Below are 144,179 nucleotides of genomic sequence, written 5' to 3'. Positions count from 1 at the left end.
TAGTATCTGACAGCTCATCTAGCTCCTAGAAACCTGAATAATTATGTACACTGAGGTAGTTTGTGTGGTGAAAAGGTCCATTCTCTCTGTGCGCCAAGGTCTGTTGGGGTTGCTGTGGCTTTCCAGTATCAGGGGGTAGCCGTGTTAGCCTGTATCCATAAAAACAACAAGGAGTCCGGTGGCACCTTAAAGAATAACAGATTTATTTGGGCATAAGCTTTCGTGGGTAAAAAACCCACTTCTATTCCAGAATGGCCATTAAGTATTCTTGAGAAAGTTTCTGTCTCAATGATCACAGCTTGTATATATGATGCTATCTTGGATGCTTATCTCATCTCATTAGTTCCAGTATTCTTGAGAGGCAGGTGGGCTTCTCCCCTGGTCCTGACAGAATGACTAACATGAGCACTTGTAAATCTTTGATTGCATAGTTTGCTCTCAGACTCTTTCCAACCCCTATTTTGAAACTGGCACAGAGTTGACCTGGTTGATGCATTCTGTGTCTTTCCTGTATTTCAATCAGGTTGAGGATCTCATATTCTCCTTCAGTTGCCATATTTTCCCCCTGCAATGCTGCTTTTGATGTAATGTACATCTAAGTTTTAGCATTGGAGTTTCAGTAGCATGCACTAAAGGCATTTTGGGGCCATGAGCACTGGCTTTTTAACTCAACTGGATTCCCATCCTTGAACATACGCGTCCAACTTTTCACATGTAGACATTTTTGAAATACATTCCTCTTCAATTTGGTTCTGTTTTTGTTCTGTTGTTGATAGTGACTTTGTTACAAAAGCTTCTGGCTGTCCCTTTTGCAGGAGTGATGACCAAAGCCCTCTCTCTCTGGTATCACATTGGATGGTTGCCTCTTCTTTCACACTGTTGTATTTCAGGATGGGATAGTTGGTCATCAACTTTTTGATACAAAGGCTGCATCATTTTGAAGTAACCATGTCCATGCTGCATCTTTGGCCCATAGTCATCTCAGGGGTTAGCACACATTTGCAGGCAATCACAATTTCATCTTATTATTCAGTTTTAGATTGACTTCCCAGGCTCTTTCTAAGAAGTCAGATGTTGTCTCCTATGGAAGCTGCTCAGTGTCAGCTGTTTTGGTTCTCTGACTCTGCCTGGGCAGCGCTGTTCCACCCTCAGTGTTTCCTTTGTTGACATCCAGTGTTCAAAATGGATAATTATTTAAAAAAAAAACCCACCCACCTTTCTCTACCATGCTGCTAGAGCTTGTGTCATTCAGAGGGGTCCTGCTAGTGCCTTTAAGACAATGAAGTGTGAGTCATCTAGATGGAGGGTGTCTGTTTGCCATTGTCTCCATTCCCCAGAGGCCCCTATGGTAAGACAGACAAAGAGAAAGTTGCCATTTCTGATGTCCCAGTTCCTGACAGCAGCCCCCAAGTGCATGCGTGAGAATCTCAGGAATGATTAGCAGCTCGTTAGTATTTCCTGACACACAGGCTAGCGTCTGTCACATTGGGCGGCCACACAGACACAGCTCCGGCTCTTGCAAGCATCCTGAAGCGCTCCCTCTGCCAAACCGCAGCTGCCGTTTCTGTGTGATTGGGGGAAACAAGCCCTTTCCTTCCGAGCTTCAACAGGGGTGAGAGGCCTTGGGTGGTATGAAAATAAATGTGAACCATGGTCAGGACAAAGGTGAGTCCCAGAGCCAGATACTGTTGTAAACAGTGTCTTTCCTTCCCCTCCCCAGGCCCTGAACATTCCTGGTGGTTTCCCTCCTGCCCCTGACAGCAGGGCTGCTGTCTCAGGGTTTGGCTTAGCATGAAGACTTGGTTGGTTTTGGTGCACTTTTCAGAGAAATACGTGCCCTGCACCAGAGAGATGTGCAAATCCTGCCTAGTAACTATGCAAGCACCTCAAAGGAAATGGGAGAGGGAGAGGGAGAGGGTGGGGCTGGGGAGGAGGGCAGGGGAAGGAGTATCGGGGAGGTGGAGGAACTAGCTACTTGTTTCATGTCTAATATTCTGGTGATTCAGAGCAAGGGTGGTGGTGCTTGATTTCATTCACCTGCTGCCATTCTAAATCAGCAAGGAAAGCGAATTTACCCCAGCTCCCTCCCTTCCTTGGAAAGTCAGTACATGTGTATCCATATCAATGGTATGGTGACCCTCCCAGGTGGACATGAGCTCCCCTGGAGACATAACAGAGGGGTTATAGTTAGTTTGCAATGGAAATGGAGCAGATCACTCTCTCCTCCTCCTCCCTTCACTTTCTAAGCAGCAGGGTGGTTAGCACAGGAGGAAATAGTCTCTAGTGAACAAGATGGAGGTGCTGGTATGAAAATCAAGCAAAGGCGTATTAACCTGAGTTCCTTGAGTGTAGGGAGCTAGGGTGTAGAAGTAGAGACTAGACACGTGGCCTGTCAGTGCCACAAACTCAGGACTGTGTTAGACCCTAGAGCGGAGGGAGGATACCCTTAATTGGCACTAGTACAGTGGTTTCCAAACTAGGGGCGGCGCTTGTTCAGGGAAAGCCCCTGCAGGGCCAGGCCGGTTTGTTTACCTGCCGCGCCCGCAGGTTCGGCCGATCGCGGCTCCCACTGGCTGCAGTTCGCCGCTCCACACCAATGGGGGCTGCGGGAAGGGCGGGGAGCACGTCCCTCAGCCTGCGCCACTTCTCGCAGCCCCCATTGGCTGAGAACAGCAAACCGCGGCCACTGGGAGCTGTGATCGGCCGAACCTGCGGACACAGCAGGTAAACAAACTGGCCCGGCCCACCAGGGGCTTTCCCTGAACAAGCGGCGCCCCTAGTTTGGGAACCACTGCTCTAGTAGAAGTTCTTTTATCATTTCTGGGGACTAGCCACTGGGGCGCTATTTCTCTCTCTCTCACAAACACACACACACACCATTACACAGCAATCAGTGTGGGCACACAGTTGAGCAAAAGAAAACACGTGTCTCGATCACTATTGATGTTATCTGCAGCCCTGTGGGGCTTTCTCCATTCTGGGCTAACTCCATGCAGGCCAGAGTTCCCACCTCAGACGAAGGTGAAGGCTCAGTGACCAAGAAGACACACTGAGTGACTGCAACCAGGTCCGCTTACCTTCTCTGTAAAAGGGGAAGCATAATACCAATCCACCTGTGGGCGTCTCAGTCCCAAGGTGCTCAGAGCCAATACCACCTTGATGGCTACAGCACTAGAGCTCTGACTCAGGATAGGCCCCCACAAAGGAAAGGGTTAATTTCCTGTTTTAGGGTTAATTTCCAATTTTTTGCCTGGGCATGTTGGCTCTTCCTGTTCTTGCCAAGATACCCATATTCCAGGGTTCTTCTGGGGCTGAGAACCAAGTTAATTAAAAAGATATGACAGCTTTTAACTGAACAGGTGGGGAAGGAGCAGATCCCAAAGGAAAAGGCTGAAGGTATCTGGAGTGAAGAAATCTTCACAGAGGACAGCTGGAAGGCTTGATTGGAGCCCTTGTCTGGAGTGAGTGAGACAGTGACAGGTCCCTCATCTGCGTGACAGAGGTGGCAATTTCCTGCAATACCTCTGGGAGATCTTAGTGACTTAAGTTTAAATAACTTGGGAGTCTGTTGTATTATGAATGCAAAATTTATGTATCATGGGATTGTGTGTAACTTCTCTCGAGGGGAGTCGTGGCCAATGTGAACCCTGGGAAGTGTTGGGAACTTCAAAGGAATATTTTAAACAATGTGCCAGATTAGAAAACACTTTTGGGATGAACAAAGTAAAGTGGATTTCATAGGAAACATCTGGAGGGGAGGGGAATGTAAATCTTTTGAAGTTGAGCCCTGAGGAGACAACCTTTGATGGGCTGTTTACCTGTTCATAGTCTCTGCAGCTCAAAGATCCAGGCTGTACCAGGGAAAGGCTAACCTATGCATTTGTGTTCTTGTTCTGAGCAAAAGGTGCTATGAACCTGTAACCACAGAGAATGCCAGAGTGGGGTTTGAAGAACTGACTCTTACTAGAGCCCTTGTTGGAGTTGTGGTGATCTCTGGTACCTTATTATCATATGTGTAGGTTCCTTTATTTTTTAAATATGTTTTTTCTGTAATGCTTCCACCTTAAGAATAAACGTGCTTGCTTCAGAAAAGCTGTGTGGCACCTTATAACTGGGGGGCAATTACACTGCTTACAGCCTCTGAGGAGAAAAGTAAAGCAGGCCTGATTAAACATTCTGACTTGTGGGGGAATTCACAGTGCAGGCAGGGAACTGTGCATCCAGGAAATACCCTGATCAGAAGGAAGAGAGATATGGGTCTCTCTCTGCCCAAGAGAGGTGATGACTGAGGAGCCCGGAGCCTAAAAGTGAGTGCCCATGCTGGACCACAGAGGGGGAATACAGGTGCAGTAACCCTTAACTGTAACCATCTGGTCACTGGACACACTCTCATCTCCCAGGGTCTCCACTAGCAGTGTTTGTTGGTTCTAGATCTGGATTCTAGGTGGGTGATACATTACAAGCCGTTTCCAAAAGGCCTTACATGAGCTCCTTAAATTGCCTGTGTATATGTTCCTGTATTCAGAATGAGAGATGTGCACGCAGACATATGCCCCCCAGGCTGCTGTCATGATATTTGTGTGACAAACTGCAGGGCCATGTGATAAATTGCTTTTGTCATGGGTCTTTGAGCACCTCCCCAGCACTTGGCTCATTAAACTGTCTCTGTAGCATGTATTTTTATATATATATATATATGTATAAAAGCAACACACACAGTTCTCTGCAGATTAGCCTATAAATAGAGAGATGAGCTAATATTTAACTCATTTGGGCACTTTGCACACAGAGTCTATGCATATATCTGTCTCTCTTTTTTTTTAGAAGCTTTAATTAAGCTAGATTTAGCTGCAGCAGGCCTGGGGACATCTCAAGTCAAGACATGTTGCGGTTAAATGTTTACACATAGTAAATAATTCTTCTCATTTAGTTAGAGGGTGATAATTGTTATCAGATTCTGAAGGACTCAGAGCTTGTGTAAACACTTAAATTATCCTCCTCTAAATTATCCTCCTCGGTTTCAAGAGACCAGTCAGGGACTGTTTGGAAATCTCTTAAGTTTCCATAGAGCCAATAAACCATTCATTTGGGTTCTTTATTCCCCTTGAAGAATTGCTCATCCTTAGCCATGCTGCCAACAGTCGGTCTTTAGCTGCTAAAAGATAACAGGCGCCAGCCTCACAATAAGCATCACCACAGCTGACACAAATCCTGGACCAAAATGAGCCAACCACAAAATGTAAGAGTAAAATACTTCCCATTGCTGCAGCAGCCTGCCTCTCCAGGGCCCGATCCTGTGAGGGACAGAGGACCAATTCCCACTGATTTTAAAGGGAGCCGAGGGGGCTCAGTGTCATTCAAGGCTCTTGTGCTGCGCAGTGAAAGCATTTCCACGGGCTGTATATATTTCAGCTACTGTTGGCATAGGTGTGATGTTGCATTCGTTGTGGATCTGACAGTTATTGTTGCAACAGCGGCCACTGGGGATTGAATTGAGGATTACAGCTGGCTGGGAATTTTTCAGCAAAGCTTTTTTTTGGTCTGAAAATGCCAATTCCTTAATTGAAACTTTTTGTGAAAGCATCTCAGTTTTCATTAAACCCTGGGGAGTGGGGGGTGGGGGCTGTGGGTATGTGTGCCAACAGCCCAGTGGTTCAAGTGCTCGCCTGGCCTATAGGAGATACAGGTTTAAGTCCCTGCTCTGAATCAGGCTATGGTCTATTCTTGGATAGCTCTTGCGCTCATGGTTTTCGGTGAACATTTTTGAGAGGTCTCATTTTTGTTCCAACGTGGAACAAAATCAAATTTTGAAACCTCTACATGTTTTGTGAAACAGAATGCTTGCTTTTTTGGCCAGCCCTGCTAGGGATCTCCAGAATTAAAAGCATGAGTTGCTACAGCTTGAGCAAAAGAACTAAGCCTGGATCTAGGAGCTATAGCAGGCTCACACCCTCTGAGGACTGGGCACAGCGGGGATGCAGAACACACAATGAACAGCGTATTGCATAGTCACCACAGATCCATGGCACTCACATATTTCAGGCTGGGTTTCTGAGGAACCTGCGGTAGCCAGGCACTCGGCGCCCATTGAATTCCAGTGGGATTCAAACACCTTATTTCATATATTTTTAAGGTCAGTGAACGGGGTCATTAGGATCATGTCGTCGGACTTCTTGCATGACACAGGCCACTCACCAGTCATTCCTGCCTCAAGTCCATATCTTCTGGTTAACCTATATATAGCATGTCTTTTAGAAAGATATTCAATGTTGATTTAAAGACTCCGAGTGATGAAGAACCAACCACACCTCTAGGTGATTTTTTCTCATGATTAATTACCATCACCATTAAAATGGTGCATTATTTCTAATCTGAATTTATCTCGTGTTAGCTTCCAGCCACTGGACTTTGTTACACCTTCGTCTGCTAAAATGATGAGCCCTGTATTATCAGAAATCTTCTTCCTGTGTTGGAACATACAGACTGTGATCAAGTCACTCCTCAACCATCTCTTTGTTAAGCTAAATAGATGGAGCTTCTTTCATCTCTCACTGTAAGGCCAGTTTTCCAGACCTTTATAATTTCCTTACACATCTGGCCAATATCTGCAAATAATGTGTGTGAGTGTGTGTATAGATGGAGCCTTTCTAAGGGGGTAAATTACCTTTTTGGGGTAATTTAATATTCTGCAGAATTCTACAGTCAGGTTGGGGAGGACACACAGAGTTTGATAATTTCCCTATTACAACATTCATTTGATGTTCAGTTCATCAGTTTAATAAAAATGGCCCTGTTCTTGCAGCCTTTATTCATGCAAAATGCTATATAAACACATATCAAGAAATGCCGAAGCATTTAAGATGCAATAAGCGGATGTAATAAACAATCACTGAGGACTGAGGAGGGAAGACAAGGATAGCGTGTGGTTATGTTGACTTGCTATGTACAGAGTGAGATGGCCTGATTTATTTGTTGTTTTTAATATGACAGACATAAGTACTTACAAGAGATCCACGCTAGGCCAGTGACATGTGGTAGTAGATTATATTGCCTGGTTTTTAGGTGGGCTGAGGAGGGGTAGGAGCTGTGCGTCCTCTAGTACCTAAAAAAATCGGGCTTCGGAGATTGGGATTTCCATCCGGTATCCCCCACTGACTGGTAGGCTTGTGTGGACAGTGGTGGAATTCTTCAGTTCTCTATTATCCCACTGGTCGTTCCTGAGAAAGGTGCCAACATTTAACTGCGACCGGCGGGATAGGAATTCGCTCAGATAACCCTTAAATAAATGAGAAGCAAGGTTCTAACAATGTGACTAATGTGTGACAGATGGGTTGATTCCCGTGCCTGGGTTCACAAGTTCACAGCAAACATTTTCAAAGTTATAGAGCAAAACTTACATATGTTCTTACAGCCTGGAATACAGCCATTACAAGTGAGATTAATGCATGCAGTCGCTTACAAGCATTTCATAGTCTAACCACTAACAACATCCTATTAGGCTAATATCTATCCTGAGCAAAGCTAACATACAGGTGAACTGGTCTGGTCTCCAGCTATGAATTTGTCAGTTCTCAGCTAACGCCTGCAGCCTGGACAAGAACTGGCATCTGGCCTGGCCAGCATCACAAAGCTATCCGATTGCACTGACATTTGATCGGACTCCTTCCCCTCAGAATGAGAGTGAAGGGGAAGCAGCTGGGGGGGAGGGAGAAGCCATCGGTGGGGGTTTAGGGAGAGCAAAGCCCAGTGGGTCCAGCTTGGAAATGGGCAGCAGAAGAGTTGCCCTAGCTAAGGAGAGCTAGCAGTGAGTGACCAACTGTGTGGATTTGACATGGGAGCAGGAGAAGGAAGAAGGCCAAAACCTGGCCAATCACAGTTTGGATCTATTTCCAGTAAGACTGAGTGAGACTGACACCACTGGGGATTCATATCCAGCCCAGATTGAGCAGGTCTGTCTCTGGTAGGGACTGGTCTCCAATAACATTAACCTCAGCAGGGATGGTGATTACCTGATATCAAACCCAAATGTCTAGTGGTGTGGTCCCCCTGGATACTGATTGGGAACTAGCTATATGTTCTTCCAGCTTCACCACTTGTCAAACCAACATTATAGTCATCATAATCGCATATACCCTCGGTGAGGGTGGTCTTGCATTCAGAAAAAGAAAGAAAGCAAAGGAAGCTTTCTATCTAAGCAGGAGGGAGCTCTCCTGAGATACATAGACACAAATATTCACGGTGAGCCTTCCAGCCCCAGTGAGGATGTGCGTGGTGAGGAGATGCCCGATCTTCCAGTTAGTCAGAGTGCAGGTGACCTGGCAGCTACTGCAGCATCCATATCTCCATCTCAAATGGATGTAACCATGCACATTCCTGAAGAAAAGTGTAGATCAGAGAAGAGTGTGGTGGAGGCGCAAGAAACAGCTGCTGCTGAGTTTAGTTCCTTAAGTCTAAATGATCCATGACTACGGACCCACTCGAGGAGTAGCCTGAGGGACTTCCTTGTACTGCATGGGCCACAGCAAGTGAAAAACTTCATGTTCCCCAAAGACAATGAAAATAGAAGTTTCCATCCAACACATTACTGGTGTGAAATCCCCAATGGTGACAAAGTGGAGAGGCCATGGCTTATGTACTCAAAAACCCAGAATGCTGCATACTGTTTTTGTTGCAAACTCTTCCAGTCTAATGTTCCAGCCACATTGGGTTCTACAGGAACAAAGGACTGGAAAAATCTGGCTAGATATCTGGCATGCCATGAGAAGGCAGCAAATCACCAGAGAGCATTCCATAGGTGGAAAGAGCTTGAGATGAGATGGAGGTTAAAGGCCAGCATCAAGGCCAGCTTGATGATCAGCATCAAGAGAAGATTGCATCAGAGTCTCTTTACTGGCAAAATGTTCTGAAAAGGCTCATTGCCATTGTGAGAATGTTTGCTGCCCAAAACCTAGCACTGTGTGGCACTTCAGATCAGCTGTATGTGTCAAACAATGGAAACTTCCTTAAAATTGAATTCTTTAACCAGGCGCTCGATTGTGCAATTCAGTCAGTTGAAGAATGTTTCATGCAGCTCAAGGAACACAGCTGTATATTTGGGATGTTGTATGATATTCCAAAACTCCTCACTATACCTGAAGAAGACCAACACCACCAATGCAGGGCACTACACACAGTGTTGACACATGATGACATGCGCGATACTGATGCAAGTGATTTAGGTGATGAACTGAAAACCCTTTCAAGATACATTTCAGCAGGATCAACTCCAAAGGCTGTACTGGAATATATGTGCACAAATAAGATGACCACCCTCTTTCCAAATGCTTTTGTTGCTCTGCGCATACTTCTAACACTTCCTGTAACAGTTGCCAGTGGAGAACGCTGCTTCTCCAAGCTGAAGTTAATAAAAACACTTCTACGCTCCACAATGACACAGGAGAGGCTGGTCGGTCTTGCAACCACCTCAATAGAGCATGAGCTGGCCTAGACTGTGGACCTTCAGAAAGCAGTTCAAATCTTTGCAACCAAGAAGGCACGGAAAGCACCACTTTGATTATTCAAACAGATAAAAATGGCAGTGTTTACTATGCAGACAAGAAAAGTTACATTTGCTGTTCAGGTGTTTGAAAGTTAAGTGTTACTTAAAATGCCCTGTACAAAAATTTTAAGTTGTTAGTTCTCCTTTACTGGGGTAGGTAGCAGAGCAGTACCATGAGAGGAGTAGAACAGGAAGAATGCAGAACTGAGACCTTTCGAAGTTTTGGCCCAAGCGAGGTGGAAAGGGGGCGTCATTTGAGCTCCTCGCCTCAGGTATCAAAATGTTGTGGGCCAGCCTTGGTATCTCCCACCCAAACAGAGTGTTTGGGATTCCTTTTGATTGGATATAGCCAGACCCTTTCAGTGGTGTTATTGGATACCAGTGCCTACCAGAGACAGACCCTAATAATAAAGATCTTTGTATATTCCAGAAGTACATGACAATACTCGACCCGTTCCTGCTATTCCCTCCAATGCCCTGAGGTCAAAGAGCCAACTCATATTTCCTTACAAGTTGACACCCCCTCCCTGCCCCGCCCCACCTTGTTTAAATGAATGTATTTCAAATTTAAGATTACCCTAAGCTTCATTGGCCTGTGGCCTTGGTTTTTAATAATGTTTCTAGATGAGTCACAGGCCTGCTTATAGCACTGTAACATGTTAGAGTGAGCGGTGTATTATTCTCTACACAGAAATCAAAGATAGGATTTCAAGAACATGGAGATGGAAGGTAAGGACTGGTGGGCTGTTAAGAAATTCTGGAGCATGACTGCTCTCCTTTACTATAGAGGCTGCCTGTAGGGAGCCAGGGTGGCTCCCCTCCGAACCAGAGGGTAAAGAGCCACCCTCTCAGCCTGAGTGGGCGGGGCCAGGCCAAGCTTCCGCCAATCCCTGGAAGGGGAGGGGTGGGACAGGAAGTACAAAGGGCGGGGCCCTTTGCCCACTGAGGAGAGCACCAGGGAGGGAGACAGACGCAGGCTGCTCCCTCGCGATCCTGCTGCTGACCCAGGTGAGGCCCTGGGCAAGGAGGAACCTGACCGGGAGGAAGGCCTGTGGCAACCAGGACTGCCAGCCGCTGAATACCTGGAGGACCTGGAGGGGCCCGGCTGCAGCCCGGGCCGGCGTGAGTCCGACACAGAGAGGGAGCTGGAGCTGCCCGCAGCAGAATACCCGGACGAGCTGGAAGGACCGGAGAGACCTGCTGGAGAGACCAGGGAGGAAGTAGCCCAGGGGCAGAACGGCACCGTGGGGTGGGTGTGTTTGGTCAGCGGGCGCAGACGGCCCCGCTGACCTAGCGGCAGGACCTTCGCCTCCCGCCACTGACCGGGCCCAGGGGCTGGAACGCAGTGGAGTCGGGTGGGCCTGAGTTCCCCTACCCCGGTGCTCCCCTGCCTGAGGGGCGCGCTGCAGCCTCGTGCCGGCGCTCCCCTGCCTGAGGGGTGCGCTGCAGACTCCAACCGGCACACCTTCCCCGCTAATTCCCCAGTGCCCGAAAGGTGTGGCTGAGGCCTGCCAGTGGGATCATAGCTCTCCATCGCCCTTGGGGGCTCGGAGGACCGACTGAAACCTGTCACAAGTGGTGGAGAATGTGGGCACTCGACCCCTATCCCTGCAGAAAGGGGTTAGAGTGAGGGGGCCTCTGAAGCTCCCCTACTGGAACGATGGAGATGGAAAGGCTTATCAAGTTCCTGGCTGAGAGCCAGCAACAGCAGCAGCACCAACTCGTACAGCAGCTGGGCGCCCACCAGCAGCAGTTGCTTCAAACCCTGGGGGCCCAGCACCAGGAACAACAAACCCAATGCTTCCAGCAGCTTGCAACCCTGTGGCCGGGCCATGGTGGTGCTCAACCGGAGCGGGCAGCCACCCCAACCCCTTCCGCCCCACCGATCCGTCTGGCCAAGATGGGGACGGAGGATGACCCGGAGGCCTATCTAGTGACCTTCGAGCGGGTTGCCTCAGTGGCTGGTTGGGCGCCCGACCAATGGGCGACACTCCTCGCCCCATATCTGACGGGGCAGGCCCAGAAGGCTTACTGTGGGCTCCCAGATGATGAGGCCCGCATTTATGCTCGAGTGAAAACGGCTATCTTGGATGCCTTCAACATTACCCCGGAGACTTTTCGGCAACAGTTTCGGGAAAAGGTCTACCCACCGGGCGCCAGACCCCGAGCCGTGGCCCAGGAACTGAAGGACGCAGGTACCCAATGGCTCCAACCCGAGCGTCGAACCGCAGCTGAGGTGACTGAACAGGTCATCCTCGAACAATTCATGCACATTCTCCCACCTCAGGGGAGGGCTTGGGTGTTGCGGCACCGGCCACAAAGTCTGAGCACGGCCGTCGCGCTTATGGAGGACTTCCCCGAGGCAGAGGCCCCGATAGGACCGGCCACCCGCCCCCCAAACCCTGGACCCAACGCACAGAAACTTGAACGGAGGGGGCCCACCTCCCAAACCAACGCACTCCACCGTACCTGACGACCAGATGGCGGCAGGGCCAAGTTTTCCCGACGCCTCGAGTCCACGCTACTCTCCGGCCCTGGACGCTTAACCCAACCACCGGGCCCCAGTCCACTCTGCAGCCCCACTGGTTCCCCCACGCGGCTGGCGCGCCCAGAGGTAGGACCTTGTTTCCGATGTGGCGAGCATGGTCATCTGCAACGGGGTTGTCCTGCAATGGACTGCAACTTTGGCCTGGTGTGCGCCGGGGAGCGACGGGCCCGTCTGCCCTCCATGGCCAAACTGACAGCTCCCATGGAAGTTGCCGGGGTCCCCGTGGCGTGTCTAGTTGATTCGGGCTGTTGGCAGACCCTTGTCCGCCAGGCGCTCTTCTCGGACACCAAGCGGACCATTGGGGAAGTACAGATTCAGTGCATCCACAGAGACGTAAAATCGTACCCCACGGTTCGGGTCCCCATCACGGTGAACGGAGCAACTCAGTTAATGAATGTGGCGGTGGCGTCATCCCTCGCCTATCCCGTGATCCTGGGCCGTGACTGGCCAGACTTCGTCGGGGTGCTCCATTCCCTACTCACCAAAGAAGCATTCGAGGGAGCCCCACCTGAGAGGAAGACAGGACCTGACTCGAGCTCCGACCCTGGAGCTGACCCGGGTCCCACCCCCGCGCCGGATGGCCTGGAAATGGCTGGCCCCCTCCTGACCTGGTGGACTTTAGCCGGGATCAAAGGGAGGACCCTACGCTCTGGTTTGCCTATAAGCAGCTGGCCTGGGTGGATGGTGAGGTCATGGAGGCGCAGCGCACCACCCAGTGGCCCCGGTTTGAACTCAACCACGAGCGGCTCTACCGCCTTGACCGAGACCCCCAGACCCAAGAGGTCCGGACCCAACTCGTGGTCCCCCGCATTCATTGTCGGGCTGTCCTGAAGCTGGCACATGACATCCTGGCTGCCGGCCATTTAGGGCAGGAAAAAACCGTGGACAGGGTCCTGGCCAGGTTCTTCTGGCCCGGCGTCCACCATGAGGTGAAGGATTACTGTGCGTCGTGCCCGGACTGCCAGCATGCAGCCCCGGCAGGGGTACGGAAGGCCCCCCTGGTCCCGTTACCACTCGTAGGTGTACCATTTGAGCGGGTAGCAATGGACCTGGTCGGGCCTTTTCCAAAAAGTAAGGCGGGCCATCAATACATCCTCGTCCTGATGGACTATGCCACCCGCTTCCCCGAGGCTGTCCCCTTAAGAAGTATCACCGCCTGCACTATCGCGGCGGAGCTCGTGAAGATCTTCGCAAGGGTGGGCCTCCCACGGGAGATACTCACTGATCAAGGGACCAACTTCAAGTCTAAGCTGTTCCGCCAGGTATGTGCCCTATTGGGGATTAAGAAATTGCAGACCTCGGTCTACCATCCCCAGACTGACGGACTAGTCGAACAGTTTAACCGAACCCTGAAGGGAATGTTGCAGCGTTTCCCCACCCAGGACCTCCGCCAGTGGGACCAGCTGCTCCCTCCTTTGCTACTGGCAATTCGAGAAGTCCCACAGGCGTCCATGAAGTTCTCCCCGTTTGAGCTCCTCTATGGGCAGCGACCCCGCGGGGTGTTGGACCTCTTCAGGGAGACTTGGGAACACAACCCGTCCGCAACACAGGGTCTCTTGCAATACGTCTTACAACTGCAGGGGCGGCTGGCGCGGGCAGGCAAGCTCGCAAGGGAGAACTTAAACATCGGCCAAAGAGCCCAGGAGCAGCACTACAATCGGGGCGCCCAGGCTCGATCATTTGGGCCAGGTGACCGAGTACTCCTCCTGCTCCCCTCGGAGGAATCAAAGCTTTTTGTCCACTGGCAGGGTCCGTATGAGGTCCTCCACCAGCTAGGGCCAGTAACCTATGAGATTCGGCAACCTAGCCGCTGTAAGGAAAAACAGATTTATCATGTAAACCTCTTAAAACCCTGGCAGGACTGGGAAGAGCTCCTCGTTGCCCCATATCCCCCCGAACCGGAACTGGGGCCCCAACCGCCCGAGGAATTGGATAATGGTGAGCCCCAGCTTGCAGAGACACTCACCGTCGAGCAGCAAGAACAGGCCCTCTGCTTAGTAAGGGCATTCCCCAAGACGTTCACCACGAAACCCGGGCGCGGACGGCCCCGCTGACTCAGCGGCAGGACCTTCGCCTCCCGCCACTGACCGGGCCCAGGGGCTGGAACGCAGTGGAGTCGGGTGGGCCGGAGTCCCCTACTCCGGCGCTCCCCTGCCTGAGGGGCGCGCTGCAGACTCCGGCTGGCGCTCCCCTGCCTGAGGGGCGCGCTGCAGACTCCGGCCGGCACACCTTCCCCGCTAATTCCCCAGCGCCCGAAAGGTGTGACTGAGGCCTGCCAGTGGGATCATAGCTCTCCATCGCCCCTAGGGGCTCGGAGGACCGACTGAAACCTGTCACAGTGCCTAACAGAAAAAGTTAAGAAGAAACAGTCTAAATACGTTCAGTCGGAATGATTTTGTGCTCCACATAAGAAAAAAATGAACAGCCAAGTTATTCAAGTAAAATCCTGTTTGGCATATAACCTGTTAATTAAGTGAAATCAAATGGCCCAGATTTAGGCTTATTGCTTAAGACCCATGAGTTAATCCATAGGGTTAAAGGTGATAATTCTGGGAGAAATAGACCTAATTATAAAGCCCAGGGGGCTGTTCACTAGCACAATCTTTCAACAGCAGCTCAAGAAAAGGAGGTAGAATGACTACATGGGCCTCATCAAGACTTTGTAAAAACTTTAATCAGGCTTGTCTCATGGAATATTGTTGGCCTTATGGCAAATTGCCGGCACTACTATGATGGGTCCCACGCTTTCTCTTCTGGGGGTGAGGGGGGTGTTTCAGGGCGCCATTTCTCAGCCCTTATCTGGGGAATTAACTGTCCCACTAGTATCCCAGAGAAGGGGAGTGGAGAGGGAGGGACCCCAGGCCTGCCCTCTACTCCGGGTCACAGCCCAGGGGCCCTAGGGATAGCGGCAAACCACTTGGACTAGTGATTCCTTTCCCTGTCCTACATCCCTGTCCAGCCCTTCAGCTTGTGGGGCTTCCTGCCCTCTCTCTGCTTGGGCCAGGTTTCTCCCAACCACTTGTGTCTGGAGTCCCTCTGCTCTGCACAAGCCGGGTTTCCCTTTACCTAGGGTCTTGGTCTTCTGGCCCACCACAGAACTTCTCCAAACTCTCCTCTGCTTCCCTCCAAACTGCTCTCTGCTCCAACACCAAACCACTCTGCTTCAACTCCTCCAACTGTCTGATTGAAGCAGGGGTGTTTTATCAGGTGACTGGCTTCAGGTGCTCTAATTAATCTATAGCAACCTCTCTTCCCTCTACAGGGAATAAGGCTCTCATCATCCTCGGGCTTACATATCTCTCCTCCCCTCAGCTCCGTGTGCAGGTGACAGAGTCCCCCTCGGTGCGCCAGAGGTTGGTCCTGGCAGAAGTCACCAGAGTTGGAGACCTCCTGGACTACGGCCGGGGAGACTGGCTGGATCCCCTGACACTCGCTCAGTGCATGGGGCTCTCCCAGCCTTGTACTCCCTGGCGCGTACTTCAGGAGGTGAAGGCTTCTAAACTGGACAGTGATAATCAACCCCTTCAGGTGAATTTTTGTTCACTTGCCACCTCTGAATGGGGGGATATTAGCTCAGGCAGAATGTGTTCCATCCCTGAATTTGAAGTTGTAAATTTGAGGCAAATTAAATGGAGTGCCTTAGTTAAACTTAAAATCAAAGAGAAATTTGTGTTTAACAACCTGATCATTTTGAAGAAACAACTTTTGGCCCTTAAGGGATACACTGCTAGTCTGTATAGTATTTATTGATATTGTTAAAAATACTACAGGGTGATTTAGCTACCAAGAAATGATATTTTCATCACATAAAAGAATCTGGTATGGTACAGATTACTTTGGTTATAAGAAACAGCTTCAGATTATATAGCAAGGGAAGTTAGAAGCAGAAGTTCACCAGAATCCATTAGGGAACATAAAAAAAATAAAGTTTGGAAGGAATTCGAACTCACTGCTGCTGACCAAAAAAAATTACTTTTCTTTTGAAAGTTGGTGGTAAAGGGCTATATGATAACCCAGCCACTACCCCTTCAGCATGGTCTGTTCTGATGGACCTTACCTATCCCACTCTTGCAGAATGGCCACCAGTTTCCATTAGCGATGTTAAAACTTTAATAAATCAACAACATCATAATAAATTTCCTGCTGAAGACTTTATTCCAACAGAAGTCTATGAGGATCATATCAATTGAGGTATTCCTGTTTCATCAAAATTATTTACCAATACAAATACAGGGGTTCCAGCTGATTTATCTACGAGTAGTATTGTCCCTCTTTAGCAAAAAGATGAAAGAAATATCCTTGGGAATTAACCTCCAAGTCAGACTTTTAGCTGTGATCTTTAAAATTAGAAGACCAGGCTTAGAGCTGTAACCCATTTGGAGAGGCACTAGCTAGTTTTTGGAATGGCCCTGCAACGAAGGTAATTGTTTTGTGCTCTCACATTTTATTTATAAATACTGCTCCCTCAAAGGGAGGTTGTGGTGCTATTAGAGGGGGAGCAATATTTTACCCCTAAAATTCTAAATCAAATGTCAGTCCCACTGTACAAAGATGACATGACTTTGTTGTCCCAAACACTTCCGGGTCTGAAGTATCCTTGAAAGGATTTTAGCATTTCCTGTTGACAGAGGTGTATGAATACAAACTAACAGAAAACTAAAGGAATTTCCTTTGGCTGTAAACCAAAGTTGCATTAATGGATAATCGATTACCACTGTATTGAGTTAAATCCTTTTCTTACCTGGGTATTTGCTTTACATGCAAGGGTGACTGGGATAAACACAGAATCATAGGACTGGAAGGGACCTCAAGAGGTCTTCTACTTCAGTCCCCTGCACTCAAGGCAGGACTAAGTATTATCTAGACCATCCCTGGAAGGTGTTTGTTTAACCTGCTCTTAAACTCCAAATTCCACAACTTTCTTAGGCAATTTATTTCAGGGTTTAGCTACCCTGACAGGAAGTTTTTCCTAATATCCAACCTAAGCCACCTTTGGTGCAATTTAAGCCCCTTGCTTCTTGTCCTATCCTCAGAGGTTAAAGAGAACAATTTTTTTGTGGTGCACTGGGGCTGGGAACTTTCTTTTTAGGCTTCAGTTCCACAGGGGAAACCACCTACAGTCTAGAAGGAAATGTTCATCTGTGTATTTTCAAGGCTCCAAGCTCCCAGGCTCTCTCTCTTTGGCTACACATTATGGTTGATCTTTCTCTATCTTTCCCTAAGACTCTCTTTTCTAGACAACACTGCTTGTTCCAAGAGACAGGAAGCACAAAGTCACTTCTCCATGGAAAGTAGCATTTCTCAGGACTGAGGGACATTGGAAATTGCATTTATTCAAGGTCTACAAACCTGGAAATGGGCTCGGGGATGAGGCAGTTAAAGTGGGCTGAATCATGCTTTCTCCCCTGTAGCACCTGGGTGGGTTTTTGTTCTCAGTAATAACCAGCAGCCATCAAGTGCCCTTTGTCAAGACATATCTTTGTCTGCCTACCTACATATCAAGAAACTTTAACAAAGGATTCCATGGGAGAACAAAGAGCAGGAGGACATGTGACTCTAGCATTGTGAGCGAACTGATAACAGCAGCCATTTATTCCAGCAGAATAGTTGGGGGATAGGAGATCTTCTCCACTCCCTACTACTGATGGCCTCAGAATTAGATAGTGAAACTGGGAGGCATTTTAAGAAGAAGAAAAGCTGATGGAGAAGGAGACTCAAGTGGCTGCTTTACAAACTGTTTCATTTTTCTTCGAAATGAATTGGCTGAAATCAGACAAGACCTATTGTTAAAAGCATACAGTCACTTTTTTAATTACCCTGGTTGTTGGTAAAGCCTGCTTAGAAAGTGGAAAATCATTCCCCCTCCTCCTCTGCTTTTCTTCATTTCCATGTGGGGGGAAAAGCAATTACCAGACTACATTGTTAAACTGCAGGCACCTCATAGCCAAAGGCAACAGGTCTCTGGAAAAATCCCAAATAATAACACTAATAAAAACCCTCTGTAAAAACAACTCAGCTGAAAGAAAAACAAAGCCAACCAAAGCATACACCTGGAGGATGCCACAACTGTATCTGGGGGCATGGAACAGGGAAGGTACACCATACTGTGAGCCTACAGGGGAGATACCCTGGCTTCCTCTATCATCTCCATATGTGGGTTGGCAAAGGACTCCGATCCCACCAATCTTAACTGCCCCTTCCAACAGTATATTGCTGGTTTATTGGTTTTGATTTATTTACACACACACACACACACATATCTGTGTATGCTAAAGCTCTGCTTAGAAAATGACTCAATAAAAACAGCACTGCGGCATTCCATTGTTTCTCAATGTACCAGTACAAAGAAGGGGCTGGCGAGGATGGGCAATGGTCAGTTCTGCTCTTGCAGCTCAGCAGCTGAAAATCAAGCCAGGTTCTTTCCCTCTCACAGGTCACCCCCAGTAAGATTTTGCAGGCCAAAGCCCAGCCTGAGTCCCATCACATTGTGTTCAGTGGGCTCGGAAAGACGTGACTGTCTCCCCAGGGGATGCACGGGTGCATAAGTTGGCCCTAAATGTTGGAAAGAACTAGCTGTCATTTGTGGGGGGGGGGAACAAATAGAAAAACTACCTATTTGCTGAAGGGGCACCCACACCACAGCTCTGCCAACCCCCAACTGTGGGAGGCCCAACTGTGGGAGGATAGAGAAGGAAGCTGGAAATGAAGTCAGTCTTTTTAGTAAACCTCTTAGGAGCCACTGGTGGAGTTCTCTGAGCAACCATTGATTTCCAAGGCAATGTGTCACATGGAAATTCAGTAGCATTCAAAGTAGGATAGCTTGCAGAGCTGTCCCTAGGGTATGGCAAATCAGGGCAACCACTCTGGGCCCTGTGCTTTGTGGGGCCCCACAGGTCGGCGCGATTGGAAGTGACGGATTCGCCACTTCCGCCCTGGACCCCGCACCCTCCTAGGGATGGCCCTGATAGCTTGTGACCACAAGGGCCTCATAACCAGCTGCTGGTGGGTTTAGACAACTGCCTAGCATGCTGACCAATATCATCTCAGTGTTTTCTCTTGTCTCAGACTGTAAGGGGCAGGATCTGTCTTCTAGTTCTGTGTTTGTAAAGCAGCTAGCATGGCAGGGTCCTGGTTCATGGCTAGAGCTCCTAGACATTGTAGTAATAAATAATTACAACACCTGTGTGGGTCATTTACAGAGCAGCAAAGGAGTTGAGCATATACATGGCTTTCTGCAGTCCGGCTCTCATGATTCAGCATTTCTCATGTGGCGTCCTATCCAGGCTATTTATTCTTAGGGGCTCTTGTTATTTATCAGTCCCCCCACATGGGTGTGGTATAGGGAGCTGGCTTAGCTGTGCAGGCTGACTCGCACTTCTGTTGGCCACATCAGTATTCATCTCTTTGTAAACATAACCTGCCCCTACTGCTTGGAATCACTTGAGATTATTCATATTGATTCAGCAACCCGTTAATGATTAAATACAATGTTCCTCAAAACTAATATTTAACAGGAAAACCTGATTGGATTTGCTATTTTCTGCCTCGTGGAACATGCTGTCATGGTGTAAATGAAGAATCATCCTATTGTCTTTTAATAAAAATTTCCATCTCAGGCGAATTTGCATCCTACTGGTTAATTAAATATACTATTAGCATACTGTGCACAGTATAATCCCCACTGTCATCCAAAACCTAATGAACAAAAGCTATCTCAAGCAAAGCATCTCCTGGAGGTTTGCAGGGCTGGACCCACATTGCAGGTAAAAATCCAGATGGGGTGGGGATTTGTCCCCCATCTGACACTCGTGCAGGTGGGGAGAGAGCATCAGGACTGGAACAGGGGTGCTAAAATCAGGACTTGGGTGCACTGGCCGAGCTGTGTGGGGCCAGTGACATGAACAGCAGGAGGCCAGGATAGAGGTGCATTAGGACAGATGCATGGAAACCACGGACTAGAATAGTAGCAAGCACCGTAGGTCCCAGCAGAGACGCGTTGACAGGACTCAGAGTAACAGCCGTGTTAGTCTGTATTCGCAAAAAGAAAAGGAGTACTTGTGGCACCTTAGAGACAATAAATTGGTTAGTCTCTAAGGTGCCACAAGTACTCCTGTTCTTTTTGTTGACAGGACTGTGTAGGGTAGAAACTTGCAGAACACTTATAAGTACTTTTATGGCCATTACCTTATTACCATTGTATCTGAGAGCCTCATAATCTCTAATGTATTTATCTTCACAAAGCCCTTGAGAGGTACCATTATCACATTTTACAGATGGGGAACTGGGGCGCAGAGAGACTAAGCAATTTGCCCAATATCACCCTGTGGCAGAGCAGGGACTATGAACCTAGATTTCCCAAGTCCCCATGCTAGCATGCTCACCACTAAACCATCATTCCTCTCCACACTATCCCAGCCTCTGTCACACCTGACATACTATGCCTGGCTCTAGCCAGCTGTTTCCATTTCTCAGTTCCATGGGTACTAAATTCACTCTGAATTTTTTAAATAACAAAAATTAGAAAACAATATTGCCTAACATTCTGTAGCCGGCCCAGAGTCCCTCACCAGATAGTTGCGGTCCTCTATCAAACCCTGCTTAGACATGGGAAGATCCAGGTCTAACATCATAAAGTCACCATGCCTACCCATCCTGCCAGTCCACCACCACACTTCTCAGGCTTGGTCCCATGCCTGCAAAGTCTGGAGTCTTCAAAATTATTGCAACCTGAACAACCTTGTGCAGCCCTGGACACAAGCAGGGGGAGAATGGTGAAAACAAACATGCACGGTCACGTTAGAGTAGCTTCTCTAGAGCTGACGTAAAGCAGCCTGGCAGAGGTATGTTGCCTACGAGGTTTTCACCACGTTAGCTCTGCAAAGAAGACCCTTAACAAACCCTCATGGAAGAGCAAACCCACCCACATTGAGAAAAAATAGATGGATATGGACTTTCTGTGAAGCTGCATGAAACATCTGCACACTTATTAGCACGCATATCAGATTACAATAGCAGATGGACACTTCCAAATCATGGTCGTGTCATTAGTTTTGAGTACAGTAAACTAGAAGCCAATTTATCTTGATAAAATAAATTCAAGGCACAGTGCATCACACCTTTCGCTGGCCTGCTTTGCAGATGGCAGCTGACAGATGACATCTGCCTGGTAAAAGTTGTCACCATGAAACTGCTGCTTGAAGCAGACCAGCTGTATCCTGCATACGGTCCCTACTTCACCATCAGTCCAAGCAAACCAAAGCAACAACGGAATTTGGGAGGGATGGAGCACGTAGGCTTAGTAACCAGAAGTTAACATGCAGAGGAAAAACGCTTCGGCCCAGGTAAGGCTTTGCAGAAACCTCCAAGAGAAGGGTGGTGTAGGGTGAGAAAGGCCAGAGCAAAATCAATCTACAGTTCTCTCTATTTGGGGCGTGGAAATGCTGGACTAGGAACAGAACCTGCATTGCTTCCATGGCCACTTTTATCTGTTGCTGGCCTGAGGGCAAAAAGAGACAGAACTATTAGCTGGAAGAGGTTAACTCACATGGCATTGCAAAGCATTATTAGCTAGGTCACTCGACTGGCTCATCATGGGCTCACTGTGCACAGCTTCCCATTATGTCTGATGGCAGTGGCTGTGTCATAAGAATTACCTGAACTCCATCATCACCTCCTTTTAGCTATTCCCCCAATCCCCACTTCATTCCCAGGGCTCTGGAGATAGGAGGCCAGGTGAAAATAATTCTTCTTAACCTTTTCTCCATCTTAGTTCTTCCGCATGGTAATGAAGCAGTTCTTTGCTTTTTCATTGGCCTTTCCCATTCATCAGCTCAGCAAGTTTCAAATTAAAATGAAATTAAGCCTCACTTGAAGGCAAAAGCCATTTAACGATTACCCAATGTCTCCATTAAAGATGAAACAAAGCATAAATATTTATTCATGCCTGAGAGAACCTGCCTGGTGATGGCACCACATGTTGCTTAGGTAATGGGAATGGGATTGCTGTCTGCACTCCTTACTGCAGGTTTCCTATATTTCAGCTAGCTGTAACTCTCCATGTTTACATGGTATTAATAGAACTGTTTTTCTGTCAAGTGATAGAAAATGCAGTAAATTAATAAGTAATACACAATTTTGGCATAGCCCTTTGCATTTAAGGATCTCCAAGCGCTTTGCTAACATGAATAAGAACCTATACAGAAGAACTGTAGCCATCCATCTGGGAAAGATAGATATTATTACTCGTCTTTTACACAGGGGAAAATCAGGACACAAAGAGATGAAGGGACTTGCCCAAGGGCCACCAAATCAGTGGCAGAACTTAAAAAGAACCCAGAAACCCTGACTAACAACACTCTCCTCCCCTATGTTCTTATATGATGTAGAAATCTGGGATCAGGTAAGCAGCCATCTTTGTGTAAGCGGGGGAATAGTCCCACTCTTGTGGGGAACTTTCCTGGCTTCTGCACTACCCCGGTGAAGTGGGCTAGCGAAAGGATCTGAGTCCTCGCTCCCATTTCCTTTACCCAGTGGCCTCCCTGCCCTTGAGGACTCCCCTTCCACTTTCCTGTCTGACAGAGTCCTCGTAACCCCAACAAGGCTGGGCCCCGGATTCCTGGGGGGCTCGACCCCCAGCCCTGCTGTGGTCACCTAGGACAGGGGCTAGGGTGTTCCCACTCCGGGTTTCTCTCTCTGCACTGGACACTTCTCTGACCCACTAACCATTGCATACAATTTAAAGCAAATGCAAGCTATTTAATCAACAATTAATTTTAAAAAGAATAAGGGAAAATGGGAAAGGTTAAAAGAAACACACCACCCCGCTCTGTGGCAGGGAACATCACAAACAGTGTCTCTGGAATGTCAGGGCAGTTCACAGTCTGTTCCTTGCAAGTCCCAGGCCTTCTTCTCAGGCCCTGGCTGTGCTGTAGGGATGCTGTGGGTTGGACACTTGCTCTGGTGGTGGCCACACAAGGCTCTAAGTGGTAGGACCCTTCTTCCCAGTGTCGCCCCCGCCCTGTCGAGGTTATGATCCAAGCCTGGCCTGCAGAGCCCCTTGGCTGAGGCATCTCCCTCTGCTGGGCCCGCTGCCCAGGGTCCCCCTCGTTCTCCCCAACTGCTCACCGCACCCAGCTCCAGACTGCTCCAGCCCCAGCTCCACCACTCTGTCTCTGCACTGCGGCGGCTTCTCTGCCTCCAGCTCCCTGGGCTGCTTCTTTAGCCCCTCTGCCTCTGGTTACTGCAGCTCTGCTCCCAGGACAGGTCTGCTCTGCAGGCTGCTTCTGTGACTCTGCTCCCAGCACTGACCTGCTTCCTGGGCTGCTTTTCTGGCCCCTCTGGCTCTGGTTGCTGCAGCTCTGCTCCCAGGGCAAGTCTGCTCTCTCTGGGCTGTGCCTCTGGCTTTGGGGCTGCAGCTCTGCTCCCAGGACAGGGTCTGCTCTCTCTGCATCCTGCACAGCTCAGCTTGGGCCCTCGCTTTCTCCTTAGCTCAGCCCCACTCTGTCTGACCCAGGCAATTCCAGCTCACACGGCGGACGGGGCCTCCTGACTTCCTGATTAGCCTGCTTGCCCTGTCATTCAGGCTGACCTGGAGCATTGGCCTCTCCCCATTGTTCCTGGGGACTGTCCGTCTCAGGGTCCTGATTTCCCATAGACCCTTCCCCTTTTAGTACTGGGAGCTAGCCAACCAAAACACCCCACTGAATGTTAGTAAGCGGGCAACAGTCCCCTTACATTTGTGTGACAGCTTTCTCAGACACACTCCTAGAGAATTCAGTCTTTGTGGTAGAGATTCCTGTCAGATATGGATTCTGTGATAAATGCAATCTGTGATCCATGGATTTCCTGACTCAGGAATTTGCCCTATGACATATGGATTATTCCTTCCCATCTCTCCCCACAGCCGGCCTTATGAGTGGGTGACATGGGCATCCATCCAGGGCACCATGGTCAGGGCGGCACCAAGGTCAAGAGGCAAGAAGTGGGGCAGGCCTAGGGTCGAAGGCTGTGGAAGGGAGTGTGGGGCAATGGGGGGAAGGGAGGCAGCAGAGCCTGGGTGTGATATAGTGTGGGTGTGGAGTCCAGTTAGACAGCGGGGGCCAGCAGTGATGGGAGGATGCAGGGTGGGGGAGGCAGCAGGGGCCGGGGCACCAAAATACAAGTTCACCCGGAGCACCATTTTCCCTAGGGCTGGCCCTGTCTCTCCCTCTCAAGATGCTTGTCCTCGAGCTAGAGAAGTGTATGAGGTTGATTTCCCAATATGAAGCCCTTCTCGGAAACCAGAACAATGGGACTGGTGAAAATGACATGCCTTTGTATTATATATCCTTTCTAACAGTCTTTCCCTAGCAGTTCTATACCTGAAGGCTTAACTTGTTCTGAAGTGTCCAAAGTGTAAGCATCAGTCCCAGCAGGAATCAAGCAAGCCTCTTGTATTCCATTCTAGTGTGAACACCGAGGTGGTCTGTAGTTTCCAGCTCTTTTCTAATCTGAGAATGTGTGATCAGTTCGCCCCCTGCTCTTCACGCAGGGACATCAGATGTCTGAGAGACTGCTCTTCCTCGCTCCCCCACAGGGAGAATGCACAGTCAACATGTGCGGGCAAAACACTTGTGACCCACCCCTTTGGCTCGGATGACCCTACCTCAGAATGATATCCTTTTGCACATATGAACTGGTTCTCACAGCATCTGAGAGATGAGTTCTGCAGAGGAATAAGGGCTTTATTTATACCCCAGACTTTACACTCCAAAGCACCTGAGACCGGAGCACAGATTCAAAACTCACTGTCTTTTGAGGATCTCCTAAGCTGCTTTTTTAATGGCAGCCAGGACTAGTGAAATTGGACTCCCTGGGTCCTGGCTGGAGCTGGGAAATGGTATTTGTGACCCTTTTTGTCTGCACGCTGCCAATATTGATATGAGAAACCTCACAAGAGAGCGTGCCCTGAAGACATATTTAAATGTGTATTTGCACAACTAGTGGTGCTGGAAGGATTTGCACGTGTTGTGTCCCTCTGCTTCAGTAAATACAATGGGGATTCTTTATTGAGGCTGCTGGACACAGACAGAGCCTGTGGATTTCTCTGGAAAGGCAGATTCTGATTGACCAATATAGACTGTGTTGCTTAATGTCACCAAAGGGTCCCCTAAATCCTGTCTTGGACTTCATAGACAGGGAATGGACTCTTGAATACATTACAGCCTGGTTAGTTTGAAAGCTCTTTGTGGGGTTAGGAGACATCCAGTCAGGGAGCAGAAACAATACCAGTGTGATTTAGATGGCCAATCACAAAGTGGGAATAGTAAACTATGCCTAATGAACACCTGAAGCTGTAGGCACGGCCAACAACATTCAAACAGCTGCCCATTGGCTGAGCTAGGCTTCTGTGAACCATTTGCTAAATACTGCATATGGAAGCATCTGTAAAAAGCGAAAGAGTCGGTTCAGAGACAAAAGGGCAAAAATCTGTTTAATAAAGTTCACCTAGCTCTAACCTTAGATGTAGACCTAATCCTTCTGTGATTCGATCGAGTTCGGAGGATCAAAGGAGAAGGACTGGTTTAGTGTTAACAAGTCACAGACAAGCTTGTAAGATAGGGGTTGGGGGGTGTCTGTACAGATGGATTCTTTTTCTGTATATAATACAAAACCAACAGAGCATTTTGTCCTTACCAAATGATCAGAATAGGAAACTCCTTTGGCCAGGAACTGGATGGGGTGGAATGGATTGTTTATGAAGTCAATTAAGAGTCCTTAGGAAATGATTCCAGCCTGTGAGACAGAAACATAATCAGAAGCACAAGTTCTGGAGGCAGTTTAGTGGTCTACAGGCAAAGAAACATGGAAAAGGATACAAGTGGAACTAGTTAGACAGGACAGAGCTGCCAAAGGTGCACAACCGAGTTGCATGCAGCAAATGTGGCCTAGTAGAGCTAACCTGGAATATTTTGAGCTTCTGTTGGGTCCTCAGTCCACGATGTGGTGCTGACTGTAGTCTTGGCAGATGCTGTCTTTCTTTTCCTGGTGAAAAGGGGTCTCCCATAGACATAGGCTACAGCAGAAGAGGAGCTGTGGGGAATGCATATGAGATTCAGCCCCACCTTCATTACACCCAGAGTCCTAGGTGAACTTTATGACCACATCACACTCAGCAGGTTTGGAAGGGGGAAGTGAAACCTCTGAGAGTGTTTCAGGCACTGATCATTTTGTTGCTGTTAACTTGTATTTCTGCAAAGCCCGTAGCTAGGAAACTGCTCACCAACTGTGCAGCTAGTGCTGCTCAGCGTGACTTTCCTTTTCTACCAGCTCCCAATTGAAATGACAGGGAGATGATTTCCTTTCTCTGCAGCTTAGGCTCAAGCTGGGAGAATTAGAAAGAGAAAAAACTAATTGAACAGAGAGCACATTCAGTACATCCACCAAAAAGGCTTGTCCAATTTCTCTCTAATTAGGTGTGTGGATACTCAGAACAAATCTTATCACCTGCACTTTGCTTCTTTGTTAATGTCCCCAGTGATGGAAGGGGAATAGCTGCTGGGAAACGCTGCCCCACTTGTGTTCATTCACACACTACCCTCCATATGATCACTCCGGGAACCTCAGCATTCCTTTCAGAGCCTCCAGCACCCTTCAACCTCCATTTCAAGACCACAGCACAACACACCCAGCTGTGGACACTCTCTTTTCACTTGAGAAGAAGGAAGACTGAGAAGGACTGGATATAGATTTGATTCATCTCAGAGACCATCATGGTGCTCCTTCATTGTCCAGATGGATTTTGCTCAAGAGATAGGGGATATTCCCTTTGCCAGAGCCCAATGCTTATAGGGCAGTGAAGGATTAACCCTTTCTTTAGTCATTAGCCAAGGCTAAAAATGTTATTCCCTACTGCAGCTTGCTCTACTTAAGGCTTAACAGTAAAGAACTTGCTCCATCCCTATAGGCTGCTAAGGGGCCTAACAAAGAACCTGGCAAACAAAGGAATTTTCAAGCATATAAGAGAATACTTTGCATGCAGCGTTCCCATGATCAGAGAGAGTCAGGCATAACACAAAACATGACTGAGTCACACATCAAGATGACTGTGGAGACAACATGAAAAATCTTCTTCATATACCTTTCCCCCTCCCTCTTTTGGAGGTCCTGGATGCTGCTCCCATCTCCTCTTGCCCAGGTTTTGGTAACCATGTCACTATTCCAGAGTCCTCCAATTCCCTCCTGGCTCATGGGGATAGAGAAATGGGATGGGAAGTGGAACTCAGGGCTCCATGCAGAGCACTAGTCACAAAGCCCACTGGTTCAGGCTTGATTATTATGTATCTAGGTGGTTTCACGTGCCCCACGTTATGTATTTTATGATTTTAAGACGAATGACGAGACACTATGGCACCCTGCTGCCACAGTGATGGACATTTTAGAAATGCACTGGCAGAAAGATGTGGGTCTACTTCAGTATGTCTTTACTATTTATTGTAATGAACCTACTGAACAGTAATAGGTCAGCAGAGAGCAGTGTGATGAATCTGCTAAGGGGGAATCAGGAGGAAGACAAGGAACCAGGTGCAGGGAGGTTCCTTGGCAGTTGGGAAGCAGTGGATTATGGAGTCAGCAGGGCACGGGCCCCTGACAGGAGTGTGGTGGCTGGAGGCAGTGGGCAGAATGTTGATTGTGATCCAGTAGCTGAAGCACCTACAGCACTTGCCCGGGAGCGGTGTGCCTGACAAGGTACGGGGATCGGTGTCCCATGGCCCCCTCGTGCCCCCACAAGGAATTGACTGCTACTCTATGTAAACTATAGAACGGTGACCTAAAGAGTTGTTCCAGGGCTAATTTGTGACTTCAGGCTACAGTGAACACTACTGAAAAGTCAGTGCTCCCCACCCGTTACCCACACCACAGCACCTGACTAACACAGTGAGTTTCTATTGTAAGTTATCATCTCGGGCTGGTAAATTTTAACTGAAAACCTAGCACATCCATCATAACAGGAAAACTCTCCCCAGCTATCAGTGAGCTCGGTGCATTTCCCGAAGCATGTCCAGAACCCGCAGTGCATTCCCAGAGCCCAGTTGTCTGCACTGGTATAAAATACCTGTGAACAGCAAGAGCACTCTAGGTGCTAGAGCCATGCAGAGAAGTGCTCTGAGTAACCCCCTTCAGAAGCCAGTGCTGATATTTAATGAAGCTGATTCTTATTGGTCAGAGTTTCAGCCCTTTAAAATGAGTGGAGAGACCATTCAAACAGTTCTGTCGGGTACAGTACAGGACATTTTCTTTTTTTGGCCCTTTAACACCTTCTCCTTTGTGCACTAATTTTATTACATGGATAATCCTCTGTGAATTAGAGGATCCTGAATTCAGAATCAGTTTGTTTTCTCGCTTAGGGTTGGGGATGGATTCAATGTGGTTCCCCCCTTTGTTTTTTTAGGTCAAATGATTTCCCCCTACCCCTTATTTAGACAAAGATGGTAGAACCATATAATTTCAAAACCAGTGCATTGTCCTCTTGTTACTATTTTAGCACATGCTTTGTCCAAGAGTATTGCAGTATATGTAGCGAGGGAGACATCATGATTTTGCTTTATCCACTCTGTGCCTTTAAAGTTCTAGAAGGCTTTGATGTTCTGGGGGAAACTGCCAGTCAGACTCAGCCTGTTCTAGAGAAAACATACACAGGCTGTACCTATTCTCTTATGGAGACTTTACTTTTGTTCTCGTTGAGCCTAAAATAAAAGCAATTAAGACTGAAACTATATGGTCACTCCTTATGTGTGGAAAACATAACAAGGACAGGATCTACACAGGGGCCTCATTTCAGAAAAATTTCCAGGGCAGGGCAAAGTTGTGTCAGCATATAGGATATCCTCTGTGATTAGTTTATATTCTGCAAGGTCGGGGTGTGTGGAGTGGAAGACCTAATGGGGCATATAGACCAGGGGTTCTCAAACTGGGGGTCAGGAGGTTATAACATGGGGGGTTGCGAGTTGTCAGTCTCCTCCCCAAACCCCGCTTTGCCTCCAGCATTTATAATGGTGTTAAATATACTAAAAAGTGTTTTTAATTTAGAAGTGGGGGGTCGCACTTAGAGGCTTCACCAGTAGAAAAGTTTGAGAACTACTGCTATAGACCAGTGGTCTTCAAAGTGGGGTGCGCAAGACCATCCCTGGGGGTGCACGGCAGGAGGTGCGCCGCCGAAGGAGTGCTGCTGGCACAGCGGCAGCAGTGCTCCCGGACTTTTGATTCTTCGGCGGCACCTCGGCTCTCCCCGCTCCATATTCGGCGGCACCTCTTCTCTTTTTTTTTTTTTTTTTTCCTTTTTGCTTCCCTAGAGCTGGCCCTGGGGGTGCGCAATCCAAAAAGTTTGGAGACCACTAATATAGACTATGAAAAGTTGTGTGTGTGGGGAGGGGAGGCAACTTCCCCCCTAAAGCCATAGCAAATCACCCCTATGGATCTAAAACAAGGAAGAGCTCAGAGGAAGTGAAGTAGACATAAAGAGGTCTTCTGGTGAAATAGAAAATCTTCAAGTTATGTCCCCACACATATCACTTCCAGTATCCAGTCCTCATCAAATGCCTTGAAGAGGCCAAATTTCCACATAATCACTCACTGTAGGCAAACTTAGCCTACACTAATGTTATGAATTGGATCTAGAAGCACTTTCACTGCCTGATTTTTGCATAGTTGAAAGTTTCTACCTTGAGGATTTGGTTTTCTTTAAATAACCAGTGACAACAATTGCCTCTACAAGAGCCAGTTAATGTTCCTTTGCTGAATTCTATCAGAAATGGATGATAAAAATGGCAATACCTAGCTCTTAGGTCAGCTTTTCATCAGTGGATCTCAAAGTGCTTTACAGAGGAGGTAAGTCATTATCTGTAAAATGGGGAAACTGAGGCAAAGAGTGGGGGAAATGGACTTGCTCAAGATGGTCAAGCAGGCCCAGGGCAGAGCCAGGAACAAAACCCAGATCTCCTAAGTGCTCTAGCCACTAGAGTACGCTGCCTCCATCAGGACAGGCACTTGTTGATCATTAGGAGTCTGCAGACAAAACACCTTTAGCAGTCACTGAATCCCAGCCATTGTCAGATACTCCAAAGATTAAGCTCCTTCCTTCTGAAGAAGAGCTTCCTGCTGCTGTTTCAGTGAGCTCCTGTGCAGGTGTTTGGACACAACACCTGGACATCACTAGGGAAAGGGCTCTGTTTAGACTCAATGTGATGTGATCACACTATCCTAATGACCCCCATTCAGCAGGACAATATTGGAGCCAGGATAGCAGAGACACCTGTCAGGACTAATTTAGGAAACAGAGACCTCTTAACTCAGCCCTCCTCCCCTTTACACTGAGCTCGTACCGTGTCAAGTGAGGTCTGCTGGAGTAAGGGTCATGGAAAGTTCTTTTTGCAGATACAGACTAACATGGCTGCTACTCTAGAAAGTTTTGTTCTTAATGGAAATGTTGGGTCAGGAACTGGCTTACCAAGTCCCCTTTAAAACACAGCTCAGGTTATAACTTTGTAGGTTTTTAGTGGCTGCAAAAAACCTTACAAAAGAAGCCCACTGGTGTAATTTGGAACCAACTTTGCTCCTAGAGGTTTGCCCATTCTTGGGATCTCAGGTTTGGTTTCAAAGGCACAATGGTTGGGTTGAATCCCCGTTTATTACAAAAGAAGCGAGAGTTCAGCTCAAGTTTAGACCCTCCAGGGGACTGCATGTCCCACTGGTGTCATGGAAGGAGTTGGAATTTCACAGCTGCAATGCCCAATCTAAATCCATTAGCTTAGCTCACCCTCTGCCTGCAGCCAGCGTGTAGCTTTCACTTCAGTAACCCTCTGGAGGGACTCTTTTCCCAGGGCAGCTGCACTGGGAAGAAGTAAAACAGCCCAGATTTGCAGTGTGGACTGTAGACCAGCACAACTAGGAGACCAAATCATAGGGATATTTTAGGGCTGCTTTCCCACATACTAGAGGGCAATGTGAATACACCGCTCAGGGGCAGCATGCACATGCTTTTGTGCAGCAGGCATATTATCAATCATCATCAATTATTTCTATTATTATAGTACCCAGGAGTCACAGTCATGGACCAAATTCATTGAAGAGACAACAGTGAGGAGGTTTTCTCTCCTAGATCTGGGGTCAGCTGGAGATCACATAATGACAAACAGGGGCACTACATCCGACAGGGATGGCTCTAAGGTGGGCTTGGTGTGGCTGGTTTCCACCCTCTTTGTACCAACAAAATCAGTGCAAATGGGCCACAGAGCTACTGTGGCTCAGGCCCATGGAGCGTACAGGCCGACTGAGAATTCTTTCAGTGTAATGCAACACATTGCGTATTTGATAGACAGACACAGGCCAATCCCAGCAGACTCCCAGTAAGCAGGCTTTGGGTCACTATTATTCTTATCACTAACATTATAGCAGTGCCTAGAAGCTCCAAGCAGGAGGGGACCCAGTCATGTTCGGCCCTGGCAGACATACCAACCTGCACTTTTGAATCCTGTAGGTAACTGGTGAAGTTGGCAATACCCTGGCTAGGCTGGAATCAGTGGCTTTGTTCGTAAGTGTTAGCCTTGGAGCCACTTTCTGCAGCATAGACTCTCCCCCTCCTTACTATTTTAAGCAGGCTACAGGTTTTCTGCTTCTAAGTGGAGGAAGCTGGGTTGGTCCAGACAGCTTGCAGTGCCACCGTGCAGGAGAGCTGGGTTTGGTTTCCAGTTACATCCTCTGCCATATAGCCTGGTAGCAGCTGGGTGTGCTGCAGCGACTATGCACTTTGGCTGTTTAGGGACAAAAGTATCATAACTAAAACAAGGGATTCTGACACAAACTGTAAAACAAACACAGCAAATGTTCTTTATGCAAACAGATGATGAATCCTCCCCACCAAGGACAGATCTTACAGTGATTTGCATGCAGAATGAAGCATAAATGTACGATTTCTCATCACAGTAGCTGATCTTGGCAGCCAAGTACACACTTTTCACGATTATATTGCAATTAATTCAACTTAACGTCAGAGCTACTTTTGTTGTTGTTCCATTATTTTTCCAAGGCTTTGTCATACCTGAACTTTCTCTTTAGAATTACTGTCTTCTCAACACAAGGGGAAGTTATTGCCTCTCACATTTAATTTCCTTGGCAACAAATTCATAAACCCAAACCCCAACAAACTGAGTCTGAGAGATGCAAATGTATATCAGGGCAAGGACAATCTTTAACCGCTGGGAAAAGAAAGTAGAACAATTCATCCAAAAACAGAGGAACTAATTTTGCTTGAGTTAACCCTTCACGTAGGAACACACGTTGTCAAACTTGATTAGACCATTGGACTGTCAAGTCCAGTGTCTTGCCTCCAGCTCTAGCTAGAGTAATACCTGATACATCAGAAGATAAAACAACCCTGTAAAGCCAAGTGTGCAATTCTGTTCTTCTTTTCCCTTACCCCAGTCAATCAGCTGAGGCCCTGAAGCTTGAGCTTTCAATCCCTTTACAATTCCGTCCAGAGCCTGCAGAGCTGCAAATGTTATGGATGATGGTCGTAAAGTAATCTGGACCTTTGTCAGAGCCAGCCATAATATTTAGCTTGATGTCCTTCTGCAGCAGTTACTCCCACAGCTCTGCCATAAGCTAGAGGGAGAAATATCGCCCTCTCTTTGCTTTCAGTTCGAATCTGTACATTCACAGCAGTGATTATAAACTGAATGACATAATAGCTTCTTAACTCAGACATGCCTAGAAATAGAATACAGTAAAGCTAGAGGGTAAGACATGGCAGAGCGCTAACCAGGAGCCACTCTAGGAGACGGGGCAGGATTTTCAACAGTGCTTCTAGGCGCCCGACCTGAGACTAGAACCAGCTGGAAAAATTCCAACAAAACATCGTATCATCAGAATTTTCCAATTCCACAAAATCAAAATGTTTTCTAGAGATAGTTCAGTTTTCCGAACAGAATCCTGCCTACCAAGCCAGCTGCTAGACAGCCTGGGCTCACAGGGTCTGTGGCTTCAGGGCAGCGCACCCCCCAAGGGTCTGCAGCCCACCAAGTGGATTGCCCCTGAAATGGGGACATCAGAGCTTTCAGGTTTCACAGCACTAAGGCAACCAGCCAGGCAGGATCCAGATCCTTTAGAGGTGAATTTCCAAATTTGGGAGCCTGGGGGAGGTGGGAAGGGGAGGGTTGTTCTTAATCAGAATGAAACCAAATGCCAAAATATCAAAATCCTCTGGGAAACAGAATTACTTTTCTCTGCTCAGCTGAGCTGGTTATACCTTAGAAGGGCCTGGTTTCCTGAAAGCGCCAAGCTCCCTGCCTCTGAAAATCAGCCAGCTTTATAGTATTTGAGTCTGAACACCCCAAAACTAAGCCCCCCCAAACCACTAGCTCTTTATGGAAATTGTAGCCAGAGTGCCTTACCCTTGTCAGTAAACACTGTGGTCCCTCACCACCTCTCTAGTCTGCTGGGGTCCCAGTGCCAAGATGGCTCTAGTTTCCTTGCCATGCCCTTGTTTGCTCTTTGTTTAGAGATCCCCTGAGAGCAGCACTCCTGCTGGGGTGAGAGATTCAAGCATCCCATTGCTCACCCCCACAAGGCACTAGAACCTAGATTTCTAGTGATACTCGGGAACCCTCAACTCCCAACTGAAGTCAATGGGAGCTGCAGATGCTCAGGCCCTAGGCGTTCTCATTCTGTATCCCCTCTTCTAAGCACCGTGGTACAGGCATGCATGAGTGTGGGTGATACACAGCATAAGAATGATCCTTCTCTCTTGCTATCTTTTCCTTTAGAAGTCTGCAATGTTCTATCCTTTCCCCAGCACAAAGCTGAAACCTCCCCTTTCCTATGGAAGAGGCTCCTTAGATAATGGAGTGATACAGCAGGAACACAACTCAGCTAAGCTCTAGACTAGAATCTCTTTGTGAAATAGAAAATCTTTAGCCTAGCTCCACCCTATTTTCGCTAACCCACAAAGTTAAGAGTTATTTTAGGTGATGAGGAAACAGCTTCCTTGCCCTAGTTCAGTTGCCAAACACTAGATCTCTGAAACACTCAGCTACTAACTATTGCCGCTAGCTAAGCTCAGCTGAGGCAAATTTACAGAAACACCTGCATGATGACCAGCTGTTAGCAGGAAATAAGGCAGTAAGGGCACAGGGTACAGGTACAAAAGGCCTGAGACAGGACTCTAAAGTCATTTCTGTTTGACACTTGAAGGGAACAGATCAGAGTGTAGAAAAGTTAGACTGTAACCTGGATTACAGTTTTGGACTGTGCTCAAGAGCTAAGCAAGCATAAAAACCTTTGTTTTACATCTTTAATTGGCTCTATCTGTATCCTCTTTAGGCAGTGTAGCTTGATGATATGCATATCCATTTCTTTTAATAATAGCCTACTAATGAGTCTGTTTCCCTAGAGGGTTATCTTACAAAGACAGTGGCTTCTAAATTAAGGGGGACACCAAAGCTGAGTGGCCTAAAGTTAGATCTGGCTCACCCAGATACTATAGTAATGAAGGTCATATAAGTTAACTCAGTAGACAGGTTATCCTGTCATTTGATTCCTAGTCTAGGAGGCCTGCTGGAAGTGGGCAGCAGGCAGATTTCAGTTGCTTCCCCCTGCTTGATTGCAGTAATGCAGTGGACAAACAATGTGAGATCATCTGGTGTTAAGGAGTGTACTCCACCCTGAGTTTGGTGATTGTGGAGGGTAGAACTACTTAAAGATTCAATACAGAGTCAGTATCGCAGCCTGTGTTTGGTGGGAGCTCTTCCTGACTCAGAAGGGCAGTTTATTTTGAGGTAATGGAGGAGAGGATGCTTGATGCTCTTCTATTCTCTTTGGGGTCATATGCCACTGCCATCACCATGGTATCTGTGCTGCCAGTATCCCCTTTAAAGCTAATCCCCTCTGGGTCTGCTTGGATAGGAAGTCCAAACTCCTGACCACATGTTAGAGTAGTTGAGCATTTGCAAGCCGGCTCCCATGAGGTAGAGGGTCTCGAGAAACAGCCACCCGTGGATTCTTGCCAAGTGAATGGTTGCTTGTATCTCCTTTGTTTATGGTGCAATTTCTCCTTTAATAAATGATAATCTCATTTATGAATCACAAGCAGACAGCCTTCAGCTAAAGCATTTTTCTGCCACTGTAAAGTATGCCCTGATCAGCAAAAGACAGAGAAATAAATCTGGCACAGACTGAACCCAGCATTTGAACAGGGCAGACAGCTCTTTCTCACCCAGATGAGCACAGAGGGATGAGAGGAAATTTCCCACTCAGTGAAGCCTTTTGTCTTTCTTCTACTAAGACTTTAATACTAGAGGGGGAAGTTGGCAGGTCTAACTCCATTGCTCTCAAAGTACTTCAGAGGTTGGTATTGTCATTCCCATTTTATCAGGGAAACTGAGGCACGGAGACAGGAAGTGATTTGCCCAAGGTATCATAGTAGTTCAGTGACAGAGGAGGGAATAAAACCCATCACTGTCTAATCCCAATCCTGTGCCCTACTCTCTGGACCTACTTGCCTCAATATAACTTTATTTGTTCAGTGGGAGGTTGCCTTTGAGTTCACGCTTGAGGAGGCAATGAGGGGGAGAATTCCTGTTACTGGGATCCCTTAGGATCAATCCCCAAACTTCCTCTGCCTCAGAGGTGAGCTCTGCTTGTGTAAAGTCTCCCTGGTTTAGGCTGATGGGCAAGGACTCCGGAGGGAGTTACAAACAGAGAATATGCATTCATCACTGCATCAGAACTTAGCTTGCTCAGTGGTCCTAGACACACCAGGCACCGGATCTGCCTCCTGTGATTAAAAAAGTCTCTTTAGCAGTTAGACAAAAGCTAGTCCCATTCCTTGAGGATAATAAAAGTCCCTCAGAGCAAGGAAAAAGCAAGTAGCTCCCCAGGCTTCTCTCCACCTTTTAGAGTAATCCCAACACACTCTCCCTTCCTCAAACCAACCTTCTTTCATCTCTTGATCAGGATCTTCCTGCCTTATTGCCTCTCTGCAGGGAGGGCAGACAATGAAAGTTAGGAACCTAACTACCTTTAAAGATCTGGGTCCTGGAGACTTCGGAGGGGGAGAGATTTAACCCTTTCACCTCCCAGAACAGGGGATGTGGAAGTTTTGGGAAGCAGACCCCCATTGGAGAGGTTAGACTTCTGCCTATTTGAATTTTCTGGGCAAAGCAGGGCTGGTCCTACCGAGCCTCAGAGGGTGGCCTGAACACAATGGGCAGTGCCTGCTGAGCACCACTGCTGACAGGGAAAGGTCAGCAGTGCTTGTGAATGGATTCCTGGGTGGGTGGGCTACAGATGGCTGGAAAAATGGAGAGGAAAAAGACTAGTCCAGCAAGGCCATGTGAGGAGCCCTCCAGCAGCACCCGGGTAGCTGGGAGAAGAATGTTAAGGGCAGTCGTGAAGGGCACTTCTGTCATCAGGCAGACATCTGCATGGGACAGGCCAGAGCGGCTGAGCCTCCACAGGCAAACAAGGCCCTGGAAAGACTAACGCCAAAAAGGGGATGGAAAAGTAGCTCAGTCATGAACTTTCATTCCCTGGTAAAGGGTCTGGAGGGAAATTCAGACACAGGTGCAGCCAAGGCGAGGATGCAGTGAGCCAAGTTCTTTTTCCTCCGTCTAATAATACCATGTGACCTCCCCCCTGGAGAGTGTTACAGGGGGTGAGTTGTGCCCTGGGTTACATTAGGTCACATGGAGTCAAGCACTGAGGGAATCTGAGCTGGTGAGGCTCCGGGGGAGAGGCAGCGGTCAGGTAATTCCACCCGTGGGCATGATCCTCTACTCAGTTACACCCGTTATGCAGGGATGTAGCTCCTCTGGCTTCATTGGAGTCACCCTGGATTTACTCCAGCATAACTGATAGGGGATCAGGCCTAGTAAGCCTGGGCTGAAATCAGGGTGGTTAATGCAGATACAGGTGGCTGCAAACTCCAGCAGGGGACTCTGCCGGGGATGACCTCTAATTAATTATATCAGCTGGTGACTCTTTCTAAGAGAATGAAAGTCCCAACGGAGGCACTCTTCCCCTCCCCCAACTCAGCCCTACAGCACCCCTGAGAGCTTTTAGGGTACCCCAGGATTTGGAGCTGTGGGCTCCCCTGGAATAGAAACTAACAGCTCCTCTGGCAAGTGAGAGGATGCTGTGGGGAGCTGTTAGTGAGAGAGCATCTGCAATGCACTCCCTAGAGCAGTGTTTCCAAACTTGTTCTGCTGCTTGTGCAGAGAAAGCCCCTGCCCGGCTGGGCCAGTTTGTTTACCTGCCGTGTCCACAGGTTCGGCTGATTGCGGCTCCCAGTGGCCGCGGTTTGCTGCTCCAGGCCAATGGGAGCTGCTGGAAGCAGTGCGGGCCAAGGGACGTACTGGCCACCGCTTCCAGCAGCTCCCATTGGCCTGGAGCAGCGAACCTCGGCCACTGGGAGCCGCGATCGGCCGAACCTGCGGACGCGGCAGGTAAACAAACTGGCCCAGCCCGCCAGGGGCTTTCCCCGCACAAGCGGCAGAACAAGTTTGGGAACCACTGGCCTAGACGTTAGTGATTGGTGCTACATATTTCAACAAATCCAAACTGTCTCCTCACCTCAACCTCCCTCGCCAAACGCCCTGCATGCGACTCTCAAATACGAATCGGATTTATTAACAGCACACACATAGCAAACAAGCCTTTATCATCTCCTGAGCCTTGGTTGGGACAGAAATCCAGGCATGAAAAGAGAACAGACTCATGCCCCCTCTACCACCACCCTGACGTGTGATCCTAACAGGGTGTAGGACTGTTGCACTCTGGAGGATAGAAGCTATGTCACGCGCCAAGGATATCATCCCATCGGATGCTGTGCCAAAGTTTCAGGGATAAACCTCCTGTACTCGGGGCTATATGATGGATCAATTAATAAAGATTAAAGCTTCATTGAGTTGCCTCCTGTTGCCATAGAGCCAGAAAGAAGCTGGAACGCTCAGAATTATAAAGCACTTTCCCTGCAGACCTACCGCTGAGCCCTCCCTGCCAGCTACCTCCGTGCCAGAGTAAGAAGAGGGGCTTAGAAATGGCTGCCTTTCTCCTTCCAAGCACCTCCAGAGGGACCCCCTCCTCAGGCCAAATCCTTGGCCCATTTAGTACCAAGAGGCAAGATTTGGGCTGTAGGTCCTGAGAGGGGCAGCCCGATTCAGGCTTCTCTATCCAATGGCAGGCTCCCCAGGGCTGTAGGTTGCTTGTATAGCAGTCCAGAATCCACACAGCTCTCAATGGGGGTATGACCTCTCTCAACTCCAGCTCTGACCCTGCAGTGCCAGAGCTTGCAAGGGGGGCAGCATAGGGACACGTCAGCCCTACCCTGCTCTTGCACCTGGGCAAGGTCTCCCTTGGTACACTGAGACTTTTGCTGTACTCAACAGGAACGGTATAAAGGGGACAGAGTAGGGGGCAGAACTGGCACTGCTGTCTGTATTTAGGCTGCCAAAGGCACTGTGTTTATGCTGTGGACAATTTAGAACCCCTCCCACACCTTCCCTATGAGCTCATTTCATGTAGGCCAGCATCATCCCAGAGCTGCAGTAGGTAACAACACCTGGTCATTGTTGATCAGGGCTAGATTAAAACCAGTGAGCAAGGAGTTTGTGTCCCACTGCCTATCCCCTAACACTCTGTCACCATCAGCAGGTGGCCTCTTCTAGTTTACTGCACCTTCAGAGCAGGACAAACCAGGATGTGATCTGGGTTCATTCATATTCATTTTCCTTCCATCTTCCTGTATGCTCACTGCGAGCGATCCACATCTGCTCTCACTCGTCTTGCAACCCCAGACATTCTCTGCCCCTTCGGCTGGCTTCAGTCAGTCCAAACCCTGTCTGATGATTTGGACTTGCCTGATTTTTCTTGACAGTTATATTATTGTAACCTAATGTTTGCTCAGTCCAGACCTTGCCTGCTGCTGCTGCTGCTGGTGCTACTGATTGTGTGAGGCTATCCCCCCATTGTAGGATCATGCTCTTGTTAGATTTAATTACTCAGACACTGAGTGGGTTCATTACTCAGATACTGACTCAAAATGCGGTGTGGGACCTGCTTCTAGAGATGGAGCTGGTAACTGATTCATTACTCGGCTTATTGAAAGAAAGCTGTGCCCAGTTTTGCTCATCCCTAACTAGCTGAATATTCAAAAGGTCAGAAAGTATCTCAGAATGAATCAGATGTGAGATGTATATTTGAGCAAAAGGATTTTTATTTCAATTGGCAGTGGAAACCATCATGCTTATAAAACTTAGTCCAACTTTTCCGCTCTGAATATGACTCTGCATGAATCCCTGCACCTTCTGAACTCCTGCTTCTAATCCCCCTGGCTCTCCAAATGCCCTGAGATTGACAAGAGGAGGAGATGTAGCAAAATAATTTGATTCTATTTCTTTTTCTCTCCTATCACAGCTCTTCTGCTATATAATAATGCTTCCTCTCTTTCTTAGTGTTGATTAAAGCATCCAATTTCCTCACTGAAACTGCCCACCTAGATCAGTGAGAGGAAATCCCGGTGTGCCAGGTTTGTTAATTAAGAATTTGAGAATTAAACCTTGTGTTTCAGGGCATAAACTGATCACCATCAAAGCAATCAGAAAGATTCCTCATTTTGTTCCAACCTCTCCCTCTCCCCATGCTGAGTGCTGAAGTATTACAGGCATTCTGGTGGTTTACTTTTATACCTTCCTCTAAAACACTGGCTGCTCTTGGAGATAGATCTAAGGTCTATTATCCTGGTGTGTTAAAAGGCAGGATGTCAGACTAGGTGGAACATTGTTCTCTTCCAGCACAACAGGAGGAGGGACACCAAGCAAGAGAGACATTTGATCTTTTAATAATTATTCATCCTTTGTATTATGGTAGCACCTAGACCCCCAAACTGAGATCAAGACATGCAGCAGGTCAGTGGATGAGCTGAGAATAGGTCCCAGGTCTCCTGACTTGTAGGCTGATGGCCTATCCACACTGCTCCCCAGCTGAACCATGCTGATATAGACCATGTGTACCAGATGTAACACCTTGCACAAAAAAAGAAGAATGGCATATTAATGCTTTGCATCAGTACAGATTCCTGTGGGAATATCTACGAAACCCACATTAATACCCTATTAGTTCATTAGGATTCATGCTGGGGCCAAGAAGTCTTCACCAAAGGAATGAATAGCAATGAGGCCATTATTTGACAGGGTTTACTGGAAACAATTACTTTTCTTCCATGCGGTATTAGTGTAGCATAGCCAGAAGGTGATGTTCTAGGCAGAGCTGAGAGACGTTGCCAAAATGCAGTGATCTCGTAACTCCTACCAATTGGCAGCTGAGCCTCTCTTCGACACTCCAGGGTCATGCTTCCCTGATTATTTTAGAGGCCATGACTTCCTGTCTGATAGTAGGAAACCATTCCAGAGCCATTGCAACCATGCAAGGGGTCACCTGGGAGAATCCAAAACTGGTCAAGGGAGCGACAGCTGCTGACTTCTTTTGCCTACTTTCCTCCTCTTTCTCCACTGCTTTTAGGAATGTGGGACTGGGCAAATGGAACAGTGCCCACCTGTTTGCACTGTGAGATCTGTGTCTTTCCCCTCTCTGTCTGTCTTTCTTCCCTTGGATTCTTTTCTCAGTATGTCTCACTGTCTTTTCTCTTTCTCTCTCCCTTTTTCTGTCTTTGTTCACTTCCCTCATCCCCTCTTTTTCTAAAGCTGTGCTCTCCCCTTTTGCATGGGGAGAAATAGGGTTTGGCTGCCACTGAGGCTCAGCTGCAAAAGTGACATTTTGAAATCAGCACTTACTCTGAAAACAACCCCCTTGGAGGTGTTCTGACCCTACCCTGGCACCGGGTGTGTGCATGCACCCAGGGTGGGGTATGGTCTGGGATAATGAGAGCTGTGCCTTCACCTCCTGAACAAAACCCCCCAAACACCTGCAAGGCTAAACTCCTCAATGCACAATTTAAAATGAAGAGGGGAACAGAGCAGGCAGAGCCAGGGTTCCCAGCCACTGAGGAACAGCCTTAGGCAATACAAAATGGTGTCATCTCTCGCAAGCTGACATGCAGGTGTCCGAATATGGTTTGCTTTCTCCCAGCTTGAGTGCCTGGACAGCCTGACACTGCATGAAGCCAGCTTCTTCTGTTGCTTGTTTTCTCACATGGAGGTGGAAGCACGGTCATGCTAATTCCACCCTCAAAGCTCTCCATGTGCTCCCCAGTACAGGTGCAGATGAAAATTGCCTTCCTTGTTTTTTAAAATCCTCCAGAGACTCACCCCAGTCTCTCTCCCATCTCCTCCCTGATCCACCAGCACTGCGCTCCATTTGGTCCTTCCACATGATCTGGCTGCTGTTGACAAAAGTCTCCTCCTCCGTATCTCCTGCCATCTGGAACGGCTTCCCCTGTCTCTCCAGATGATTGTCTGTCCATCTCATTTCAGATCTGATGAAAGTCATCCCTGTTCTCTCGCATCCTTCCCATCCCCTCCCACATCCCCTGGCTATTTTTCTCTGTGATTCTATCACCCAGCTCTGTAAAGGGTTGAGGGATACAGTTGTACGAGATGCACTGGGCTAAACAAAGTTACACTACATTGCGCTGATAGCGGGCGGATAGCAGCTTTGTCCCCACACTCATTGTTTCCCTGCATTTTTGTAACCGCATCTGAATGTTGCCTGCTTAGTAATTTGCCATGAGTCAGAGGGGGTCTCACTTTAGATCAGCTTCTGACCTGGAACTGAAACCAAGTAAAGAAAGGCCTGTCAAGTCAGGCTGGGTTTTCCCCTCCAGTTGCTCCTATGGCCCGGGTAGTACTTGTCCTGAACTACTTTCTCTTCAAACTCTGCTAAAAACGGCTCTTTGAATTTTGGTCCCAATAATCCCACCTGCTCTCGAGTGCCTTCCAAAAACAGTGCCATGACTCTGTGCACACTACACGTGTAATAGTACCCATAGGCTCCATCTTCTCTCAATTCCCACTAACATCCACGAGAGCTGTGGACGTGCAGTGTGAGGAGTCCATGGGAGTCTTTCCATTGAATCCACTGGGCTTTGGATCAGGTCCAGTGGGAAGAATGGATTCCTAAAAGGGCAACATAGCTCTGAAAAGGGTCTCCTTTCCCTCTTGGAAGAGGGGCAGTAGCACTGCTTTTCCTGAAGCGTTTGCACTTGGCGGGCAACTCTCTAACCTGCTCTATTAGAAGTGTCAATCACATGTAATTACACTTAGCATGAAGGTTGAGTAGCCCCATAAGGGCTAAATCTTAAAGGTTAAATTTTATCTCTATTAATGGTTGAGCAATTTAGGCTTACATAGAGGCATAGTGGTGTTCAGGGCTTCACTGATAACTGTATCTGGAAATCATACATAGATGTGATGAGCTATTTATGCTAATGATATCTATATATGATTATCATAAATAGCTGGTACTGCATGGGTTTGTATTCCAGTAAGACTAATGAAAGCTCACTCTTCTTCAACACTCAGTGACAGAAATAGCATTAAGCTAAACTTACCCAAGGGACTCTAGTTTGAGGAGGAGGAGACCCCAGGAAGTATCTCTTTCCTGATCCTGAAACCTCAACAAGCTTGTGCTGAATATTGCATTTTTGGTGTCCATATGGCAATGATTTGTAAAGTTGCTTATACTTTTTGAAGAAAGATTTATAATAAAAAAAATCTCAATAGGGATTTAATATGCGCAAACTATACTGTAAAATGTCAGGTGTTTCTTTAATGCAGCACATGGAGTTTATACCCTCTGAAATATCAATGCAGGTTAAAATGACAGGAAGCACACAATCAGAATCAAACAATGCATGAACTTTCTTTTCACTGCAAAAGATTAACAGCTGCAGGAGAGAAAGGCACTTCAAATACCTGCTACTGCACCTGTGACTATTGCATGGCATGCCTGGCATCTTCATTTCAATGGCAGGATTTGTGCAGACACCAGGCTATATAACTGAGTATGCCTTGAATCCCCATGTTACAGTGCCAAGCACAAAGGTTTTGCCAATGTAGAAGGGTGCGGGTGTTCAAGCAACTCAGTAGCTAATTTAATCATCTCAAGGTCTACTTTCAAAGAGTGGCTCCTGAATGTCTATGCTATGGCTAACCAGAGTCTGTATACTCCTAAGACATGAGACGCTCACTGGATGGGTAGCTTGAAACATGACTGGCTGTTATTTCAGTAGAGCTGGCGAAAAAATTTTAACCAAAAAGTGGGATTTCATCAAAAAAGAATTTTTTTCAAGGGAAAATGTCATTTGTGACTAAAATTTTCATAGGAAAATTATGAAGCACAGCCAAACGTTCCATTTCAATATGAACTGAAATTTTCACTTAGTTTCAGTTTCTGAAGACAGAACAGTTTTCAAAATGTTGAATTTTTGTTTTCCCCCTTTCTACTCCTTGGTTTGTTTTGGTTTTTCTGAACGCAATAGCATGAACGATATGGAAGGTGTTTTCCTCACACTTTCCCCGCCATTTTTTCTTCCAACCTGTAATACTTTAAAACGTCTCCAACAAAAGAAAAAATAGAAGGAAAAAAAAAAGAAAGTAAAGCAATTAAAAATCCTGGCCATTGTTCACTTTATCGCTCTCAGGCAAAAAGAGAGAAGTGTGGGGAGGGGTGGCAGCGGGAGGGGTAAAAATAGATTTTTAAGAAAAAAAATCATGAAACATTTTGCAAAAATGACAAATTGTTCCATTTTGATCCTTGCAAAATGGAAACAACTTTGAAATTCCAACATTTTTGTGAGATTGTTCTTCCATTGTTTTGACCCACTCTGTATTTAACCTATTCTTCATCTTGACTGATGAGTGGAGATGGCCAGTTTTGCAATATTTGTTGTGGTATGTTTTTGCAGTGGCTGTGGCTTATGTGTGCTTTTGCAATAAACCAAGCAGGACTAGATGATGGAAACCAGACTGGAATTTCAGTTCTCCAAAGCTGCGAGGCTAATGCATTCATCACTTTGCTGCAGTCTAATGGCAGGTGAGGTAAAATGTATCTCCACCACTGATCCACCTGCCAGGTATATTACCTGTGTTGGGCCTGATCCAAAGCCATTCAAGTCAATGGGAGTCTTTCCATCCAACTGAATAGTCCACAATCAGGCTCATTGTGATTTCATTGGCACTTCAAAGACAACCAGCTCACCATAGAAGTTGCAGCAGAGAACAGCAGCATTAACAGTTCATCCTGAAGCATCGAGTACCCTTCTGCTCCTTCAATTTCAAGTCAGAAGTCTTGTCCTGATGAGGGGAGCAGCATCAATAAACAGGTCTATTTTTTTGGCCAGGCATGGATACTCTTTACTTTTATTTTCTGGGATTTAATTACCAACATTTTCATTTTGGTAACACCATTTTCTCTCCTGGTTTCACTTCCAGTTGTCAGATCAGGGCCTTGTCTGCACAGATCCACATTTTCATTATGAATTTCTTGGGCAAAAAAACATAAATAAAAATTAAAAAACCACTCTATGAGCCGATGAGGCAAAATCCTTCCCAGCAATGCATCCTCTGCCAGGATTATGCAATTTAAAGGTGGCCCTTTTGTCAATTTCCATGGAAACCAAAGCGGCGAGTCAGAGTCTCAAAGTTCTTTCATAATACTCAAAATTATGGTAAATTACCAGCATGCAGTTATTTAACCCCACATTTACTGACAGGTGGTTTGTGCCTAATAGATTAGAAGGTAGATGTGATTAGGAGATGCAAAGATCTTCTTCCCAGCCTGACAGGCAGGGCAGAGCTGTCTGGCATTGTGAGAGTCTATTAAAACAGGACTGGAAGCAACACTGGTGCTTCTTCAGTGGGGAACTAGTGGTGGCAGCAGATCCGAGAAGTCCTGCTGGGGGAAGGCAGGCATCAGGAATGGCAGGATAAGGCAGGGAGAGCAAATGGACGCTCTTTATGCTTCTGTCTCTGGCTGACTTGGGGCAAGAAGACTGAGAGGCTGACAATCATGAAATAGTGGTGTCGTAGGCTCCCGTGAGTCAGTGGGTATCTTATACGAGTCTTAATTTTACAGCAATAAATTGATATTTAACTCAAGATGGCCAGCTGGGCATTATATTCCATAGCATAAACCAATCTTTTGCTGGTCTAAACCAAAAGGTGTAGTCAGAGTTAGGCCTCTGTTTCGTGGGTTAAAATATTACAAATCCATATCTGCTGGCCCCTGGAAGAAGCAGCCAGCCTTTTCTATCTTCCCTCCTAAGTGGTGACTGGCTTCTGCCTGCTCCCAGCTCTTCTAGACACTGGGGGACCAATTCATTTTGGATTTGCCAACTGCTGATTCTGATTGGCCCTAGGCAGCTCATGGAGGTCTGAACTTTCACTGCTCTTTTTCTCCTAAAGTACACCTGCTTCAGGCATGCCAACGGGCCTCCAGCATGAGGCAGCAAATGCCTGGTACACCCCATCACAATTCAGGACTCTAGAACAAGAAAACATGAATGTTGCTGGTCTCTGGAGAAGAAGAACCTGAGAGGGAAGTTCATGCAAAACCAAAGAGAACACTGGCTGAATATCATTAAGACATACTTGGGTCACATCACAGGCCGAGAACTATGGTGGCTGTTGGCAGATCATCGTGCAGCCATCTTTTCTTCATCATCTTAGAACAGCACCCATTGCCACAATATCCGAGTCTCTGTCACCTTTTGTCTCCATGATATAATGCCTCTGTTCATGAAACCCCAAATCTCATTGGTCCTTTCATTAAAGCCAGTGGTAAACAGGATGCTAAACAATAGCTACTAAGTTAGACATTTTAAAATCAGCAAATCCTGATAATGTGAATCCAAGAGTTTTAAAAGAGCTGCCCGAGGAGCTCGGTAGACATTAATGAATTTTTTTTTTCAAAAAAGACTGGAAGAAAGCTAATATGCCTATATTTTAAAAGAATAAATGGCATGACCTGAGTAAGATTAGGCCTGTCAGCCTGACTTTGATTCCAGGCAAAACAATGGAGCCGCTGCTACAGGACTCCATAAAGAATTAAAGGAGAGTAAAGTAATTCATGCCAATCAACATGGATTTATGGAACACAGATCCTGTCAACATAACTTTATATCTTTTGCTGATGAGATTACAGACTTGTTTGATGAAGGTACTAGTGCTAATGAAATATACTTAAGACTTCTGTAAGGCATTTGACTTGGTACCACATGGTATTTTGATTAAAAAACCAGAAGGATTGAAAATCAATGTGGCACACCATTAAGTAGATTAAAAACTAGCTAACTGACAGGTCTTAAATGCAATAGTAAGCAGGGAATCATCATTGAGCAGGTGTGTTTCTTAGTGGGATCCTCCAGGGATCGGTTCTTGTCCCTTTGCTATTTAATATTTTATCAATGACCTGGAAGAAAACATAAAATCCTCACTAATAAAGTTTGCAGACGACACAAAGATTGGGGAAGTAGTAAATAACAAAGAGATCACTGATACAGCGCAATCTATACTGCTTAGCAAACAGGATGCAAGCAAACAATGTGCATTTTAATATGACTCAATGTAAATGTGTACATCTAGGATCAAAGAATGCAGGCCACGCTTACAGGATGCGGGATTCTATCCTGGGAAGTGGTGACTCTGAAAGAGATTTGGGGGTGCTGGTCACTAATCAGCTGAATGTGAGCTCCTAGTGTGATGCTGTGGCCAAAACAGCTAATGCGATCCTTGGGATATAAAAATGGGAATATCGAGCAGATGTAGAGGGGTTACATTACCTCGGTATATGGCACTGGTGTGACTGCTATTGTGTCCAGTTCTGGTATCTGCAGTTCAAGAAGGATGTTGATAAATTGGAGGGTGTTCAGAGAACAGCCACAAGAATGATTAAAGGATTGGAAAACACGAGAGAGATTCAAGGAGCTTAACCTATTTATTTTAAGAAAGAGACTGTTAAGAGGTGACTTAATTACATTTTCTAAGTACCTACATGGGAAACTACAATTTGATAATTGGCTAACAGAAGGAGGTATAACAAAATTTAATGGCTGGAAGCTGAAGCTAGACAAATTCAGACTGGAAATAAGGCACACATTTTTAACAGTGAGGGTAATTCATTATTGGAGCAATTTACCAAGGATTGTGGTGAAGTCTCCATCACTGGCAATGTTAAAATTGAGATTGGCTGGTATTTTGCTAAAGGATATGCTTTAATTCAAACAGAATTAATTCAGGGAATCTCTATAACCTGTTTTATACAGGAGGTCAGACTAGATGATCACAGTGGTCCCTTCTGGCCTTATCTATGAATCTATAAGCCTGGCCAGATTCAGCACTCAGAAACTTAAATTGATACAGCCTTGAGATAAGTACTGGAGTGGAAAGTAAACAAGAGAAGGCTGCAGGAGTTTGCAATGCAGAAAAAGAAATGATGGCCAAGGTACTACAGATGCTATTGAAGCTTTGTGTGTGTGTGTGTCTGTGTGTGTATGTGGAGTTATAAACATCTTGCCTGACCTGCTGCAGGCCTGGCACCGTGTTCATAATTGTAGCTGCCTGTCTAACATTGCTGTGATGGCACACTGAATCACTGCACAAATAAAGTAAAAATGATACACCATTAACTGAGACTCAGGGAGCTGGAAGTCAGGTGATGGCAGCCCCTGCCTAGGAGGAAGGTGCTATTTATTCAGACCAAAGAAGTTGAGTAATGAGACCTGAGCCAGAGAATTTAAACATCTTGAACCACCAAAGATTAGCAAAGGATAATGCAAACAGGAAACAAACTTTATATTTAAGACCAGTCCATTCTCTGCTCCTTCCCTTCTTCCTCAGGCTGAAAGAGCAACAGGACTCAGAGTACCATGAACATTCTTCTGGACCACTCTCTCTGTCCTTTTTCCATTTGCTGCTTCTTGTGACTATCCAGGGTAGAGGAACTCTGAAGAGAATCCAAGCTGATGGTTATTCCCCAGCTCTGCTAATGCTGCAACTCTGTGGATAAATCTAAAGGCATGGGACATGCTCAAGGGTGCTAAAGTTGCCCCCCAATCTGAAAGCAATCCCAGTTTTGAACTACCCCACATCCTCCTAGGCTAGAGTTGGTGATGCTGGGAGGATCTGAGGCTGAATTCGTTAACCTCTGACTATAATGTTCTTTAGGCCCTTCTATCCCCCCATTTCAAAGAAGAGCAAACTATTATGGAGGTCTCATGATGTCACCATGCCATGCCCCTCTTTGAATCCTTTCATGACCTTCCTCCTACTTGCAGCACCAGGCTCAAATGTCTCATTCTCATCGTTCAGGTCACACACAACTGTCTCCAGATGTTGTTATAATTAATAATACCTAGCTTTTATATAACACCTTTCATCTGGAGATCTCAAAGAACTTTACACAGGGAGGGCAGGATTATTATCCCCATTTTGCAGATGGGGAAACTGAGGCACAGGGAGATGTGACTTGCCCAAGATCATCCAGCAGGCCAGCAGCAGAGGCAGGAATTGAACCTAGGTCTCCTGAGTCCTAGTCCAGCACTCTTTCTCCTAGGCAGCACTGCTTCTTAAGGCCTCCACTTCTAAGCCTCACTCTGAGTCATGTCCTTTATATCCCACTCTCATTTTTAAGCTTTTTTCCATGCTGTTATGGAATGCTAAACTGTGTTATACTGTTCAGCCACTAGGTGGCATTGTGTGTAAAATACCTTATTTAAAAGAAACCTCAAGGATTCTATGATGAACACATCCAGTGTGTGTAAGTAAATTCTGTGACCAGTCCATATTTGGAACAAAAGAACATGACATGGTGTCAGGAATAAACTAAGAACAGAAACAGAAGGAAAACAGCAACAAAGTTTGCAGACAAAAGGAACAAAGAAACAAAGGTGGCAGGAACTCAACATATCACTCTTCAATGCACAAAGAACTTCAGCTTTGACAAACTGTCAGAGTGGATAGACTGGAAACAATATTTTGCATGAGTTGGCATTCCAAACAAATTCCACAAAGAAACTGGAGATATACAGGTATGGTCTTTAACTTATGCTATGGAGAAGCAGGCAGAGCATATCTTTAAATCCTTTGACTTTACTGAAGACAGTCATACAGGTGACTATAAAAGGGTTCGGGCTAGGTTTGAAGTATACTTTTTTATCCCAGAGAAATGTGGTTCATAGGCACCGACTCCGTGGGTGCTCCAGGGCTGGAGCACCCACAGGGAAAAAAATAGTGCACCGACAGCATCACGGATCAGCCCCTCCCTTCCCCCTAGCACCTCCCGCCCGCTAGCGGCCTTGCAGATCAGCTCCTCCCTCTCCGTCCCAGTGCCTCCTGCCTGCCACAGATCAGCTGTTTAGCGGTGTGTAGGAGGCATTGGTGGGGGAGGGGAGTAGCAAGGGCGGGGTGCACTTGGGGGAAGGGGTGGAGCAAGGGCAGGAAGAGGTGGGGTGGGAGCTTGAGGAAAAGGGTGAAGTGGGGGCAGGGACGGGGTTGAGCACTCCCCGGCAACTCATAAAGTTGGCGCCTATGATGTGGTTTATGAAAGAGCATGTTTTCACCAGAGAATTCAGCACCTGGGGAGAATGTTGCATGTTTTATAAGAGCTCTGCATAGGCTGGCTGAAAGCTGTGGTTTGGGGAATGCAAAACACGAAAATATCAAAGACAGGCTGGTTATTGGGTTAACAGATAAAAGCCTTGCACAGCAGCTACACTTGAAGAGAGATTTAACCCTAACCACAGATATACTGGTAACAAAACAGTCAGAATTAGTCAAACAACAGAACAAAAGGCAGGAGCAACTTGAAAACCTGAAACTAGCTTTGAAGCTAGAAACAGACACATAAATGTTAAAAGTCATTATCAACCTCCAAAGTGGCCAGACAGGAAGAGAGTAGCCAAATCTGATAAAAAGGCTAGAAGAGCTTGTGAACACTTTTACAACAGAAGTCACTCACTTAGAGAGCTACCAGGTCTAGAACCTGGTGACTGTGTTACTGTCCAACTGGATGGAGAAATAGGATGGACAACTCCTGCTGTTGTGAAGAAAAAGAATTCAGCGCCCAGATCCTATGTGATTGAGACCAACAGTGGAGAGTTGAACGGAAACCGTCGACATCTACAGTTTGTTCCTCAGAAGGAACAATCAACAGAGCAAACTCTATCGATGGCAGATGCAGAACAAGAAGACTCAAGGATTCCAAACCAACCACAGCCAGTCATTGCCCCTACTGGACAGCCTGATGACCAATTTGTCATGCATTTGGGCCATGTAATTAGAAAACCAGTACAATTCTGGGACACTCAACAGACTGATATGTACTGAACTTCAAAGACAGCGTGATAGTGTAAATATTGTAAATGGTAGGAATGTAGAACTTAAAGGGGGAGATGTAATTGAATGCTAAACCGTATTATATAGTTCAGCCCTACTGATGAACCTCGGCCATACCTGGCAGAGCATTAAAGGATCTTATGATGACCACATCCGGTGTGTATAAGCAAGTTCTGTGAACAGTCCCTATCTGGTACAGAAGAACATGACACGTGCCATCTCTAATGCTTATCTGTAGGAAGCACAGATACAGCTCAGAGGGGCTGTACACCACATAGTTCACATCAGTTGCGCTGGATACCCTCCTCCAACATTAACAACGGGCTCGCCACCTTGGCTAGATAAAATAATTCTGACAGTGTCAGTAACAAACAAACAAGTTGCAATTAGTTCAGGAGCAATGAAGTCTTTCCTGCTGCCTTGCTGTAGAAGCAAACTGGATGAGTGAAAGATTTGTAATATCTGCTGCATTCTGCACTCCCTACTGTTTGCAAGGTAGTAACAAAACCAAGACACATGTGGTTTTAAAATTAACCAATTTACAGTTGCAAAACCTGATCAGCTGCAAAAATGACACAGTACCAGAGAAATCTAGACCGTAGAATGCGCAAACGGATATTAAAAGCAGTCCTTTTGCTGCAAGGTATAAGCAAGAGCTGTTTGCCTTTTGGAGAGATTAAATAGATTAATAAAATACTCCCACTTGGACACCACTGTTTGTGAGTGCGGCTGGTTCAGTCAGATTAACAACAGCCACATAAAGCAATTTTACATTCTCCTATCAAGACAATCTAAGATGCCATAATTCATGTTTGTACATCTAACCATGAAAGGATGAAGCTGTGTTTTATTGCAGCCATATGCCTAGGAATATCTCCTTGCAGTTATTTTTTGGGATGGGGGAGAAGGTTTGGGCTGCATGAAACTTTTTGGAAAGTAAGAAAAATATTTAGATCAATTGTGGATGTCTGGGTATTTAAAAAAAAAATCTTTTGGAAAGCATGGCTCAATTAATCTCTTTGCCCCATCCCAAAAACCAAGGCAAACATCAGTGCTCACTCAATTCTAGAAGCTAAAACATCCACAATGTTCAGTATGTGGGGAGTATAAAGAAATGTTGAGTTGATAAATGGTTGGTGGATTAGGTAAGCCCTACTGAAACTATGTGGGTTGGCAGGCTTGGATCTGGAACTAGACAGAAAAAAGATACATGAGGCATAATTAAGTTTAGATACCCTTTGGTGCAAGGTGCCATAGGCATACAAAGTGCCACTTCTGTGCCTTCAGCTGAGTTGTGCCCGCTGATGGCACAGCTGAATATGCCCTACCGTTTTCTAAGCCCTACTTCTTGGAATCAGTGTGTCAATGGAATCAGTGTGTCAATGCATGTGTTGGAGACTGAGATGGGTTAGCTCCACAGAGCAATTATCTGTTTTCAGGGTCTCCAGTCTCGTGGCAAGAGGAAAGTAGGTGGAAAATGATCCAGTGAGATGAATAGGCCAACAAAAATACTGAGAACACCAGGACTGGTTAATAGCCAGTGACATGCTGCTGCTGGAATGCAGGCTTGTCTGGCCGATGGACGGTTCTCCCCCAAAGGATTTGCCAGCCTCTCTCTGAGCAGCCGTCGTGCCATTACATCCTTTCGATGTTTGTCTCTTCTGAGTGGGAGAGGACAGGGAAATTGCTGCTAAGGGAGGGTTGCAGACGCCATCCTGACGGGGGAGGTTCGTGGCTCAGTGGAGAGTGAAAAGGCCAGACTATAGATACCGTCCCAATGTGCGTATAACACAAGGCACACTTGTAGTAACATTAAATGACTGGCTCAGATATTGGGAAATATTAAGGCCCTGGCTAAGCTTTCTTTTATGTTTAAGATCCAGATGATGTTTCGTAAGGCATGGTGTAAGAGTGAAATCTGGTTATAACAATGTGTCGTTTACATTCTCTAATGATGCAGGCATTGAATGCTTCCCCTGATCGGTGCTTTTGGTAAAGCTGTAGAGCTAGCCCCGCTATCCACTCCGCCCACCTCACAACCATAGGACTTCACTAGTGGCCGATATCGGCACTAGCTGGGGATCTATTAGAGAGGAAGTTATGGTACATGCGATGTTGTGGGCTGAAGTTATTCAAAGAAGCCTTCAAGTTACAGACCTTAAAGAGTTAAAGGGTGATCGTCTCTCCTCCAAAATCTTCTGTCAGGATACTCTTACACCCTGGAGAGCCCCAAGTTATTTCCACTTTGATCTGGTTCTTGTTCTCCTCCTCGCTCCAGTTAAAAAGATGAGTCTGATACAGTTCTCGCTTGGTCTACGCTGGCTCACAGGCTGCTCTCCCTAAGTTGAAGGATCCTCGCTCTCCCGGACAGCATTGCTGTTACCAGATTAAGCACATACCCCCACAGCAGCGACTGGAGTCAGTGGATATTGATCCCTGTCCTGGGACCCTCCCTCATCTCAGGTGACTTGGGCAAGGAAATAAAGACCAGCCCCTTGTATTCTTTGTGTCATGTCTTTATTGCAGCTGGAGTGTTCAGTGCTCGCTCAGGCTCAGACTTTTAGAGGCATTGGGGTGTGGCTGCACTCAGTGATCCAACACCTATGTCTCCTTTTCAAAAGTGATTTAGGCACTTGGGAGCCTAAATCCTGTTGACCTAGCCCCACAAAGCCTAAATACTTTTAAAAATATGGGACTCAGCACTTAAGATGCTTGCAAGAGATCTGCTTAATTTTGTGTCTGGTTTCAGCTGGCTATGTGCTGGGGTAGCTTTAAGGGGGGTTCATGGGTTCAACTGAACCTACAGAAATCATGGAACCAAGGGTGCAAAACCAAGCAGACATAGACTTCTCCCAGCCTGGCGTGGAGGGGAAGCCCCGGGCAGTTGGGTGTTGGAAAGTGAGCCCACCCTGCATTCGTCTCTGTCCCACAGGGCTGGGTCCGGCTTCTCCATCCAGGCATTGTGACCTGGTGCATGGGGTCACAGTGCTACTCAGGTTTGGCCCAGCTTCCCCTTTGTCATGGGGTCCCCGGGGCCACTCCTCCGCACCAGACAGGCTTAGGGTTGCGATGCCAGGGCAGAGGGTGCTGCTGCAGGTGGTCAGTGACCCATTGGCAGTTTAGTTTAGTGCACCCACTGAATCAGGAAGCTACATCCACCCCTGCTGTGTATAACAAGAGATTCACAGTGCCCTGGCCAGACTCTGTCTGGGAAGCTGAGCCCTAAAAGGCACAGCCTTTGATACCAGCACAGCCTTTACTTATTTGACTTTGGGGCAGAGACTATTAGTCACATACCAACGAGGTCTTTTCTCTCTGACCGCAGCATAGACTCTAAAGTGCTACTGAAACATTTCTCACCAGATGCATTTGACAGGCGACTTTTGGACTGGAGTTTTGGTGCCCACCTGAAAGGCAGCCTGCAAACCCTGCCTCTCTCTCCTCTCCTCTCCTCCATCATGCTGCCACAAACTCCAGTGTGACTGTGCTCCTTTCTGTTCTCTTCAATCTGATGAGAGTCCCTTCTCTGATCCACCACAAATTTTGGTATACAGTGAAAATTCAGGACAAAGGAACAGGGCATTTCTGACTTTATTTGTGAGAACAATTTGTTCTTTGGAGAGAACAGAGGACGTCAGTTCACAATAGCACTCACAATAAATGCAGCGTACAAAGACTCCCTCTGCAAGCCTGCCACGTGCATTCACTATGCTTATGTGCAGCTTTATTCTGCATGCCTACAAGGCGCATGTGCTTCTGTGGGTTGAGCAGTGTACAATGGCGCTCTCAACATGAACTGTGGCATCAGCCAAAGTGGCACCAGAATAAACTGTGCCCGTATGCCCACAACTGGTCTTAGAAAGCCCTCTACCCAAGAGCCATGGGTCAATGCAGTCACACGAGCTGCTAAATGATGCTGCACGCCTCCACTACCCAGTTTGAATTTGTGGGAGCTGGATTACTTTGGGATGGAGATTTGGTCCTATTCTGTCTTCAGCAGGATTTAGTCCCCTCCTGGATAAACTAGGACTTGTCACTGAACTTGTTCCAAATTCTCCCTGTGTCCCATGACATGGTAGCTGTCTGACCCCTCATTGTGAAACCTGTGTTCAATCTTCCCGGGTGGTGAGGGCAAGGTCAACCTCACACATGCTACTGGGGAGCTATCCGTGTACGGCTAGTGCTTCAGGCATTGCTTCTAGAGCTAATTTGAAAAAGGCTTTGTCACAAACTCCTTGCAGCTGGAGTCAAAATTGAATCAGCCTATTTGTATGTCAAATTAGAAGGAGTTTAGAGAATAGCAACCATCAGGGAGCTGGAGAGACTGATCTGTGAGGAAAGATTAAAAGAGTTAAAGGGGCAGTGCTTGGAAAAGGGACATCTTCCCTTAGACATGATCATGAGTGACATGGACTTGAAAGGTATGACCAGGTGTAGGTGTGATATTAGTAGAAGCTTTCTGACCTTGGCTGTGGAATGGTCTCCCAAGGGAAGTGGTGAAAGCCCCATTGGCTGAGGCATTTAAAAATAGACTTGACAAGCCGCTAGCAAATGTAACATAGGGAACAAACCTGTAGGGCCTCAGCAGATGGACTGGATAGCGTCTAAGAGATTTCTTCCATCTCCTATGACTCTGTGAGGAAGCAATTGGCGGTAAACAGATCATAGATGACTTTGGGAGCGTGTTTGTGAGCTACCAGTGAGATTGTGTCCATTTTAGTTACTGTCAGCTGCTCCCACGCCCACACAAGAGAGTATTAGCAGGAAAAGTAACTGAAAGGATCCTGTGTTGCTCTTTGGCCTGAAGAGAAAACTCATGGTACCATTTCTAAGAGAGACTCCATGACTAATCAGTCACTGTAATGACTCCTAGGCTTTGTTCTGTAAAAGGACAGTCCTCAAACGTTAACAGAGTCAGGCCTAGAGTTCTCTCTCCAGCATAAGAATTCACAGGAAAGTGTGCTAAGGGATAAAGAAGTGAGGTTCATGGCCTCATTCAGTCACACCGGTTTGAATGGCCTAGGCTGAGGGTGAGCTGTTGAGGAGAAGAGAATGCCTGCCCCATTTGCCTACAGAGTCACTTCGCAGCCAGCATCTAACCAGCTGCACTATACTGTATAGTAGTGTAGGGCATGTTGGAGATACTGAGCCAGATCATCAGATGCTGCCAACTGATGTAGCTCCTCTTCAGTGGAAATATGCCAACTCGCAGCAGCTGAGAACCTGGCCACCAGGCGCTTACAAGGCAACTGTATATAAAACAAATTTGATTCTGCTGTAGATGGCAGCATTGAGAAAACAATATTAAGAATATAAAGCACCAGAGTCTAATTAGCGTACAAACATGCGTTTTCACACACACACACACACACACACACACACACACACACACACACACACACACACACACGCTCTCTACTCTTCACATCCTGCACAGCAGATAAAGAAGGTCAGACTGCAGCCTCTTGTTTTCTAAACATCAGGCAACCCCAGCAAAATGGCTTGCTTTTATTTTGCTAGAGCTGAAGACCAGCTTACGGCATTACACAAGTTGTCAGTGGCTCCCACTTGCAGACACAGGTTCGGAAGCTGCTCTACAACAACGCTCCGCAGTCTTGTTTTTGTGTTACATCAAGCAGCAAATAAAGAAACCCAACTGTACGTTAGTGAGAGGTTTTCCAGGTGGAAGCCCGGCCTGTCTGCACACTTCTTGTCAAAACAGAGCTGTGTGCAAAGCTGAGAAATTCCGTTATCGCTGCTGGTGCTCAGAACTCAGGGGGCTGTTAAGCAGGCTGATAAGCAGAATCCTGCACTCACTCAGCTGAGCTGGGTGCTTGGCATACAAGACTATCCTTTTGCCATCCAAAACTGCAAGAACACCACAGCTTTCCTACTGTTTGAATTTGTCTTTCCAATGATTCGCTGCGTGGACCTCTAGCTCTCTGCCTTTTTCTTTGCAACATGGGTAAAGAGATGAAGGGCCTCCTGATCTTTTGAGATGCTGAGCTCCTGGGAAGTGCTGGTCACCCAACGCCCCTGGGTGCCAGTGGAGGTTGAGCGTCTCGTGGACAGGGCTAGGCAGCCTCTGAACCTCATCAGATCAAGCCCTTAATAGCCAAACCAGGGCTTTTCATTTTGAACCCTTTTATATATTTAATAAGCCAGGGAGCTCAGTTTTCAACAAGGATTGACTTGCCCATGCACTGATTTCAATACCCGAATGAGGGATTTGAGCCTTGTATGGCATTTGGGGCTCAGGTCTGAAAACTGGGCTCCAAGGGTGTGGCGAGTGCTGTTTGACCATCAGGGCTGAAAAGTGAAAGGTGAAGCAGCTCTCTTCCCACCCCTGCTAAGTGCAAAAACATGGGGTCAAATTCTAGCGCCTTACAGTCATTGAAGTCAGTGTCTTGGGGTCTGTGGGAGTGTTGTCTGAGTAAAGACCTCAGATTTGGCCCATGTTAATGTTCCTCTTCTATCTGAGTAGGACTGAGTGGCGTATTGGGAATTTATTAGTTTCTGCCCATGACATCTTCTCTGTCTCTTCCTCTGTAGAAACAAACACAGAGTAAATAAAAGCAAACTTCAGTGTTCCTTGTCTTTCTCGTCTTTAAAAGGTTCCTGTTTCATCTGAACCCCACTGCCAGCATGTGGACAAAAACCCATGGCCATGTTCCTAGCAATCCCTTGGCCTGGCCAGGAGGCAGTGAGCTGGGCTTCTTTTCCATGAATTGGCCAATGGAGAGGACAGGGCAGCCCTAGAGATTTCTTGCCTTTTGAAACTGTGCTTTCCGAGGTTGACATGACAGGGAAACCCCTGGATGTCTTTTTTCCTCCTGCATGGAAACTCAACTCATTCCATGCTGTGTTGTTGGGCCATGCTATCACCTTCCCACAGTAGATCCAATTTCACATGGTTGGTTCCAGAGATGTGGCTCTTTCAGGGCAGATCCTGCTCTTACATCCCCCTCAGATGCTTGATGCGCTGATGGATCCTAGCCTGGGTCACTGCCACTCCTTCATCAGCTTCTCCTTCGGGTGACTCACTATGGGTGATGGGCTGAGATGAAGGCAGTTGCCAAAGCAATAGTTTCCCACCGTTTGACCAGCCTCAGAGAAGCACGGCTGTGCTCCTGCTTTCTCTCTCCAGAGCTCTTGTGAGCTCAGCGTGGTAAGGAAGACACTTCAGCCCATTCAACTTTCCACCATTCCAGGACACCCAGGGATCTCTGTGGAGCAGAGAGAAAAATTATCAGCTTTTTACATTACAGTTTTACAGGCCTAGAAAAAATGAAGAATTTATACTGAGTCCTGGGAAAGGGATTACACCTCCCCCACTGCAATTTATCTGCTAGTGGTGTGGGCTGTATCCAGCAACTACAGCCAGGCAACTTAAGCACCCAGTCCTGCTCCTGTTAGTGTCAGCAATAAAAGTCTCCTTGGCTCCACATGGCCTATACATGTATTTAACCAGCTAATGCAGACCTCACCCGGCAGCTCTACTCACTGAGCATGCAAGGCACACATTACCATAGACAAGACTCGAACTGGGAGACTCAAGTGAGCAAAGCCTGATGTCCATGAATTTAGAAGGAAGCTCACCAGGCACCATATCCCAGGGGAAGCCTGCTCTGGCATTTCCAGTGTATTTACAGGGTCTGTCTCCTCCCCGCAGCATAAGCAAATAAAATATCTAGCCGCATTCCCTTCATGCAGCTTTAAACTCCATAACAAACTGTAGACAGAGGACAGCACTCCCCAGAGCTGCTCACTGTACAAGCAGGATACAAACTCAACAGGAGCTGCTTGTGTCCTTCAGGGAGAGAAGTCAGTTTCTGACTTGCAGACAATGCGCCTCTCCCTCTTTCAAGCCTCTGAGCCTAACTAGGCTCATCCACAGCTAATTACCTCAGCTGCAAGCAGCAGGCCTACCTCTAGCTCAGGGAGCCTCCCAGATGGCAAAACTAGTGAAGAACCATTCTTGGGACGTGAACCCCTATAAGACCCTCCCCACCCCTTTCAGACACCCCCTCAGGACACCACTAGCTATGGGGCACCAAAGAACCTGTACCCCTCATTGTGATCCTCAGCTGCGGGTAGCTGTGCTGTGCTCCCTTTGTCTGGAGAATGCTCTTTGCACACGTCAGAGTGCAGCTGATGCTTCTCCTTCTGCAGGTAGGTGGGGTTCCGCTGACACTGTCCCTAGAGACATTTCCACAAGAGTCCCGTGATCTCCATTCAGGTTCTCTGAACAATCTCACAAGCTGCTCAGCAGAGAGCACACACAATTCTGGACATTTTAATTGTTAAACAATACTTTCCTCCCAACAGCAACCTCCCCGCCTCCCCCCCGCCCCCAATGGCTCAGTATCACTTCCCTGCAGAGAGCAAATAACAGAAAGAAATAACGAATGCCTCCTAAGCACTCTTAGGGTATTACAGATGATCATAGAGCTTAAGACCAGAAGGGACCATCTAGCATGACCTCCTGCACATCACAAGCCACTAAACTCCTCCCAGTTACCCCAGTATTGAGCCCAGTAATCAGGATTAGACCCAAGTATTTTAGCCTTCAGGAGACTCAGCTAGCATAATGGTCCCTTCTGGCCTTCAGATCTAGGAAAGGGTGAAGAGTGCAGTCTGTCAGAGGGATTTTTACTTTTCTTGGTTAAGTTTGTGCTCCTATACCCCAGTGACCGTAATGATAGAAGAAAAGAAGAACTCTCAATTTCCTGAAAATGGAAGAGTGTCAGAAAGAGAGAGAATATCCTGGGTCTGATTTTGTTTTTATTTTTATTTTTAAATGCTGTTTTAATGAATGACTTGATGATTTTGACACAAAGACCTAGCTTTATGGATCTTGGAGGGCTAGAGGAGGACCTTTCAGTTCTATGAAGGCTGAAATAAAGCAAAATTTCTGTTGTGAATGGAAGTCAAATTTCCATAATGAGACAGATGATTTACAATAGTGTTGGCTGCCAATTCTGTTTGGTTTCAAAGCCACCAGTGCGGTCTCTGCTCTGTAAAATACAGACCCCCCCTCCACCCTTCCTTCCTTCTAACTTACAGGATTTCTGGCTCTTGTGATGATATTTCTGCAGGGCTTGAAGATTATTTTGTACACTGAAATCAGAAGAGGGAGGATGGGCGCTAAACTCGCTGAGATGAGAACCACATTTTTCTTGAGGCTTTGTGGAGAGAATTGCACAGTATGGATACAAAGAAATGGGGCTTCCCTGGGAAACCATAGCCACACTGAGACATGGAATCAACCCAACAGCTGGAGAAAAAAATTGCAATAAAGTATTCCCAGACACTCACTATGGGCCTGATCCAAAGACTACCCAAGGCAATGAAAAGTCTCCCATAGACCTCAGTGGTGTTTAGATCAGGCCCCGATGTGAGTAATACAGTAGAAAAATTGGTTTAAACTTTCTGCTGTGGCTTTCACACAGAGATTGATTCCTCAGCTGGGGGAAAGGCTATCAAGGGTTCTGGCCTGAATGAATAAGCCAGTGAGTACTCTTCTTTCCTTTATTGCGATTAGGACTCCAAGTATCCAGGCTTCAGAATTATCCAAAGAACCATCTCCACGCATGCTTCATGTAGCAGCCCAATGGCATTGTTTTGGCAGCATTTGGTCGTGGCTGGCAATATCTGGGGGAAGAGAGAGGCAATGTAAATAGGATTAAATTTTAATTTTACTCCTCATGAAAGTGAGGGGGATGGCTAGTGCTGACTAGATCCAGGATAGCATGGGAAGAAGCAGTGCAAGTTCCTCTCACTCAGCTCTGCCAAGGCACTATCAAAAAAGAACTACATGAGTTCATGGCAGATAGGTCCATCAATGGCTATTAGCCAGGATGGGCAGGGATGGTGTCCATAGCCTCTGTTTGCCAGAAGCTGGGAATGGGCGACAGGAGATGGATCACTTGTTCTGTTCATTCCCTCTGAAGCACCTGGCATTGCCACTGTCAGAAGACAGGATACTGGCCTAGATGGACCTTTGATCTGACCCAGTCTGGCCATTCTTATGATGTGTACCACCTTCTTCTATGCCAGCTCTTCTCATAAAAAGAGACTCTGATCTATTGTGTAGTGGTTTTGTGTGGATCGGATAAAGATCTCCAAACTCAGTAGTGACTTCAGCCGTGTGTGTAGGGTAGCTATCCAATAACAATAGTAGTTACAAATACTAATTAAAGGAAACTTAAAACTAAACCTCAAAGACAAAAACAGAACACTTTAAAACACTTTAATTATGATGAAAGCTTCTATTAGCCACACAAAGAAAAAGGAAGAGAACATGACCATTGGTATTTCCCCCTCCAAAAAGGTCTACTGACAGTTAATATTTCTGTTGTTGGTCTGAAATACACTTCACACAAAGTTAGTGGGAAACCGATTCAGTAAATAATCTTGGATTCTGTTATTAATAATAATTATTTTATGTAATTTGTTTCTCTCATTGTCCACAGTGTATCATAAACTATTGAAACCTCTAAGAAATCATGTTTCCTGCTCCAAAAAACTTGCAATCTAGCAGCTTACTTGAAATTCCTTAAGGCTTCCTAGGTGCAATGTGGTAGATATCAAGATTCCATTGGTTTCAATGCATAACGGCACCACATTAGGTGCAGTGAAGGACCTGGAGCTAGAGGTTTAGCACCAAAAAATAAGAATATTGTAAAGTCTAAAGTACCATTGCAAAGGTGAAACAAATCAGTCTCAGCAATGAAATGTGAAAACGACCCTTGAGTGAGACAGGAAAACTGGAATCAGTAAGTGATGCTTTTCCTCCTATCTTACCAAGTTGGAACCTGAAGGGATCTTTTTCAGTTCCCCTACAGGTAGAGCTTTTGAGCTGACATTGACAAGGAAACTAACTTAAAACCTGGGGTTTGCAGACGTGCCACACTGCAACCTCTGAGAGAAGATCCTAATTTTTGCAAGGGATTCACTTTAAAATAAGGGAAAGAATATGCCGGGCAAATAATATGTATGAAATCCGAAATAGGAAGTCCAAAAAGCAGATCAGGATTGGGTTTGATAGGACATAGCAATGGCAACATAACTACCCATCTCTAACTTTGGAAGAGCCACGTTTTGGCTCTGCTACACACTCAGTCTTGTAGGTATTGACTGCCCAGAACTCTTAGGTCTAGGCCTCAGGTCCTTATGCAATTCTTACTCAGACAAACTCTCATAGAAGTCATTCTCTATCTGTAGGAAGTTTATGAGGAATTTATTGTGATTATTTGGTATTCTAAATTCAGTTAGTTTTGACTGGACAAATCGGTTACGTTCCATATTTCTGCTTCCTGACTGGACAAGCTGAGCATTTATACTCAAATTTCCAGTGCCAACAATCACCGTTTCATTCGCTTTTTGTGACTATCTTAAAGGGTGCTGATTCCTGCCAGTGAGCTCCTCTCCTAGCATAGTCACAGACAGCAAACACAAAAGAGGCAGGAAAAGTTATGCAGCATTTCCCCATCTCTAATCATTCCCATTTCAGTAACACTGAGCAGTAATTTTCATCTTCCATTCATGCTTAGATCCAGGAGTGCTGCCTCTAGGGAGTTTTTTTCACTTTGATGGGACAATAAGTGTGAAATGAAGGGCGATGTCTCATTCTCACACTACCATACACATCCATCCTGTCCAATCCCTTTCAGCCACATGTATCTCAGGCAATAAGAACTTAAGGGGAGGAATACATTTCTTCTTGAGTTTGTCATGTTCCCTCTGTCTGGGACACTGGCCACTGCTGTTCTGTGACGGGATTTGGAGCTTCTAGAATATCCTCACAACTGAGCGTGCCAGGAATCCTGCTTTTTTTTTCTCTCTCTTTCCTGGGGAGATTCATGACGCTCTTCCTCCCCTTTGGTGCCTCATGCTCTGTGACTTCTCGGGAGTTGCAGCAGGTGTGGAATCACTTCACTGTGTAAACTCTGCTGATGATGCTACTTTCTTAGCACACACGCACTAGTAAAAAAAAACCAGTCCTCTAAAAACAATTAACAAACTGGCCAGAAGCCAATAAAGGACTCCAGGCCAGTGTGGGTAAACAGGAATAGCTCCACCACTGACTTTAATGGAGCCAGGTGATTTACACCTACTGCAGGTCTGGCCCTCTCTTCTCCCGCCATGAGAGCCATAAGAACCCCAGACACTTGCCAATACTTCCTCAAGCAAAAGCCTCTTTAAATCCCTGAAGGTCGACAAGCTCAGGCTCCCACAAACCCTCTAGGAAATGGAGTTCCTGAGCCAAAGGCCCTTTCCTGAAAAATCCGTTTCCACCTTCCCTTTCTGTTTAAAGCTAGGGGCTGATGACAGCTCGAGCTGCTGTACCATGACAGAAGGAGAGAGGCAGCCCTGAGGTAGCCAGGACCAAATGGTACAGGGTCAGAGTCTCCCACTTTCACTTCCTTAGTCTTCAAACCGTCCCCATTGGGAGTAAGGGGGAGGGGGAAAATCTGGCCCACAGAAATGTAGATGCCCTGAATGACATCTAGTAATGAAGTAGAGGACAGTGCAGAATATCTAGAGCAGGTGCCCCATGTTTCCTGCAAGCAGCACCACAAAGCAAGCATCCCACTGCATTTTTCCCGAGGCAGTTTCAGGTGCACCTGCAGTGGGACATCTACATTTGGGACCAGTAGGTGCCATTCCAAATTAATTAATTACTGTTTCAAGAAGGTAAGTAATAAGGCACAACAGGGAGAGGCTGATGCTACTGCCTAGGGAGTGTAACCTGGGAGGCATGAGGCAGAAGTGTTTACAAAGGCGCCGGGTGTGGAAGCGATATTGGAAGGTATCGCCCGCCCTGCAGAGTCTCACTGCTATCATAGTATGGCTGGTGAATTAAACTAGGTGGCCAGATTCATTCCTGGTGTAACTCCACTGAAGATAGTGGATTACCCCATGGATCAACCTAGCCCAACAAGCTTTATGTAGGAGCATAGGTTAATGCTTTGCTGAAGAAAAAAATAATCTACTTATTTGCCCCTGATACTCAAGATCTCACACTGGGATGATGACAGGCCAGATTCTGATCTCTGTTACACCATCGTAAATCAGGAGTAACTCGAATGGAGTTACACTACATTTATATTAGTGTAACTGAGATCAGAATCTGGCCTGATTTCATATTATCCTGGTTGGGAATGTCCAGTGGTCATCCAGTTTCTTATTTCTGAACATTTTGGGCCCACTTCTCCTCTCACTGGCACTGGGGTAAATCAGGAGTAACACCATGAGAGTCAATTGTGCTGATTTTCCTCTCATTTACACCAGTGTAAAACCACTGTAACTCTCTTGACGTCAGTGGAAAAACTCCAGTGTATACTGGTGACAATGAACGGAGACTCAGATCCAGCATGTTTACACTGCTGTAAAACTGTTGTGAGAGGAATATCAGTTCGGCAGCATACAGTATATACAGGCAGTGATGGAAGACAGGGCTAAGAACTGCATCACCTAAAGAATTCTTATTTATGGTTCCTGAATGTGTGTGCACATGTAGGAAGGAGGCTAGGAAGATGACAATTAAAATAAACTTCAGGTTGTTTTTCCAAAACATCTGTCATATAAACACAAAAATCAGATGTTGTTCTGGAATGTGAGCTATCTGCCGCTCTGCATAACCCAGCGGGAGCTGCAGCTTGCCTGACCTCTCATGGTCTCGCCTGTGATCTGGGAACTAAATTCCTGAGAGTTCACAAACTAAAACATGGGTTTCAAAACAGAAGCCAACTGAAGAAATCTCCCAATCCCTCTTCATGATTCCCAATCCCTGCTTGCCTATGAGAAGCCCAGACTTCATAAAGGAACAGACATAACGGTATGATGAACCACCTGCATACCAGAGTGCAATGGACATGACCAGGAGACTGGGCTGTGTGCCAGACAGAGGAATGTTACAGCCGGCATATGTGTGAATCTTATTAACTTATTGTATCTTACTAGGCCAGTCAGAACTCATTAACCATATTTCCTGGTTTTGTATCAATATGCCCTGTGATGGGTTTGGGCCCTTTGGGGTGTCACCTGATGTGCTGGGGTGCTACTGAGTCAGCCTATTCTGCCAGCCTGGGTCCCCTTTACCTGGCCTTTGCTGGGCTAGGCTTACAAGCCTCTTGCAGTCAAGTACACAGGCAGGGCCACACCCAGCTGCACAGAGAGACAGAGATCCATGCTGGAAAGATTCAGCCTGAGGGTCTTGCCCCAACACCCTGGTGCCCACTCCCTTTAAGGGGTACAAACCCAAAGGTTTTATGAAATTCGCTCCCTCTCTCAATGTGGAGGGAGAGATACACAACTTCTTGTCCCTGTCCCCAGTTAGAAATTACATAAACTGGGTTATATTATAAACAAGAAATAAGTTTATTGACTACAAAAGGTGAATTTTAAGTGAATATAAGAGATAACAGACAGAACAAAGCAGATTACTGTCCTAAAAAAGCTAAATATGCAAGCTAAGCTCAATATACTTAAGAAACTGGTTACAAAATGTAAATTCTCACCCTAAATGTTATTTTAGGCAGGTTGCAAAGTTTCTGTGGTTCAGAGTTCCAGTTATACTCCTTTTCAGACTGGACCCGTGTCTCAGTCTGGACTCCCCGGCACCTTCCCTTCAGGTGGCTTTAGCAGTCTTTCTTCTTGGGCAGACAGGCCATGGAGAGGAAGAGTCCCGTTTGCCTTCCTCCCCACCCTTAAATAGGATTTACATAAAGTGGAAATCCTTTGTTTCCCAAATTTGACACACACACCCATTCCCTTCCAGTGGAAAGTTACAAGAAGTCCCAGGTAATGTTTAGTATCAGGTGACAAGACCACCTGACCTAGTAGTGTCTCAGTTACGTCCCCAGACGCCTCCCAGGAGGAATAGGGATTAGTATCTTCGTGGTTTTGTTGTTCCTTCCTGATGGCTCATCAAATTTGATGGCCTGTCGTCTGCTGGGTGTCTTCCCAATACATACCCAGTTGTAATTGCATACAAATTGGATAATCACTTCAGTAAATCATAACCTTTCCAATGATACCTTACAACACCCATCTTGCATAAAATATATCTCAGTTTGTCATATTCATATCATAAGTATATTTCCATAAAGAATATGGAGTGAAACATCACACACCCATGAAAGAGGTGAAAAACTAGTGGGGAGAATGCTTCTGTTCCATTGTGATAGGTCCAGCACAAGCTTCAGGGCAGCCATTTTGTAGGGGCACTCATTTGTCTGTGAGGAAAATGAAAATGACACTTGCACACACAAGCCATCCATATTTCTAACTGGATGTCAAAGGGCACTCTGAGTGATGGGTATTTGTGGTGAGGGGTTCAATGGGGGCTGGAGGGGGATAAATCATCTCCAGGCTATGGATTGACAGCAGAATGCTTCAGTGGCCTCTACTGTGTCCCTGTAGGAGCCCCTGTAACATGCACACCCTCTGAGAGGGCTTGGAGGATCAGCACAGTCATGGACTGCCAGCCCCACCCCTCATCCAGCTCATCCCCAACTCCCCACCCTGTGTTGAGGAGCAGAGAACCACAGCGTAGCAGGGAGGGACAGACACCCTGTAGGCAATCTCCAAATCCTGCTGTCCCAGCGCAGTAGAACCACACTATGTCCTGGATGCTTGGTGTCCACTGGATTTGGGGTTAAGTGGTGGCTGGGGCAAAACTGGGGTTAGGATTTACCCTAAATCTCTCCAGCATACTCAACAAATCAGAAGAGTCCATTAGCTTAGCATTGCAATGGCTCTGTGCTGATGAGAGAAGTCTCTTTTTGTGTTTTTGTAGTCACCGATTCCCACATCTTCACCTCACTGCCCTTTTTGCCTCACCTGAATTGCTCACGTATGAAAAGAGAACTCATCAGGAACTCTTCTTATTATATCTCATGCCCCAACCACCTGCCACCTGTAGTTTGCATCTGGCCACACGGCTCAAAGAGTGCATGCTAAACGGCTACCACTCTGTCCCACAAAGCAGAATACAAAATGGCTCTAGGGCAACTGACTATAAAGTAATCTATTAGTTACTTCTTCATCTCATACTAAAGTACAAAGGAACCTGATTCCCAATGTGAAACAAGAGGAAGAGTTGTATTTCCCCAGAATGGCTGCAGGACCCCTCTAGTGTGTCAGCTCTGCCTGGCAGTTGCATGATGATAGACGCCGGGGAGCTGTGGTGTTCTATAACCCAATTTATTTAGGAAAAGGAAAGGTTGAGCATCAGACCCATTGGTCGAATGTGAGCTAGGCAGAAGCTGCCCGGAAGATATTAGGATTGGCCAGAAAACAGCAGAACGTGGGGCCACCGGGCGGCCCCATGCCGGCAGGATACCAGTGAAAATCACTGGCTCCTAAAGTGGTGTACATGACAGTCCAGCTGCTAAGTTCCAAAGTGGGTTCTCATTTACTTGAGTGAGAAATAACGTCCAAATACTATTTTACATTTCAGAGACATTTTCTCTTCCTGGCAGTGGATAATTTGAGTAATTCTGGAGTTTAGTCAGAATGTGGAAGAGCTGCAAGGCAGCAGGAGTTGAAAGGCAGTGTTATCCTATTTCTCCTTCTTGTTTGCCTGGCCCGGCTTTTCTGATTTTGTTTTTAAGTCCCTGAACAATTTGGACCTTGGTCCCAGAAGTGCTGTAAGTCCCTGCAAACTCTGTAAAACCAATCTATAAAATCTCCATTCTGGCAGGAGTTTTTGATTATATGAGAGTCAGGAGGGCTTGGGGTGTTTTTGCCAACAATATTTTTTTCCCTCCCTTGTATTTCCGTGACCGAAAGGCTACGTGTGTGTTAGTGCATGCACGAGAAAATATTTTCATGTGTTGAGTTTGTGCCCTCAAATCTGTGAAACTGGTTTCCTCCACCCAACAGAGCTACTGTGATGTGAACTACCAGGGGAACAGGGTGAGAGAGGAAGGCCTATGAAGATGGACGCCAGTCCTCCCCCTCCCGCTTGCCCCCGGATCAGAAGGGGAACTAACAAACAGGCTCACCCAGAAATATTGGCAGCAGTTTCATTTCCACCCAGGAAGCATTTGGTTATTTTCAAGGAGGAAGGGAAAGGAGGTGAGTTTTTACAGAAACCAGACTGTTGGGTTACTTCCCTAAATGGGATTCACAAGGGAACATACAACAAAGATAAAGAAACCACAGCCTTAGAGTACACATTCCTTATATTCAAGGCCCTGACAGCACTGTAACAGCTACATCATGAGGCCTGGTTATAGATGAGCACGTGCCCAGTGTGGTGACATTTCTATCACAGTTTGCTCTTGCAGTGTAGATGGAGCCCACTTGAGCCTACTACAAGTTTGACCTTTGGGCAGCTGCAGCAGAGTTTGCGAATGCTTAAAACATGCTTCAATCTTGTCTGCCCTGCAAGACCAAAGCCCAGGTTTTAACTATGTCAGAGACAAGAGTTTGTGACCGAGTCCCCTGACACTGTAGTTATACTGTAGGCTGGACCCTAGTCTACCCAGTGCACATCCTTTCTTGTTGCTGATATGGTTCTAGTGTAGTATGGACAGGACCCTGGCTTGGGTTTAAGTACTATTATCAAAACAACATGTTCAACTGCTACACCTGGAAAAAATAAATAGCAACGTTACATTGACTAGAAATTCTCACTTTGCCTGTAGGGATAATGGAGCAGTCTAAATGCACCGCCGCTCCTCCATCTATCTGTGTTCTTATATGGCATCTATCATGGTAGTATCTGAGTGCTGGAGAGATGTCAAGGGATGCATGGGGGGGGCATGCAAGGTTGTGTGCAAAAACCCCCCCCCCCCCCATTTGCTGCTTTTGCTGCCTGGCTTATACCAAGCATGCTCACACGGACTCCCCCCCACCCCCCCACTGCTTGGCTTGTACTGAGCATGCTCACACGGAATGTCCCCCCATTCCTCCTCCCCCACACTATCGGCAGGCATGGGTCATCGGGCTTCTAACTCCCCATCCACCCAAATCAAAGCAGAAATGGAGAGCGAGAGAGCTTCCTTTTACAGTATTTAATGACTGCAGATTCCAGTTGCTCTCTCTAAAAATGTGGATCCAGACACAGCCTTCCGTCTCCCCACACTCCTCTACTGACAACAGAAACAAAGTTCAGAGGAGTGGTAATTGCCAGGCAGACATCAGTGATCCCAACAGCTGTGTTTAATCCCTTCTATCAGTACTGATTCTGTCTCAGAAGGTCGCACAACATGGCGGTGGATCATACACATGGGGATAGCAGCATCCCTCTCTTCCTACCAGGCTTACCCAGGCAGCCATCATGTGTAAATTGCTACATTTAATTTTCCTGCAAACTGCCTACTCACGGGTAACATAAGACACCCTCACTCTCTCTCTCTCTCTTCCCCAGTCAGACATTAAACTCTGTGTGGCAGGCTCCATGTGCTACCTGATCGCAGTGCTCTTGAGACGGGTTATCGCTGCTGCACGAGAACAAGGAGAGGCGTCCCAGTTGCAATCTCAGTCAAGGGTTCCTTTGCTATTAGTAAATTCCACCAGCAAGAGCCATTAACTAAAGTGTTGCTCTGGTCTCTGAGTGGAGAGGAATAATATATGTGAAATCAGAGGGGTCCTGTCAGCTTGATTAAGCCCTAAACCGGACCTCTTTAAATATTGCTCCTTTGATTCTGAAACTTTGAATCCCCTTCCAACAATTGATGTTTTAATTAATGATACAATGAATATAATATAGTTTGGGTTATTTTAAAAAACTGTGTCTAGCCTTCACAAAAGCTACCAAACCTGACACCCCGAGAGTCTGAAGTCCTCCATGCACTGAAAAGGCACAGCACCAGTGCAAATCTTCCCCTTGTTGTCTCCCCAGGTCTATGTGCCTCAGTCTGGACGGGGTGAGATTCCCACTGGGGATGGGATGGGAGTTCGGTCTCCATGGCTCATTCGGTCCTTTGCCGTTCTGCTAAGTTTGCCATCAGTAGGGGTCCTTAGTGCCAGTTCTGGTGGTGTTTTTAGTGAGGTGGCTACCTGCTCACTAGTAAAGGGACAGAGACCTATCAGCCTCCCCAAAGCCGTCAGCTGGAAATGGCTTCCAATGGCAATGCATGCTTCGGGAGCTGCCTATCCTTGTTATTACCAGATGTGTTACCAAGCCAGTAACAAAGATAAGCTTGGCCAAGATTTTCAACCCTGACTAGTGATGACAGTGTCTTGGTTTCGGAGTACCCAGAGGGCAGGTGCTCAGCACCTTCTGAGGATAAGGCTCCTTTATGGTGTCTTGAGTTGGGCAGCTCAAAATGGAGACAACCAAACCCCCAAGTCACTTTGGACAGTTTAAGCCAAGGTCCATGTGTTGTCTAATTTTAGATGCAACTCAGTGAGTGAGAGTAAGGAACAAAAGGGCCATGGGCTGAGGAAGGACAGGTCTACAGTCACAGGACTGTAGGATTATTCAATACTGGCATGGGCACATTTTGAGGATCCAAACAAACATTACTTTCAAATATACCACATTAAAATTGGTCCTGAGTCTGAAGGAGGAAACCCTTGTGGACACTTGGCTTCAGGGGATGGAAATACTTCCCCAGCTGTAAGACAATCGTTTGTGAAACTTGAGTATGAACTGCAATTCCCCCCTGACTGCTGAGCTGTTATAACAATTCCTGGGAAACTTCATGAGTGTATTTTTGGTGGCTTGTTTGATTGTGGTATATCATTATGACTGTGCTATCCAAAATAATTGAGGGGAAACCAATAATAATTCTTACTTTAAAAAGTCCAACTTCGTGACCATCCAAGATATGGATAAATGTGCACACAAGTAGAGTCCACTGGTTGTTTTCCGAGCACACAAAGGTAGCCCTAGTTGTTACCATCAACAAGCAGATGGGTGATTTCTTGTTGTGCTGTGCATTTACGGCAAGAGGACCTGGAGGGTGACAACTACAAAAGAGAATCCCTTCTCAACTCTGTTGAGGGATTAATCAAGTTGACATCTCCCATTTAAATGCCAGTAAAACCCATCCTCCCTATGCTGAAACACTGTTGAGGGTCTGACTTGAAATGACGAAGGCTGGGAAATTCAAAGTTAAACTGAGTATCAAGGTTAATAGATTTAACATGAGACCTGTCAGCTTTATTTTATTGTGAGAACACAGTCACTGCAGTCTCCCTTCCTACTTCCTTCTTGTGAACTGGCAGGGCCTAGAAACCTACAAGAATCCAACAAAAAAACACCGCAGTGACAACACAGCAGCCACGGCAGCAACCCTACAAAAACCAATCACTGGCTCACATATAACTCATGTAACCAGCCCCAAACCCACAAGTAACCCTACATTTACACTCTACCATGTGCAGCCAAGTGGCTACAAGCAACCCTACAATAATGCATTTTCCGCTTATATATAATGGACACAACAAAATTGCTAAGGAAATACATTGCCATTCTAAGCGCCACACTCGCACTTAGGAGTGCGGCAAAAATGAAAACCTTTTGTGGGGCCACTAGGAAATGTCACAAGGTAAACACAAGATTGGCCCTGCACTGACTGTCCAATCTAAAGACACTGAAAAGGCTCCATTATGGTCCTCCCCATGAACTCAACCTGAACGAGTTTACTTGCAGGAAGAATCACTTTGAATAGCTGGTACCTTACTTCCCAGCCTCTTTTGTTTTCATTGTTTCAATCCCCATGTAATTGCTATTAGTTTTATTACTGGAATGGTTGCAGTGTCTGAATATCAATGCGTGTGTATATATAAGAAAAGTCCAACAGCATCCCTGTTTTAATCTGCTCTCTGGATTGTAGAGGCATTTTTGCAAAAGCCTCTGGTCCTGCAGCGATCCCACTGAGATTACTTCTTGAATAGAAATACTGCTAACAGGCCCTATGAGGAGGAAATTCTCTATCCCTCGGTCATGTGCATTTCCTGCTCTGTGGCTGCGTCCCTGGCGTAAATTGTTCCCACGTGAGCCCACCATGCGGAGGGTCAGTAACCCAAAGTGGACCAGAGCGGAATGTGGGAAATGATTTACAGCCTTAGAGCCAAGTCCCTAAACCCCAGGCAGCCTATTAACCCAGCATGTGTGTGGGGGAATAGATGCAGTGCGCAGGGGTTGGAGTCAAACACTTTTACCCTTCTCTTTCAAATCGGGGTGCCCCCTGCTGCACCACAGCTGGTGGCTTTATACTGCAGGAATTCATTACTGGTACATGTTTCTTTTCTGCAGGTGAAATGGGACAATTAAGCTAAATAGAGCTGAGCTGGGAATGTGTGCTGCTGTGACAGAGACTGCTTCCCTTTTGCTCCTTTGCTCTCTCCCCAACTTCCAATGCACTCTGTTCCTCCCCCACATCTTCTTCCCCGTGGGCCTAGTCTACACTTAAAACTTAGATTGACATAGCTAATTCTTTAGGAAGAATCCCCCCCGCTGAGTGTTGTCGGCTCTGCTGACCTAACCCCCGGTAAAGGTGCAGCAATGCTGACGGAAGAATGCTTCCATCAGCCTAGCTGCCATCACTCAGGGAGACGGAGTTAGAGAAACCCTTCCATCGCTGTCATCTGTGTCTGCACTGCAGAGTGATGCAGGCATGGCTCCGGCACTGTAGCGATGCTGCTATAGTGTTCGTAGTGTAGACATGGCCTCAGTCTTCTCAGTGTCGCTTTCCTCCTTCAATGACACACAGATGGTTGCAGGGTGAGATGCAAAAGCTTTACACTCCCCAAAAGCCAGCCACTCTGCTTGAGAGTAGGAACTGTTAAGAGCAGAATGTGGCTGCACAAAGGAGATGGCTCCCTTAACCCTGCTGAAGAGGGAATGTAGTGCTGCTGTATGAAATTCATGGTGGGCTGAGGTACAGATAATGCAATGAGTCCAAGTATGTTCCTATACACTTTATTCCAGCCAAACCCCCGGTATTTTGGGTGTACAAGCAAGACAGGATCCCGTCCATTGTTATTAACGTAATAATACATCGCTTCAGATAGTACCTTTCATCTGTTGCTCTCCAAGCATTTTACAAGGAATATAAGTGTCATCATTCCCATAGGGTGAAACTGAGGCAAAAAGAGGTGAAGTGACTTGCCCAAGGTTACACAGCAAGCCACTAGCAGTCAATAATAAAACCCTTGTCTCCTGAGTTCTGGACCAGTGACCAAGTGGCTCTTTAATGTGTCTCCTCTGGCTCTTTGCAGCACATGATATTCAAACACTGTGTGATTTCATTATTAGCCAATCAGGATGCTTTCCCTACATTATTAACCAATTGTAAGTTGATAAAATAATAATACTCGATCAATCATTTTGCTGTGAGAATAAAATATATACATCTATCAAAACTATTTCCCCTGTGATACTGTTTAAATATTAATATACAGTCCTATAATAAATGAAACAATGAATTCACACGACTGTGGCTCTTTTGGGTAATGCTGATCACTAATTTGGCTCCTGAACCACTGAGTTCTGAGTGTCACTGCTCTGGACTATCATGCTGTCTCATACTATGAATTATTCATAATAATGTATACAATAACACAGATGTGCATGGCACTTCACCAGCAAATAAACAACTAGATCCCTCCTTTAGGAGTTTATGATCTACATTTATTTCTTATTTAGTTAATTTCTTTTGACTTATAAACTGGATCTGACCCAGCTATAGTTGATGAGTTAGGGTTAGGGTTAGGGGGAAGTGTACAAGAGAACAAAGGAAAGTCCTGAGATGTGCTTTATTGTATAGTACACATCTTGTTACTTCCTGGGCTTTACAAATATTAATTAATTATATTTGCATATAAATATTTGAGAACAGTGTCCACTCCAGAAAGAACTCTGGGTCACGGGTCAGGTCAATGATCATAGAATCATAGAATATTAGGGTTGGAAGAGACCTCAGGAGGTCATCTAGTCCAATCCCATGCTCAAAGCAGGACCAACACCAACTAAATCATCCCAGCCAAGGCTTTGTCAAGCCAGGCCTTAAAAATCTCTAAGGATGGAGATTCCACCACCTCCCTAGGTAACCCATTCCAGTGCTTCACCACCATGATGTAAGGCACGGCCCAAAAGCAGTGAGTTCTGAAGATGATTTTGATGATTTATTCTTTAAGCATTGTTTTTCAGAGTTGTACCAGTACGACTTCACATTCTGTTCTGTTCGGTTTCTTGTACTGGGTCCATCGCTGTAGTATCTGACGACTCAGTATCAGTGTATAGTTTCGGGGTGCAGAGGGATATGTATTAGTTAATCTTGTTTCAGAGGGATCCTTGAGGATTTCTGTGGGTGTTCAGGGCACAATGTGGCTGTCTGGTCGAGGACTCACAATCCCTTTTGTAGAGCTAAAGCTAAAGGGGAACGATCAATGAATTTTAGCTCTAACAGGGGAGGCAGTGTTGTCAACTCTCATGATTTTAACATTTGTGCTATTTGGTGGTTTTTCTCAAGTCCAGGGCCTGGAGGCAAGTGATTAGGTGAGGATCTCAGCTTTCATTATAAAATAAAATATAAAAGAGTACCTATCCCTTGAGTTTCCAGAGGAAAGCTTAAAAACTTGACAGGTGTTCACCCTAACAGCTCATTAAGCAGAAGACAGAGAAAAAGGACTCAAACATTCTTTTCTAAAAATACCCAAACCCATGATTTTTGCATGCTTCGAGTGGGAACTGTTGGGGAAGAGGTTACATTACAGCTGGTGGAATGATTCCGCAGACAGAAGCCCGTCACAGTCAGCAAAACCTCTTCCTCAAGAATTAGTGTCGACAATGAGAAAGTAATGTAAGAATCAGAATGTAGACAGGTTGGGCATCATTCCAATTTGAAAACCCTGGGTGTACAGCATTATTTCCCCAAGATATACCTCGCTCCCAGTAGCCATTCTTAGAGCCCTTCTCTGACACTGGTGCATGGTAAGGGAGAAAGCTGGACTGAAGTTAACCTTTGTTTGCGAGGATCCAGATAGTTTCCCTGCCCCTGACATTAAACCCTAACCTGAACTGTTTGTAGTACATGTGTGTGTGATTTCCATAGAAACAAGTGTGCAGGAGATTGCTTTTTGTGTGTGTTTATTTTTTATTGGAAACTTCATTTCCCCTCTAATGATGGAATCTGAAACACAGCAGCCTTGTGTTAGCCTAGGAGCACCCCGACTGAGACAGACTAGACACAGCAGTGACACTGACTAACCTTCCTCTGCTCTCTCCTCCTGAGCGGCGTGTGCAAATGAAACTAGCAGTGTGTAAATGTTGCACGTACATTGGATCCTTTACAGTTCTCTCAGCTGCAATGAAGATGTTGTTAGTGACCCAGATAAGGACATTTGTTTTAATAAAACCATGCTAGCCAGCTTTATAAATACCACAGAGAACTGCAGCCAGCCCAAAGGATCTGTGTTTAGCACTCTGTGTAGCAGGCAGGAGACTCAGGCTCAATGTCCTTTCTCTTACTCCCTAAATTAGTTAAGGGTTGCCAACAAGGTGTCTTGCTCAGCAGTAAGAAGAACTAGGAGTACTTGTGGCACCTTAGAGACTAACAAATTTATTTGGGCATCAGCTTTCATGGGCTATAACCCACTTCATGAGATGCATGGAGTGGAAAATACAGTAGGAAGATAGATAGATATACAGAGAACATGAAAAGATGGGGGTTGCCTTACCAACTCTCATGAGACAAATCAATTGAAGTGGGCTATTATCAGCGGGAGGGAAGATCACTTTTGTAATGGTAATCAGGATGGCCCATTTCAAACAGTTGACAAGAAGGTGTGAGTGACTCTTGTGGCCAATCTGAGTCTAATGCTGGTGATCTCAAAAGGGAGTGCAATCCTGCCCTTTACATCTGAAGGCAGGTAGCAATGGCACCAAGCCGTAATACGTTGTGGGGTCTCTGCTGTAGCACAACACAATCCCAATTCAACCTGGATGCTGCAGGGTGGGGTACAAGTGCCTGTTGATAATGCAGATTCATCTCCCTGCAATGACGTCTGTGTGGCTGCTAAAGCCTTCTGCTTTAAAAGCATTTTATTTTTTCCCTTGCAGATAATTTGACCCAAGTAACCATCTTTCCACTAGCTATAGGCTGACATACACTAAGGACCCAATCCTGCTCCCTTGGAAATCAGTGGCAAAGCTCTCAATCATTTCAGCAGGACCAAGCCCATAACATGCTCCTCACCCTAATGCAGCAATGCCTGTGTATTAATGAATACTCCTGTTCTGGGCTGAGTTGTGGGAAAAGAGCCCAGGGACCTACGATTGAGTTTGCTAGTTTAGAATGTAAGTGCGCTCCAGTTAGTTTTGGGTGCCTTGCGTCAGGACTCCATATCTATGTGAAAGTGACGGGTGCTGCAATAGTTGCAGAGAAGTCCAAAACTCTTTTAATATTAACACTCTCTTGGGTCTGCGTCTAGCTCCTCCACACCACAGAAGAGCTCTAGCAGCAGCTGCAGAAACTGAAACCACATAGAGCTCCATGGCCTCTGACATCAGGCTTCTAAGTATGTTTCCTTATCAGGAGGCCAACCAGCAAACAAAGACCAGCATCCTGCAGGCAGTGACTACCTTCTGACCCTGCTCATTGATCTTGTGTGCCCTACTCTCCCAACAAAAACTAATTGCCACCAACAAACCAAAGAAGGGAACAGAACAAAATGCCATTTCACTCCAGAATAGCCTCTTCCTATGATTGCACATCTTTCCCCTTCCCCCACCTACTTTGCTGGGGGCGGTTTGGGGAAGAGAGTCCTCTGCCAGAAACCAAAGGATCCCTCTCATTTGGACTCCTGTTCACGCTGTCACTTTCATCCTCGAGGTCTCACTGGGCAGTCTTCATCTATCAGGGCACTGAGGACTGGACAGGGTTCCCCTCAGGGCTGGTCGGCATTGGTCCTTAATGGAGGGTACTATGCAGCAGCACAAGACATCTCATTGCCTTACTGGGGTGGTCAGTATGTTTCTTTTGCAGTGGTATTTTTTTGTCTGGGTTGTCCAGGGCAAATGAAAGCATGACGGAGAGAGCTAGGAACCAACAGCTAAACCTGCACTTTGGTCAGTTAAACTCCAATTAATTCTCCTCCAATTAATTCTCCTCAAGGTAGACCTGATGGGCCTAATTAGTGGGTTAGAATTAGGGAGGAGGGCTAATGAGCAAATTGGCCCATTAACACAGGAGGGATGAGAAGGCACAGGAAGGATGGGCATGGGAGAGAGAGGCAGGGTAGCAGAGCTAGAACCAGGAAGAATTTCTGGGTAGAAAGATCTCTTCCCTCTTCTCAGCAGAGAATTGAGGAGAAACTGCAAATCATTAGGAGCAGGATGCTGTCCTGTCGCAGAGAAACAGGGGATCGGAATCAAACTCAAGTCTCCTGCATGGCAGTTGCAGACAGCCCTGGCTTTGCCTGCTAGCCCAGGGTGAAGGAGAGACCAGGAATGGAAACTGAAAGTGGAGCTCTCTGATGGAAATGTAGAGCACAGATACAAAACCTGCAGGCTAGTTGGCAAATCATTGTGCTCTATAATAAATCATAGGCTGGTGGGTTCCCGCACTGTCGCTAGCTCCCAGGGAAGTAGACATGGAAGGTCTTAGTCTGGATTCTTCTCCTGATTTGAGACCGAGCACTGCTCAGTGAGCAGCACTTTTGACTTTTGCCCTTCATGCCTGTTGGATGCTCCTCCAGTGGAAAGCCTACCCTGATTGTTTCCTTGCACAATACATCTGTAGTGTCCCCCTGCCTGAATGTATGGCACCTGACTGTTCTCCTCGCTTTTTTCAGTGATATGTAACCTGACCAGAAAAAACTCAACAGGCCAGATTCTCATCTCAGTTACACTGAAGTAAATGAGAGTAAATCCATTCACTTCAAGCCAGTTATGCTGCATTTACACCCAGACAACTTGGCTAAAAACAGGCATTGAGCCACTTTTTCTAGCCTGGGCTGTGCCATTTGGGGTTCTAAAATGTTACCTTTTATGGGAAATCCATGGACCTTGTTACTTCAGTAATGGTCATACTAAAATTATGTAGCTGGATGAACGGGTGGGATAGGGATAAAAAAAATCACTTGTTTTTTAATTCTCTGCTGCAAGATAAATCTAGGGTAAAAGTTTCAAATGTACCCAAGTGACTTAAGAGTCTAAATTCCATTTTCAAAATTGGGCAATAGTTCACTCATCAAGGGTGATTTTTATTTGACAATATGTGGAACAAAATTGATTTTACCCTAATCTGCAACATGAAGGGTGGAGCAAGTAGATTTTCTGCTTGAGCGGATAAATGTCCCTGAGTTTTGCACTGGGGAGCAGAAGAGTCTGTGAAAAGGATGTCAAGGCCAAAGGTGACCAAGTTATAATACTGTCTGTTTGGCCTAATCTGTCAAACCAACATTACAGCCAGCTAAGCAACAGGTGCAACTCTGAAAAGCTGGGCCACTGATGGTCTAGCAGACAGAATGTAACATGACATGATGCAACCCTACAGGAGGTGAGTGACCTAGTTCTGAAATATAAACAAAATAAAAGTAATGACCTGGAATTCATGGGTGGAGCACATGTAACACCCAGATAAATAATATCCCAGCAATGCGGCCTATTTTTCTAGGCCCTGGCTTTGTGTGGTGATTGCACCATATCAGCCCTTGGGGGCTTTTCTGCAGAGATCTCTAGCAATCACCATCTTAAATGAGCAAGAGGTTGGCATCTGCCACAAGGATATAAAAAGATTTCCATGTGAGGCAAAGCTCTGCTTGCTGATGATATCATGGTTTCAGTCACGGTGATCTTCCATGCTTGGTTGGAGCACCCACTCCAACATCCTGCTTGCTCCCTGCTTTGTTAGCAATTTTTTTTTTTTTTTTTTTGGTTGTGCTTTCAGCCAGGAAACCCAGGCGCTCCGAACCTGCTGATCTCCAGCTCAGATCTCATCCTGACGTATAGCTCGACGTAAGGACACTTCCTCCCTATCCCCAGAAGGGATGGTAGAGATCAGACAAGGCTTGGAAAAGTTCCAAGAGGGGAAAGTAAAATCTAAATGTCGCCATCAAGATTTGGAAACAGCTGTTGCAGGATTTTAAAGGGACACGGCGGTCTAACGATCATCAAATCCTTACATCACAATATCATGACTCTACAGCACAATTTCACCTCATATGGTGAAGGCAAAATGTAACATGGTACCAGATTTAAAATGTGGATGGTCCATGATATTTGGCAGTGACAGTTTTGTACCACAGGCCTAACTGGACCTTCGTCACTACTGTGGTGAGCTCCTGGGGAAAGTCCTCTGGATTCCTGATTTAAAAAAAATTTTTTTTTTAAAGGTAAATTTCATCGTGACAAAAGCTGTGCCAATGACAGACCTAGAGACTGAAGTCCTCGATTTACCCGAAAGAGAGGTACAGTACAGGCAGTGGTAGTGGAAGTTTCTCCACCACTGGCCTCCAACATATCTTAATCCTGACCCAGAGGGAACCCAGGAGAGATCAGTCTTCATGACCATTGGCCTCTCTGCTGAGATTGCCAATAAAGTAAAGGTACAGATTACTATCATTTGTGGTGGTGGTTTCAGTGACATGAAAACCCATCCACTCAGGCTTAGAATGAGGGCATCAGAATTTATTTCACATAAGCTACTGAACAGCCATCACATGCTAACATCTTCCAAAACAAGCCTGGTAAAAGAAGGTGCTGGCAAGTTACATTTATTCTTCTTCTTCGCCATCACCTTGTCCAGACAATCAGGGTCAGTGGCTCTCATTCTTCATCTCCAACAGTTCCAGTATTGTGTGTCTTCCACGATGACAACAATGTTCTTCATGTCTTTCTTCAGCATCTTGAACCATTTCCTGGGTCTTCCTTATGGCCTTTGTTCTGTGACTACTATTTCTTGTATTCTCTGGCCAACATATTATGTGCTTTGTCATATCACATGATCCAGCCATCTCAACTGATACTGCCTTGGCTTTTCTGTGATGGAGTCTACCCGCATCATGGATCGTACCATTTTACTGTGTAGCCTATCAGCTCTCATCTTACCCAACATCCACCTGAGCAGACTCATTTCAAAATATTTATATGTCTACTTAATTTTATTAATCTCTCCTCATAAACCAATCCTTCGGTTGGTTTGATTGCTCGTCTCTGAATTCTCTATTATATGTTATTAAGAAGAAGAATTTATTTATTATTTGTATTGCAGTAGCACTGATGAGACCCAGTCGTAGGCCAGGACCCCATTGTGCTAGGTGTAACACCGACAGACCCCAGTCATCAGCGGATGGAATTGAACCTGGGACCTCTGGAGCTTAGTGCATGAGCCTCAAGCCAATGGGCTGTTAGCTAAGGCTGTAGAGCAGACTCATTTAACTCTCTCTCTCTAAGGGTATGTCTACACTACGGAATAAGGTTGAATTTATAGAAGTCGGTTTTTTAGAAATCGGTTTTATATATTCGAGTGTGTGTGTCCCCACAGAAGTGCATTAAGTGCATTAACTCGGCGGAGTGCTTCCACAGTACCGAGGCTAGAGTCGACTTCCAGAGCGTTGCACTGTGGGTAGCTATCCCACAGTTCCCGCAGTCTCCGCTGCCCATTGGAATTCTGGGTTGAGATCCCAATGCCTGATGGGGCTGAAACATTGTCGCAGGTGGTTCTGGGTACATATCGTCAGTCCCCCCTTCCCTCCCTCCCTCCCTCCGTGAAAGCAAGGGCAGACAATCGTTTCGTGCCTTTTTTCCTGAGTTACCTGTGCGGACGCCATACCACCGCAAGCATGGAGCCCGCTCAGGTAACCGTCACCGTATGTCTCCTGGGTGCTGGCAGACGCGGTACGGCATTGCTACACAGTAGCAGCAACCCATTGCCTTGTGGCAGCAGACGGTACAATACGACTGGTAGCCATCCTCGTCATGTCCGAGGTACTCCTGGTCGCCTGTGTGAGGTCGATCAGGAGCGCCTGGGCAGACATGGGCGCAGGGACTAAATTTTTAGTGACTTGACCAGGTCATTCTCTTAAGTCCGGCAGTCAGTCCTATTGAACCGTCTTATGGTGAGCAGGTAGGCAATATGTCCTTCTGCACCGTCTGCTGCCAGCCAAAGATGTAAAAGATAGATGGAGTGGATCAAAACAAGAAATAGACCAGATTTGTTTTGTACTCATTTGCCTCCTCCCCTGTCTAGGGGACTCATTCCTCTAGGTCACACTGCAGTCACTCACAGAGAAGGTGCAGCGAGGTAAATCTAGCCATGTATCAATCAGAGGCCAGGCTAACCTCCTTGTTCCAATAAGAACAATAACTTAGGTGCACCATTTCTTTATTGGAACCCTCCGTGAAGTCAACCCTGTAAGCCGTGTCCTCAGTCACCCCTCCCTGCGTCAGAGCAACGGCAAACAATCGTGCATCTGAGTTGAGAGTGCTGTCCAGAGCAGTCACAATGGAGCACTCTGATTGGGCTAAAACATTGTCGCGGGTGGTTCTGGATACATATTGTCCGGCCCCCGTTCCCTCCCTCCCTCCGTGAAGGCAAGGGCAGACAATTGTTTCGCGCCTTTTTTCCTGAGTTACCTGTGCGGACGCCATACCACCGCAAGCATGGAGCCCGCTCAGGTAACCGTCACCGTATGTCTCCTGGGTGCTGGCAGACGCGGTACGGCATTGCTACACAGTAGCAGCAACCCATTGCCTTCTGGCAGCAGACGGTGCAGTATGACTGATAGCCGTCCTCGTCATGTCCGAGGTGCTCCTGGCCACGTCGGCTGGGAGCGCCTGGGCAGACATGGGCGCAGGGACTAAATTTTTGGTGACTTGACCAGGTCATTCTCTTTAGTCCTGCAGTCAGTCCTATTGAACCGTCTAATGGTGAGCAGGCAGGCAATACGGATTGCTAGCAGTCGTATTGTACCATCTTCTGCCGGGCAGGCAAGAGATGACGATGGCTAGCAATCGTATTGTACCATCTTCTGCCGGGCAGGCAAGAGATGACGATGGCTAGCAGTCATACTGTACCATCTTCTGCCGAGCAGCCATGAGATGTGGATGGCTTGCAGTCCTTCTGCACCGTCTGCTGCCAGCCAAAGATGTAAAAGATAGATGGAGTGGATCAAAACAAGAAATAGACCAGATTTGTTTTGTACTCATTTGCCTCCTCCCCTGTCTAGGGGACTCATTCCTCTAGGTCACACTGCAGTCACTCACAGAGAAGGTGCAGCGAGGTAAATCTAGCCATGTATCAATCAGAGGCCAGGCTAACCTCCTTGTTCCAATAAGAACAATAACTTAGGTGCACCATTTCTTATTGGAACCCTCCGTGAAGTCCTGCCTGAACTACTCCTTGATGTAAAGCCACCCCCTTTGTGGATTTTAGCCCCCTGAAGCCAACCCTGTAAGCCGTGTCGTCAGTCGCCCCTCCCTCCATCAGAGCAACGGCAGACAATCATTCCGCGCCTTTTTTCTGTGCGGACGCCATACCAAGGCAAGCATGGAGTCCGCTCAGCTCACTTTGGCAATTAGGAGCACATTAAACACCACACGCATTATCCAGCAGTATATGCAGCACCAGAACCTGGCAAAGCGCTACCGGGCGAGGAGGCGACGTCAGCGCGGTCACGTGAGTGATCAGGACATGGACACAGATTTCTCTGAAAGCATGGGCCCTGCCAATGCATGCATCATGGTGCTAATGGGGCAGGTTCATGCTGTGGAACGCCGATTCTGGGCTCGGGAAACAAGCACAGACTGGTGGGACCGCATAGTGTTGCAGGTCTGGGACGATTCCCAGTGGCTGCGAAACTTTCGCATGCGTAAGGGCACTTTCATGGAACTTTGTGACTTGCTTTCCCCTGCCCTGAAGCGCATGAATACCAAGATGAGAGCAGCCCTCACAGTTGAGAAGCGAGTGGCGATAGCCCTGTGGAAGCTTGCAACCCCAGACAGCTACCGGTCAGTTGGGAATCAATTTGGAGTGGGCAAATCTACTGTTGGGGCTGCTGTGATGCAAGTAGCCCACGCAATCAAAGATCTGCTGCTATCAAGGGTAGTGACCCTGGGAAATGTGCAGGTCATAGCGGATGGCTTTGCTGCAATGGGATTCCCTAACTGTGGTGGGGCCATAGACGGAATCCATATCCCTATCTTGGCACCGGAGCACCAAGCCGGCAAGTACATAAACCGCAAGGGGTACTTTTCAATAGTGCTGCAAGCTCTGGTGGATCACAAGGGACGTTTCACCAACATCAACGTGGGATGGCCGGGAAAGGTACATGACGCTCGCATCTTCAGGAACTCTGGTCTGTTTCAAAAGCTTCAAGAAGGGACTTTATTCCCAGACCAGAAAATAACTGTTGGTGATGTTGAAATGCCTATATGTATCCTTGGGGACCCAGCCTACCCCTTAATGCCATGGCTCATGAAGCCGTACACAGGCAGCCTGGACAGTAGTCAGGAGCTGTTCAACTACAGGCTGAGCAAGTGCAGAATGGTGGTAGAATGTGCATTTGGACGTTTAAAGGCGCGCTGGCGCAGTTTATTGACTCGCTTAGACCTCAGCGAAACCAATATTCCCACTGTTATTACTGCTTGCTGTGTGCTCCACAATATCTGTGAGAGTAAGGGGGAGACGTTTATGGCGGGGTGGGAGGTTGAGGCAAATCGCCTGGCTGCTGGTTACGCGCAGCCAGACACCAGGGCAGTTAGAAGAGCACAGGAGGGCGCGGTACGCATCAGAGAGGCTTTGAAAACCAGTTTCGTGACTGGCCAGGCTACGGTGTGAAAGTTCTGTTTGTTTCTCCTTGATGAAACCCCCCGCCCCTTGGTTCACTCTACTTCCCTGTAAGCTAACCACCCTCTCCTCCTCCCTTCGATCACCGCTTGCAGAGGCAATAAAGTCATTGTTGCTTCACATTCATGCATTCTTTATTCATTCATCACACAAATAGGGGGATGACTACCAAGGTAGCCCAGGAGGGGTGGTGGAGGAGGGAAGGAAAATGCCACACAGCACTTTAAAAGTTTACAACTTTAAAATTTATTGAATGACAGCCTTCTGTTTTTTGGGCAATCCTCTGTGGTGGAGTGGCTGGTTGGCCGGAGGCCCCCCCACCACGTTCCTGGGCATCTGGGTGTGGAGGCTATGGAACTTGGGGAGGAGGGCGGTTGGTTACACAGGGGCTGTAGTGGCAGTCTGTGCTCCAGCTGCCTTTGCTGCAGCTCAACCATACACTGGAGCATACTGGTTTGATCCTCCAGCAGCCTCAGCATTGAATCCTGCCTCCTCTCATCACGCTGCCGCCACCTTTCAGCTTCAGCCCTCTCTTCAGTCCACCACTTACTCTCTTCAGCCCGCCACCTCTCCTCCTGGTCATTTTGTGCTTTCCTGCAGTCTGACATTATTTGCCTCCACGCATTCGTCTGTGCTCTGTCAGTGTGGGAGGACAGCATGAGCTCGGAGAACATTTCATCTCGAGTGCGTTTTTTTTTTCTTTCTAATCTTCACTAGCCTCTGGGAAGGAGAAGATCCTGTGATCATTGAAACACATGCAGCTGGTGGAGAAAAAAAAAGGGACAGCGGTATTTAAAAAGACACATTTTATAAAACACTGGCTACACTCTTTCAGGGTAAACCTTGCTGTTAACATTACATACATAGCACATGTGCTTTCGTTACAAGGTCACATTTTGCCTCCCCCCACCACGTGGCTACCCCCTCAACCCTCCCTCCTCCCTGTGGCTAACAGCGGGGAACATTTCTGTTCAGCCGCAGGCAAACAGCCCAGTAGGAATGGGCTCCTCTGAGTGTCCCCTGAAGAAAAGCACCCTATTTCAACCAGGTGACCATGGATTATATCTGACTCTCCTGAGGATAACACAGAGAGATAAAGAACGGATGTTGCTTGAACGCCAGCAAACATACACTGCAATGCTTTGTTGTACAGTGATTCCCGAGTACGTGTTACTGGCCTGGAGTGGTAAAGTGTCCTACCATGAAGGACGCAATAAGTCTGCCCTCCCCAGAAACCTTTTGCAAAGGCTTTGGGAGTATATCCAGGAGAGCCGCGAATGCCAGGGCAAAGTAATCCTTTCACATGCTTGCTTTTAAACCATGTATAGTATTTTAAAAGGTACACTCACCGGAGGTCCCTTCTCCGCCTGCTGGGTCCAGGAGGCAGCCTTGGGTGGGTTCAGGGGGTACTGGCTCTAGGTCCAGGGTGAGAAACAGTTCCTGGCTGTCGGGAAAACCGGTTTCTCCGCTTGCTTGCTGTGAGCTATCTACAACCTCGTCATCATCATCATCTTCTTCGTCCCCAAAACCTGCTTCCGTATTGCCTCCATCTCCTTTGAAGGAGTCAAACAACACGGCTGGGGTAGTGGTGGCTGAACCCCCTAAAATGGCATGCAGCTCATCATAGAAGCGGCATGTTTGGGGCTCTGACCCGGAGCGGCCATTCGCCTCTCTGGTTTTCTGGTAGGCTTGCCTCAGCTCCTTCAGTTTCACGCGGCACTGCTTCGGGTCCCTGTTATGGCCTCTGTCCTTCATGCCCTGGGAGATTTTGACAAAGGTTTTGGCATTTCAAAAACTGGAACGGAGTTCTGATAGCACGGATTCCTCTCCCCATACAGCGATCAGATCCCGTACCTCCCATTCGGTCCATGCTGGAGCTCTTTTGCGATTCTGAGACTCCATCATGGTCACCTCTGCTGATGAGCTCTGCATGGTCACCTGCTGCTTGCCACGCTGGCCAAACAGGAAATGAGATTCAAAAGTTCGCGGTTCTTTTCCTGTCTACCTGGCCAGTGCATCTGAGTTGAGAGTGCTGTCCAGAGCGGTCAAAATGGAGCACTCTGGGATAGCTCCCGGAGGCCAATACCGTCGAATTGTGTCCACAGTACCCCAAATTCGACCCGGCAAGGCCGATTTAAGCGCTAATCCACTTGTCGGGGTGGAGTAAGGAAATCGATTTTAAGAGCCCTTTAAGTCGAAATAAAGGGCTTCATCGTGTGGACGGGTGCAGGTTTACATCGATTTAATGCTGCTAAATTCGACCTAAAGTCCTAGTGTAGACCAGGGCCTAGTGGTCTCGGTGCCACTAGATGGGACAGAACACCACACCCAGGAGGTGTGTAGGTAACACTAGGCACTGTACAAACACAGAATAAAAAGATGGTCTCAGTGTCAAAGAGTTTATAATCTCAGTTGATTGCATTTTGTTGATATCTTTCATATATTGAAGTGCTCAGAACTGAGGGCATGGCTACACTTACAGATGTGAAGTGCTTTGAGTTAAACCTGCCTTCGGAGAGCGCAGCAGGGAAAGCGCTGCAGTCTGTCCACCCTGACAGGAACAACCGCACTGGCATGGCCACATTTGCGACACTTGCAGTGGCATTGGGAGCGGTGCATTATGGGCAGCTATCCCACAGAGCACCTCTTCCCATTCTGTCGCTGTGGCTCGTGGGAAGGGGGTGGGAGGTGCAGGGCATTCTGGGTCCTGTCCCAACACCCTGTGATGCATCAGTTCGCATCCCAGCAATCCCTGTGCTTCCATCCGCTTTTGGCGCCATCTTCCCACGTTTTTTGTACTGCGCGCTCTGTCTTCCCTTTTGGTCTGCAGGAATAGAGCCCGAATGGCTGAGGAGTATGCTGATGAGTCTCGCCAGCACGTCACGTTTGGCAGTCGAGTTATTCCTTATGATCCAAAGTGACAGTGAGGGCTCCAACGATGAGATCAACTCGAGTAACGCATATGACACGAGTTTGCTTGTGGCATTCACGGACATGCTCACCAGCGTGGAACGCCACTTTTGGGGTCGGGAAACAAGCACTGAGTGGTGGGATCACATCGTCATGAAAGGCTGGGATGATGAGCAGCGGCTGCAGAACTTTTGTATGAGAGAAGCCACTTTCACAGGACTGTGCGGAGCTCGCCCCCACCCTGCGGCGCAAGGACATGCGATTGCCCTGATGGTGGAGAAGCGGGTGGCTATTGCAATCTGGTAGTTGGCAACTCCAGACAGCTACCGATCCGTCACTAACCAGTTTGGAGTGGGAAAGTCGACCGTTGGAATCGTGTTGATGCAAGTTTGCAGGGCCATTAATCTCATCCTGCTCAGAGGAACCGTGACTCTGGGTAACGTGCATGACATTGTGGATGGCTTTGCACAAATGGGTTTCTCTAACTGTGGAGGGGTGATAGACGGCACACATATTCCAATTCTGGCACCAGCCCACCTAGCCTCCAAGTACTTTAATCGGAAGGGGTATTTCTCTATGGTTCTTCAGGCGCTTGTGGATCACCGTGGGCGTTTCACTGACATTAACGCAGGCTGGCCCAGAAAGGGTGCATGATGCACGCATCTTTCAGAACACTGGCCTGTTCAGGAAACTGCAAGCCGGGACTTTTTTCCCAGACCAGAAGATCACGTAGGGGAAGTCAAAATGCCCATTGTGATCCTTGGAGACGCCGCTTACCCTTTAAACCCCACACAGGGAGCCTTGACAGCAGCAAGGAACGGTTCAACAACAGGCTGAGCTGGTGCAGAATGACTGTGGAGCGTGCTTTTGGCCGTTTAAAGGGCCGCTGGCACTCTCTGCATGGGAAGCTGGACCTGGCCGATGACAGCATCCCCGCGGTTATATCCATGTGCTGTACCCTCCATAACATTTGTGAAGGGAAGGGTGAACGATCCACTCAGGCATGGAACTCGGAAGTTCAACACCTGGAGGCTGAATTTGAACAGCCAGAGGGCAGGGCTATTAGAGGAGCCCAGTGCGGGGCTGCAAGGATTAGGGATGCCTTGAGGGAGAAATTTGAGGCTGAAAGCCACCAGGAATGTCTGGTGCCCTGCACGGGAGTGAGGCGCAGTGGTTCCAATGTTAGTAGGAATCTGTGTTTGCTACGCTGACTTGCAGTGCCTGTTTCTTTCCTGGGCTAAGGTATCTTTTACTTTATGCAATAATAAAGAATGTTTTCAAAGCCAAAAAAGTCCATTTATTGAAAAGAAAATTCATTTATTGCAAAGAAACACAACTGCTTGGGAAATAGAAAGGGCAAAAGGGTGGGGTGAGGAGGGGAATGGCACAATCACAGATTTGCATATGTCCTGTTATCATACTCAGCCTTCCTGTCTGGAGTGCTGTGCAGTGAGTGCTGCACTTCAGGATGGCTACACTGCATGGTGATGGGGGTTGAGTGCAGAGGGTAAGGGTGGTAGTTTTCAGGGCTGGGTGGTGAAGCTTCGGGGGTTGGAGGCAGCTGGTGGCGGTAAGAACCCGGATGTTGGGGAAAGTGGGTTGGAGGTGAAATGGGGGCACAAGGGAAAGAGTTTTGGGCTGGGGGGGGGTCGGGCACAGTAGTGCTCCGCCTGCATGGCTACGAGCACCTGGATCGAGTCCGCTTAGTGCTCCATTATGCTTATCAGCCGATCCGTGCTTTGCTGCCGGAGCTCGGTGCTTTTGTGCCAGCGCCCCTCATTCTGCTGGTGGATCCTCCTTTCACTGTCCCGCCACTCCCGCACTTTTTGATTTTCATTACTTGAATGCTACATTACTTCATGCAACATGTCTTCCTTGCTTCTGTGTGGCCTCTTTCTGATTCTTTGGAGTCTTTCAGCCGGTGATAACACAGATGGCTGAGATCTCAAGGTTGCATCTGTAGAGGCAAAATGCAACACTTAACAGAGGCAGCATTGTTCAAACCAGACAGAGCAATGATTCCCCCGTACTTAAGGGCAAGAACAGTCTACAAAATAGCATAATTTGGCCCGTCCCAAAGCGAGCGCACACAACCCACGGGAGCCCCAAAATGGTGAGTAAGCACAGGGTCAAGCATGACTGATTGTTTCATGGCTGTACTGTCCTCTGGGTTTCTGTGCCTTGGGGAGAGCCAACAGCAGCAGGGGACCCCTATACTGAACACTGTCCCCACATTTTCCACAGGAGTTCGTCCTAGAAGATATCTCGCTGCTGAGGGTGAACTGGGAAGCAAGGGAGGGTCTTCTACTGCAATGCGGATTCCGCCCTGGCCCATATGCAGCTTGCCTGTGTGCAGCAATGGTCCCCCTGCCCCTCACGGCACAATGGCGCGGACAAGTTAGCCTTACTGGGACAAGGAACACAGTGGCTCTCCCAAGAAACCTGCACAAGCGCATTGCCCAAGTTCTGGATGAGACCTTTGAAGAGATCACTGAGGCCGATTACCACGATGTGAGAGAGCACATCAACGCCCTATTCCGCATCTAAGCATGCATGCAGCCCTAAACCTCTACACCCCAAGGGCCCGCACCGAATAACTTCCTTCCCAAAATACAAGTCGCTTACCGGGAACGTCCTCTGGTGTTTGTCCTTCCCCAAGCACCAGCCGCCATGACTGGCTACCTTCCTCCTGACTTGAGAACAGCTCCTGGCTGCATGCATCTAAGGATTCCGGGGTGTATTCCTCTGCCTCATCACCCTCGCTCCTGCTTTGCTGCTTCTCCTCCTCCTGCTGCCTTAATGAACTGGGCTCTGAAGTTTCCATGGTGGTACTTGGAGTGGAGATGGGGTGGGCCCCAAGTATTGCGTCCAGCTCTTTGTAGAAACGGCAGGTCACAGGGGTAGCACCAGAGTGGCTGTTTGCCTTGCTGCTTTGTGGTTGGCATTCCACAGCTCCTTCACTTTAATCCTGCACTGCAGTGTGTCCCGGTCATGGCCCCTTTCCATCATGTCCCTTGATATCTGCCCAAAGGTATCGTAATTCCTATGGCTGGAGCACAGCTGGGACTGGACAGCTTCCTCCCCCCAAACCCTGATGAGGTCCAGCACCTTGCCATTGCTCCATACTGGGGATCGCCTGGCGCGTGGAGGCATGGTCACCTGGAAAGATTTGCTGAGAGCACTCCATGCTTGGCTGAGCAAACAGGAAGGGGATTTTCAAAATTCCCAGATAATTTAAAGGGCAGGTCTGATGGTTGGTCACCTGAGGGCAGGGCAGTAGAGTTCAAAGTGATGACCAGAGTGGCTAGAACAGGCATTGTGGGACACTTCTGGAGGCCAATCAGAGTGCACTAACAGACCAAGGCGTCCACACTGGCACCGCGGCGCTCCAGAGGGGGCGCACAAAACATTATTCCACTCACCGAGGTGGAGTACCAGGAGCGCTCTAGGTACGGAGTCAGAGCGCTCTACGTGCCTTGCCAGTGTGGACGAGTAGTGAGCTAGTGCACCCGGGCTCCTTTAATGCGCTGTAACTAGCAAGTGTAGCCAAGCCCTAAGGAAAGTGTCCAAAGGACTTTTAAAAGTGAGAATAACTTAACAAGGATTGCAGTGGATTCACCATCACTGGCAATTTTTAAATCAAGATTGGAGGTTTTTCTAAAAGATCTGCACAAGTTCAAACATGAAAGAATTCAGGGAAGCTCTATGGCCTTGGTATACAGGTCAGACTAGATGATCACACTGGTTTCCTCTGGCTTTATCATCTAAGACTCTGTGATGAACCCATATATCTTAGTAAATCCAGCAAATGAAAGAACATGAAAGGAAATACTGAGATCATGAGGAGATATTTAAAAGCATAGAACATGCATAACTTGGCCAAACGACAGCATAAAGGGACTGGTGGAACATAACTGATTTTAAATGTTTGAGAGAGACAAGGTGGGTGAGATAATATCTTTTATGGGACCAACTTCTGCGAGTGGATGGGACAAGCTTTTGAGCTTCACAGAACTCTTCTGCATGTCTGGAAGGGTTTGTCTCCTCCACCAACAAAAGTTGATCCAATAAAAGATATTACCTCATCCACCTTGTCTGTCTCATATCTTGGAACCAACCCGGCTATAGCAACACTACAAACCATAAATATTTTAAGCATCTAGATACCAAGGAAGGAAAATAATTATGAAGATTGCAAACTAGTGGGAGCAAGAACCAAGATTTCCTTTGTGTCTTGTATGGCACGTCTCACACTGTCAGTACCGAACAAACACATTCTGATAATAATCATTGTTTAGCGTGGTTCAAGCAGAAATAACTAGTAGCAATGGGATGAAATTGAGCAAACATCAAATGTAGGCAGGATAACAGCAAATACAAGGCACTAAGGTATATTGGACAGATCTCCCAAGGAAAATGGGGGAAGCCCCATCATCTGAACTGGGTAAAGTACTCAATATTTATTTTAATAACTTTGCAATTATTTACCCAGTGACGTCTAGTCACAACACAGGTGTAACTGTGTGCACTGTAGTGCAAGAACAACCCAGCACTGGGCTATGGGCAAGGGACAAGATGATCTAATAGTTCTAATTCTATTTATCATCTGTTTGTAACAACTAGCATGTGGAAATCATGGCTGAAATCCCTAGGGGCTCGCTCAGAAAAAGCCAAGACAGGATCTAGCCCTATGATTCTATAATTAGTGTGTGTACAGAAACTTACCCAGTAGAACCCTCCTGTTCCCCTGGCCTGATTCACTCAGTGATTTTGCTCTGGTGTTTGTGATACAATTGCTTCCTTGATGCTGGGTTGTTATATCACAAACAGCAGAGCGTAGCATCCCTGAATGAATCACGCAATAGGGTGGGTATAAAGAAGAAAGTCATGTGTAAACAAAAACCCTCTTGGCAATCGCCATCAAACATGCATAGTCTACTAAGGACTGTCGCACCAGCCAGAGTGACCACGGTTGATGGTGTCACACTTCGTGTACTGAAGTTCCTAGATCAAGCTCAATCCTGCAAATCCCCAGTTCTCTGGGATGATCCTGTGGGTGGCACCAGGGCGTGCAGCCCTTTGCACATTGATGGAAACTTTGAGAGCACAGTGTGCTGGGATGGTTTTATCCCTGCTGGTGACACAGCCAAAGAACATGCAATGCCACTTTGGATATAATGAACGATTGAAGAAAGGCCAGATATTTGCAAGTTTGTAACATTTCACATAAAGTCAAACCACTTTATGCTCAGGATTTTGCACATCTCCAGTCAGCAGAGAGAAGGAAATACAGAAAAAGTTAATAAGCTCTTAGTGTGAAAGAAAAGATAGGTTTTTGTGCAGGGGACCATTGGTTTTAAATTAGACAGGATGATACAGAACTAGCTGACAAGTATAACGCTAGGGCCAGGGCCTTCTACTGCTACTAGCTAAGAGTTATTACTCTGTTATTAGCTCAAGTAATTATGTCCTGGGCTTTAAAAATGAAAGCCCTGGGTTTTCTCACTGGCTGTTTTACAGACAATCTCACAATAGTCTAGGTAAGAGCTGGCAATATACAAAATGTGTTGATTAACAGCTAGCAAAGTCTTGCTGAATCTCTATTAGTAACCGGATCAGGCTGAGGTTCAACTTCCCTTGAGGATGCCAAGTAATGATAATTTCTGGCACTTATAAAGGTTCTCACCCCCTTTGCAAAGATGAATGAATTTACTCTCTCAGCCAGCATCTGAGGTAGGTGAATAATATTAGGTGAACGTCATTCTGGGATGTATTAGCAGGAGTGTTGTAAGCAAGACAGGAGAAGTAATTCTTCCACTCAGCACTGATAAGGCCTCAACTGGAGTACTGGGTCCAGTTCTTGGCACCACACTTCAGGAAAGATGTGGACAAATTGCAGAAAGTCCAGAGAAGAGCAATAAAAATGATTAAAGGTCTAGAAAACATGACCTATGAGGGTAGATTGAAAAAATGGGGTTTGTTTAGTCTGGAGAAGAGAAGACTGAGAGGGACATAATCTTCAAGTATGTGCAAGGTTGTTATAAAGAGGGAGGTGATCAATTGTTCTCCTTACCCATTGAGGACAGGTACAAGAAGTGATGAGCTAAAATTGCACCAAGGGTGGTTTAGGTTGGACATTAGGAAAAACTTCCTAGCTGTCAGGGTGGTTAAGCACTGGAATAAATTACCTGGGGAGGTTGTGGAATCTCCATCGTTGGAGGTTTTTAAGAACAGGTTAGACAAACACCTGTCAGGGACGGTCTAGTCTTGCTTCTGCACAGGGGACTGGACTCTATGACCCATCAATGGTCCCCTCCAACCCTACAGTTTTATGATTCTAGCTCGATCTTACTGATGAGAGAACTGAGGCATGGAGAAGTGAAATGACTTGACCACAGCTGGGAACAAAACACAGATTTCCTGACTCCCAGTTCTGTGCCTTAACCATAGACTATTGTTTCCAGAGCATGGGGGTGATTTTTTCTCACCCCAACAGATCCTGTTTCTCATGCCTGCCACTCACAACCCCCCTATTCTCTCAGAGAATGGAGTCAATCCTCAAATGAGCCCCAGGTATTGAGGAGCCTTTGTGCAGAACCAGAACAATTAAGCTTGCAGAGGCACCTGCCACAGACTCGCACGGGTTTTAGTACCAATAAAGATGCAATCGCCACCCACTAACCCTGACAATTGTGACTGCTCGTCAGTGGAGATTGCAGATGTGAGACTGAGAGTATGTCTACATTAGTCAAAGGCCACGTCTACACTATGAGCTAGGGGTAGGATTCCCACCCGTCATACTCATGCTAGTTCCCACCGAGTTAGTGCCAGTATGAATAGTAGCGTAGCTGCACTGGAAATGGTGGCATGACTGAGCCATGCTGCATATATACCCACCAGTTTCAGGTGGGTTTATACTTAGCACAGCTTAGCTATGAGAGCTAGAGCGCGTATGTGTAAATGAGCTGGGAATCACACCCCTAACTCATAGTGTAGACTTAGCCAAGAGGTTAGCTAACATCTTAGCTTATCACTTACTAACCATAACTTTTTCTCTAGTGTAGACACTGGCAAACATCTTCTACTTCGCTCTGGCTGGTTGACCCTAGGGCAGTCAATAGGTTACATATATGCGTAAAGTAGAGCATGTGTTTAAGTGCTAGCAGGACTGAGGCCTTTGACTGTAAACTCTTCAGGGCAGTGACTGGCTCTTCCTGTGTGTTCGTACTGCACCTAGCACTATGGGGCTGTGACCCAGACAGGGACCATTGTGAACCACTGCAAACTGACTAATATGAATTAAAAATAAACTAAGATGGGGGAACAAGAAGAGATGGACAATAGGGCAGAGGAATCCTGCACACAAAGCAGAGTCCCAGTCAGTGAAAAGCCCGTATTTGAACTCCTTTCTTTCCACACTTTCTATGCGTCTTTCTATGGAGAGAGGTAAACAACTTTGATTGCTGCAGGGAAAATGCCACATTATTCACACATTCACTGGCTTTCAACAGGTGGCCATGCTTAAAAGCCAGCCCAGTCCCAGGGAGGGAGATACAGGAGAGAGAGAAAAGACCATGCAGATTCATCTCTGTACCTGTCGGACGCACTCACTGAAAAGGGATAATGACTCAGAATAACAGCCACACACCTGCTCCACACCCATTGTAAAAATGGGTTTCAGGTAATTAGAGCAGCCTTGGAGAAGGAAGCTGGCTTGCTATTAATCTTAAAGGGACACATCAAAAAACAAAACTCCAACAATCAGGCCAAGCTTGGGAAGGGACACAATGAAAGAACTGTATTGCCACAGATAGCCTAATGTCTGCAGGGCAGGATTAACTTTTTGTGGGCCCAGTGCCAAACATATTTGTGGGGCCCCCTGGGGAATGAAGGGGTCAGGGGCAAGAGCACAGTGGGCAGGGTGGATTTGATTTAAATCATGATTTAAATCACTAGTCAGGAAGACTCGATTTAATCATGGTTTTCTACAGAAAAGTGCATTCTTGTTGGTTGTTATAACCTTAATACATATTCCTCACAACTCAGAGATAGATGTAGGTTTCATTTTTAGAAGGTACACACTATACATTTTTAAACAGTGATTTATTTTGAAAACTTTTCAGATGAATTTTACAGCTATATCAGAAAATGAATGATTGGTTATTTCATTTACCAAAGATAATTGAAGCACATATTTATGAAGTCATTGGGAGGTGAACTATCTCCACTTCAACAGGTTAATCATTAATATTTGGAGGATTTTCTTGTCAAGCTGTATTAGGAAGAGAACATCACCAGACAGACATTTAGATTGTTTTATTTAACTAAAACAACAATATTAAGTATTCTGGATTTTTTTCTTCAACAGCAAACATAATATTTTAACAATCCAATTTAAATTTAAAAAATCCGATTCATTTTTTTTTTTTAAAGTAATTGATTTTTATCCACCCTGACAGCGAGGCATGGTGGGGGGAAGGATTGGTCCCCAGCTGCAGCGAGGCAGGGGCCAGGGGCAAGATGAGCACAGTGGGGCATGTGGGGAGGATTAGTCCCTGCTGACTGGAGCAAGGCAGGGGCCAAGGGCAAAAGCACAATGGGGCGGGAGCTAGGGTTCGTCTCTGGAGCAAGGGAGGGGCCGGGGGTAAACTGCAATTGCAGCAGGGCTGGGGAAGGGGTAAACCGGATTCCCCCCTGCCCTTGCCCCTGCCCACATAGAGTGGGTACCTACCTTCTCCCTGGTTCTAGCCCATTCTTTTCGTCTCTCTCTGCACTGAGCTGAGGGTGGGGGTGCACTGAGCACAGGGCTGGGGATGCAAGGTCTGGGAGGGATTTAGGGTGCAGGAGCAGGGTTGGGGTGCAGAGTCTGGCCAGGAGCTAGGGTGAGGGAGGGGGCTCAGGGTTGGGGCAGGAAATTGGGGTGTGGAGCGCTTACCTGGAGCAGCTCCCATTTGGTGCAAGGGGTGCAAGTGAAAATGTGCGGGGGGGGGGTTGCAGGAGCTCCCGTTTGGTGCTTAGGTGGGGGGTGGGGATGGAGGGGGTGCAGGAGTCAGGCATGGGGTGTGGAGGGGCTGGGTATGTGGGGGGGTGCAGGAGTCAGGAGTGGGGGCTGGGTATGTGGGGGGGTGCAAGAGTCAAGGCTGGGGTTGTGGAGGTGTGTGGGGGGTGCAGGAGTCAGGGCACAGGGCTGGGGGTGTGAGCTGGGGTCGTGGGGGTGTTCCCAGCCTCCTGCAGCTCACGGCAGGGGACTGGAGGGGGTATGCTCTGATTCTACCCCCTTCCCCAAGCCCCAGCCTCCTCCCCCGCCTCCTCCCCTGAGTGGCGAGTGCGCTGCGGCACCGCTCCTCCCCCTCCCTCATGCCAGCAAACAGCTGTTCGGTGGCGGGGGAAGCACTGGGAGGGGGAGGGGCAGAAACACAGCATGCTCAGGGGAAGAGGCGGGGAAGTGGGGAGCTTGGCTGCTGGCTGAGCCGGCCCTGCTGCAGCAGCAGGAGTCGGCAGGACCAAGGTTCTGCCCGTTGCCCCCGCAGAAGGGAGTAGGGGGCGGAGAAGAGTGGGCTGGGCCAGGGCCCCTTTGGAGTGTGGGCCCGGCAGCACGGTAAATCCGGTACTGACACCAAAGCCGTGCATCCAGGAGCAACGGGGGAGGGGAGGGGCCACTACTTTGCCCTCCCTCCACATCACAAGCCCAGGAGGTTGTGGCTGCAAGAAAACCCCTTGGTTGCTGCATTTGAGAAACGCTGCATAGACCACAGGAGGGCTCTTGCTGGAGGAAACCTCTTCAGTGAGGCTTGCAGGTCTCTGAGAAGGATTTAATGAATGCTCTTGGCTGGTAGTGTTGTGAGGACCCTTGCTCTGTAATCTCAGCCTTGGCTGAGTGAGGGTGCTCAGGTCACGCTGGGTTATGCAGAAGAGCTAATCTATACGTGTACCTCAGTCACATAGGGTCCCATGTTCGCAGCCCATTGAAAAACAAGGCACCTTTTGCCAAGATTTGTCTATGAGGTCACTGTTTGGACCAACAGCTGCTGGACTGTTGGCTCCCGACTTCCAGTGAAAACCTTTGACAAAATGCAAACTTCAGTGTTTATGTGAAATGAGTGTGAAATGAGGCTTGGGGCTCATGTGGAAATGCCACAGGGAACTCAGGCTGGAAGAGAATCAATGCCGAACAAGGTTTCTGTTCATCTAAATTCCCAGAACCAAAGCAAGGGAAGGCCCCACTTGACAATGCTTCCAGCTAGTGGCAGCTCTCGCAGGATTAACATATCAGCGAGGCGTGTCACAGCCGCCGAGTGGAAGGAAGGAATGTTCTGAAACGGTTTCTGTGGTACTGGCAGCTGAGACTACAGGATGGTGGGGAGGGGAAAGACGACTCTAGCCTGCTAGAATTTGGAAGAACGTTCTTCCCTGTACAACAGATGATGGGGCAGGTATAGGTGAGAGAACAGGGGAGAGGTGGCCATGCAGGATGCAGCTGAGGGGCCAGGTGCAAAGAATGCTGGAGGGGGCAGAGAGGGTTCAAACAAGGGTGCAGCGTGCAAGTCAAGCTGCAACTATCAGGGCAGGGTGATGGGGCTGTCCACAGACAGTCCTCAGGCACAACCGCCATGAATTAGATAAGTAGCCTTGCAAACTCTACTGTCCCTGGCGCCAGTAATGCCTTTTGATGGGCGAGTAAAATGTCATTCAGTTTTTCCATTGCCACCATCATTCGCATTAGTGCAAAGGGCAGGAAAGTAGATTTTATGACTGGGTAGTCAATTTCACGTCACAGGGTTTCAAGAGACTTAAAAACTGCAATAATACACCCTCGCTGGTGATCTGCATTATCTTCATCACAGGTATATTCACACATAGATATATTGAAGTCCTAGGCACATTGCTCATGTCTGCATGACTATTTTGCCTAATGGGGGATGGCAGTATGCCTTTCTTTCTTTCTTTCTTTCTTTCTTTCTTTCTTTCTTTCTTTCTTTCTTTCTTTCTTTCTTTCTTTCTTAAATCTCCTGAAATCCCAGTGGTTGTACCTAACATTACAAAGTGCATTGGTTCCCAAAAGCAGCCATGCATTTTATTATTATTAATCATGTTTATTAGGGTAGAGCTTAAGAACCCACCAAGAATGGAGCTACATTGTGCTAGGCACTGTACAAACAGTCATAGATGGCCCTTGACCTGAAGAACTTACAATCTAAGTAGGCAAGCCAGATGTAGGGTGGGGGAAGGGATAGAACACACAAGCAGAGTGAGCAATGTGATGGCAACAAACATTGTGTTAGTTCCAAATGGGAGGGGAAGGGAGGGGGGATTTAGTAAGGAGGGCATCAGCTAAATGCACAGGCCAGAACAGTGTTCCTACACTTTTGCCACACGGCATGACCTCACGCGTATGCCAGTGGGAGTGTTCCCGTGGTGTGGAGCCCATTCAGGGGGACAGGAAGACCAGGATAAGAAGCAGCTAGTGTAGAGTGAAGCTGAGGAGAAGAGTCAGTGAAGGAGGGGCCCAGGGAAGGAGGGAGTTGGAGTAAACAGCCAGTCAGGGCAGGGCAGAGAAAGTCCAGTCAAAACTGTAGGAAGTTCTCCGAATGTTTAGATGTTCCTCCTTGGGCTGCTTCTGTTTCAACCGGCTGCAGTCTCTGGCTGGATCCTCTCTGCAATTTCCCCCCAAGGTCACATAAGAGGGGGAACCACCTGCATCCCAGGGACCCCAAAGGTGAGGGGGAGGCTCCCTGCACTTTTTAGGGTGCTGGGGAGAGGGGTGGCCGCAACTGGGCCCCTTTTTACCTCCTCCTCCCAAGTGCAGCAGTCACTTCTTTGTCTGCTTCTGCTCCTACCAGCTGGAGTCTCCGGCTGGCTCCTCTCTACTTCTATCCTCACTAGAGCAGCACGTGTCTCTAATGCTCAGGAGCGGGGAAGGCAATACCAGCCTAGCTCTAAGGTACCCTGTGCCAATGGTTGGCATTGAATCGTTACTTGAACAGGCGGGAAGGGGTGGCAACACAGTCAAAATGGAGTTCCCCAGCCTGCCACTCAATTCACTCTTGAAACAAACAGCCGTTTAAAGAGGTGGAAAGCCCCAGGACCCAGCCTGCCTATGCACATTCCTCATGAAGAATGTTTTCCAAATAAAGGCCCTAAATTGTGTACAGAGTAACAAAAAACACAGAGCACAGGTGTGTCCGAGTTGATTCCTGCAAGAAACTCTAGCTGTGACCCTGAAGTCAGACACTTCCACATCGCCAGTGGGTGAATGGTAACAAGTTAGCTCCAAGGTGGACCTCTTTCTGCTATTTTTAATACTTTGTGGCTAGGCCTGGAAAGTGGAGGACCCTGCATGAAGATGCTGCACATGGACCAGACTCACCAAATGTTTCCGTGACCTTGTTTATGTTCTGGTTTCATTTCAGAGTCCTATCAGACATGGGATCGTGACCATCCCTAACACTACACTAAGTCAAATCTGATTGTCAACCTAGCTGCCCGAGTTTGTACCCAGGGGGTCAGGCAGGATGGTACTCGGGTGACTAGCCCAAAACACCACCCATGCCACTGAAGCCTCGGTCCTAGCTCGAGCACACTTAGGATGTATACATCCACCAGAGCTGGAATTACACCTCCCGGCTACTGTGTAGATGTGCCCCTACTGAATGCACAGCATCTGGGGGTTGTTCAGAACACTCATAGCCCACGGGAGCCAGGAGCTTTCCCGTTTTCATGGCTTCATTCAAGACCTCCACTGGAAACCTGTGGAATTCCATGGTGGACAGCTGTGTAACTGGAGAGACGTGGCCATTTTCATCCCTATTTTAACTCCATTTACTCTACTGGGGATACATGAGGGCTGAATTTCACCCATGATGTTAAATTGCAATGTAGAGTCTTAAAAGTAAAGATGTGTTTGAATCTTGGATCTCATATATTCTTTTTACATTGATGAATCCTGCAGTTTATGACCTAGGAAACTAAGGGTCTCTCTACACTACAATTAGACACCTGTGGCTGGCCTGTGCCAACTGACTCAGGCTCACAGAGCCTGGGCTAAGGGACTGTTTTATTGCAAGGTAGACATTTGGGCTTGGGCTTGGACCCGCCTGGACTCGAGGCCCAGCCCAAACATCTACACCACAGTTAAACAGTCCCTTAGCTTGAGCCCTGCTGGCCTAAATCAGCTGGCCCGGGCCATCTGCAGATTTTTAATTGCGTGTAGACACACCCAAAAGAAACAATATGGGGGCATAAGTGACACAGCAGATTAGTGCCCTTGTCTTTCCGCTCTGGAGATGTGAGTTCAAATCCTGCCTCATGGTTACCAGTGAACACAAAGAATAGGAATTTCCTCCTAGGATTAAATGCTGGCCAATGCCACAGCCCCTTTTGCCTGCTCCAGGGATGAATTTGGCACATACATTGTGGCCAACTCTTGTAATTTTTAACAGGAGTCTTGTGGTTTTTGGTGTTTTTATTATTATATAAACATTGCAGCTTTTTTTCTTTTTCTTCTTTTTAAGTTTCTGACCTTCCTGGCTGGAAAGAAAAGCTTGAACATGTGAACCCTAAATGCTCAAAACCCAGAAGGGAAATAAACGGAATCCAAAATGTATTCTTAAAAAAACCCTCCGGATTTTTATGTTAATCTCATGATTTGGGGAGGCCTACCTCATGGATTTTGAATCCTTGGGGTTGGCAATACTGCCATTAGTTATTATTATTATTAATTATTATTATTTGTATTTCCTAGCAGGCCCAGCTATGAGCCCAGGACCCTATTTGCTAGCACTGTACATAACAAAATGATGCCCCTACTTCAAAGAGTTTAGTGCTATTGTTGTTCTTCCAACATTTTCAGCTTTAGGGGAAACTCTTATGCAGCAGAAAGATATTCATTCAAGCACATGGGGTTTGCTGTTCACCTCTGGCATAGAGGATAACATGATAAGAAAAATATTCCAATCTATGGAAAAGCCCCAAGAGCTTTGCAGAATCACCGTAGCACAAATGCTAGTGTTTTGGTCCATTCCCACAGAACCCTGTAGTGCTGTCCTACAAGGGGAAACACGTTGTGATGTTTGCCCCAGGTCAGAGGGCAGAATGAGCCTGTTAAATGCCTGCGTCCAGAGGGGAGATAGGAAGATGATGTCACGTCTCTGGACCTCCCTGAGCCTGGAGCTGGAGGGACATCCGAACGTGCGTGTGCGATCGAGATCAGCAGAGCAGAATGTTTCGCCAGCCGGCAGCTACGAAAGCCAAAGAAGTTGAGGCTTTGTGATTTGTTTTTTTCTTCCCCATACTTTGCTTTTATCTCCACAGGCCAAAGTAAACGAGTCACACCTAAAAACAACAGCCTCATCTGCCCTGTCCTGCCTGCTGCCGCCCCTGCCTTTGGTTCTGAGTCTGGTGACACTTCATTTGCATGCTGTGCTCCTGACCTTTCCTTGCTGGGAATGGCCTGGGCCCTTCGCCACGGATCACTTGACTCTTGTGCTCCTCATGCTGTTAAGTACAGTGCAGCTGGATAAGCCACACTTCCCCCATCCTCCCCCATCCCCGCCCACTGCTGGCGACGTACAGCATGTCATCACCTTTTATTGCTAGTGAGAACTGACCACAACTGTCACTTACGGTCTGCTAGCAAATGTCAGCCCACAGGCTGCATTGGGAATTGGGGGGTGGGGAGGGGGAGCACAGACAGAACAGGGTGTACGTTACTCTCCTTGTGGGAGACTGAAAGATGTTCATTCAGGAATGGACAGTTCAGTGATACCTCTTTGCAGGGTTCCAGCCTGGAAATAAACATTTCCAGGAACCCCTGGGAGAGGGGATTATCTCCTCTGCTGATCCCCATGCAGGGGCTTGGACAACCTGCCAGTTTTTCACAATGAACTGAATAAGCGAATGGCACATTTAGTGGGTGCTGTCCTTTTTTAAGTCATACAATGCCTTTGCCATGATTTTGTTCACACACACACACGCACACACACACACACACACCCTCTCCCGGCCCTTCCCCCAGGTCCCCTCTCCCTCTCTCATTCTCTAATTGCACTGAACACATATTAATTAGTTCAAATGGTCTCTGATCCTGCCAGCTGCTGAGTCCCTTCCATTCCCCTGTACTTGGGGTGGGGGCTCTCATGGTCTTACAGCCACCAGCGTCCCCACTCTGCAGGTGCCCGGGACACCACGATCTTCCCAGATCTTCTTTGCCGTTTGAAAATGTTACCCTGTGGTGAGTGTGTGCTACAAGAGCCCCTCTGTGCTGAGCCACAGAGGCTCTGACTCTGATATAGAGCAGTGATGCTTTAGTTGAAGCTGTAGCCCCTCGTATGTTTATCTCTGGAGGTCTCTGGTTCAATCCCTGCTAGGTCAGCTAAGACGACAGCCCTCACAAAAAGACAACATCCCCAGCCAGTTGGGGTAGGAGCAGAACTTGGGAAGGAGGCAAGGCCCGGCATGGCCGGGTGTATTTGGATCTCAGCCTCCTGGGCAAGGAACTGTGCTGGCTCCATGGGGCTATTATATGTCAGGTTTGCTCCCTCAAGAAGCAGGCTGCTATAATTACCCCAATCACAGGCTGCTGTCCATTTTCTTTTTTAAACTGGCTGTTGTCTTGGAGGGGAGATAATGTTTTAGGTGAAGAGTGACAGGGGAAGGAAAGGTGTCTGTGAGTGTCAGGGTGGGAGAGGCAATGGAGGGCTGGTTCTGATCTCACCCTGGTATTGCACTGCTGTAACCACTGACTTTAATGGTGGTATTCTTGATTTATACCCCCAGGAGAGAGGAAACTACGAACTTGATTCTGACTAGAACTACAGGCTTGTACATGGGCGCTGGGCACAATTGCCAACTTTCACACAGTAAATAAGCACCCCGACTTTCACAATAAGACAAAAATCAAGCTAATCCCATTTCAAAACAAGGTCAAAACAAGCCAATCCCTAAGAACCCCAACACTCTAGGCGACTAGATCCCCATGACGTGCAGTCTGGGACTGTGGTGGGCCCGCTGTGCACCCCTGACTCTCTCCCCCCTTGTCCCTGCTTGCCCCTTGCCTCTGCTTGCTAGGAGCCGATCAAAAAAAAAAAAGAAGCAACAAGCTACAAGCCAAAAACTAGCCCAATTTCTGTGTTTTTTTCGCGGATTTGGCATGTCTGGCACTGGGAGGAGTAAGCCCCCATCTTACGCTCCTGCATAGGCAACCAGGACCACAAAGGTGTGACTGGGCACTGCATGCCTCTTTCTTCCCCTGGCACTGGCCAAAGCAGGCAGGAAGCCTTGGCACTGTGCCCCAGCCCACCAACCGGCACAGCACTGCCAGTGCAGTGGGTGTCGTAACTTGGTGCTAGTATAGAACAGCAAATTACTGCTCCCCTGGAGCAGGAGGGAAGCAGGGAAGGAACTGTACCTCCAAGGGATATCGCTGAGGCACAATGCCCCCCTCAGGCTATGCCTGGTGCAGTGCATTTTGCATGAAACCCCCTAGTTCAGGGCGGTGACTAATGTCTCACAATCAAGCCCTGAGCAAAATACAAACTGAAGACACTGATACCTTGTCTACACCAGGGAAATTTGCCACATTGAGTAATATTTGTTCCACCAGCACAGTTGTGAAAGCCACCCTCTCCGCAGTCCTTTCACAACCATGCCAGCAGCCATGCTTCACAGATTATGCTTTTTCAGAGTTTAATATCAGTTGTTGAACTTGATGTCAGTGGAGTGAACTGCAGATTTTCACCAGTGTGACAGAGAGCAGAATCTGACTGTGAAAGGACAAACAAGCTGAATAATAGGCAATTAAAATCAGTGCCCCCGCAGGTCACAACCAAACCTACTGGGCAATTACAAGAGCTGAAGATATTTGGGTTTAATAAGGATGAGTCACACAGGCCCTTTGCTTCTGAGTCCTGACCAATTGACAGCACATGTACAGAGGGTGGGATCAATGAGGGAGGAGACATGGGAATGGTAAAATGGGGATCTGCATATAACAAGTGTGATGGGGAGGATCAAATCTTCTAGTGAGCACAACCTAGAACCTATCCTCTGAGATTCAGCATTAATTTAGCAACCCCAGACCAAGGCAGTGGTCACTGTGATGTTTCTCCCTCTAATTATCTTTGTTTCCTGACACAAAGAGAAGGGATTTCTTTTTCTTTCCATTCTTTTGGTTGTTAGGCAGATCACACAAACCTTATACCCAGGAGACTTCTGCACCTAGAACAAAAGGGATATTTTAAACCTAGAACGTGCATGGAAAGAAAAAGGGCCAGGTTTTCAATTCAGCTGCACTCGTGTAAATCTTCAGTATTATGATGATTGATTCATATTACAGTAGCATGCAGGGACTCCAGTCAGGACCAAGGCTCCATTGGGCTAGGCACAGTACAAACACACTGCGGGAGACAGTCTCCCTTCCCCAAAGAGTCTGCTGATTGAAAGCAAGGGATGCCAGGTTCATTTACACTAGTGTAACAGAGACTTGGCTCATGGGGCCTCATTTCAAGCAGGAGCTTATTGGATATGGAATGACAACCTATATTTAACATACACGGCTACCTGCCATCTAGTCTCAGAACAAATAAATCAGGTGGGACCAAAATGGGTGGGGGTTCCTGAGCCAGGAATGAGAAAACGCTTGGATAGTGAATGGTCCCGAACTGGGGTCCAATATTAATATATTGATAAATGAATTAACAAATAATTAAGGTAGTTCCTTCTCTCCCTCCTTCCCCTACCCCTGCAGGCACTGTAACTCTCCAGGAGCTATGTCCCATGAAGCAATATCTCCTTTTAAAAACATGTGACCGAGAAAAGCTATCTTATCGAGCCGGATTGTGAGCTATTTACTCAGGTTTTATTCAGTGCTTACTCAGGCAAAACTGCTAGTAAAATCAATGAGTAAAGACTGAGTAAATGCCTTCAGGATTTGGTCCTGGATCATGTAACATTATGAGCCCAGTTACACCCAGGGGTTTGAGAAGCAAGTGTTCAGGTTGCAGTGGTGAGATTCAGAAAGGGTGAGTAATGCTTTCAGCTGGGTGGCTCTGATAGGAATAAGGACTGAAGCCTCGGGGCGAGAGAGAGCCCTTCCCTCCACGCCCAAGGTTGCCTGAAGGGTTTCCTCCTCTTTGTGGACCTAAAAAATCAAGCAAAAAGAAAAGGAGGATTTGTGGCACCTTAGAGACTAACCAATTTATTTGAGCATAAGCTTTCGTGAGCTACAGCTCACTTCATCGGATGCATTCAGTGGAAAATACAGTGAGGAGATTTATATACACACAGAACAGGAAAAAATGGGTGTTACCATACACACTGTAAGGAGAGTGATCACTTAAGATGAGCTATTACCAGCAGGAGAGTGGGGGGGGGAGAAAACCTTTTGTAGTGATAATCAAGGTGGGCCATTTCCAGCAGTTAACAAGAACGTCTGAGGAACAGGGGGGATAAACATGGGGAAATAGTTTTACTTTGTGTAATGACCCATCCACTCCCAGTCTCTATTCAAGCCTAAGTTAATTGTATCCAGTTTGCAAATTAATTCCAATTCAGCAGTCTCTCGTTGGAGTCTGTTTTTGAAGTCTTTTTGTTGTAATATTGCGACTTTTAGGTCTGTAATCGAGTGACCAGAGAGATTGAAGTGTTCTCCGACTGGTTTATGAATGTTATAATTCTTGACATCTGATTTGTGTCCATTTATTCTTTTACATAGAGACTGTAGGCCAGTTTGACCAATGTACATGGCAGAGGGGCATTGCTGGCACATGATGGCATATATCACATTGGTGGATGTGCAGGTGAACGAGCCTCTGATAGTGTGGCTGATGTGATTAGGCCGCATTTTCTCCAACTCCTCAGACAAAGACAAACACCTACAAGATCTCTCTCAAGCATTCTTACAACTACAATACCCACCTGCTGAAGTGAAGAAACAAACTGACAGAGCCAGAAGAGTACCCAGAAGTCACTTACTACAGGACAGGCCCAACAAAGAAAATAACAGAACGCCACTAGCCATCACCTTCAGCCCCCAACTAAAACCTCTCCAACGCATCATCAAGGATCTACAACCTATCCTGAAGGACGACCCATCACTCTCACAGATCTTGGGAGACAGGCCAGTCCTTGCTTACAGACAGCCCCCCAACCTGAAGCAAATACTCACCAGCAACCACACACCACACAACAAAAACACTAACCCAGGAACCTATCCTTGCAACAAAGCCCGTTGCCAGCTGTGTCCTCATATCTATTCAGGGGACACCATCATAGGGCCAGCGAGAGACTGCTGAATTGGAATTCATTTGCAAACTGGATACAATTAACTTAGGCTTGAATAGAGACTGGGAGTGGATGGGTCATTACACAAAGTAAAACTATTTCCCCTTGTTTATTCCCCTCCCCCCCACACCCCACTCCCTACTGTTCCTCAGAGGTTCTTGTTAACTGCTGGAAATGGCCCACCTTGATTTTCACTGCAAAAGGTTTTCTTTCCCCCCTCCCCCCACTCTCCTGCTGGTAATAGTTCAATAGTTCATCTTAAGTGATCACTCTCCTTTGTGTATGATAACACCCATTTTTTCATGTTCTGTGTGTATATAAATCTCCTTACTGTATTTTCCACTGAATGCATCCGATGAAGTGAGCTGTAGCTCATGAAAGCTTATGCTCAAATAAATTGGTTAGTCTAGCCACAAGTACTCCTTTTCTTTTTGCGAATACAGACTAACACGGCTGCTACTCTGAAACCTAAAAAATCAAGGAGACTCTTGCACTAGCATGCACTTGAGAGAAGCAAATATTTATCTAAGGAGAAAGGACTTGGAAGGACTTTCCCTGACGCTCCTTTTGCTGCCTATACATTTCACAGGACCGGGTTGAAGCTGCAGGATTCAGCTCTGGAATTTGAACACTTGGAGCCCAGGAAGGGGGTGTTTGGAACTGTGGGTTGGGACAGTCTATAGTAAGGATCCCTGCCTTCCAGACCAGGTTTCCCTGCTGCTTGAGCCTGCCATGAAGTCAGGTGTTTGTGAGACTGCAGGTAATTTTCATAGTAACCACTGTGATGTCACATTGTCCTCGCTACAGTGACATCACTGCAGGATCAAACCTGAGGAGGAGGCAGGTTGGGGAAGGAGGGAAGCCCCGGTTCAAGCACAAAGGGATGGGAGAATTGGTGGTCATGGCTCATAAGGGTAAAATGCCTTTCTATGTAGTGTGATGTGGCTGGAAATTTACTCCAAGATGAGGTCCCACTTGAAAGCGTAGGGCTGATCCTGTGCGGTGCTGAGTGCCCTCAAAGTCCATTGAAGGTCTGGCACCAACTCAGGGCCCACCCTGTCAGGAAAGGCTTGGATCTCTCTAGTGTTCTCAGTCCTTTTTAAAACTAATACTTATCAATGAAGAAAATGATTAGATTCTGGGTAGTTGTGGTGGCTTTGGCAATGACTGGTTTTAACCATTTCCCTGCCCAAGCTGTGCTGTGCCTCTGCAAAGCCCTGCTATTATTTTTTGGGAAGGGGGAATGCTGAACTACGCAGGGCATACACAGGCCTTTCAGTACAGAAGCCCTTATCACAGCTCTATGTAGCATGAAGAATGCAAAATACTTTTCATTGCAACACTCTGGGCTGTGTTTCTGGCTGACGTTAACCATTTTGTTTCATCTCGGACACCTGCAGTGATGGGTCCCCTGGAGCAACCAGAGGAATGAGGTTCTGGAACAGCCTTCCACTAGGAGTAATGGGGGCAAGAAACCTAACTAGATTTAGGATGGAGCTTGATAAATGCATTAATGTGGGGTTGCCTGCTGTGGGGTTGCCTGAGATAGCAAGGGACTGGATGATCCAGGAGATCTGTTACAGTCCAAAGGTTCTTATGTTCTTCACCAGAAATCTTTATCTGCATGGTGCAACGAGCCATAAAACTATCATACTTCTCAAATACCCCACCTAGTTGCTCCAGCCCTGACATGGAACTACCTTCAAGGAGTTGTAGAGGGTACAAATGGAAAGGACCTATCAAGGTATGCTATTGCCATTCTCTGCCAATGTAGGATTGGTCTCCAGGATACATTTTCTAGTGCCCGGTCCCGTCTCATTTTAAATGATCTAATCTAGCAGGGGAATGCTCTCAGTATTTTACATCTGTTTCTCTGAAGTCCCGCTGGAACACTGGCACTGGAGATCAGCAACCAAATGGTTTAACAAAGCTGTAAATAAGTGCATGACAGCACCTCCTAAGGAGGCCTGTTCTGTGGCAAAAGTACATTATTCATTCAGGATACAAGGGGGCAGGGGGATGTGAGGTAATATCTTTCATTGGCCCAACTTCTGTTGGTGAAAGAGACAAGATTTCAAGCTAAACAGAGCTCTTCTTCAGGTCTGGGCTCTGTGTAGCTTAAAAGCTTGCCTCTTTCACTAGTAGAAGTTGGGCCAGATTCAGATTAAGTTGTGCTTAAATTCAGCCGGAGCTGTCCGGAGCAGAGCTCTGGTAAACATTTCCAAGCCCCAGTGTGCCTCCCATGGAGCTGAAGCCCCAAGCCCCAGTGCACCCACCCCCAGGGGGCTGAAGCCCCGAGCCCCACACCGCACAGGGCAGAAGCCCTAGCCTCACCAGCCTGCAGGGCAGAAGCCCTGAGCTCCACTCACCCTCCCCCCACCCCAGCCCAGATGCTGAAGCCTGGAGCCCTGAGGCCTCCTGCTTCCCCTCTCCTCCCCCACCCTCCCCTCTCCCCACTTGGTCCTGGAATTTTTATAGCATGGTGCAGGGGGCGGGAACGACATGTCCATTATTTATCATATCCGGGAAATAATCTGTGAGAATTTAAGCCCTCAGTTGGTCCAATAAAATATATTACCTCACCCACTTGATCTCTCTAATATTCTGAGACCAAGATGGCTACAACGATGCTGCAAGCAGTATTCATTCAAGACAGTGATATGTTGTTTGCAATGTGATCAGACAGAAGAGCAGACGGATTGTTTGAAAACCATTAGAATGATAGCCCTCGATGGTGAGATGAAACAGAGAGAAGGCCCTATCCTGGGAAGTGCTAAACACTCTCAATTCCTGCTGGATTCAGGAGATGAAGGTGCTCAGTTCCTCATAGGATCAGGCCCCAAGAGAGGAAAACCTTATGCAAAAAAGGTTATGCAAACTCAAGAAGGTTTTGCATCCTGCCTGCTAATGCATGGTTGGTGGCTTTGTTTTGTTTCCAAATCTTGGAGGATTTATCAGCAGTGTTTGGAGGAAAGTGTGAGACATACAACCAGCCAAAATGACAGCAAATCAACGGCAGAAGCAGTACCATAAATACTCTTTATTTAAACACATGTCAAACAGTAGGGCCTGTAATAAATACTCAGACTTTGTACATACATATTTTCATATATCTCTCTCTCTAGCTAGCTATAAGAACAAAAATATATTTACATTTCTTTACTCCATATTTTTATATAAACAATTGTGCAAAAATGACCTTACCAAGGACAGTAAACAAAAAACTATTTCCCCATGCACTCTCACTGGCACCAGCAATATTGCACAGGAATTCAGATATCCTTTCCTGCCACTGGGAAGATGAGAAGATGGGAGGAAAGCTGTCATTATGTTAATGGAGGACCTGCAAGCCCATTTTTGTGATTCAACAATATTCTGTCAAGGTCTGACACCTTGCAAAATATTGGTCCTGATTCTTCACTCCATTACACTATGATTCCTGTGTAAAATTGGAGTCAGAGTGGTGCATCGTGGTTATTTTGGCACGATCTTATGAATAGCCCCTGGCAGCACTTTACAGGCAAGTTGGCCCCAGGAATTCTACAGTGCAGCCTGTAGCTGCCTTCATATTTAGTACAGATAGAAACTACAGCTCCCACTATGCTCTGTCTTGATCCAGGCTGTGTTACTGAGACCTGCTGGGGTACTTCTACGTTAAAGATTAGGCTAGTTCATAGTCTTCTCTGATCCTACAGCTAATACATACGTGGACTGCTGTGCCCAAGCAGAGCCTGTTGTAGCTTCAGAGCGGCACCCCGTGCGTGAAACAGTCTGCCCTGTGCGATCAGCTGCAGCATCAGGGCCTTAAAGTGCAGTCATAGGGCTCCTGGCACGCTGCAGTGTTGGGCAAAGGTTGAATTCCCCGCTTGTAGTATCACAAGAAGTGGCTGGTCCTGTGCACTCCCTTCAGTACCCACTGGGTATGTCTACACTGCAATTAAAAGCCTGCAGCTGGCCCGTGCCAGCTGATTTGGGCTTATAGCACTTGGGCTAAGGGGCTGTTCAATTGTGGGGTGTCGACATTCGGCTGAAGCTGGAGCTCTGGGACCCTCTCACCTTGCAGGATCCTAGAGCCTGGGCTCCAACCCAGGTCTGAATGTCAAACACAATTAAACAGCCCCTTAGCCCAAGTCAGCTGGCATGGGCTGGCCACAAGTTTTTAATGGCAAGGTAGACATACCCATTATGATCAGTCATAGTTATAGGTGTTGCCATACCCACTATCACGAGAGTGATCAATTAAGGTGAGCTACTATCAGCACTCTCGTGATAGTGTGGATGGCAACACCCATTTTTTCATGTTCTCTGTGCGTATATCTATATCTTCCTACTGTATTTTCCACTGCATGCCTCCGATGAAGTGGGTTTTCGCCCACAAAAGCTTATGCCCACATAAATTTGTTAGTCTCCAAGGTGCCACAAGTACTCCTCATTCTTTTTGCTCAGTATGTGGCAGTTACTGATAACAAGGTCATGCAGGAACCTTCTTCCATCCTACTTTATAGGGGAGGGCAGTTTCCATTACACAGGAGGGGCTCAGAGATCCCAGACAGCAGAAAGTGAACCTACCAAAGGGAGAGTAAACAATGGAGGGAGCCTGCAGCCTGGGGAAATGACCCATTCCATAAGTTGATCTCATTGGGAAACAGATTTGCCAGGCTGGTGAAAAGAAGCAAGCAGAACAAGTGGAAGAGAAAGGCGAGAGAAAGCCAATCTTTCCTGTTTGCCAGCCTCAGTGTTTCTAACTCCTGAAGACAGGGCTGTTGTAACACAAGAAGGCAGGGAGATTCAGTGGGAGGATCTCAGCACTCTGTTAGCTCTTGCTCAGCATTGTCAAAATTGGAGGCCTCGTGCACTGGCTAAAATAGGTCTTTTACAGTAAGTAAGTAAATAAATAAAGGGCTTGAAAAATGTAGAGCCTTGTGACATTGCCAAGCTGGAGAGCATGGTATGTGCTCGCTCACCCTTTTGTTACCTCTCCAGAGAGGCAGGGGCTCTTTCTTGTTTCTTAACTTCTTTAAATTTCAAGCTGCTAATATTTCTGGATATTTGGTAACTAGCTCTCCTCCTCCCTTCCCCTGCCTCCGCGCCGTGTCTCAACACAGCTCTTGCTCTCACCTTTAATGTGCCCAGCACATTAGACTTCAGCCATTTAGGAGCTAAACACCTGGCCCAGAATGCATAGGAATGGGGGTAGATTTACATGTACAGTCAGTGGAACCTCAACTGTTTGCACTTGATCCTTCAGCTCACAACCTTGGCTCCTCTATATCCATCCATCCATACATGCCCTTTTGATATCATGCTACAGTATAATATGCATTGACCTGCAGTGCCTTTCGTCACTAACTTCCTATAGCAATCAGCTGTTTTCTGACTTTGGGGATATGAATTAGCTAGGTTCTACAGCATATTCCATATGTCTGAACTAAGGAAAGCACAGCTGAGAGAGAGAGAGATTCCATAGTAATTAGAGATGGGCACAGAGCAAAACCCTGCTTTCAAAATTCACCATAGGCAGAATCAAAGCGCAGGGTCCTGAACTTGTGGGAGTGAAATACAGGTGTAAAGCTGGACTTCTCCAGATCTTGAGGTGTTTGGAATTGGCCCATTACAGAAAGAGGTTTGAGCTGTGAGAATTCCCCATAACTGGGGCTCTGGATCAGCATACTTCTCATAGGTTAATTGTACACACATCAATAATTCTCTGATATTGACAATTCATCTTCTGAGGCCAAGGCATTTTACAAAGCAAAAGCTCTCCAGGAATGTCTCCAATGAAGCAAAAGACTGACACAGTGGAGGGACTCTACATACAATGTCTGCTTTGGAGGACGGAGCGAAGACAGCTCCTGAAGTGGAAAATGCAGCTACCAAAGTAAAAAAAGACTCAGGGGTCTGCAGCTACACCATTATTCTGCAACACTGCTAAAGCAGGAATTACAGCACCAAGACTTACAAGAATTCAAAGAATTACACAACTGAGCGTGGATGTTATGCAAAACTCTATTCATCCAAAGTGCAATAAGCAATAGATGGGGAGGGCACTTATCCCCCACTATAAAATATATTCACAGGGATTATACATATACATACACAAAGGGTACAAAATATTCTACTTGCCTCTGGTGCAATCTCAGTGACATGGCAGTGTTTGTGGGAGGTACAAATCAGCAGCACAGAATGTAGGCCTGTGTGTTTTCAGTGGAGCACATTATCTTAGGTCTGGACATGGTATTTCATTTCAGTGACAGTGGAATTCTCTAGGATTTTTTTTTCCACGAGTGAAAGCAGCACAATGCGTATTATATGTTCTGAGCCAGATCCTCAGCTAGTATAAACAGACAAAACTGCACTGAAGTCACTTTACACCAGCTGGGGATCTGGCCCAGAAACTTTATCTATATATACCTGTTTCTGCTGGTTTTTAGGATATTTTCTTCATTACAAAATAAATGATCAGGCAAGAGGTTTTCCTTTCTGCATTTTTTAATCTCCACATGGCAGTTTCTATAGGGGCCCATTTATTGTGTGTGTTATATTGTAACTGGTTGGGTCCATGACAGTTTCATTCTCTGAACTGTCATGTTTCTATGGAAAGTCAACAGTTTTCACTGAGCCAAGTCCAATGAGAGTTTTGGCTGAGTAAGACTGAGTAACACATGACTAAGCACCTGAGAATTTGACCTATTGTTTGGTGGATTTCCAAAGAAGTTGCTGATCCTTTCCTTCAGCTTCAGCTAGTTTGAGACCTCCACAGCTCACACCCCACCTGTGTTGACGTCAGAGAGAAAAGTAAAACCTGAAGCAATTGTCAGGTGATCTACACACAAATCTCAGGACTAATGATGCCTCCTTTACCCATCCTGTCTGTGTTGATCAGTGCCACCATATCCTGGTCATCTTCCCAGCCTTGCCTCACAGTGAATAACCTATTGCTTCCTGACCCTTCCATCTTCCAGTGCTTGGAACAGCACTGTGGTTCTGAGATAAGCCATGTCCCTGTTCACGCCTCTTCTTCCGATACACACAGCAAGAGCATTTGAAGTTTTAATACCAAATAGCCAAACAAATGTGGTCATTGACAAAATATGCACAACACTAGCAATGAGGGTGTGGCATTGTTTGCACTCAGGGCCCACTCCTATTCCCACTGAAGTCAATGGAAGTTTGGCAGTAACGTCAATGACAGCAGAATTGGGCCCTTGCTAAAGAGAATGTCACCCTGCCACTTGTGAGGGGTTGCCGTTTCCCCCCTACTTGGCCCAATCAATCTTATAAGCTACCCTATCCTGGTGTGTATCCTCCATGTCACATGTGCATGTAATTCCATTCATGAGGGTATATTCATATTCATATTCCAAACACTGACAGCGGTTGTTGGTTGCTGGTTGTTCAGACTAAAAAACACAGGAGAGGAAATCGAGAACCACAACTTGTACCTAATTTTTTACTTACTCTGGACTGCTATATAATAATAATTAATATACACACACACTGATGCAGCATATGCAACATGTAGATAATGAATGTGTGTTTACATGCACCTACTGCACTGTACAACAGCATTCTGTATCTAAATCCTCATACTACCCAAAACGAGCTTCATTAACAAATGGCACCTGATTTTCTGAGTTCCTAAATCTTGCACTGTGTCAGGTTTCATTCTGCTAGGACAGTGTGTTAATGTTTATCTGGAAAGAGGTTGTTTTTGTAGACCCGGTGACTCCCCAACAGCAATTGCATGTACCCTGTAACGTCATCACTATGTGTTTGCTTCAATGGGACTGGCTGTATTTTAAAGGCTTAATATGGGAATTGAACTGTGCACAGGATCTGCTTACAGCCTGACATCAACAGCAGGGAGCGATGCACCAGGCAACTTTCTTAAAGCAAACCCTGTTCTCTGCTTGGTGCTAGGGGGCAGTCAATGGCAGATAAGCAGGGATATCTTGGAAGTCATCTCCCATAGGAGGGAGACAGCTAGTGAAAGAGGAAGAAGCTTTCTCAGGCCACATTCTCTTTCTCTGTATATACTTTGGGCTCAGCCCTGCAGTCCTGACCCAGACAGAACTCTTTGTAATGGCAACCACACCTCCCATCCTCTGAAGGAGGATTCAAGGATCTGGCTCTTTTAGCCACTCTTCCCAGAGGACCAGGCCCACTTTGCTGGGGAGAGGGAGGAGCAGCCATTTCAACTCCTCTTCCCTATAAAATGCCAATAGTTGAGACAAGGCTTCATGGACAGGGTTCAAAATGTCTCAGAGCTGAATTCACCCTAGCACCTTGTATCACCATTGCTACCAGTGCAAAGTGAGCGTGAAAACAAAGCAGAATGGCATCGTTTACACTTGCTTTGAACTTACTTCACAATGGGGCAAATGACTACACAAGGTGCAGGTCAATGGTGAATTGGACCCTAAAGGGAATGTGGGCGCTACACAGTTATCTCTACAATCCTTCCACAGACTTCCGCAGGGTTGAACGCTCCGCATGTTTAAAGAATGCCTGGTATTTTTCTTTTAAATTTTGTTGCCATTATTTTTTATTTCACATTCCACATTTTTAGAGGCGATTTGAATCATTCCACCCCCCCCCTCCCCCCGCCGCAAATTTCTTCATTTTCCCTGCACACACACACTTTTGTAGTCTCTGAGCTCGCATCACCTTGGCGGAAAAGCCATGACATGGTGGCCCCCCTTTAACTTGCAGATACTCCTTTGCAAAGTAGCACAATAGTGCAAGTGCATGTACTGTGACTGCAAGGTCTCCGCTATAAATAGTCCCATTTCATTGTGTTGCATGGTGTCTGGCTTTGTCTTTTAATTTGGCCTTCTCCTTTAAGGACAACTGTTAAAGGTGCAAAAGATAACGCAGCATTGTTTTTGTGGAGATTTGCCTTAGCATTCTTCTAATTTCACAGATGCAGTGAGTCTCTCCGTTAATCACACTTCACAATTGGCCCCAAGCTGCAGGAAGGGCTGTCAGAAAGCCCCATGCATTTTGCTCCAAACTCTGCTGCAGCATGTCCCTCCCGGTCACCTCTCTTGAACCTGACGGCAGGCTTTTTACTGTCTTAATAACCACCTTGCATGATGTAAACACTAATCCCAAGCATGACTATGCACAAATTGGAAGGTTTATGAAGGTGGTTCGGGCTACATATGCTTACTAGCTGCTAAACTAAGTGCTTTCTCCACTTGGAGGGTAGGTGAGTGAGTTGGGCAACAGGAAGAAACACTGTACATTCTGCAAAGAACAACTCAGCATACCTTTTACCAGTTTGGCCGGGGAGGGGGCTCCGCTACTTAGTTACATCCCTCTGGCATCTGCAGTTAACAGACACAACAAGAGATCTAACCTGAAAGAGAGCAAACTACAGATTTCTGATCAAGATGCAGAGACTTTAGCTTGTAAGAAATCAGTAGGCAAATCCTCACCACTCACTTGACAATCTCTGCAGCAGGCCTCACTTGAAAGGATAACGCTTAGGAGATCGAGCTTCCTGACTGCTCAGCAGCTCCCAGGAACCACAGGAAGCTTCCCCAACTATGTGCCAAAAGTATTTTCAATACAGAAAGAACATAAGGCGAAGCCAATCTATGCTTTACATGGACAGCTTTCCAGGAGTTATCACAAATGATTTGCAAAGGCTCACTCAGAAATTCATTGGAAATACCAATTACAGTCAGTGACGATATTCTTGGTGGAGAGTTTTTTCAAGGCAAAGGCGTGGGTGTGCGGTGGAATAAATGCTGAGCTTGGGAGCAGCTCACCATTTGAAAACACCACGACTCTTTGCATTTGTTTTTTTGTTTTGTTTTCTCTGATATTTCTTCCCACTAAGACACTGTTCCAGGAAACTCCTTGTTGGAATCCTAGGGCACAGGTCAAAACAGTCTTGGTTGCCTAACCCATGCCTGACTCCAAGATTGACCAAAAGCTATTTCAAGCAAATTAGTCAAAGCTCAAAGCAGTTCCCTAAGACAGCACGCCTGTATTAACAGAGTGCAATAACAAAGCAGCAAAATAGAAACATACCAAGATATTAAGCATTCAGATACTGTGTTGAGGGATCTGGCATACAAATACATAGAACAGATTGGAATGGAAACGTGTCACTGCTTTGTAAGGGACCCAGTGTGTGATCTTCCCCCACCTCAGTCTTTTTCCGTGTTTTGAAAGGACCCTTCTCTTTCACATTCTCTTTGCAGCCATGCTGCACCCTTTTAAAAAAATGTCTACGTAAGCCTGAAGGAAGAGTCCCGTTTTCTGATCACTGCTTCCTGCATCGAGAGGCTGCTCTGCTGAAGGGTAACAGTCTCCTCTCGCTGCCCCACAGGTCTCTGTACTCCTCCCCACCCGCACCTGTCCACTTGTGTCTGAGTATTAGCTTCCCATCTGACAGCCCCGGGGGGCTTGCAGCCAACATGAAGCCAGGTTTGCAAACCAGGAACAAAATGTAAAACCTGCCAAGAGGGAAAGCTAATAAATAAAACAGGGCCAGAAAAACAAAGACTGATCTAGCCTTCCATATCCACTGTCTCCTGAGACCAAACACTCTCTGAATTAAATACACCTTGTTATTTTATTTTAAAGATTGGGAAAACCTTTAGCTAGAGGAATTTTCTGTGATTTTTAGCAGCACACAGGACAACTTTCCAGCTACCTTCTCTGGGAAATTTACACTCATAGTCTTCTACATTCTCCCAAATTCCCCAGGCCTGTTTCTTTTTTTTAATGAAAAAGTCCTATAGAATTGAACAGAGAACATTAGTTTATTTGTTTCTTTAAATCAGCCTTCCAAATTTAACAGAAGTATCTCTCTTGTATAGAATTCTATAGAGCGATTCTATCTCCCCCTACAGAAATTATCTGGTTTCCTTTAAAAATCTAAAGGTTTGATGGTAATTTTAAAAGCACCCGACAGAACTTTGTTGGCTTCACCCTTGTACAATTCCAGAGGACTTTTCCATAAACAGGGATTTGTCTCAGACCCTCCATCTGAGGCTAAAATTGATTCATGTTTTGACCGCGTGTTTCATTTGATTGTTTTGTTTTGTACATGAGAAATCATGTTCAAGACCTGGTTTATTGGATGTGGAGGGGGGATTTCACTGTACAACAGCCTGGGGTGGCCTGGCTCATGATACGGTGTTCCTGGCCCTCATGAGATGGGGGACACAGTCAGAGATTACACAAAATGCTTTATAAGAGCACTATAAAGGGCAGACTGCCAGCCCCATGATCCCCTTAGCGCTGGGACTCCAGCGGGGGTGTAACCACCGTTGAAAGATGGGAAGACTAAAAGGGGAAATTTCAGGAGGGGGAAAATACAGCCCAGATGAATTCGCTCAGTGACCCCCAAAGCCCATGATTTAGAGCTTAAGCTCGCTCAGACCGGAGGGGTACAGCTCCGAGCACACTGAGTGCTTAACAAATAATACAGAACATAATGACCCAGATCAAACCACCCTTTATTTCGCAGGTCATTGCCTAAGAGCCCCCACTGCGTGTCCTAGCCTACTCCACGCTTGGACCTCTGAGGCCACTGAGACCCAAATAGACAGGGGGAAAGCGCCTCTATTGCGAACACGGCCACTGAAGTGGCGTTGAAATGTCTTTAGAGTCCCTCTGTAAACGGAACGAGCTGTCAATGGGAACTGCTCACGGGCCACTCCCTGAGCTGAAACCTGTTGGAACCTGCCGAGCACTGCTCTGCCCACCTTTCCAATCAGTGCTCGCTCGCCTCCAGGGCAGAGCAAGCTCAGCCACGGGGTGGTGGCAGGGGAATCAGGTTCAGTGTGGCCAGAAGGGAAGTGCTAGTTATCGTGTTACAGCCCTTGCTGAGCTTCCCAGCCGCCCCCGCTCCCTGCTTTTGGATGATGTCAACTGCAGAACCCTAGTGCTAACAACTTTATAATTATGGGCTTAATCCTCATGAATTCCGCTGGCATTTAGGCTCAGACCTCTCCACATGCCAAGAGGGAACAAAGATCCCAAGTGAAGAACACTATTAGCGTAGGAAGCCTCTAGTAATGGGGAAAGGGGCTGGTTTCTTTAGCATACGCGGACATTGCCCATTAGTTTCACAGCCAAGTCTTTGGGATTTAAATAATGTGCAGTAATGAAAATGTGACCATCATATTTGTGTGGGTGGAAGGGAAGCTCAGATCTCAAAGGAAGGGCAGTTGAAAGGTATGTTTACTGCACTAACATGAAGACTGACCAGCTGAACTGGGATTAATGGGGATTTGGTGCGGGGGAGATGAGCCATTCCTAGCAGAACTGAGTATGAAGTCATTAGAGCATCATTTAAAGTTGTCACCATACTTTTATACAGTGGACAGGAATTTGGACAAACAGGTGCAGTGAGGTCATCCTTACACCAGTATTCACTGCACAAAGAAGTAAACTTCAGACTCGATTCCCCCAAACGACGGCAAATCGAGCCCTGACTCGTCCCTGAAGTAAAGGCTCCATAGACAGGCCTATCATCTTCCCCTCTGATGGGAGACAGCCCACTCACCAAAGAGACAGGAGTCCTGTTAGGCTTGAGGGCAGCAGTTACGTGCTTATTATTACTAGATCTCTGAGGTAGATAAACACAAACACCACAATAGTCATCAAGTCTTCATGGGATGAACCTCATCCACAGTCTTAAAATAATCCCCGGTGCATATAAATATGTACTTGCCCGAGGATTTTGTACATCCTGCAAATAAACAACCCCCTCCCAGCCCTAAAGGGGGCACTCCCACATACTTGTATAAAGGTTGCTAGTTTTAGTTCTCTTGCAGTTACTACATTAAAGGCGCCTTTTTCATTGGACTGGGTTATTTTTGTTTTTGGTAAAGGCTCATCTCTCTACAATATGCAATCGTGTGTGCTATGACTGATGCTCTGGGACTCAACGCAACCGTTCAGCACAGTACCTTTACAGTGCAATAAGTCCTCACTGGCAGGTGGCCCCGCTCCATCACACAGCAAGTCACACGTTTTGTCTTGTCCCAACTGATATCCATCGTCCTCCTCGTTGAAGTCACTTTTCCCGTTGCTGTTGGAATATCCATTGGCGTGCATCTTCAGGGCAGATCGCCGGAGGCACAGGAGCTCCTGGAAAGCATACCTGAAGTCCGGGCTTCTGCAGTAAATAAGGGGGTTGAAGCCGGAGTTGACGTATCCCAACCAGTTCAGGAGGATGTACAGGTAAGTGGGGATAATGTTGTCCTGTATCACGTGCACGATGTTGACTATGAAGAAGGGCAGCCAGCACAAAGTGAAGGTGCCCATGATGATCCCCAAGGTTTTCAGGGCTTTGTGCTCCTTCAAACAAAACTTGGAGGTTCTCCTGTGACTTGCTCTCCCGTTCTGCTCCTGCTGGTGGTTGTTCTGGTTATGAAACCTCCTTTCACATTTGTCTATCTTCTTCAACTGCTTCTTGGCTACCTGGAAGACCCTGGCATAGACGAAGACCATGACCACCAAAGGCAAGTAGAAGGAGATGATGGAAGAAGCGATGGCATAGGCTTGGTTGGTGAAGAAGTCACAGCAACTCTCATCTTTGTAACACTTTTCGGCTACCGGGCCCTCTGCTCTGTACCAGTGCATCTGGATAGGCAAGAAAGAGGTCAAAACAGACACCACCCAGACCACGAGGATGACAATCCTGGCTTTGCTCTTGGTCAGCAGGCTCTGATACTTGAAGGGGGAGGTGATGGCGAAATACCTGTCCACGGCAATGACGCAGAGGGTCTCGATGCTGGCCGTGACACACAGCACGTCTAAGGAGGTCCAGAACTCGCACCAGAAGTTCCCAAACTTCCACTGCTTCAGCATGATGTGGCTGGCTCCGAAGGGGACCACGGCCAGCCCCATCACCAGGTCGGCGCACGCCAGGGAAGTGATGAAGTAGTTGGTGACGGTCTGCAGCCGCTGGAACTTGGCGATGGCGGTGATCACCAGGATGTTGCCAAAGACGATGGCCAGCACGATCACAGACATCAGGATGCCCATGCCCACCATCCAGACGTCTTGCGACAGGCTGGAACTGCCCGTGTCCTCGCTGCTGCTCACATTGACCGCAGCAAGCCCCGGGCTGGTGGGACTCACCGATCCCATGGCTTCCTACCCGCAGCAGCGCACGTTCTGCGCTCTGCTCCCTGTTGACATGCAAGCCTCGGGCGGCCCCGCGTCCGATCCCCCGCCGCACAGCGCCGGGGCTCTTCGCAGGCAAGTCTGGGACAGGCCGATGCCCACTGCGCAGCGCCGGCGCTCCGCTCGCGCTCTTTACACGCCCGCTGCCTCCTGCGCTCGGTGCCCGGTGCGCCTGGCTGGTGCCCTGGAGCAGTCACACGCGCGCTGCAGGAGATCCAAGCTGGCCCCCCGAGAAATGCCGGCGGTGGCTAGGCCGGGCTGGGGGCCTCTTGCAGTCAGACTTGTTGACAGACTGTTTGGTGGCTAGGGATTTGCATTTGTTTGTTCACCCTTTAGCCTGCTCCCTCCACTTCTGCAGCTGCAGCCTGGGCAGCTCCTGCCCTGCCGGGAGTCTCGTCTACAAGTGTCCTGAGCCCGTTATGTGTTGGGGAGCTTATAGGAACACCCAGCCGTGACATCAGGCAGCCCCCAGCCAATGGGCTGCTAGCAGGACACACACACACACACACACGGCTGACAGTGGTGCCGGTGCTCCTGCTGGTCTGTCCCCTAGGGTGGTTCTCGCAGCTCCAGTCCCGGCCTCTCCCGGTGCCGTAGTTGACGGGGGAGCCTCCACTTTGATCCGCTGCAGCCTGCAGACGTCCCTCTCTCCTCACTCCCCCAGCCCCGGCCACGGGTGCTTCTGGCAGAGCTCGCAGTCAGCCCGGATGGCTGCTTGCCCCGGTCGCATCTGCCTCTCAAAGCAGGGCGCTCCCTGGGAACACAGCCCGCAGGTTGATCCCTGGCTCCAGGCGCTTTTGCTGACAGAGGCAGGCGCGCCTTCCCTGGCGCTTTGGTTTCACTGTTGACACTTCGGCCCTTTTGCAGCGAAGGTTTCGAGTCTGCGACCGAGTGGCATTTTGCACAGCTGTCTGCATTCACCCTCCCGCCTCACTTGTGCGTTGCCAGCGAGGTTGGTTTGCGTGCGCCACGCTCCGTTCCCAGCCAACATTACTGCTTCGCGATCAAGAGAACTTCTTCTCGCCAGTAAGTGCGTGCTAGGTCCGTGCGTGTTTTCAGACACACAACTGCAGCAGCGTCCTGTGGAAGTGGATTGGCCCGGAAACCACCTGTGGGGCGGCAGACTGAAAAGTTACAGATGCTCACTGTAAAAGAGAGGAAGAGGGATACTTTCTCAGCATATCTCGCCACCTAATCCCCTGGGGACCTGCTGCTGCATCGCTCGCAAAGGCAGTTTGCCAACAGCCTGTTGTTATTCCTTAGACCTGAAGTTTCTCTTCTTCAGCTTTAATTCAGATCACCGCGTAGCGCTGGGAATGGTACATTTCTAGTCTCCCTGCCAATCCGCCAGTACCCTGACACGCAGTTAGTTAGTATCACTGAGACAGCTACCCATCTGTCTAGCTACTTTCAACGGTTAGCCCATTTACATCGGATATAGATCGGTATGTGTAGATATGATCGAAATCAAAGGTTTCGAGCAGTAAGCGCAACGGCTTTGTTTGCTGAATTAGGCTTCGAAGTAGACTGTGTCTCTCTGTTTACAGCATTCATCTTCCAAAGCCTCCTTTTACATGCATGTCTAAACTTAGCACGGGATCTCTGAAACCAAGTCATTTAACCGGTGTAAAGAAAACTTCCTTCCCGGTCATAGAGGGGTAGAAGAAAATATAACGCATCATTTGCTCTGGAGAAAGCAAAGAGCCAGAAACCGAAAGAACAGTGATGTATTGACAAGGCACAGTCACTTTGAGACAGGATCCGAATCTGCCTCCCCCTCCAATTATTCCTGCTAGAGCTAGACCCATTCAGCGAGACCACTCGCACAGCAAAATAGGGCTCAACAGGAGTAAGGGTGGCAGAATCGGGCCCTTTACTATTTTTCAGTGTTTGTTTTAAAAGCAGGCACAGTACGCCATTGCATGGGGAAGTCACGTAAACAACGGACAGCGCAACACTGGAACGGAGGGAAGCTTCCCCAGGTCTGATCCTAATGAGAGGTGTTGAGGACACAACAGTACAGATTTCTCGTTGTTAGTTTCCATCCAGATACTATCTGTCTATCTCCCTGCCCGGGAGCTATCAACTGGATAAATCCAAGAGAAAAAAAGAGGATGGAGGGAGACCATGTGTCTTGGACTGGTTGGAAGATGGCAGGGGAAGTGGAGTTCAAGAAATCTGGAAGAGGTGAGGCCCCAATCTCAGACACATTGTTTGAGCTACATCTGTGCTCTCAGAGGCCATATACAATTAAAGACCAATATAGTCTTTTTTATAGTCAGTTTAGCTCATCCTGAGGCCCTTAACACTAATAGGAAGACCTTATTCTTCCTTGGATTGTGCTGCAATTTAAAGTTTCCTGATTTCTTGGTAAGTAGAGATATCTTTTGACTGGAGAAAAGGAGTATACAAGGAGAGGAAGGAATTTTTAATGTGCTTTTCTTACATGATAGCTTTGTCTTAGTTTTTCCCCCCTCTACCTTACACTGGAATTGTTATTACAGATTGTACCTACTTTATCTGGCTGTACACGCAAAAGATAATCTTTTCAAATTAAAGGTTAATAACTTTTAATTTAAATGATTTGTGGCACATGCCTGGAGTGAGTGAGTGCCCTTTCTCTCAACAGCTCTAAAGGTTTCTCCTTAATGCACATCTGCTTGTAATCACAGCTGTGACCCATCTCCAGTAAAACCAGGGAACTGAACAAATGCATTCAGTTATTTCCCAAACACTTGAGAAATACTGTTAGAAATATGCCTGAGCTGACCATGTAACTTCAGTGCATCCCACTTGGTGATGTTGAAGCCAGATATGGTTAACCTGGTGGTCTGAGTGTAAAAGCATTTTCCCCAAAAGCAAACAGTTTGCTGTGTTAGGGAATAAAGACTACCACAAGCTCCTTTTCATCTAAATGAAGATAATTTTGCCTTTTATGTTTAATATCTGCTTGTTTATTTATAATTAAACCATATTGACTCAGCCCTTCTTGTTTCTGAGATAAATTGCATTCCATGCAGTGTGTGAAGTCTTTTGGACATGACTTTAAAACCTGAGGTCCTGTGGGCTGTGATTTGAATGGACTTAAAGATCTCCTGGCATTTAAGATTAAGGATTGCAGTGGTGTCTTTGGCTAAAAATACACCTCCATCCATAATGACAGGTTTCAGAGTAGCAGCCGTGTTAGTCTGTATTCGCAAAAAGAACAGGAGTACTAGTGGCACCTTAGAGACTAACCAATTTATTTGAGCATAAGCTTTCGTGGGCTACAGCTCACTTCATCGGATGCATTCAGTGGAAAATACAGTGAGGAGATTTATATACACACAGAACATGAAAAAATGGGTGTTATCATACACACTGTAAGGAGAGTGATCACTTAAGATGAGCTATTACCAGCAGGAGAGTGGGGGTGGGGGGGAGGGAGGAAGAAAACTTTTGTAGTGATAATCAAGGTGGGCCATTTCCAGCAGTTAACAGGAACGTCTGAGGAACAGTGGGGGGAGGGGGAAATAAACATGGGGAAATAGTTTTACTTTGTGTAATGACCCATCCACTCCCAGTCTCTATTCAAGTCTAAGTTAATTGTATCCAGTTTGCAAATTAATTCCAATTCAGCAGTCTCTCGTTGGAGTCTGTTTTTGAAGTCTTTTTGTTGTAATATTGCGGCCTTTAGGTCTGTAATCGAGTGACCAGAGAGATTGAAGTGTTCTCTGACTGGTTTTTGAATGTTATAATTCGTGACATCTGATTTGTGTCCATTTATTCTTTTACGTAGAGACTGTCCAGTTTGGCCAATGTACATGGCAGAGGGGCATTGCTGGCACAGGATGGCATATATCACATTGGTAGATGTGCAGGTGAACGAGCCTCTGATAGTGTGGCTGATGTGATTAGGCCCTATGATGGTGTCCCCTAAATAGATATCTGGACATAGTTGGCAACGGGCTTTGTTGCAAGGATAGGTTCCTGCGTTAGTGGTTCTGTTGTGTGGTGTGTGGTTGCTGGTGAGTATTTGCTTCAGGTTGGGGGCTGTCTGTAGGCAAGGACTGGCCTGTCTCCCATCCATAGTTGTGCAGTGTGCTGTGCACCTGGTAACTGCTGCCCTCCCCCCACAAGAGATAGCTGTATTTCTGCATTTCAGTGGTGATATATATACACACACCCTTATTCACAGAAGCAGACCTTACTCACAAGAGTAATCCCATTGATTTCAGCAAAGCTACCATGTAGGGACTGCTTATGTATGCAAGTGTTTGGAGAACGGGGCCCACAGTTTGCAAAGTTCTTTGGGATGAAAGGTGCTATTCAAATGCAAATATTATTCTTAATTGAATGGGTTTGAAGTAGAGGACTGATGATTAATCTTCTTCAGATTTCTGAAGGATTAGTAATGTTGAATCACACTTTAAAGTTATTAAGACATTAAACATGCATAGGGTTTCAGGATTCTGCCTCATTTTTCTATTGCTAATATAAAAGTAATAAAACCCTAGATGTTAAGTTCTGCTGAGTAAACCTGCCTACAGTTGCTCTGCTTCTCTCATTGTACGCATCACTTCTCAGGCCTTGTGGTATGAGCAAACTGCTCAGAACCTACTGCTTCAAAGCCACTACTAGATGTCCCATGTCATGCAAATGCTGCTCTTAGAGGATGTATTTTTTCAGCCCAGAGCTGCTATTGTTAGAGCTCTACATTGTTTATAGGAAGTTTATATAAAGTTTTGTGGTTTTATAAAAGAAGGGTTAGTGAGGTGCTAGAAACAAGAAATAAGCTGTGTGGTTTTTGCTAAATGTTGCAGAAGTTTCCTTAAGAAGTATCAGCCACAGTACTGCAAGCATTTTCTGACCCTACCCCCACATTTTGTAGTTAAAAACCACCCCTGCACACAGGGTCTTTAACATTACTAAAATGAACAGTATTTAAAAAATAAAATTGATGGTCTATACACCACCTGTTTCCACTGGAAATATCCAAGGCCTCTGGAAAGAATAAGGTTTGGATAAGCAAAGCATGCGGAATATTACGCTAGGGAACATAAATGACCTTTGATAAAAAAGGAGTTTCAGTTAACTGGAGATTGAGTAAATGGGGTTATACTCTAAATACATCTCTATCCATAGTTATAGGGCCAGATCCCCAACAGGTATAAATCAGCCTAGCTCCATTGAGTTAAATTGAGTTACACCAACTGGGGGGAGGGAGCGCTCAGTGGTTTGAGCATTGGCCTGCTAAACCCAGGGTTGTGAGTTCAATCCTTGAGGGGGCCATTTAGGGATCTGGGGCAAAAATTGGGGATTGGTCCTGCTTTGAGCAGGGGGTTGGACTAGATGACCTCCTGAGGTCCCTTCCAACCTTGATATTCTATGATAGCAGCTGAAGATCTAGTCCATAATGGTTTAATATAGTCCCACTTGCTTCAAGACCATTTAATAGCTTGCTCTTAGCATTCCTCTTTTGCACATGCATTCAACCCTCCTCTGCACCAAAGCTAGTGGTACACACTTTGCAGTGGGTATACTGAAGAAAATAATTGGGAGAGCATGTGGGGTATTAGGAGAACAATATCTGAGAGAAGATAATGGGCAAACAGAGTAGAGAAAGGAAGGTAGGATGCACTTGGGACTTTAGGCACCTAACTACCTTTGGGGGTCTCGGTTTGTCACAACACCAAACCCACTGGCTTTTTGTCCTGTCTTAAGAGCTGGTCAAATAAATCAGAAAATGATCAACAAATGTTTTTGTGAATAAAGTAGGAAGTTCACTTCGCTGTACTTTGTGGCGTATGATATTATTTATTGATTGTATTTAAATATCTGCTCCAAGAGTTCAAAAAGCATATGACAATCTCATGACATTTATTTCTAACCTCCATTGCATAAAATCTCCATATCCCTAAACATTCCTTACACACACATACACAGTATATGCCTGTTTGCATCATTTCAAAAAAGCATCATATCTTGAAAAGAGGAGGAAACTTACTGGAAAATACCTGGGAGATAGTAAATGCTGAATGATCTGTTTGCAAGTCCAAAAGTGCTGCATGAGGTCTTGCTGCTCTCACTCTCTCTCTCTTACACCCACACACCCCTATCTACTTCAAGCAACTGGCCCATTTGCTCCCGTCACAACTGATCTCAGAACTCTAGAGCTCTCTATCATTTTGGGTGGAGAGAGCCACTCAGCCCACTTTAATTCTTTGCTGATTTACAGACTCCATGAACCACTGCCTGGTTAGCAGGGTACGGTGGGGAAGTCGGGCAAGGAAGATTTCCACTGACTCAGGCAGGCGCCTGTTGGCCAAATGGTGGGACTTGTCTCTTTACAGACATTCCACTGAGTTTTTGTATGAAGATGGTCCATTGACTGATTTGTCTGGACCTTGTCCACTTTATTAACTCAATATAATCTGCTCTGCTGCTCTGAAAATGAAGATCTCCATTTGTATCTCCAACACAAAGTTTTCAGGAGTTGATTGTATTGTTAAGAAGTAAGGGGGCAGGTTCTTTGGTCCACTAAGGCCATTATACCAGCCAAAGATTACCAGTAGAGAATTCTCCCTACCTAGATGTGACGGGGAGGAGGAGACATGTTGAGTAGGTGATGGGGCTGAGGTCCACTTCACCAATCCTCTGCTGGTTGAAGGACCCTTATGCCAGCAGTGCCAGTGGCATGAGTTAGAGCAAGATCTCTCCTACTCTAACTTACACCAAGGCCTGGCAGCTCTGAATCAGACATAGTGAAGAATCGGGGGGTATGGGAAAATACTCTGTGTGAAATGCTGGCTTTGGTGAAGCCAATTGCCAAATTCCTATTGACTTTAATGGTGCCAGGATTGCACCACTGACATCTTGTCAGAGTGAAGCCTTCAGAGGTCTCTGGGGCTTTAAACTATAAAATTGGAGCTCTAGTAACATTCTAAAACATTCACAAGACACCACATGCACATCATAATGGATGCTGCAAACTCTGGGACATGTTTCTGCAACCCTTTCTGTGTAAAGAAGATTGCAAAGCCGTAATACCACTATTCAAATAACATCGACCCATTCTAGTTTTTGTGGTCACTGAATAAAACCAGACTTTGTTGTGGATGGACAAATAGTGTAGATTTTTGATCTGCTCTGGGCATAGCTACAAGGGGCAGAAGTAAGATTGCCCTATTCTCAGAGGTTAACGAGAACAATTTTTCTCCCTCCTTGTAAAAACCTTTTATGTACTTGAAAACGGTTACCATGTCCCCCCTCACTCTTCTCTTCTCCAAACTAAACAAACCCAATATTTTCAATCTTTTCTCATAGGTCATGTTTTCTAGACCTTTAATAATTTTTGTTGCTCTCCTCTGGACTTTTTCTAATTTGTCCACATCTTTCCTGAAATGTGGCGCCCAAAACTGGACACAATTCTCCGGCTGAGGCCATATCAGGGAGGAGTAGAGCAGAATTATTTCTTGTGTCTTGCTAACAAGACTCCTGCTAATACATTCCAGGAGGAGGAGGATCATTTTCTTTTTTTTTTCTTTTTTTTTTTTTTTGCAACAGTGTTACACTGTTGACTCATATTTAACTTGTGATGCACTATGACCCCCAGATCCCTTTCCGCAGCACTCCTTCCTAGGCAGTCATTTCCCATTTTGTATGTGTATAATTGATTGTTCCATGAATACCCTGAGAGAATCTGATGCAAGAAAGAAAGAAAACCTTCTCCAACCTCACACCTCTACTTGTCACCTGCCACCATACTAGAACCCATAAGGGTATCATCAAACCATTACAATCCATACTCAAAGGGGACCCCATGGTGAAAGAACTCTTTTCTGAACCCACTCTTCTGGCCTTCAAACCAGGCCAGAACCTCGCCAAGCAAGCTCCCCCACAGGCCAGGACACACAAACTCAAAGCAGAACCAGACCCTGCCAGAACAACAGATGCAAAACTTGTAGCCATATCTCCACTGCTACAATGATCAACACCCCCCACAACACATCTTTCAAGATCCAAGGGTCCTACATATGCCTATCATTCACAACATATGGAGAAGTGTTAACGGGCCACTTAACCTTCAGTGGTCCCTTGAAATATGAGTTAACTACTTATGCTAAACAATCGGTTCCACCTTAGTTAGCTGTGAGCCTCTGAGTACATTTCTCAGACCTGAAGAAGAGTTCTGTGTAAGCTTGAAACCTTGTGTCTCTCATCAACTGAAGTTGGCCCAATAAAAGATATTACCTCACCCACCTTGTCTCTCCTGGGGCTTGTCTACACTTAACACAGTACAGCTACACTGCTGCAGCACTTCAGTGTAGACACTACCTAAACTGATAGAAGGGATTCTCCCATCTCTGTAGGTATCCACCAGGCAGTAGCTCTTCTGTTGACCTAGCACTGTCTACACTGGGACTTAGATCATCTTAACTATGCCCCTCGGGGGTGTGGATTTTTTACACCTTTAACCAACATAGTTAAAACAATCTAATATTCCAGTGTAGACGTGGCCTCGGTTTGACTCTAACTCTCTGAAAAGGGAATATGCAGTCAGACCATTACTGTGTGGCTGCTGCTCTGGAGTCCAGTAGCAGAAATCAAATGCAGGCCCCACAGCAACATCTGTGGCAGGTATGATTGTTGTGGTGGAGAATTAAAAAAACAGAGAAAGGGAAACTTCAATGGGTGGGTTCACAGCTGATGCGGGATTTGTCCAAACTTCAAACAAAAGAGCCTGGCAGGCGGCATGTAGCTTTTATGAGGGGATTGTTGTGGTAACAAAATAATCTGGCCTGGTGGTTCTTTATTTCTCTTTTCTTTCTCTTTTTAAATTGTAAGGTGCGGCAACTTGAGATTAACCTGGCACCATGAATCACTAGAGAAGGAACGTGTTTATATTTGTTTTGAGCCACAGCCTGCTTGCCTTAGTCTGATTTGAAATTAACACTGAAGTGACACATGAACCTGAGTTTTTCCTCTCAGGGTTTCCTCCATTTCCCTATGAAAGTCCTGAGGACCCCCCCCTTCCTACCTTTTATACCCTCACTCGTGAGGCCCCACTCTGAAGCTGCCATTCCTACAACCAAAAAGGAACTAGATGGGAGCTACCTTCAGAATCTGTCAGCGCTTCTGCCAGAGGGCTTGGTTTACCAGGGAATAAAGATGCAGCACTCCCTTTCTTTTCCTTTCCCACAGCGGGAGAATGTGCCTCCTCTGAGCTCTAGGAAAACATGCTCCCCTATATAATGAGAAGACATTTACGTTAGATCTAGGCTAATGGCCTGGGCTCAGTCTCCAGGCTGGCAGGAGCTGTAGGTAATGGAAGGACACCTTAGGTGGCAGATGACAAAGAAAAACTTCTTGCTTCATTCAGTGATGATCCTTCCTCTTGTTTAAGGAGTGACGTTGGCCTACTGGATGGCTCGGCATATTGGCTGTGAGCTACTGTTTCTTTCATCTCTAAGTCACCAATCCGAATCCAGGTCAGTAGTGATTGGAAGGTGTTGCTGTTACAACCTGGCCCAGTTTTCTCTCCTGGACCCAAGTCCTGGGCCCCACACACTTCCAAACCCCACCAGTCTGGGTAGTGACTGATAACAGTTCCTAGCTCTGGGTCTTTCAGACACACTCCCAGGTGCAGACCCTTTATCTGACACCCTTCTTGGGCACTAGGACCCAGGAATCCAGCTGCCTTATCCCCTGAAACCAGTGCTGCAGCCTTCCCAAGCTGACAGTTGCTTAGACATATTTCCCCAGAGCACTTGGCTGTGGGAGCTGTAGTTTCTAGATAAGCCCTGCTGGGACAATGTGGCAGGAAAGCAGGGAACACAGGCTTAGCGGAGGAATTTCTTAACCAAAGATATTTTATTCTTAATAAAGCACACTAGAGAGTTATAGCCAGCAAAATCCTGAACATACACCACATAGTCTGATCTCACCCCTCCTGCGAGTCCTGGGGTTGATGAGCTTCCTGCTTTCTTTCTCCTTAGTCTGGTGTTCTTGCCTGTGGTGGTGCTCTGACCTCTTGCTTAGAAAAGCACCCTTCTTCTAAGACAGACTCTCCTATTTCCCCATGTGCTTCAGCCAAGAGACTTCCATATTGCAACTCCCCTTTCTGTTTCTGAGCAGACAGACATGCAAAGGCAATGGCCCTACCAGAAGAACACCCATTGTTCCAATACAGGAGAGTCATTTAATGTTGGTGGCCTCTGATTGCTCTCTCACAACTTCTCAGACATAGCCTTCCCCTGAGGTGTCAAGTCCCCATTACAAAATGGATGCTCTAATACAGTAGTTTTCACCCTGTGGTTCGTGGACACCTGGGGCTCTGCAGACTATGTTTAAGGGGTCTGCGAAAGGTGACCGTGAGAATAAAGTTTCAGATCCCAGAAAAGGCATTCCATTTTTCTGATCAATCAAAGGTATAAGAATATCCCCGCCCACAGGTCGAAACCCAGAAGCGTTGTCATTACCCTAGAAGCCCACAGTTTAGCGCCCGTTCTCACACTGTGTCAAATGCTGTGCCGAGCACATGCAACATTTGTAGCTGAATTCTGTTCAGTCAGTTTTCAGTCTTAAGGCTTCTATGGCAGCTGTCCGTGGACCACAGGTTGAATTTCCAAAGGGGTCTGCAGCTCCATACAAAATTTTTAGGGGACCACAAATGAAAAAAGGTTGAAACTGTAATTCATAAATGAGGGTGCAAAGAGACCGGAAGAAGGTCACACTCCAAACAGAAGCAGACAACACAAAACCAGTTCATGGTGTGACTCAGAAATCTCCCCAATCTTCCATAATTACCAGAAATCAGCCTGGTGGGTCTCATTCCAGTGAACAGGTCTCTACATCACAGTGGCACTGTCTGGATTTTGGGCACTTGATAGTCAAGAGCTGAATGAGTTGCAGAGATCTTTTTCCAGGTCAGGAGGGAAGTATTTCCACTGCCCAGCCGAGTCAACAGATGTTGAATGTGGTCTCAACTCCTTGCATGAACAGGCCCTATGTGGGGACGGTGTGGGCGGTCCACAGGAGCACTGCACCAGGGATATTTTATTTTACAGCAGGCTAAACAACAGCCTCTGATCTTCTTTCTGCCTTCTGTGGAGTGTGCTGGAGATTAGGATAATCAGAACTGCCTTTCAGACAGGACCAAGGGAACAGGAAGCTGGTCAAGATGAGTAATCATCCCAGTATATTTGATCTGCTTAATATGAAATATGATATTGGATACAACAGCTGAACACTGGGAATTTATAGTCTTCAGAACAAGTGCTAAATTGTTCCGGTAAAAATCAATAACAATGCTGAATAGAGGTTATAAAATGACACAGTGTGAAGGCAAAAGAGGAAATAAAGAAAACTCCAAAATAATAGTTAAAAGATAAATGTGTTTTTGAAGAAGCTTCTATTATTACTAGGGATGGGGGGTGAATTTTGTGCTCATAAATGTGGGTGACAGATAGCGCGAGCTATCACCAAGCATAATGCTGGCTGTGCCTCCACCCCAGAGCTCTGGCAATGGACCTTGATCCTGTCCTGCAAACATCCCCTTCTCTTGCCTCCCTGTCCTCCCCAAAGCTCTGGGATGGCACCTCATGTCCTGAGCTGCAGACCCCATACTGTCCCTGGGCCTCTCTGGGGCAGAGACTGACTCTAATGGTGAATAGTGCAGGGATTTTATGATGTTTTGAAGACTGGGTTGAAAGCCCTATAACTTAGTTTTCACTTGTAACCTAATTCTGAGCCAAATTCTCATATATGGACAAGACTCCCACTGAAATCAACTTGGACTATGTATGCACAGCTAAGGGTAGATATCCAGGTGTCCAGCAGTGAAAGGTTCAATCTTTTCTTAATTGTCATTCCATGGCTTTTCAGTTGCTGGTAACACATAATGTTATTTGTAATGTTCCAGTCTAGAGCAAGCCCTCTCCTGTCAGACACAATGGCCCCAAATCATCCCCTGTGAATGGAGTTACACACCAAGGACGAATTTGTACCACAGGAAGTAACTACATCATGTTTACTACATGAAAGTCAGCTCTGATAAAGAGAAATGGTAAATACTGATAACGAGCCCACTGCCTATGTTCCTGCATTTGGAGAGTACATGCATAAAAATAATTGAACTGTAATCCTCCCCCATATTCTGCTCAGGCAAAAGCTGGTATCTCGGGCCTTGTAGCGTGCCCTCAAATTCAGGCTCTGATGGAAAAGCTTGAGGAATGGTCTCCCAAGTCAAGGATCCTTCAGATAAAACATCCTGACCTAAGACTTTTACATATGGCAGTGTCAGGACCCAAGACTTTTAAATAAGGCAGTGTCAGCATGGGCACCTCAGCTGATTCCAGCCCTTTTAGAGGTGGTCACTAAGGCGTCAAGAAAGCCAAGCCTCCCACATGGGCTGTGTAGTCTGATGGATAGCACTAGAGTTGGGAGTCAGGAGCTCTAGGTTCTATTCATGACTCTGCTACTGAATCATGGTGTGGCCGTTGGAAATCGCTTCCACTGCATGTGCGTCAGTTTCCCCATCTGTAAAATGATGGTAATTATCCTTAATCTCTTTTGTAACCCACTCTCAGATCCTCAGAGGAAAAGCCATATTAAAGTGTTGTGTATCCTTATTATCACTAGACAGGACTCAAACCACAGAGGGTTTACAGATTTCTAATGTCAGACAATTGATGCTACTAAACCTGTGGGGACTTGAACAACAAGAAGGAGCAACATGGTAGAAAGCATAAAGAATGCATAGGGCCAGCCACCCTTCTTCCATTTCAACCACGGATGTGGGATAGCAATGGACTGAGAGTGAAATCCTGGCCCCACTTAAGTCAATAGGAGTTTTGTCATTGACTTCTATGGGTCCAGGATTTCACCCCGGTTTCTAATTTTAGAAAGGCTACTTCATGAGATTACAGGAAAGGGAACTCTATGTGCTGCAGTATGTGCCCAGCTCTATTTAGGCCAAGAGGAAATTCGTTTTTTCCTGAAAGCTTTCTTATCAAATCTGCTGCATATCAAACCCAAAATAACTTGTGTGGCTGCTGGTCAGAGAGATTTTTCTTTCAGTTCTATGGGATCATTCCAAGGGTTGATGGAAGGAAGATAGAGCCAAGAAGAGTCATGGGGGTGAAAGAGCAACAGGGTATGAAGAAGTGGAAGTGAAGTATTGCCCCTCTGTTCCTGATATAAAAAACACTGTCACATCTCTCCTTCCTCCAGTTTCTCTCCATAGGGAAGGGCCAGCAAGTGTTCTCTCCTGAACAAGAGGGTCAGCTGTGGAGGAGGGGAAGAACTGCTTTCAGTTTCTCACTCAAGATAGTGAGAATGCAATCCCCTCAGTGGCTGATACAGTCAGAACCTAATGAGGGACCACAGTCCAGCCACTGACAAAGTGTGAAAGAAGGAAAGTGTAAGGAAAGGATGAAAAGTGAAGAAGGGTAGTTTTGTGGTTAAAGCACTAGATTGGCTCTCAGGAGAGCTGCGTTCAGTTCCCGCCTCTGCCACAGGTGTCTTGTGTGACCTTGAGCAAGTCACCTAGGCTAACATTTTCAAAAGTGACCTACGTGACTTAGAAATCTATATTCCCATTGAAAGTTATAAAGAAGGGCTGTGATCAGTGGGATTTAGACTCCTATATCACTCAGGTGCTTTTGAAAATGTTATTCTTGATCTCTGCGTGCCTCGGCTGCCACTCTATAAAGTGGGAATAACACTTCTTTACCTCTCAGAGGTGTCTGGAGGACACATTCATTAGTGTTTGTGAGGTGTTCATTGGCAAGGGCTACATAGACAGTGACTGGTGGTTATTCGTTCCCTGCTGTACAATCCACAGCATCGTTCTGGAAGAAGGTTGTTCTCTTGGCCCCTAGTCTGGTTGTCTTAGATATGGTCCTGCCCTTTTCCTGTCAGTCTCTGTCTGCTCTCCTGGTTGGTTCTTTCACAGAAAGGGAGGGAGTTGGCTAGAGTAAGAATAAAGTATTCTAAGGCCACGCCTATGACACTGTCTCACTGTGTCTTGGTTTCCCTGATTGTCTGTTTGGATCCATCTGTTATCTCTTCTTTTATACTTCACTTGTAAGCTCTTTGGGGGGGAGGAGCATCTTTTTGTTCCATGCATATACAGTGCCTAGCAGAATGGGGTCCTGGTCTATGGCTGCCTGGGGCTCCTAGACACTATGATCATACAAATAATAATGACTCTCAAACCAAGAGCAATCATCTCATTGATAATTGTCCATGCAGCTTATATTCTTTGCACTCCATAAAGCATGATCTACAAGCCACTCTTCCAGTTACATGTTTGTTGTTAAAAATGGGATCAGGTTGTAAGAGTCCAAGTAGGGGCACATGATCAGTTCATGCCAGTTCTGTTAGACATTCACAGACTGGGTGCGTGATGGAGCATTTTCTTTTTTAGGAACATGTCTATCCCTATTGCATGAGGGCACAAGCACTCTTTATGTTAATAGTTTTGTGGGAGGCAGTCTTTACAAGTGAATGTAAGGCTGGTGGAAGGTGTCTGATTGACAGCCCTGGAGACTAAAGTCTCTAGAACAGGTACAACATGGGCGGAGACAACATAACTCCTAACTCACCATCTGTGGCCAGTGGGCCTCAACTCTGATCTGGGATAACCTTTAGATGTGAGAAGGACATTAGGTTAATAGGTTCTTCTCATACTGTGCCTATTGCCATGGTATCTAAGTAGAATAATTCAATCTCCACAGCTCATTCACTCCTTGATCTTTCTCTGGAGTTTGTTAAGGCCAGCTGTGGTGGTGTGTTTGGTGATGTGGTATCTGTTCACTAAGAACAGGACGCAGATCTCTCCCCATCTACAACTCATCTTGCACAGGCCATCCACCTGTTGGATACTATCAGCTTTTTCTGCTTATTAACAACCTGAGCCAAATTCAAGCTGGTCGCCTGCAAGCGAAAGGCACCGTATCCCATGACCACCTAATCCCCTTATCCACCCAGGCCTCCGGTGTCAAGTCAAAACGAATGTTGTGTGTAATTTCTTAAACAATGCATGTAATTGATTTTAGATTTACTATTGTGTGTGGCATTCATTTGTGTGATGGTATCAGTGAGTGGTGTTTTGCACTGTTATTTTATGTTAATAGCCCATGCAATTAAATCTCCGACTGGTGTTTTTATACCCTATTGTGTGGTAATGGATTGATTTTTCTCTCTGACTGATGGTTTTATAACTCCTGTTCCTCAGGGAAAGGAACTAATGTAAAGATGTATCTTCACTGCAGAGAAACCCTGGGCTCTTACTCAGATGTAGACCCAAATGACCTCCTGTCCACAGGTCCTGTAACCTGAATTTGGGTGTGCTTTCAACCCAGGCTAACAGGTCTGGTTGGGGTTGCGGGCCAGAACTTTGGTTCTGTTCTCACTCTGTCTGGGAACTCGCCTGCTCTTCAGTGAGGACACAAGCTAAATCATCTGAGTATTGATAGGTTTCAGAGTAGCAGCCGTGTTAGTCTGTATTCGCAAAAAGAAAAGGAGTACTTGTGGCACCTTAGAGACTAACAAATTTATTTGAGCATAAGCTTTCGTGAGCTACAGCTCACTTCATCGGATGTATTGATAGTCCTCCAGTGCCTTCCCACAATTCCCTCCATGTGCACAGAAGGACAGACAAGTTCTCCCACAATTCATTGGGAAAGAATCATGCAGCAACTAAGCTTACTGTAGCACAAAGAACCATGGGGTGTTGTACGTCCTTGGGACATACGCACAGTGAGAACGCAGTAACTCAGGTAGGGCTTTATACTCTGTAGTGTGGCTGTTCACACCTAGGCCAGGCTAACCGGGGCACTCAGACCAGGTGCCAGTCACCTAGGCTAACTCAGCAGTGGAGATAAACCCTAAGTGAGATCCTGCCATGGCAACTTGCACAAAATGCAGCATTTCTCTGCAGGGTCCTCTGCCTCTTTCCCTGGGACCCAGTCATGCAGTTGCACTGAGTCTTTATGGGATCCCTTCAGTGACTGGGCTCCTACCACAATAAGTTTCTTCACACAGGTTTCCTACCTATATTAGATACATGGGGCCAAATTCTTCTTTCAGTTGCACCCAGTTCAGCAAGACTGCTGGGGTATTGTTGGGGGCAGGGGTGAGGGCTATGGGCCATAAACTGGGAGGCACAGCAAAGTTTAACATATGAATTGGGCATATCATGAGCTGGCTCCTTGCCGTGCCCCAACAAGTTCAATAAAGAAATACAATGGCACTTGAATGCTTGTAAATAATACCACAGTGAATTGGTCCCGCCTCAGCCCTTCACTTCCCACTTCAAAGGTCAAAGTCACTTGGTTTCACAATAGTTGATGTAGCCACTTAACAGGAGTGAAAGGCAGAGAGAGGGAACCTGGAGAGACAGGTGAGGCAGCGAGAGTGATCCCACATTTCCAGAACAGCCAAGAGAAACCCTGAGAATATGCCACCTACGAGGGCTAGGAGTGGTGAGAAACTGGGAGATTGGAGGGCTCAACACAACACCACCCTAGTATGGTGCTGTTTTATAGCCAGTCCCCATAAACAGCCCTTTTTTATGCAGTCTGAGTGAGGAGGCCAAAGACTGAACGAGTGGTAGAGACTGAGTTCCTGTCTCACCTCTAACGCTGCTTCCAGCTGAATCTGGATTTGAGGCAGATGGATGAGGAAGAAAATCACCACTGTTGGAAGGCTGAACTGTATGCAGTGCCAATTCCCTGGATAAAGAGGGGCCATGTATACAGTGTCACAAGCATAAAATTCCCACATAAACTTTGATGGGAAACTACAAACATGGCTTACATCAAAGGAATCAAGTACATAATTCAGCTAAAACCATCTTTAGGACTAAGCAGCCAGAGGGCTCTCAGCATTGGTTCTTCTGTGCAGAGCATTTCCAGGTGAGAGTGAATACATCAGCCCAGACTGTGGGCACGTCTACTCAGCAAATGAAGGTGTGACTCTAGCACAGGTGGGCATATCCAGGCTAGCTGTAATTGAGATAGTGCAGGTAAGGGATGTGGCAGCACAGGGGCTAGCAACCTGCATATGTACCCAGGGTCCCTGGCGGTGTTGTAGTCAGGCTGCTAGCATGCGCTGAAGTCCAGGTTAGCATGTCTTCACTCTGATTGCTACCCAAGTTAACTAGATTAAAGCTAAATCAGGTATGCTTACCTGTGTTACAATCTCACCTTCATTTGCTGTCCTCTTCCCATCCCCACCGTTTGGAGAGTCTTATAGGGAGAGGAATAAATATGTTTTTGTGTAGGCCTGAAGGGCAGCTACATTTTTTATCTTCATGACTCACATATAATCTTCACACACACATACCCCCCCTTCCAGTGCCCGGGTGCCATTCGTGAGTTACTTAGTCATCATTACCTCATTCATAATGTAACCACAAATGACCTGCTGGATGTAATATGAACACCATAGATCCATGTGCACACATTATATATGTTTCCTATGACTGCCATTCTCAGCCCAGCATTAGCAAGAAATGTAGCAGGTCAGGGTTGATGTGGGTAACCACAGCACTGTGTGTTTGTATCTAGGCACGTGTGAAAGGGCGGGTATCCTATGACTGGCATGGCAGGGGTTGTTGCTTGTCAGGACTGGCAGAACTGTGCCAGGATCCTGAAACTGCTCGCACAAGGAATGCAGCTGATCAGAATTAAGGTGTATTGCATTAAGTCATGCATGATGTTAATTTTGCACAGTTCCTGCCCACATATGGTATGTCTACACTGCAGTTAAACACCAGGGGCTGGCCCATGTCAGCTGACTCAGGCTCGTGGGGTTTGGGTTACGAGGCTGTTTGATTGGGGTGTAGATGTTCAGGCTTGGGCTGGAGTATGGGCTCTGAGACCCTCCTCTCTGGTGGGGTCCCAGAGCTCGGGCTCCAACCCGAGCTTGAACATCTACACCACAATTAAACAGCCCCATAGCCTGAGCCCCGCGAGCCTGAATCAGCTGACATGGGCCAGCCACAGGTATTTAATTTCAGTGATAGTGCTTAATGCTGGCCAGAACTACTATACAGATCCTCAGTTTCATGAGTGTTACATTCATACCACACTATTTTCATATAGCTAAAAGGAATGGGCTGATGCTTTCAAAGCTATCTAAGGGATTTGAACACCCAATTCCCATCAGAATTGTCCAGATCTCCTAGATGACTTTGAAATTCTCAGCCCTGGTGGCTGTTTCATAGGTTAGGTCCACGTGTAATTTAGTTTGACATAAACAATGAGGAGTCCAGTGGCACTTTAAAAACTAACAGATTTATTTGGGCATAAGCTTTTGTGGGTAAAAAACCCACTTCTTCAGATGCATGGAGTGAAAATTACAGATACAACATACATAGACTGGCACATGAAGAGAAGGGAGTTACCTTACAAGTGGAGAACCAGTGTTGACAAGGCCAGTTCAGTAAGGGAGGATGTGGTCCACTCCCAATAATTGATGAGGAGGTGTCAATACCAAGAGAGGGGAAATTGCCAGCTACTCCCAGTCCCTATTCAAGTCCAAATTAATGGTGCCAAGTTTGCAAATGAATTGTAGCTGCAGTTTCTCTTTTAAGTCTGTTTTGGAAGTTTTTTTGTTGAAGGATGGCTATATCTGAAGAAGGTTTTTAACCCAGGAAACCTTATGCCCAAATACATCTGTTAGTCTTTAAGGTGCCACTGGACTCCTCATTTTCGTGGAGACAGGTTAACACAGCTACTGCTCTGATACTTAGTTTGACATGTGGCGTTTTCCTACTATATGGGCATGATCAATGATTTAGGTGAAGGACTTGTCACCTATCAAATGCAACTCAATCCTTTTAGCAGTCACCATGGCTATTGGATATATTTCCTACTAGGCTGTCTAAACTTAAAATATCCTAGATAATTTCATAGGCAAGACAGAGATGTGGAGAAGATCAGTTATTTAGTTATGTCGGCTATTACAGACACTATCTAAAACTGTATTGTGAAGCATATAGAAGACAGTTCCCCACCACCACTATATGTTAAAAAAAAAAAATGAACCTTGTTCCTTTCCACATTTAGACATAAGGCTTTTCCTGGTCTATAAACCCTAATAGGAGATAAACTATTTTTAGGAAGGTATTTATTCCCTTTCCTTGCAAATCCATAGCTCATTCTGATTGCATTAGTTAAGGGAGAACAATAAAGCTTTAGTGTGTGTGTGTTTTTAAAATTAAAATCATAAGATCCAAAATAAACAGCACAATGAATTTGGCATTATAAAACGATTCAACCACACTTAAAAAATCAGCACTTCCATCATTTATCTGCCAGGACCTGAGTTCAGAGGTCTATGCTTCCCCAGCAAGGGTTGATTAGGATGGTTTATACAAGAAGCTAAAGCAGCCCAAGGAATACAGAAAGTGGCTTCTACTGCTTATTATGGCAAGGGAGGCAGCATCGTTCGCTGAACTGAGCATGGTCCCAGGAAGTCCTGAGTTGTAGTTCTGGCTCAGCTGTTGATTTTCTTGGGTAAGTCACCATCTAACCCTTCTTTTTGCCCATAAGCAAGAGTTTGTGAGGATTAATTAGTTAACTTGTGTAAATTGCATTAGTATTTATTATTATCAGGCCATCAGCTTTTGTGGGAGAAACAAAGAACCCTGATTCATTAGGGCGTCAAAGTTAGTGCAGAAGAAAGTATATTTGAGTCCAGCCCTGCAAGATACTGGGTGCTCTCAACTCCCCTGTAGTTAATGTGAGTAGCCAGAGGAAGGTGCTTGGCAGCGTTCAAGAGGTGCTCACCATCTCACAAGACTGGCCCTCTATTTTCTATTTTGAAAATTAAACACACCTCCTACACACGCCTTCTCTTACAACCAGTGTGACAGTCAAGGTCCAAACATTCCAAGAGGAGAACACAAGGGTTAACCCCCCACCCCCAAATGAGCAGTTAAAGCTACTGATTGCACGATATTTTACTGTAAAAATTTATCAAGTAAGTTCTTTTATGAGAGCTTGTAATGTTCTGGACTTGATGGTCATTATGAGATATGTATGCAGCCTGTGATTATGAATCTGTGTACACAGAAAACTGTGCTCATAATCTGTACTATAGCTTCAACGTCACCTCAGAACAAGGCAGTGACGCAGTCAAGCGTGGAGGGGCATCTCTAGGGCCCTACCAAATTCACGGTCCACTTTGTTCATGGTCACAGGGTTTTAAAAATCATAATTTTCATGATTTCAGCTATTTCAATCTGAAATTTCAGGGTGTTGTAATTGTAGGGGTCCTGACCCCAAAAAGGAGTTCTGGGGGTGGGGGGGTTGGCAAGGTTATTGTGGAGGGTATTGCAGTACTGGTACCCTTACTTCTGCGCTGCTGCTGGCGGCGGCACTGCCTTCAGAGCTGGGCAGCTGGAGCGCGGCGGCTGCTGGCTAGGAGCCCAGCTCTGAAGGCAGAGCCGCCACCGGCAGCAGTAAGAGTGGCATGGTATGGTATTGCCACCCTTACTTCTGTGCCACTGCCTGCAGAGCTGGACCCTCGGTAAGCAGCCGTCACTCTCCTGCCACCCAGCTCTGAAGGCAGCAGCGCAGAAGTAAAGGTGGCATGGTATGGTATTGCCACCCTTACTTCTGCCCTGCTGCTGATGGGGCGCTGCCTTCAGAGCTGGGCACCTGGCCAACAGCTGCCGCTCTCTGGCCGCCCAACTCTGAAGGCAGTACAAAAATAAGGGTGGCAATATCGCAACCCCCCTAAAATAGTCTTGTGACTCCCCCCTGCAACTCCCTTTTGGGTCAGGCCCCCCAGTTTGCAAAACACTGGTCTCCCCCGTGAAATCTGTATAGTGTAGGGTAAAAGCACACAAAAGACCAGATTTCACAGCAGGGAGACCAGATTTCATGGTCCATGGCTGTGAATTTTGTAGGCTCTAGGCATCCCCAAGCCAGTTGTTTACATGAAACCACCTTCAAGTACCCATCCATTGTCCAGCCCTGGAAAAGACAAAGGTAGACAATCAGAGTTAATGGGAAAACACTGAAACAACTTGAAACTGAAAAGCAAATCCCAGTCTTCAGAAAACAAGAAATTAGGGAGTTTCCCCCACTTTGTGTATCTAGTGACTGAAGGGGGAAAAAAACCCTGCAAACCCTTTAAAATGGAAGAGGTTTGAACTGACGACCATCCAGAAACTGAGGGGCAGTCTGTAGGTGGGAAGCTGTCTAGGAATAGCTGGATCTCCTCTTTGGCTAGGTGGTACTCCAGGAATCTGTGCAAAGGCAATAGGCAACTTGTATTAGAAACCAGGGTTTATCTAGTATGAAAGTGTAAAACCTACAGTTGCTCTTGAGGTTTGTTTTCTGTGTAATTTGTCTACGTTTGCTTTCCGTCACTATTTCATCTTTGAATCTGTGGTTTTTCTATTAAATAAACTTTTTGTTTATTTTTACCCCAACTGGTGTGCAAACTGTGTGTAGTGTGTGCCAAAATGAACTGATAACTGGGGAGCTGGTTCCATGTCATCAGGGGATGACAAACCAGAGGGGAATGGTCCAAGTGTCTGGTACTTAAGAACTTGGGAAGAATGGCTTTGGGGAAACTCAGGACTGGAGGGGTTATTGGTGTCAAAGAGTAACAAGGCTGGTGAGAGCCAGGGTGAGGCCTTATGGTTGTGGGGTGGTTACTGGTGTCAGGGATCTGAATCATAGCCGCACGGCACCAAGGCACCCAGAAGCTAAATGACAGGCGGTGACTGAACCCCTTACTGGTTTGGGTGGTCCCCAAAACATCATGGCCAGATCCTGCAGCCCTTACACAGGCAGAACTGCCAGTGACATCAATGAGAGTTTTACCTGAATAATGTCTTTGTAGCCACGGTAGAATTTGGCTAGTTAGGTTAGCTGTCTAATGATTAGAACTTAGATACCTTATTCTTTTTCAAGGATTTTTAAATAAAGCTTTATTGTTCCTCTGAATCTGGGAAGCCACTTCTCAAAGCTGGCTGCTGAAGCTATGTGCACAAAATGCTGCCTTAGTGGGCTGTGGTTAGAACTTAGGTGCCTCATAGTTAAGGCACTAAATGGCCATGTAAAAGCCCAGTCATGAGGTTGGGGGATCAAGTTTGAAAACTGAGTCTACCATCTGTGTCTCTTTCCAGCCTGTACCATCTACCTTTCTCACTTTTCCATTTGTCATTAAATTGAACTAAAACACATTGTTCACGATCAATATCATGATACTACCCTCTAGTGAGATTTGATTTTCTTAGCCAGCATTGTTTCAAGTTGTGCTGTATTCCAATGTCCTTAGAATTTGTCATTCAAGTAGTGTAACTCCAACATTTGAGCCACAGCACCTTCAAAGAACTGTAGCCCTGTAGGAAATGTCTTCTGTATTCTAAATCCTCATTTTACTGACCTACTTACTATGGAAATATTTACCCAACAAAATAAAAAATACATACCAAGTGTTTCGGTTTGGCCTCATTTCTACATGTCAAAGCCAAAAACATGCTGGATGCTTGGTTATTCATTATGTAAATAGTTTTTTGAAATTAAATAACAACCCTCCAAAGAACAGATTGGCCCATGTACATCAACATGGGTTGATAAAATGGGGGTTGGATGCGCCAACTCTAATAAAAAAATTAGCAGGTACTTAGCACCCACTGGCAGCCAAGCTCCTCTTCCTCCCGACCTCCCAGCAGCGCCTCCCCCCGACCGGTGGCCCCGCTGATCAACTCCTCCCCTTCCCTCCCAGTGCCTCCTGCACACCGTGGAATAGTTGTTCCATGGCATGCAGGAGGCGCTGGGACGGAGGGGGAAGAGCTGGGACGGGGCGCGCTCAGGGGAGGGGGTGGAAAGAGGCGGAGTGGGACAGGAAGAGGTGGGGTGGGGCTTTGGGGAAGGGGTGGAGTGGGGGTGGGGTCAGGGGCTGAGGGAGGGTTGAGCACCCCCCAGGTAGAGGGGAAGTTGGCGCCTATGGTGCACATTACAAGAAGATTGGTACATTAGTTCGGTGCTATAGTAAAATCAGGAGACTAAAGGGTGGTTGTAGTGCTGATCACTGGGGAGAGCATGGTGCAGTGACTTTTTGCACTATTTTTTTTTATCGTGGGAGACATGAGTACAAAATGCTGCTTAGATTGGAAGTGCAAAAAGGCTGGTGGATTTTATTATAGTTCACATTTTTGCAGCTCATTGCAAAATTTGCAGGTGCAGCCAAAGCTAGTCACTGAACTGGAAAGGCCAAGGGTGCTGCAGGTAAAAAATGAAGTATTTTGTCAAAGTTGGCTAGGGACTCAAAAATGGACTATCTGGGGATAATGCAGGCCTCCATGAGATACACTGAAAGAACTGTGTGTGTCACAGGACTGAAATAACTGGGGCTGGGACAGGTCATAATAGGTGTATTAACAAAGCTGTATGGGGCTGTGAGACAGGATTCTGCAAGGTAATCCTGAGGTGTGTTGATGAAGCAGTCAGGTGTGCAGGACGGGAATGTCAGTGTACAGGGAAGGACTGAGGTGAGTTGACAGAGTTTGTATGGAGGAGCCACAGACTGGAAATGGAGGTGATGCGGGTGGTCAGGACTCACGCAAAGTTCTACATGTGGGAATCTCTGGGGAAGTCTGCACTGTCTGTGGGATTCATACTTGGTCCAGTAGGTGGGCAGCAGGTGCAGAATGATAGCATGCAGGGGTGGTATCTGGAGGCCCATAGAACTAACTCTGCTTCTGATACCACCTCTATCAAGCTCTAGTAACCTTACAGTCCTTCCCCAGGAAAGGGGGTGTAGGGCTTGGGGGGATATTTTGCGGGGAAAGACGTTTCCAAGTGGGCTCTTTCCCTGTTCTTTGTGTAACACTTTGGTGGTGGCAGCATAAGGTCCAAGGACAAAAGGTGAAAGTTTGTACCTTGGGGAAGTTTTAACCTAAGCTGGTAAAAATAAACTTAGGGGGTCTTTCATGCAGGTCCCAACATCTGTACCCTAGAGTTCAGAGTGGGGAAGGAACCTTGAATGCATCCGATGAAGTGAGCTGTAGCTCACGAAAGCTTATGCTCAAATAAATTTGTTAGTCTCTAAGGTGCTACAAGTACTCCTTTTCTTTTTGTGGATACAGACTAACATGGCTGCTACTCTGAAACCTCACAGTCCTTATAACTCAGGCAGTGAATACACAATACGTGGTGAGGGGGAGGGAAAGGACCATAGGTTCCCACAGGTACAGGTTGATAGCCAAATATCCACCCTCTTATCTGTGGCCCAGTAACTAGCCTCCATACCCAGACCACCCCATTTCTTCACAGATATTCTAGGAAGACCTTGCCATGGGTTCTCAAAAAAGTCAAAGTATGGTAACAGTGCCGAGAACCATTTCAGTTACAACAGAGGAAAGGCCTCATCAGCAATTCTAGGCTTTGCCTGCAGTGACTTCTGCTGCTGTACTGGGGAGAGATCAGATCAGATTTGCAACTGATAACTGGTTATCCCCTTTACAAGACATGATTTCAGCTAATCCCCAGCTTCCCACTGGTGTGACATGAGATGAGGATTTCAAAGCAAATATTATCTGATATTCTAACAGCTGAAACATAGAAATAGCCATGTAGCAGGTGCAGAAATTATGAGTGAAGTAGAAAGTCATGAGTGTAATAAATTATGCAGTAGAGGAACAAGTAAAATCTTTATAG

At 46.6% G+C, this 144,179-nt stretch overlaps 1 protein-coding gene across 3 annotated transcripts; it reads right to left on the bottom strand.

The window, feature by feature from the left end:
* Nucleotides 1-55,843: 55,843 nt before the first annotated feature.
* Nucleotides 55,844-120,058, bottom strand: ADRB2 (adrenoceptor beta 2). 3 transcript variants are annotated; one of them, XM_074960583.1, is made up of 2 exons: nt 118,287-120,058; nt 55,844-57,630 (listed from the first exon to the last, which is right to left on the bottom strand). In XM_074960583.1, exons 1-2 carry the CDS (start codon nt 119,470-119,472, stop codon nt 57,596-57,598), a joined length of 1,221 nt encoding a protein of 406 aa, XP_074816684.1. In that variant the 5' UTR covers nt 119,473-120,058; the 3' UTR covers nt 55,844-57,595. The 3 variants fall into 3 exon arrangements, with proteins under 3 accessions (XP_074816684.1, XP_074816683.1, XP_074816682.1); XM_074960582.1 differs by lacking the exon at nt 55,844-57,630 and adding an exon at nt 59,026-60,058; XM_074960581.1 differs by lacking the exon at nt 55,844-57,630 and adding an exon at nt 83,516-83,924.
* Nucleotides 120,059-144,179: the final 24,121 nt, after the last annotated feature.

This window comes from Natator depressus, chromosome 8 (assembly GCF_965152275.1).
Source record: "Natator depressus isolate rNatDep1 chromosome 8, rNatDep2.hap1, whole genome shotgun sequence".
Lineage (NCBI taxonomy): Eukaryota > Metazoa > Chordata > Testudines > Cheloniidae > Natator > Natator depressus.
This window is presented reverse-complemented; position numbering and strand designations above follow the sequence as displayed.

Coding starts and splice junctions, on each gene's coding strand:
- ADRB2 (XM_074960581.1), bottom strand. CDS start 119,472: ATGGGATCGGTGAGTCCCACCAGCCCGGGGCTTGCTGCGGTCAATGTG. Junction 83,925..118,286: donor GGACTTATTGCACTGTAAAG/GTACTGTGCTGA, acceptor TTTCTCCACCAG/CTGCATGTGTTTCAATGATC.